This window comes from Acomys minous, assembly GCF_964271855.1.
Source record: "Acomys minous genome assembly, chromosome: 4".
Taxonomy (NCBI): domain Eukaryota; kingdom Metazoa; phylum Chordata; class Mammalia; order Rodentia; family Muridae; genus Acomys; species Acomys minous.
This window is the reverse complement of record NC_140486.1, coordinates 43,583,395-43,727,573: the sequence shown is the minus strand read 5'-3', so window position 1 is coordinate 43,727,573 and position 144,179 is coordinate 43,583,395. Positions and strand designations below refer to the sequence as shown.

Below are 144,179 nucleotides of genomic sequence, written 5' to 3'. Positions count from 1 at the left end.
GAATTTTCTGAGAGAGTTATAAAAAAAATAAGATGGACTAGAAAGGGAGGAGCAACAATGTTAACAGATTTAAAGGATTCTAAAAGGGTCTAGTGTTGTCACATAAAGTACTCTGAGATTAGAGAAATGTCCTATGGTTTCCCCAGAGAGGTCTCAGTGTGTAGCCCAGGCTGGCCCGGAATTTCAGTCATCCTGTCTCAGCATCCCGAGTGCTGGAATCACAGAAGAAATGTCCCTCATTGTCACTGCTCTAACATGATACTCACATCCACATGTGGCTTTTGAGTGCTTACAATATGGCCAGCACAGCCACGAAACTAATTTAAATTTAACAGCCACAATGGCAGGTAGCTACCACATTGGACAGTGTGTAGTGCGTCTCCTCCCCCCATCCTCTGGCAGGTGTGCGATAATGAAGTGAAGACATAGAAAAACCCATCTACTGTGTAGCTGGGTCCTGAAGGCTATACTCAAGACATGTGGACATGTTTTCTCTGATTTCCATGGTTTCTCTGAGGTTGTCTGCTTGAGAGTGAATGTATTTGTTTCTTTGTTCCTTTAGGGAAAGTCTGCTGTGCCCAGGCTGGCCTTGAACTCACTATGTGACCAAGACTGACCTTGAGAGTTTGGTCTTTCTGCCCGCACATCTCAAGAGCTGTAGCTGGCTGAGAACAAGTTTTCAAAGGGTGTGAGTTTAAAGAAACATGTTTGCCAAACACATTCAATAAACAATATGTGGATAGTATATGCATACAGCAAACAAAATGGTCACAAATGACTGTCATTTTGGGACAATCAGCTACTTTGGGACTATCAGCTATTATAGAGAGCTAACATATTACAGCCACCACACCACTGGCGGCTCGGCTATCAGTGTACAATGGGAGGATGAGATACAGTCAGGAAACTTTCAAGGCAGTTGCAATTTGTTTTGATCCCGAAACTTGGAACTTTATAGTCTTTTACAAATTAGAATGAGAAAAAAATAAAGTAACATGTAACCATCTTTAGACACATGTAACCAAAGCATGACACTTTCTCTTAGTGGCCACCATTGTTTTGAGGAATCTAGTGTTTCTCAGAGTCTAGTAGGGCATAGTTTAGTGCATAGCACTTACCTGTGATGAGACCTGTCCATAGCGGCTGCAGGCAGAACACAGACACTGGTATACAGTGTGCCTGTCATCCTCATCCTGTGAAAGTGGGCAGCTGGAGGTCTTGGGTCCACGGCCAGTTTGCTGACCCACGGTGTAGATATCTTTCCATGAGTCATCCACATCTTTTTGTGGCTCTTTTAGAATTCAGATCTCTCTGCCTTACGTGGTGGTTCGTGGCTCTTCTGAAGCTTCCCAGAGGGCTGTCTGCCTGCTGCTGTCAAAGCAGCGTTTGCACACGTGGGTGATTTGGGGCAGAACCTCAGCTCTGGTCAATGATGAGGTCAATTTTCTTTCTTATTTTTCTGTATCTTCATTTTAAAGAAGAACACTGGCAACATCCCTATCCCCTCACGTGGAACAAAGTAGAGGAGACCAAAAGAAGAACCTCCAAACAATAAAACCATGGCACAGAGCCTGCCTCTGGCAAGTCGCATGCTACTGACTATAGAGAGCACCCCTCCCCCACCCCCCAATGCACAGTATTTTCATTTTACACAGAAGACTGGGGCAGAATCTGGCAAAGTTCTCGGTGATGGAGAAATCAGTCAACCTGGCATGCGAAAAGCTGTAAAAACAGCCAGGCGTGGTAGTGAGCACTTTGGTTAGAAAGGCTCAGGTTGTCTGTGGAAGCAGCCCTTCAAGTGGACATTTGCGGGGTTAAAGGAACCAGCACACAGGAACCTGTACTGAGTCCTTATGAGCAAGCCATCCACCTTCCATTAATTGCAAGACCTCATTTGAGGCCAGCACTAATGTTATAGGGCTGTGCCAGAGAGGTTAAGTGTCTTACCCAAGGACACACAGGTTAGGAAGGGTCAAGTAGGCACCTTTGCCAGGAGAAGAAAAAAAAAAAAATATATATATATATACACACACACATATATACACACACATATATGTGTGTGTATGCTATTATTTCTGTTAGATTTTATTTATTTAATTTCTATTAGATTTTTTAAATGTATGAGTGCTCTATCTGCATGCACACCTACCTGCCATAAGAGGGCATGAGATCACATTATAGGATGGTTGAGAGCTGCCACGTGGTTTCTGGGAATTGAACTCAGAACCTCTGGAAGAGTAGCCAGTTCTCTTAACCACTGAGCCATCTCTCCAGCCCCTTCTGTTAGTTTTTATTGTTGCGTTATCTTTATCTTAGGTCTGTGTGCTGTTGGTGGGAGTCAGAGTCGTGGAGTCGGTGACTTCCTTCCACCTTTCTGTGTGTTTATGGCTCAAATCTGTACCAAGTGCTTTACTGATGCTGAGCCATCTCTGCAGCCCGCTCTGGCTTCTTCCTTATCGCCCAGCTTACTACCTCACAAGCTGCACAGAACCTTAGATAAGAATCCCTGAGCCCACACACAACAGGAACTTAGTAAGAACAAGCTTTGCTCCTCAGTCCTGCTCCCCAATACTTGGTTGGCTCTTCCCAAGTGACTTCCCTAAAGGCCCCGGAGTAAGACCCTAGAGAGCTCCCCCGGGATCCTGGATCCTCCAGGTCAGGCGCCACAAAATACGCGTTGAAAACGCTCCTCTGCGATGACCCCACCCCTTCCTCCACTACAGGCAGCAAGTGGGCGTGGAAATATGGGTCGGCTGTGGATTAGAGGACGTTAACCTCTGAATGGACTTCCAGGAGAGCTCAGCAAGGAGCAAAAGCCACCCTAGCAGAAACACCGACGTCTCCTTGGCAGGTGTTTGACCGGCGGGCCCCTTTACCACTCCTTCTCTTTTTGGCGTGCTCCCCAGGATCCTGCCCTGCTTCTCCCAAGAACCGGTTCCTTGGAGATGAAAGCCAAGAAAAACGCAACAAGCCATCGGCGGCGGCGGCGGCAGCGGCGCTCATTCGATTGATTTTTACACAAAATTTGCCTTCATGCACGAAGGATGGAAAAATGATCACATAAATAATGGATAACAAAAACAAATGCAGGGAAGAAATCAATAGTCACACACTTGATACTGCAGGGAGATGGGGGAGGAAAGTAAGGAGCGTGTTCCACCCAAACGGCACCTCAGGGAACCCCTTGTAGCACTTCCTTCTGGAGAGGGAGATGCCCGGGCTTGCCCAGGGGACCTCTGGAGCCAGAGTGGGAGGTCCTTGGGGGTGGCGAGGGTAGAGTGTGTGAGGGGAGACAGAGAGGTGAATTCCACAGAAATTTGACGTCCCAGGGTATTAGGGGAGCCTTTTTTTTTTTTTTTTTTTAATTCTTGGTCAGCTTTAGGCAAATGGAACCATCTGCCTCCTGGGGACGCCCTGATTCCAGTCCACGTTCCTTTTATGAGCTGTCTGTGCCTCACCAGCTCCGGCTTTCCAGAGCTTCCAAAATAACTTCCACACTTTTCTGCGGTTCTCTTTCCCCGGAAACTCAGCAGGCTGCCCCGCACTCACTCTGTGCAGCAGCCAGTGTGGCACCGAGACAGGAGCCTTAGTCCCGGTTCTCCATTACAGACAAAAGCTTAGCCTTCTCGGAAGAGTTAGATGACGTGGTGTGTATAAAACGCTGGGCGTATAATATGGCAAACAGTCCAAACAAAGTAGGTAAAATCACGCTCAAATGACGCCAGAATCCACACCTCCTGTGCCTGCCTTCACTTCCGGACTCAGGGTGACTCCACTTGGAGACAGGGCATATGCAGTTGCCTCCTTCTTGGTCTTCTTGTGACTCTTCTCTCATCATGCTTGTTGTTTACTGGAAAACATATCTAATTATGTCCCGCGCAACCAATGACACGCATCCAGAGGCCCTCCTGTTCCTCCACCAGCTCAAAGACCCTCCTGAAGACATTTTGTTAACAATAAGCATGTATGTGGTGCAGACATATATCTATGCATGTATGTCTTCATGTGCCCCTCTCTAGATGGTAGTGAACTGCACATTATTCTATACTTTTCTTATCATAATACGTCTTGATATTTATTTCCTGTCAGCATGTCAATTTTCTTTGTTGTTGTTGTTGTTGTTGCTTGTTTTGTTTTTTCTTTCCAGACTGGGTTTCCTTGAGTTGCCTTGGCTGTCTTGGGACTAGCTCTGTAGACCAGGCTGGACTTGAACTCACAGAGATCCATCTTCCTCTACCTCCCAAGAGCTGGAGTTAAAGACATGTGCCACACCACCAGGGAATATTTTTTGTTTTTTAAATAGCTTCCCATTTTGTTCCATTCTATGAAAGCACCAGAATTTATCTAGCCAATCCCCATTGATGATGTTGAAATTTTATTCTAGTCTTTTTTTCTCTTTGTGAAATTAATTAATCAATTAATTAATTCACTTCACATCCCAATTGTAGCCACCTCCCTTCTCTCCTCTTGGTCCTGCCCTCCCTCCCTCCCTCTTCCCCCATCCCCTCTTGCCTTTGAAGGTGATGTTGTGGTAAGGAGCCTAATTAATGCATTAGACTATTTTTCAGCACATCAACACAATAAGTTTGTACATGCCTAGTTGCCAGGATAGAGGGGACACACACTTTTCTTTTTGATAAATGTCACCAGTTGGTGCTTCATAAAGAGTGTCCCTACCCATGTGGGAGAATGTCTGCTTTCTTCCACTCTTGAAACACACTTAGGGCGTCTTCAGTTTGTCTTTCGCACCAGCCTCATTCCTCTCCTTGGCAGGAGCCCTCTGCTCCAAATACTGATGGATGTTATCATTTCTCTATTCTTCCATCTTGCCTGTTCTTCCTCTGCCTATAGGAATTATATCCTCCAGAAGGCCCTGGCTCAAATGCCACCATGTTTGTGTCACTTCCCAGTACATTCTAGGCAGACACTGGCTATAGGTTCCCCCCACCCCCAGTACTGTGTACCAAGTGTTGCTATAGTATTGCTTGCCACATTGTCACAGTGTTTACATGCTTACACTCTACTCAGTGTATCCTCAGAGAGAATTGTAAGCGGTGAGTTAATATCTATTCTACAGATGAGCAAGGTTCTATTATAAACACTGTTGGGAGAATGATACTGTAAAAGGCTGCCTTCCATGCCTCAAAGAACTTACAGAACCTTGTGGATCTCTGCCTCTTTACACCTGTAGCTGTCATCTGAGGCTGGATATACATGGTACACAGAAGTGGGAGAATGGTTTATTTATTAAGCTTCCCCCACCCCCGTGTGTGTGTGTGTGTGTGTGTGTGTGTGTGTGTGTGTGTGTGTGTGTGTGTGTGTAGCCAGGCTGGTATCCAGAAAGCCCCGTACACTCTGCAGACTCTCAACTTCTCAGTGCTGGGGTTATAGGTGTCTCTGTGTGCTGCTACATTTATTTTGTTGAAGTTTTGTTTTTGTTTTCTTTCTTTCTTTTTTGTTTGCTGTTTTTTTTTTTGAGACAGAGTTTGTGTGTGTGTGTATGTGTGTGTGTGTGTGTGTAGCACTGGCTGTCCCAGAAGTCACTCTGTAGACCAGGCTGGCCTCTAACTCACAGAGATCCACCTGCCTCTGCCTCCCCAGTGCTGGGATTAAAGTGTGCTCCACCACCTGGTTTTTTAAATGGAGCTGCTAGAATCTGAGTTTAGGTTCTCCTGCTTGCACACTGAGTACCATCTCTCCAGCTCCCACCTTACCCCATTCTCTTCTTAAGCACTGTTTTTTTCATGGTGCTGGGGGTTAAATCCATGGTCTTAGACACACTGAACAGTATTCTACCTTGTAAGCCAAACCTAGCCTCCCCTTCCTTCCTTCAGTCTCTCCTTTTTTCCCACTCTTCCTTCCTTCCTTTCTTCCTTCCTTCCTTCCTTCCTTCCTTCCTTCCTTTTTGGAACAGGTGTGGATAATTGACTTTGCTAGAGAAAGCAGGAAACACAACTATGCCGTGCATGACAAGAATGTGTGTAGCTCTGCTTCTCGGTGGACACAAAGTATCAGGAATCTGAATCAGACGGTCAGAGGCCACGAAAGAGTGGTGACAAATGCAGTTTACAGTTCAAGCTATCACAGCAGGTAAAGCTATAGGAAGCAGAAGAGGTTAACCGAAGAAGCAAATGCTTAAAAGTTAAGTGTGCTCAGCAGGACCAATCACTTAACTGAAGAAGGCGTCAGTTTCCCAGTCTCTCGACAACCTGATTTGAAACCCCAAACCTATCAGAAAGCTTGATCCTTAATGTGGATTATTGTTTTATAAATTATTAAGGAGCGCAATATCTCTCCATCTACTGAATGTCATAACAAAAGAGATAGGAGGGAAACCAAGACATTGTCTACCCAAAGAGCCCAACATTTGGACAGTGTAAAGTCACTAAATAATTCACCAGCTATTTGAAAGTATAGTGTTTTGTAATTTCGACAGAACCATCTTTGTCTGGCTCTCTGTAGTGCAGAATTTTAAAAAGATGCTCACCTCCATAAAGACCTGTTACTAGGAGAAATGGGAGTTGGTAGAAAAGCTGGTCAGGAGGAAGAGGCCTGTCTAATTAGAGAGCCTTGTGTTTACTCGGATTTTAAATTTGCATGAGACTGCGAGGCCTAACCATTTTCAAGTAATATCTTTGATTTCTTTCTCCGTGCCCACACGTCCATTATCTGAGAATATCTACCCACGCTTTCTTTCCTTATACCTCTGTCAGTGAACACCCATGGAAGGCGAGCCACACACATGAGATGATTCTGGCATACCAACCAGGAGAGGAGATGTTAAATGCAGCCACTGCAAACTGTTGTAAAATGATCATGCCCTGCCCTGGCTTACGCCACAAAGTCAGAAGCATCTGAGGCAGATGCATGAGGCAGAACAGAGGAGGGCTTGACCTGAAAGGAAGCCATAATTCATCGTTTTTGGTTTGCTTATTTCTAGCTGATCTTACTAGAGAGGATTTATGCAGCTGACCACAGTACATAAAACTAAAATAAAACACCCTGAGTATTACTGGAAACCAGCAGAGCAGTGGTTCTCAACCTTCCTAATGCTGCTACCCTTTAATACAGTTCCTCATGTTGTGGTGACCCCCAACCATAAAATTATTTTGTTGCTACTTAATAACGGTAAATTTGCTACTGTTATGAATCATAACAGAAATATCTGTGTTTTCTGACCCTGTGAAAGGGTCATTTGACCTCCAAAAGGGGCCCAACCCACAGGTTAAGAACTACAGCAGCAGGCTCTATAGGCAGGAGAACACGTTGAATTGTATCTATCTGGGCCTTACCAGGCACTGCTATGTGAATTGGGGCAGATAACTTAGTCTGTATGCTTCAGTGTCCTGATCTTCAAGGTGATAATTGCACTTACCTACAGAGTTGTCACAAGGATTACACCAGAAGACAATGTAAAATGACAGAACGCTGCCCGATACATTCTCGACACGTGTCAACTTCTTCTACGTTCCCCCCCACACACCCCCCTCCGCCCCAGATCCTTTGAGCTCAAGACTTAGGATAGGTAGGTAGCTAATTCCAGAGATCAGAGCTCTGTATTTAATGTGGCTATTGAGTGAGAGCCTTCTGCAAGCAGTTATTGGCAAGACCAACTCCTGTGGATGAGTTATGCTCGTGGCATCCCAGAGGTCCCGGCATGGATACAAACCAATTAAGTTAAGCACTTACCGCAATCACAAGTGCAACTCATGGGCTTAAAAGTGGGAAGAGAGTACTGTGAACTTGGCTTTGCTCTGTCAAATGTATTAAAAATGTAGTTCATTCATTCTTCCCTGTAGCTCTTCTAAGCCTTGGAGCACTTTTTGACTAACGAAGCACAGGATTCCAAGTGTACATCTTATTCGCTGTATAACTTTTATTTAGGCCCTTTACGACCCTCATTTATTCATTTGTAAAAAAGAAAATAGTTTGAGAGCTTGAGTAGAACTGAATTGCTTGCCTTAGCCCCGGTTTCATATCTATGCTGTCCCCGCCTGGCATGGGGGCTCTACACCGGAAGTGGAGGCTAAGATTCGTAGGGTAGGAACTCAGCAAGGGATCTATAAATAATTAGAAGCTGGAAGAAAGGACTGAGAATTAACAGCTCACATTAGTCAGAGGTGAGCACATAGAGAAAATGTACCACCTCCCCCTCTCCTCGGATGCTCTAAGGATGCTCCTTGCTATTTCCTACTTAGCTCTGCTGGTTGTTGTATTTGCTTGTTTATTTGAGACAGCATCTCATGCAGCCTCCTCTGGCATCAAACTTAAATGTCTGAGCGTGACCTTCAGTTTCTTCTCCTCCTGTGTCCTCTGCCTTGTGCTGGAGTGACAGGAGTTTGCCACCATGCCTAGTGACCCATTTATGTATTAAATTTCAGAATTGCCTTTTTATTCCAGAGCACAACAGACATTCATAGCTAAGTTTACTTATTCTCAAGGCTGCCTGCGCCTCAGCTCAGCTCAGCAAAATTGATCCAGCATTTTAAGATCACAGCTGAAGTCAAGGCAGCAGATTGTTGAAGACGATGTCCATAAATAATAGTAACAGCTGTTACTAGTACTGAGAAGGGTAGGGTGACCGAACCCGACCATGTGACAAGAGCCATCAAGTCAACAAGCAAATGCCTTAAGGAACTGCCCCGCTAGGATGGGTAGTTCCCTCTCCCCCCGCCCCCAGGGACTATGTGGACTTGATGCATAACTCAAAAAAATGAAGGCATGACGTCATCCTTCTCAAGGCCTAAAGGTAGGGAACAGCAATTGGTGAAGCCTTAACATCAGGATAATATGTTAATATCCCATGGGTTATGTCAAGCAAATGTCTTTCCTGCTTATTCAAGTCCTGGGTGTTAACATTTAATCTGTCCTTTCTTCCTCCCACCCTCCCTCCCTCCCTTCCATTTTTCTTTTTAAACAAACCAACCCTCAGGATCTCATGTAGCCCAGGCTAACTTTAAATTCAGTATGTAACTGAGGACAGCTTTTAACCTCTATTCCTCCTGTCTCTACTTTCTAAATGCTGGGATTATATTAGTGTGAATTATACCTGGTCCTGGGGAACCGCCCCAGGGCTTTGTGCATGCTAGGCAAGCACTCCAACCAAATGAGCTATCATTCCAACACCTTAATATTTAATTCCTAGTAAAAACAGTTTAATCTATTAAATGAGATTGTATTTTATTCTCTATTTTATGTAATTCTGGGCAAATTACTGAACTTCTCACAGTTCCCATTTCTTTATTTAATAAGAAAAATTATAAACAACATATTCTTATTTCTTATAAATAATAAGAAAACACATAATAAACAAACAAACAAATAAATGTGAATTTTTAAAAATGTATTAATAGTGTAGCTGGTCTCGATGATGCATGCCTATAAAACCAGCACTCGAGGAGAGGAGGCAGAGGAGGCAGAGGCAGGTGGATCTCTGTGAGTTCCAGGCCAGCCTGGTCCAAAAGCAAGTCCAGGACAGCCAAGGCTATACAGAGAAACCATGCCTTGAAAAACAAAAACAAAAAACTAACAAAAAAGAAAAATAATAGTAGTTATCTTAGAGAATTACACTATGAAAATTGCATGTATTTTTTTACATTCAAAACAAAAAATAACCTTGTTATCGTGAATTCATTGACATGAAATTTAGAAGCTGGTTGGAAATAAGGTGAATACGGTAAATAAATGAGATGTTCTGGAGTCTGTGATCAGAAGAAGGAATAAAAGTGTAGTCTTTAGCTGGGCATGGTGGTGCACACTTTTAATCCCAGATCTCGAGAGGCACACAGATCTCTGAATTTGAGGCCAGCCTGGTCTACAGACAGAGTTCCAGGACTACACAGAGAAACCTGTCTTGAAAAAAAAAAAAAAAAGGAGTAAACTTGAAGACAATATCTGACAAAGGCAGCAAGTTTAGGGTTCCATTTGTGGTTTGTGCAGCCCAGTTGAACTATGTTGTTTATAATTTTCCCAGTCAATGGAGCAAGTGACATGTCTGAATTTCTTTGCCCCCACCCTGTTTCACCTGAAACAGATGCCAAGGTTTATTACATCGCCGACAGCAATGGAGATGAAGGGGAACCTTAGATGTCTTAAACACTCAAGGTTCACCACAGTACAAATGACAATCTTAAGCTTCTGGAAACAGGTCACAAGTAACCATATGAAAATGCCACATAAACTATGGTGAGCTTGGTTACTGATGTAACCAGTCATGGTTAACATGAAATAGGCTTTACTGCTGCTAGGAGGACAAAGACATGGACTCTGGCCTCAAGCCAACAGGGACCCTAGGGAGACTGACAGATAAAGATAATTAATAAACAATACTGTTTTTAAAATGTGTTTATTTTTATTTTATGTACATTGGCATTTCTGCCTACATGGGTGAGAGAGTCAGATCCCCTGGAGCAGGAGTTAAAGACAGTTGTGAGCTGCCATGTGGGTGCTGGGAATTGATCACGGGGCCTTTGGAAGAGCAGCTAGTGTTCTTAACCACTGAGCCATCTCTCCAGCTCCAATAAACAATACTATTGAAAATACTGTTCATATAATTTTATAACATTGAAGGGATAAGGAGACACTGAGTGCTATACAGTATGCCTCTCTTAACATTAGGATACGGCCAAGAGAGGCTGGAGAGACTGCTCAACAGTTAAGAGCATATTGTGCTTGCAGACCTGGGTTTGATTCTCAGTACCACATGGCACCTCACAACCATCCATAATTTCAGTCTTAGGAGATCCAATGCCCACTTCTAACCTACTTGTGCACAAGACACACACATAGTTCACAGACATATATACAAGTAAAACACTCATATACATAAAATAAAATTTAAAAATCTATAAAAAAAGATGTTCAAGTAAAAAATTGATATATAGTATATAAAATGCTATCCAGTATCTTTATTAAAGTGGTAGGGTTATAATTACATGTCTCTCTTCAGCTATCTATATCCCAAGTTTTCTCTAATTATTTGTTTTTGTTTTTCCGAGATAGGGTTTCCCTGTGTAACCCTGGCTGCCCTGAAACTCACTCTGTAGACCAGACTGGTCTCAAACTCAGAGGTCCGCTTGGCTCTGCCTCCTGAATGCTGGGACTAAAGACGTGTGTCACCATTTCCTGGCTGCTTTCTCTATATTCTATATTTCATCTTCCAGCAAGAACTTAAGTGTGGTGTAGTTTTAAAAGCAACACTTACCTATAAAGATGCTGTGAAATCAAATCAGAAGTTATTTTCCTATCTCCTTGCTGTCTGCAGCTTGAGTGAGTGAGACATGGACTTGTGTGCAGGTATTTTCCTTGGGAACTAACACTACAGAGCCTACTTGAAAGAATGATCAAGGTGAGGAAGAGCCACTGGGGGTGCATGCGGAGCATCCTTGAGCAGTCATCACAGGTGTTGCTGATATTTAGTGACTCCCCGCCCCCCCCCCCCCCGGGGGAGGGGAACCTCTCTGGAGACTTCTCCTTGGGAAGTTGGATGTTTATCCATGGACGTCTGTGTCCATAGGCCAATGGTAGCTGTTGGAAGCTTTGGCTCTTACCTGGTTTTCAGGCTGTGGTGTGTTCATGAAAAAAAAAAAAAAAAAGGCAGAAGAGGTGAGCAGACATGGGGCTGAAAGCTCTAGAGTAGAGTGTTGACCTTGAGCACAGAGATGGCGACATGTTGCCATCAGGAGGAACAGAAGGTTTGGACAAGGCACTCAAAGTCCCAGCAGCAGGCAGCCAACATCCTGCTGGTTAGAGGCTCTGCCCCCATTTCTCCACTCAGTGTTTGTCAACAATTCAGAAAAATGAAAGGCAGGCTTCTCAAGTGTAGGAACAGGATAGAATTGGGAATGAAAATAAATTCAAAGGGTACCAACTTCTGAAAGGGGCTGGAATGATGGACCACATTCAAGGTGGGTTTAAATAAAAAGGAATGCAAATTAAGCATTTATACATAGTTCTTCGCAATTGCAACTGGTTTACAGAAAGAAAAAAATTATGCAGCAAAATATATATATGGAGATGAATTTCTATTTCCAACAGAAATTTTGGCCAGTCTTACATTGCAATTTCTGCATCAGATAAGAGGGCTAAAAGCACATCTAATAAGTGCAAAGAATGACAGCTAAGAACTTATAAAGAAGAGGGATTTTTCAGAAAAAGAAAAGAAATTCAAGTTGGTCTCTATGACCATAGTTTTAAAGCCAAGCCAAGCTTAATGATCTAAGTTTATTCTACAGAGTGTCTCTGGTACCCTCAAAGTGGTCCAGAATTGATATAGGCTGCCACTGGGAGAGCGACATCTGTGACACTGCCCACTGTCAGATGGCCTTTGGCTGAACCCTTGGAGGAGATGGCTCAAGAGTGCTCTCAGCATCCTACACTGGGGTATTCACTCTGCCTTTGCTCTGACCCCAGTGCTCATCCTAGAGTCATCAGTGGTGAGGTTTCCATGGGAACCATGAAGGGCTCAGAACTCTATGTCTAAACCCTGAATCCCAGAGGAAAGAGACGAGCACTGAGGCAGCCTCCCCTGTAATGGTACGCATTTTAAAATGTCTAATTAAATATTAACCCCGGAGACAGAGCATTAATGGGCCTCCTATGTAAACTTTGTCTCATAAACACCTAGACAGGGATGAGGTAGAACACACCAAGGATATTAAGTCTATATGTACATCTTTCTGCTCTGTGCTGTCACTGAGCACAGATAGCTGCTCAAAAATCACTGCCCTCATTGCATCTCCTTTGCTGTCCAGAACGGCTTTTCCCACTGGTGTCTGCGGTGCCAGTGGGCAGGATTGTTACAAAGGGGGACCCGAGACAAATGACATCTTCTGTCTTTTCATGTTCTTCTCAAGTCTTCCCCCCCAATCCTTGCCCCCCCCCCCCATTTCTGGAATCCCAAAGTACTGGCGCTTTGCAGGTGATGTCAGCAAAAGACAGAAGAAATAGTGAGGTGATTCAAAGATTGAGAATACACAGGGCACCTACTGGAAGAACTGGGAGTCAGGAAACGTGCTTTTGTGTTAGTTTTGTGATTTTGGATCTATGCATCGATGTCTGTGGGCCCAGCTTTATCTTCTGAAAGAAGAAAAGGAAAATGTTAACTACAGTTCTTTGATTTCTTAAAAAAGTTAAGGATCTCCTGCCCAGGGTGCAAGGGTGAATAAAGGCAGGTTCCTGCTCCCTGGAGACCTTGAGGATCTTTTTTTGTTTTTTGTTTTTGTTTGTTTGTTTTGTTTTGTTTTTTTCAAGACAAGGTTTCTCTGGGTAGTCTTGGCTGTCCTAGACTCACTTTGTAGACCAGGCTGACCTCGAACATACAGCAATCAGCCTGCCTCTGCCTCCCGAGTGTTGGGATTAAAGTCATGCGCCACCACACCTGGCTGACCCTGAGGATCTTAATCTAGGCTCCATATATCTCTCAGTAGCCAAGAAGTGTCCTTCCTAGAATGCATGAAGCCATTGTAACTTTGGAGGAGAAAAATTCTCTACTTTCTTTAAGATCTTAAACTTAAAGTCCCAAGACTCCAACAATAAAGGTCTGTTTCCCTTGTATTTCTTCCCAATCCCATGTCACTTGTGTCTCCCTTTATCTGTGTCACTGGTGCAGAAGTTAAGTATACTTTTCTCTTTAAAACAGAGTTTGATGCATGATCATAGCTACTTTCAACTTTTCTTATACATGAAATTATGGATTTGGTAATATATAATACAGATACATAATGTATGCTTTAAAGTAATTCAGGCCCTATTTAGTTTGTTTGTTTGTTTGTTTGTTTGTTTTTAAATAAGCAAGGGCTGGGGTGGGGATATAGCTCAGTTGATAGAGTGTTTCTCTAGCATGCATGATTCCCCAAGCTTGATCTCCAGCATGGCATAAACTGGTTGTGGATACATCTGTAATGCCCCCACTGGGGAGGTAGAAGCAGAAAGATGATAAGTTCAAGGTCATCCTCGGCTATATGACTAATTTGAGGGCAGCCTGAGATACATAATATCTTGTCTCAAAAAGATAAATAAACAAGCAAATGTTTTCTCATGAATATATAACAGCCAATATTCTTCATCCCTACCCAAACCACATACCTCACCAGTGCACAGTTTGGGAAACTTGTCTCATGGTTCTTAAAATTCATGCCAGTTACAGGGACATAGAGGAAATTTCTACCCACTATCCACCTACTCTGTCCTCCAGTTCTCTATCGCTAGTCTTAAGGGCAGGTATTACCGTGCGGCCTTTTTGCATCTTTTGACTTTGTGATCAAACATTGTGTAAGGCAGCTGTCATACCCTAGCACTGTCCCCCTACCTAGGCTGGCAGCAGAGGACCATTTCCAGTGTTTGCACCTTGAGCATCCCCTCCCTGCTGTTGGAAGCCTGCGCTGCTGGCCTTGCCTCCGCCTGGCAGACTTTCGCATGAATGACAGGGGCTGGCAGAAGGTTGGCAGTGAGTGGAAGCAGTCCTGACACTCGAGCTGTGTGCCGCGCGCTAATTACACTGATGTGGGGTCTGGGCCGCATGGTCCTTTGCTCAGAGGAAGGATGCGAGGCAGGCACGGGGAGCAAGCGGCACTACAGAGGAAACGCGGGAACAGCCGCACCTACGCGCATCCATAATTTATAAAATGCCAGCAGCAACAAAGGCAAACAGGGACCAGAAGCAGGAGAACAGAATGGCATAAAGCTTTTTAATGGTCGTTTTCTATTAATGTCAGATGGGCGACCGTTTTTTTTTTTTTTCCAAGTGGGTGGAAGGGTTCCAAGGCCCCTGTGGTTCAGTCACAAAAGCTAAATGCTGCCATTTACCCCTCCTCCCAGAGCTTTGGGGGAAGAGCTTAGCTGTCCTACAAGCCAAAAGTAATCTTTGAGGTACAAGTGGGCATTTGATCCTTCTAGCTGTTTGCTCTTTTAAAGGGGTTTCTAGTGGTGGAGCTGAAGCCACTCAGTTCTTTTGTGATGACAGTATCACAGCAGTTTACTATGTCGCGCACCGAGAAAGGGGATGTGGCGTAGATTTTAAGATTACTGGCTCTGAAGCCAGGGGGAGTGAGAACTTGGTCACAGACTAAACAGTACTGTTTCCTCTTGGAAATGGCAGTAACAGACGACCCACATTTTGATAGTATTTTGAACCTTTGGTGATAATGTCCACAGACTTTTCTAACAGTGTTCATTCCAACTAGGACATTAGACCACGCTTAGAAAATGTACGCCTTTACATACATCCATCTCAGAGCCCTTGGCACGCTCCGGGCTTCCTGAGTCACTCCTACATTTTCTGTTATTTGTCACCCCTAGAAGTTAACTATTCCTGCATATTTTATCCATGTACATTACTTTTTTCCCTCAATGTGAATATTGTCACATAAATTCATGCTTTTGCGATTTGTGATGAGCTTGGTTGTGCAGAGTCCCGTGCCTGACCTTTCTACTTTCCGATTGCTGTTCAAAGTGAGTGATGACGTGGCTTTCCTGAGCCAGTTCCTTTACTCGTGTTCCACTCTCTTGGTTTCCCCTCTACCCTTTCCCTGGTGGATTTTTCCACTTGGTTTTCAGGTATGGAGGTTACGTCATGGCCCAGAAGTATCTTCTCAGAGGATCTAGGTATTAGGTGTTTGAAGCAGGAAAAGGAGTCCTTGGCCACTGTTTTTTCCCATCATACTTTTCTGCTAGTGAGTTTTCTCCACTGGTGGCCGCTTGAATCCAGAGGCACCTCGGAATCAGAGATATCACTTAGGGAATAGTCACTCATACTTTCTCTCCACAAGCAAGCACTCTTAAGGGGAAAATCATCTCTCACATCAAGGTGTGGAGGGGACTGTTGTAAGTTATATCGAAGAATAGTGAGTCTCAAATGGACTTGAAGTGTTTTAAGATGAAAAAAAAAAGCGAGGGCTCCATACATAGAGTTAAGGAGAAAACAAGGAACCCAGAAATCAAATAAGCAGCAAATAGAAAGAAGTTATTCAATATGACAAGCATGGGCGAAATGGTGTCAAACATATTTGAGATGTGATAACCACTGACTTCCGTTCATTTGGATGCATGTTAACTAGTTTGCTGGGGCTGCTGTAGCAATGTGCTAGAGTGGGCAGCACTAACAACAGAGGCTGACTGTTTCATAGTCTGACATCATGGAGTCAGTAGCCTTGGTTACTTCTGAAGGAAAATCTGCCACAGATCTCTCTCTGGAGTCCCGATGGTCTCCTGCAAATGTGGCATTCCTCAGTTTGGAGCGCACCATGCCAGTTTGTGCTCTTAAGCTCTGCACGTTCCCGGTGTGGACAACTTTGTGTCCACCTTTCTCCTTTTAATAAGGACACAATTCTTTTAACCTGATCGTTTGCAACACTCTTATTTGCAACTAGGGTCAAGCACATACACAAGTGATAAAATTAGGGCCATCTTCTTCAGAGACATGACACAGTGTAAAGTATGGGCTTAGAAACTACTTTCCACAATGACCCATCCGAATTGTTCACCAGTCTCTGGTAGAGGCTAGATGGCCCTTCCAGTCAAGAGCTGGACCATGGGAGTGACATTGGTACACCTAGCTGTGCCTCAAGTAAGAAAGTCTGATTTCCAAATCATTGCCTATATCAACAAAACCCAAGAAGCAGCCTACAGTTCAGCAGAAGGGAAATGGATAAAATATGTTACATGATCTCTAAATGAGTAAGTGCATCCGAGCAAGGTACAACAAGCAAGTCTCTTAGCACACTAATTTAAAGTTGCTCATGTAAGAGAAATAACTTCTTAATTTGTGTTAAGTGGTTACTTTAGATGCTTGGAAGGAAATGGGATATAGACTATATGTCACTACAATATTTTGGTCTGGATAGGACAACTATCTTAAAATAGTGATTTTTAAATTTTGTTTGGTTTATTTTATTGATGTGCTTTTTACTTTACTTGAAATATGTTAATAAATTTACACTGTTTTATGGAAAACACATTTTAAAAAGTTTTTACCTTTTAAAAGGATTCAACACGACATGAAAGTAGACTCCGCCAAAACATACATCCAATAAGCCAGATGAATAAATACATTGTATTATACACACAAATCAGAATGTCATTCATCTATAAAGAAGAATGGAGCATAGAGTAGTCTATAAGGTAGATAAACATGAGAAACACCAACATGCTAAAGGCAATAAGACAGACACAAAAGACCCACATATCAAATGCTTTTGTTTATCTGGGCTGTGCATAATAGACGCGTTCACAAAGGCAGACAGTAGATTAGTGCTGCAGAGCTGTGGAGAGTAAGGAATGGGGAGTGGTCACTCGTGACTGTGGCGTTTGTTTTGGGGGTGATGAAACTGTTCTTGAAACAGATAGTGGTGATTTTTAAAAATTAACTAATTAGTCAACTTTATATCCCAACTGCAGCTTCCCCTCCCTCCTCTCCTTCTAGTCCCCCCTCCCCACCCATCCACTCTCTCTCTCTTTTTCTGCAGAAAAGGGGAGGCCTCCCATGGACACCAACCAGCCCTGGCATTTGAGAGTGGTGGATAACATTGTGACGTTGTCAGTCCTTTCTAGCCAAGGGTTATGAATCCATGTCTAACTAGCTGCAGAAGCAGTAGCTTTTAGAATTCAGCTATCCTATATGCATGTGGACATTTTGCTGATTATTTATTCTCTAAGCAAATTAGTATCAATGCTGTTAACATTGCATACCTATTGTAAGAGGCACTGGATTGTAAGATCAAACAAGACTGTGCCCTCGATTTGAAATGGCTTGACTCTAGATTTTTTTTTTCAGCTTTATGATAGTGTGATAAATTACATACATTCAGCAGAAACCACACATGGAATTTCATTCTTTCTCTAGGCTAGTCATACTTGATGTGATTTTCTCTTGTGGTAACAGCAGGGACTTGGACAGCAGTCAGCTACAGGACCAGGGGAATAGCAGTTTCTGCTGGGCTTGAAACCATTCATTCTAGAGGGAAACATCTTAAGACACAGGCTATAAGAAAGGAGGTGAAATAACAGGCTGTTCTTAGCGGAGGTGAAACGTTTTGTGTTCATGGAAGCTTGTTAAAGTCTGGAAGTAAACAACTCAAGGATTTCAGGAAGTCTCCCGAAATGGACTGGATTCACTAGGTCTCCCCCTTGCCAAAGCCTCATCGAAGGAAAATTGAGACGAGCTAGAACACCTGCGTAATGACTGCTGAAGACACTCGCAGACAAGCAGCATGTTCTAGAAGATTCTCAGACCAGAGAAGCAGTATGGAAGAAACAGAGGTTGGCCCAATACCTAGAAGAAACCAAGACTAACTAAGCTGCCTAGAAGAGGCTTGGACCAATGGAGCCACCTGCAAAGGACCTGTTTGAGCTGCCTTCAGCTGTACAGTGTATGCTCCAGGCTTCCAGCCTCTGTGAGCTGTCACTCATGCTGGGATGAGCTTTGGTGATGCAGCTTTCTGCGATTCATTTCTCCCCTTGCCCATATTCCTCTAAGTAGCTTCCACAGAAACTCACTGGTTCACCAAGTTGGACTTTAGTGGTATCTGCACCTTCATCTGCCTTCAGTTGCCTGCTGGGGGTAAATAGATGTCTGTTCATGTCCTTGCAGGAATATTGTCATAAGAGCCTCACAGTACGCTGGGATGCTAAGGCCTGGTGTTTAGCAGGTGAGGATAGAGAAGCATTTTAGGATTCTGATGTTTATGATATACCATGGATTTATTGATATGTTGCCTCACAAGAAATTCATATAATGGTTTGAATTGCAATGTCTGCAGTGGGCTCATGTTTTGAATGCCTGATCCTGAGCTTATGGCACAACATTGAAGGTCATGGAGCTTTTAGGCAGTAAGGCCTAGCTTGCAGAAGTAGATCACTACGGCTACCTCTATTTCTGGCCTGTTCTGTCCCATGTGAGGAGGGCTCATTACATATTCCTGCTGCCACTGATGAGGCTGTGCCACCATGCTTTCTTTACTATGAAGGACTGTGCCCCTCTGAAACTGTGAGTTCTTTTACTTTAGTTTCATGTGTGTGAGTGTTTTCTATGTAAGTATGTACATGTCCCATGGGTGTCCGATGCCCAAGGAGGGCAGAAAAGGGTGTCATATCCCCTGGAACTGGGTTTGTAGATGGTTGTGAGCCACCATGTGGGTTCTGGGGAACTGAAGCCAGGTCCTATGTAAGAGCATTAGGTGCTCTTAATCACTGAGCCCCCTCTCCAGTCTCCTATCATAATAATTTTTAAAGAATGGTTTTCAAGTTACTAATTCTCTAACATAGATGGAGGGTACAGAAATTTAAAGATTTAGGAGTAATAACAGCTACCAATGTTTATTGAGTGTTTCCCTTTTGCAATGCCTGCTGCTTGCTAAGACATAAACCACCTTTTACAAAGATGGAAAATGGGTTCCTGAAACACTAGGCAATGCGTGCAAGGGAATAAAGTTAATAAAACGTGGAGCTGGATGTGAATCAGGCTGGCTGCTTGAGAGGTCAGAGGACTTTACTGATGCACTATTATACTTGCAAGGACCAAAGCTTAGGCAGGAGGTATGGCATTCTTCACATATGAGCCCATGGGAAAGTGGCTACAACAACAAAAATATCTCTGAATCATTTGCCTGTGTCTTTCCATAAGCACACCTATTTTGCAAAGCAAGACATGCCTATTTAAAAAGACTCTCATTTACCTGTAAATTTTCCAAAGGCTTCTCCATAATTGAGTTAAAAAGAGAAGGGTCTTGATGGTTTTTGTTTGTTTGTTTGTTTGTTTGTTTAATACAATTTAATGTTGGCTGAGATGCAGAAGGGGCCAGCCTAGTCTGGGATAGCAGTGAAGTTTGTGAAGCTATTTAACTGTAAAGATCTTACTGCTCTCAGCTGCCTGCACATGCCCAATGCAAAGAAGAGTGGGTATTTGATGGCTGTCCAGTTCCTCTGTCTGGGGATCCGGCCAAATGGAACCGTTAGCTTCAGCACATCCTCAGGGGTCTGAGTTTTCCATTCCAGCTGTCTGTTGTAGTCAAACGAGGCAGGTAAGAGAGGTGCCCGCTGTAGATGCTTCATCCATCAACGTCCCAGGGTGAATTCTGGAGCTTGAGCTTTAATTCAGAGCGAGGAGAAAGATCAGCCAGAGAAATGACAACCGAGTGCTCATCCCTGATGTGAAGATCTACCTCGTGTTTAAGCCCAGGGAAGAGATGGAGAGTAAAGATGCATATTAAAATGAGCCACCAAAGGAAGGTCAGCAGCAGAGAAAGTACACAGGAGGAAAACTGAGTTTCCCCTGGCCAGGGCTCAGCATGAGGACTTGCAAATATTTAGCCCTCGAATTCTAGTTCTTAATCTTGAATCTCCTATAGGCTCTGGTGAATGTCCAGCTTCTGTTTCCCCATTAGGCTTCCAGTTTACGCCTTTGTGGAAATCCGCTCCAGGGGTCATGGTATTGCCAATTAAGGCACCCTGACTATTCCTGGCCAAAGGCTAGCTTGTGGCTACCAGCAGTCTGCCCTCCAGTAGCTATACCTTCAAGATATTGTTTTTACCATTTCTTGCCACGAATATGCCCAACCGGTGCTGGTTTCTGTCCTTTCTGCCCTCCTGTGTTTTTGTTTGTCAGTGCTCCCCTCCTCCACCCCACCCTCACTCCCCCCGCATAGCTTTTGGATGCGTTTTTTTTTGGGGGGGTGGGGTGGGGGGAAGAGTCATGTCTTTGTTTAGCAAGCCAGCTTCTGTCACTTAGTTAATGAATCCGTGCTGTATTTCGTGTTGCTGGGTTTCTGTTTCCTGATGCTTCAGTGGTTAAAGAGAAACTCAAAGAAATCGGGACCCATTCTAAGTCAGTCATAAAAATAACTAGAGGGTGATATATTCACAAAGCCTCATTGGAGAGAGATACGTTTGTTTCAGGAAAGGAGATTTGAGATAAGCTAGACAGAGCACTTGCCATTGGCTGAGTCCACGGTCTCATACAAGGCCGAGGTGAAATCATTGTCTTGAAACTGCATGTGAAAACAGACCAGTGAGCCACTTGGGATATTATTTTGTGGGAAGATTTACTGCCAGCTTCCCCTTTTCTCCACCTTCACATGTAAGCGCCACGAGCTTCCTAAAAGTGTTCACATTCATTTTCTAAAACTCTTCAGTCCCTGTTCACTCCTTAACTCACTGTGGTCTGGCCCTCAGCCTCACAGCTGCCGTGCTCAGATCTAGTGCATCCCCATTATTTGGCCTTTGGCAATACTGGACACTATTGACCACTCGCTTGTTCAACTTCAATCATTTTGAATTCTCCTGCCTTTCTCCTCCAGCCTCTCTGGTTGGTCTTAGTTACTGGAAGCCCCTCCCCCTGGCTTTCCTTTACATGCTGGTGTTCTTCAAAGCTCTGGCTTACCCCTTCCTTCCTTCACTCCACATAGCTGGTGTCTTGTTTACTCCATCCCATAACTTTCATTTATCATGTATATGTTTACAGATACTTATTAAATTTCCCCCCACCCTGTCTCTGAGTATCAGATTCTGTGTGTGGTTTGAATAGGTATGTCCCCCATAGACTCACGTGTTTGATTGCTTGGCCCACGAGGAAAGGCACTATTAGGAGGTGTGGCCTCGTTGGAGGAAGAGTGTCACTGTTGAGGAAGGCTTTGAGGTCTCCTATGTTCAAACTATGTCCAGTGTGACACACGGTCTCCTTCTGCTCCTGCCAATCAAGATATAGAACTCTACCTCTCCAGTACCATGTCTGCCTGTGTCCTGCCATGCTCCCTGCCATGACTCTAATGGACTAAACTTGTGATACTTAACCCAGCTCCAATTAAATGTTGTCCTCTGTAAGAGTTGCCATGGTCACGGTGTCTCTTCACAGCAATAAAACACTAAGACATCTGCCTTCTAGACTATTCTTCCTCATGTGTCCCAGCACTTCAGATCCAACAGCGCCCACCCCCAAAGATGCCTCTGATTACATCCATTTTGAGACCTGTCTTTCCTTGCCTCTCTCCAGCCCGTAAACCACAAAGACCTATCAATTCAACTGCCCCAACCATTTCTGAGATTACCCACTTATCGTGACTGCCCATGCTTAGCTCAGGACGCTATTGTCTCATTCCAGTAACTGCACCCACCTTTTAGCTCATTTTCAACCCCTCAGTGTGCCGCCTTCTTCCAATCTTTACCCACACCAGGCAGCCAGAGTAAGCAAACCGATGGTGTCAGAGCCCTTGGAGTGAAACCCTCTTTCTTAGACTGGCTGAGCCTTCCTAATGTGCCCTTCCTCACTGGCCTTTGGAGTCCCACATGTGTTCCAAACATTATGACCTTCTCACACCCTACTCTCTCTCTCCTACAGACTTTCACACATGTGCTCTCCAGCAGGCTTTCACACATGTCTTCATTGTCAGGGACATTTTTGCCACCGCCACTCCCCTTTGCCAAATGCCCCTCATCTCTCCTCTTTCTGACGTTCATGAACTTTCCTCATCCCGCAATTGCTAGTGCCCCCAAACTATGTCCACACAAGATTCAAGCAAGCCATTATTATAACACAATGAAAGCACACATATGTAGCTACATGCCTACAAAGTAGGGAGAAAAAAAAGAACATGCTTGCCCGCTGTTGTATATTTGTTATTGAGGTGTTTATATATTTATTGGATTCATATTAGTCAGTAACATAAAAGAACATTAAAAACTTGGCAAATTGCTCTTTATTCCTATCAAGAATTCAAAGAGGCAATACTTAAGTAGGAGCATGGGAAATTTGATTAAACTGTTTGTGAAGCACTTTTGTGTTTTGGTTGGTAAGTGTTAGGAAGCCTTTCTCTGGGGAGTCACAACTCTCTTGGGAGACATAAAATATGAGACCGTTACCTGCGAGGAAAGCAGCAGATGAGACAGGAAGTAGGCTTTAGACCTATGTTGGTCCCACGAATCCACGCGAACTTTGCCAAGTTTGCAATATGGCTGACTCACCAATATGCTGCTGATCCACTTATGCAAAAGTACATCTGGATGGTAAAAATGCACGTTATAGAAAAAAAATGAGTGATTTAAGTTTGGGCACTAGTTATAACCATCCCTATGCATATGTGTTCAAATACGTGGTTCTTCCTTCATCTTGTCACACTCCAGGAAGAAGAGGGCTGTGCCTTAGTCTAACCCCACCCACCCTGAGCACGATCCACGCAGATGAGAGTGCTGGAGGAACTCTCACACCCACACTACCATGTCTCAGTTTAAAAGGATAACAGAAACTCCAAAGGTCCTTTGTGCTTCTGGGCAATCATAGTATTTGTCTTTAATTTTTAAAATCAATTTATTTTACATGTATGAGTGCTTTGCCTGCGTATATGTATGTGTACCAAGTGTGTACGTGGTGCTCAAGGAGGTCAGAAGAAAGCATAAGAGCTCTTGGAACTGGAGTTGATTGTGAGCCACCAGGAGGGCTCTGAGCACTGAACCCTGGGCCTCTGCAAGAGCTGGGCTCTCTCTCTAGCCCCATGATTATCATTTTTCCTTTGAGACAAGGTCTCACTATTCAGTCCTAGATGGCGCATAACTCAGTACACAGAGCAAGCAGGCCTTGGACTCACAGAGATCTGTCCCCCTTCTCCCTCTCAAGTGCTGGGATTAAAGGTGTGGGCCACCTAGCCTGGCCCACGGTTCCCTTGTGAGGGCGCATTTTTCTTGTTTCTCTCTTGCATCACCGATTCCTCCTTTGCAGGCTCCTGCTGGTTCCTCCCTTTCTCCCCACGGTGTGTTGAGTGCTGCATCCCAGGCTTTCCCTTTGCTCTTCTCTCCTCCTTCTGTCTGCAAATGTTGGTAATGTTGGTCATCTGAGTGCTTCTCTCCTCGGCGCTGTTGGCTCACACATTTCCTCAGCAGCTTCTCTCTCCTGAACTTAGGAGGTGTATAATCTAACTGCTGGCACAGTAGTTCCATTCAGAGTTCTAACAGACACCACTTAGGCCAGAAGCTGAACTCCCGCCCTTTCTCCCTAAAGCCACTTTGGACCAGCCATCCTCCGCCATCTTGGTGTCTTCTAATATCTGTCATTATGGCTGCTTGGATCCAACCCTTTTTCTTTTTCTTTCTTTTTCTCCGAGACAGTGTTACTCTGTGTAGACTTGGCTGTTCAGGACTCACTTTGTACTTGACTTGAACTCACAGAGATCCACCTGTCTCTGCCTCCCAGAGCGCTGGGATTATAGGTATGTGCCACTAACCTTGTCTGGATCCGAAACTTTAACATCATACTTCAATCACCACAAATTCTTTTAGCCTTCCCTTTCAAATATGTCTACCTACTTCTCCCCATCCCTGGTAGGGTCTCTTCATTCTGCCTTGCCTCTCTTTGACCTGCTTTCATCAAAGCAGCTAAAACTGTAAGTCAGGTTGTCTCACATTTATGCTCAAAACTAGGTTTTTGTTTTGTTTTGTGTTTTGGTTTTTCTAGACAGTGTTTCTCGGTGTAGCCTTGGCTGTCCTGCATTCACTTTGTAGACCAGGCTGGCCTTGAACTTACAGCAATCTGCCTGCCTCTGTCTCCTTGAGTGCTAGGATTAAAGTCATGTGCCACGGTGCTGGGCTCAAAACCAGTTCTTTAAGGTAAATACTGAAGCTTTTTTTTCTTCAGGGATATGGTCTCTACCTATATGTGTCAGATTGTCCTGACACTTGGAGTCCTGCCTGCCAAGCGCTGAGATTACAGGCACATACCAGCATAGCTAGCTTTAAATACTGAACTCTTTTCCAGTAACCGGTTTGATCCTACATGGTCTAGATTGCTGCTTGCTCTCTAATGCCACCTTCCATGCCTCCGTCCTGGCTTATTTGCTGCATAATCTGGCCTCCCTTCTCTTATGTGATGTTTCCAGGCTGTCCTTTCTTGAGTCTTTGCTATAACTGTTCTCTCTGCTTGACCTGTTCCTCCCTCAGATTCTATTTGCCCGTTTTTCTCACTTACCTCAGATCTTTACTCAAATCTCTACCACTCATCTCCGGTCATCCTCTCTTAATACTTCTCATGACCCCACCTCCCTCTCGTCCTTTCCCCCCTCTTCTTCTTCCCCTTATTTCTCTTACATTACTCAACCTTTCCATCAAAAGTAAAAAGAGTACCCACTACCGTCTAACCCTACTCATTATTTTTCACGGTCTACCTTTGACCTCTTATAACATTCTTATTCTACAACAACTGGGATCCTTGTGTATTTGAAATGCAATTTCTCAAAGCATCTACTATAAACTGTGTCATCTTTGGCACAACTGACCTTTGGGCTGCATAAATTCTTTGTGGTGGGGCCTGATGTGTGTGTTGTGGGATGTTCGGTGTCATGCGTAACCTAACTGGTAGTTGTCAGGACATCCCTTAGTTATGACATTTTTAAAAAGATGCTTTTGAGCTGAGCATGGTGGGGAATGCCTTTAATCCCAGCATTCAGGGAGGCAGAGGCAGGTGGATTGCTGTGAGTTCAAGGCTAGCCTGATCTATAAAGCAAGTCCAGGACAGCCAAGGCTACACAGAGAAACCCCGTCTCAAAAAACCAAACCGAAACAGAAATGTTTTTGATCTGTGTTCAGTGTCCCCTGTGGATACAAGTAGTTCTCAGTTGAAAATAACTATTCTAAAAGAATGCTTGACACAAGTAGACATTCAAAAATTATTCCTTGGAAGAAAGAAAATAGAATGAGCAATTCATAGGTACATTTTATGCCTCCTGTATTCCCCCCGCCCCCAGCATTCATAATTTACCACAGTCACCACCACGAGCACCTTTCAACCTAGAAAAGAATGAAACCACAGGCGTTTCAGGGGATGCACAGGCTTTCTCTGTGGGTGACAGCACAGGGCAAGAAAGGCATGAAATTAAGAGCAGTAAAATAAAGCCAAGCAACGGGATAAAGCCACACCCAAAGGCTGCCCAGAAACCTCTCTTCTAAGAGTTATGTTCAATAATATTTTTAGGTACTGACAACAACTCCTTTGGGAGTGAGTGTACCCCTGTATAAATACGTTTTCATGGCATGAGCCATGTGTCAAGGACCCCAGTGACTCAGATTCATGGGACTGAGAATGCTTTCCTCAAATCAGGCTCAGGGGAAGCCAAGGTCTTCCCTGGTCCTAGTTTAGATACTGACAAGCAATGCCATTTAGCTAAAAAAACAAAAAACAAACAAAAAAAAAAAAAAAACAGTACTTGGGGAAAAGTACTACACAGCTTCCTTGTCAGGGACCGACTTCAAGATAACAGCACCCCGGACTGCTCTCCTACACAGACCCCCTACTAACATTAGCTAACCTGCCTCCTCCGCTCATGCTGTATGTAACAAACATGGCTGAACACCCCAGCTGCTGGTGTGTCCCCGCCCAAGTGCACAGCCCACCTGGCTCCATCTTTGTGTTACCTGTGTCTCTTTCTTTATCTTTCCTTGCTCTTACTCAGGTTTCCAGGACCGAGCTGCCCTGGCTGTGACACAGCTATTCTTCCAAAACACTTCCATTCATTCTTTGTCCTCTCAATGTACCTATGGATCAAGTTGAGATTTTGGAACTCAGTTCTTTGCAAGGACCGTAGTAATAAGAATATCATTTAAATAATGATAGTATTTCTTACAATTTCTTTTTTTTTAAATATTTATTTATTTATGTATATAAGCACTCTATTGAATGTATGCCTGCATGACAGAAGAGATCATCAGATAGAAGAGGGCATCAGATCACATTATAGATGGTTGTGAGCCACCATGTGGTTGCTGGGAATTGAACTCAGGACCTTTGGATTAGCAGTCACTGCTCTTAACCACTGAGCCATCTCTCCAGCCCTCTTACAATTTCTTACACTCTTGCAATTTGTCTTGAGTGGTAAAGCTGGTAAATGTGTAAGGCAGCGTAACTACATGGAAAGTGTGCTCAAATCATCAATAGGTATACTATGCCTAATATCACTTATACATAATGACTATCATGTACGCAATACTGTAGCAATCACAAGGTCTGTGCAAAAGCCAGTCTTGTTCATTGGAAGCAGTGTGTGCCATCTGAGGTGGTCAGACTTCTATTAGTACAATCAGAAAATACCTAACAAATCAAACCATATAGAATAATAGCTAAGATGAGGGTTGTAGTTTAGTGGTCTAGCACAGCCTTAGCACCCAAGGTCTTAGCTTCAATCGTCATCACTCTGCCCTGCTCCTCAACCCCCCCAACCCCCCCACTCAATAAAGAAACAATGTTCTGTAGAAAAGAACATGGCTGTCATTGCTGTTCAGTGTGGATTTTAGAGGCTTTCGTATGATTGGAGGATAAGGAAAGGCCATTCTCACCAAGGAGTCATTTTCCCAGGGAAGGTTCATCAGGGTCTGAGATGCCTTTGAGATAAAAGATAAAGTCACTGTTTGTCACTTATATCTGCATATTAGCCCAACGGGCATGTCCCACGAAAGCCTTCACTTACCAGGAAACTGAGACAGAGGGGAGGACATTCTATTGGGACTCTAGATGAGAGAATCATGGGAGAATGGCAAAGTAGAAATATCCAGAGGGTCCTAGAAACCTACAAGTAGAACATTATGGTAGGCAGATTTGGGCACAGGGGTTCCGCTCAAACTAAGGCACCAGCCAAGGACAATACAGGCGGTAAACCTTAAACCCCTACCCAGATCTAGCCAATGGACAGAACACTCTCCACAGTAGAGTGGAGAGTGGGATATGACTTTCTCACATACTCTGGTGCCTCACCTTTGACCATGTCCCCTGGATGGGGAGACCTGGTGGCACTCAGAGGAAGGACAGCAGGTTACCAAGAAGAGACTTGATACCCTATGAACATATACAGGGGGAGGAAATCCCCCTCAGGAACAGTCATAGGGGAGGGGAATAAGGGGAAAATGAGAGGGAGGGAAGAATGGGAGGATACAAGGGATGGGATAACCATTGAGATGTAACAAGAATAAATTAATAAAAAAAGGAGAAAAAAAAGGATAAGGCATCACATGGCACAAGACGCAGCAGAAGCTAACAGATCTAGAGTGAAGAGCAAGTAAACTCCACTTTCCCATGCACCAGCTGCCTGGGGCCTCTAGAGAAAGTTGCTGTCTCCAGTCCCATGAGTCTTTCCAGGCCTGTAGGGAAAGGAGAGGATAGTGAGGGGCTGGGGAGTAGCTCAGCTGGTTAAATGCTTGCCATGCGAGCCTGATAATTTGTGTTTGATCCCTACAGCCCGCATAAAGAAGCTGGACATAGTGGTTCTGGGCACATGTAGACAGTCAGATCTTTAGGGATTACTGAACACCTAGCCTGGTGAAATGGTCCCAGATCTCAGTGAGAAACCCTGTCTCAAAAAACAAGGTAGATGAGCTGGACAACGGTGGCACACACCTTTAATCCCAGCATTTGGGGGGAGCAGAGGCAGGTGGATCACTGTGAGTTCGAGGCCAGCCTGGTCTACAAAGTGAGTCCAGGACAGCCAAGGCTAAACAGAGAAACCCTGTCTTGAAAAACAAGGTAGATGGCACCTGAGGTGTGATGTTCAATAAGGTTGACCTCTGGTCTCCACATGCATGCATGCACACATGCACATGTACCCTCACACAAATGCTCTACACAAACACATAAATACACACACACATACCCTCACACATTTACATCCACACAGACACACACACACACACACAGGCACACACACACAGACACACACACACACGGACACATAATCCAAACACAAACACATAGTAAAATCAGGGCTTTGGCTGTTGAGGCCTGTTTCCAGAGCACAGCCACACGCCTCTCATCTCCTGCTCTCATTCTCAGGCTAAGCTCTAACTGCATGAGAGAAATTTGTTGATCAGCTCTACACTTGCCCACTTTCCATCACTCATCCTGAGTCCCTAGACATTAAATGAATTCTGGCATTTCGCCCACAAGTTGCTGCTCTCCCTCTACCCTCTCAGAAAAAAATCTGAACACAAAGTGTCCAGTGGGCATTTAGTAATAAAACACAAGTAAATTGGACAATACTTGCCGAGGGGGGCTTCTTCTTCTCCTCTTTTTAAAGTACTGGTCCTTGAATTTCCCTCATGTGCACACCTCTCCTCTCTTTCCTGGGCTGAGATGCCAGCTGTATGTTGCCATCGTCCGAAGAAGAACCTGTGGGTCTCCCCTGGCAGATGCTGCCACTGCTTTAGCCTGAGGGCCCTGCAGGCAGCCCCTGGCAACATTTTAAATTCAACATCAAACTTCAGCTTGAAATTTTAAAAAGAGGGGGGGGGGGGGAAATGACAAGATGTCAATGTCTCGGAACCCAGCAAGTGGGGTTTGTAAATGTGCAGTCTGGGTTTCTTTGAGCTGGGAAAGTTTCTTGTCCTTTGGTGGCCGCTGGGAATGACTGTGCCCCTATCAAAGAGACCCTAAAAAGGATGCTGAGAAAGCTAACAGGGGATGCTACATCTCAAAAGGAGACCGCAGGACCCAGCCAGAGAGTGTTATAACAAAAAAACAAGGGCAGATGGAAAGCCGGCCCATGGATAGTCTTAATTCTAAGAATAAGTCATAAAAGACTGTATTTAAAGATGATGCCGGGGGCAAGGAGTGTGTGTGTGTGAATCCACATCAAATAGTCTGGAGGACCCAAAATTAATCTTTCTTCATTGAATTATTTTTCAAGGATCATATGTATTACTTTTATAAATGAAAAAGAGTATGTATATAAAACCTGAAATTAAAAAAGGTAGCCAGGTGCTGGTGGTGCATGCCTTTAGTCCCAGCACTTGGGAGACAGAGGCAGGCAGATCTCTGAGTTTGAGGCCAGCCTGGTCTACATAGTGAGTTCCAGAATAGCCTTGGCTACGCAGAGAAACCCTGACTTGAAAAACATACTAATATTAATACTAATACTAATATTAATGAAATAAAAAAGGTAAGAAAGCTGGCCTTCTAGTCCTTCAATACCCACCAATCCTACAACAGAAATCAAGCCCTGAGCTGCTCAGGAAGGTCAGCTTAGGGATCAGACCTCGATCCAGCTGTGGTTCACCTAGCAACAAATTCAACCCCAAATGGACATCATCTCAACAGCTCACAACGTCCAGTTGAATAACCTCCCCGTTTACCACTGTGTTCATCATCTCTGACCTCCACAGCATCTCTGGAAAGCATCTCTGGAAACTGAAATAGCAGCCTTGGGAGGCAACCTTCTCTTTAGCCTTGAAGTCCACATGGAGGCACGTGTCTGTGTGTGTGTCTAATGAGGGGTAATCTCATGAATCCCTGGCAAACACTGCTTATGTATGGTATGGGGGAAAGTTTTCTCCAGAACCAGGAACTGCCCCTCACTCATAGTTGCACTGCTGAGTAAAGTGGTCCCTGCTCGCTGAGTTGTGCTGTGCCACTTGCCTTCCAACCAAGATTTTGTGGGATCTTAACAGGGCTGTCTGTTGTTTGCCCACTTATCTCTGGATCCTAGTGTGGGACCCAATGCAATGGGATTCCATTTTTATAGTAAGTGAATGAGAGCTCAGGTTGGAGTTGTCAGAGGAAGAAGGGTCTTCTTTCTCTTTGAGTGCCTAGTCTGAGTCTCCCTGTGGCTCACTCCCAAACCATCATCATCATCTTCTTCTTCTTTTTTCCAAGACAGGGTTTCTCTGTGTAACTTTAGATGTCCTGGAACTCTCTTTGTAGACCAGGCTGGCTTCGAATTCACAGAGATCAACCTGCTTCTGCACTGGGATTTAAGGCGTGCGCCACCACCGCCTGGCCAGCCCTCCCCTTCTTATCTCCCACCAGATTGACAACTTGTCTCATCTGCTGGTCAGAACTCTGACATGGAAATGAATGGGATGGAGAGTAGAGGAAGGGAGAGTAGGGAGAGCAGAAAAGAGACATGGTAAGAAGCCTGTGGCGGGTAGTAAAATCTGAGAGGTTAAAAGTACCCCTTCACTCCCCCATCCCCCAGAAAAGGAATATACTTTCCCCTCAATCCTAGCGGCTCTGAGAACTAGCTATAAAAATAAAAAATGAGAAACAGCGTCAGTTGCTGTCATTTCAAATACAAATGGGCAAGTACACCCAGCCTTTATGGCTAGGGAACTTCCCCTTACAGCGCTCACTATTTATTGGTCTTGACTTATTGATAGAACATTCTGGGGCCTGATGTCCTCCTTCCCACAGAGCTTAGACACCATCAGCAACTGCTCTCTCCTCTCAACCATGAGTAATAACGTGGATGATGATGACGGTGTTATTATTATCATTTGGTATTTAGCCAACGTCTTTCCCCGAAGTACTTAAAGCACTTTATAGGCATTGTCTTATTATCCCTCACAATACTTCCCCAGAGAGAGAGAGGGCCAGAACAGAGATCTGATTTTTTCAGTTCCCTGGGAGGAGATGCTGAGACCCAAAGCAATGAAAGGGCTATTTCAAGGTCACCTGGAGAAACTGGGCTGAGGTCAGGACAAGAACCAGGAGCTGCTAATGGCTGTTTAAGGGCGCCTTCCCACTGGCCGCAAGGGGGGATGAGTCATTAGCTCATTCATTGAGTTCTGAGTAGCACAGGACGTTAAAAGGGGAATTTTGGCAGACACATGCTCTAAAGGGAGGCACCAGAGTAAAATGCAAACACTCTTAGAGTAGACGGCTGAGAAAGCCCTCACTTACCTCTAGAGTGTTTTATAAGAGCCATGAGTTGGAAATCTGAGGATTTTTGAAGAGGGTTTCTTCACACCAAAGGGAAGTATGAGGGCCGCAGTTCATCTCAAGCCTGAGGAAAATGACTTCAAAGAGATCCCTCAAGCTTCAAAACGAGTGCGTTGGTGTAAGTGGCACACCAAGGACAGTGTGGGCTATTTCTGGACAGCTACGTAGTGAGAGCCTAGCAGGAGAGGCTGCTGGTGCCCTGGACAGGAGCTAGTATTCTAGCAGTGCCCGCCATCCTTGAGTTTAACACAACAAACATTATGGGAGAGTGTCTCATGGCTAAATGTGGTCCACGTGCAAGAGCAAGCCAATGTGCACTGTGGGATGTTGCCCTAGAGGACCATCCTAAAGCAAGAGGACCTAGCAGAAGGAAAGTGGAAGTGGAATCTAAGATGCTTGGGGAGCAGGAGGTTGTCGCTGTGGGCAGAGCCAAGAGCAGTGAGCTAGAATCAGAATTCGCCTACCTGTGACAGGGAAACTGAAGCCTGCATCCTATGCTATGAATATCCCCGAGGGACTCACGAGAGCCAAAGAAAAAGAACCACTGTTGTGTTTCTGCCTGGTTTAGAGTGCGGAGGGGAGTAAGAACATCGCTGCCGCCTCTGAGGCCTGCCTCGCCTCTAAAGAATTACAGATTTGGCTGAAGAATAAACAGTATTTAAGGTAGGGTAGACATCCCACTCTTCAATTTCAGGTTCAAAGGCAGAGAGGAGAAAAGATGAACTTTTTGTTACAAGGCCCCAGACCTCAATAGGACCCTAGACTTTAGCACAACTGACACCATGATAGAAGTACCACCCAGGCCTAGGAACCTAACACGTAGGTAGCAACACCTCCCAAAATGAGAACAAGGAGACCTCATCCATCAAAGTCCATAGTTCTGGGAAAGTCTCTATATGTACTAACTTTGCTTTTTTTTTTTTTTTTTTGCCTCAATAGTTCAGCTTCTGGCTAACTGTTCTTAGGTGTGTCAACCCAGGCTGTGGATTTTGTGCTTAAAGGCTTACCCCGAGAAAAGTTCAGGACGGCACAGGGATCCTGAACACCCAGGGTAGTCACCAGCATTCTAATACAGACTTTCTACTGGCTTGGACCCATGTCTGAGTATTCATCTCTGGTAGATAGTCCACAACATTTCAAGTAATAGCAGATACATTTCTTCTTATATGGTGATTGGGCATCTTCATTCCCAAACTGAAGTGATGCTGTATGAGTTAAAATGAATAAAAATGACATTAATCACAGAAATCATACAGCCTATATTCCTCCCGTATCAGGAGAATGCTTCCTACAGTAAAAGGGAGTGGAGATGTGGTGGGCTGGGAATGTAGCTCAGTCGGTAAAGCCTTACCCTGTGTTCTGTTTCCAGCACCATGTAAACCACAAGAGCTAGTTAGTGCCTGTCTGTGATTCTGAGGCAGTCTGAGCTACACGAGACCCTGTCTCCAAAACAACAGATAGAAGAAGTGGGAATTAAACTGTACATTTCCTAAGACAAGATGTACTTATTCAACAAAATGGTTGATAATTTTTTTCCAGGATTAAGAGTTATGCAAAACAGCATGGATGTACCTGTTGCACAGCATGTAGCCCCAACTCTAAGTGTATCATAACAGGAGCTATTGTTTGTCACTAAATTTATTTTATTTCTCTAATAGGGAAGTATTTTATTGACATAGTCATTCCTTGTTAAACTGACAGTGTAAAACATTGACTCTTTACAAAGAGGAAAAGCTAGACTCTTCCAAACTGGTTTTACTGTAGTGGTTGAGGTCAAGGCCAGCAAACAAGGGCTGCTTAGTTTGTTTTAAGTTGTACCATCAAGAGACAATCCATAAAACCAGTATAGCTCTTCCAACTAATTAGGCATGTTCTTTCACATCAGTTGAAATGCACAAAAAGTAAAACTCTGACTTAAAAAAAAAAAGCATTAGCCAAGGGCAAGGCAAAAGAAGGCTTTCAGCTTACCAGCAGTGATAGTCATAAGCCATCGGAGGGTGGTTTTCTCCAGAGGGCTGTACACAGCTATCAGAATCGGCCATAGACCCAGAGAGCTACTAGGAGGCTGGAGAGATGGCTTTGTGGTTAAAGGCACTTAATGCTCTTCCAGAGGACCCAAGTTTGGCTCCCAGCACTCCCATAGGGTGGCTCACAATTGCCTGTAACTTCAGCTCTGGGGGATCCACTGCCTCTGTCTTCTCTGGGCGCCTGTGCTCACGTGTACATACCACCCCCACATGCACATAATAAAAACAATAAAAAGTAAATTCTAAGAAAGCTTCTGGCTTTGAGGTACAGCCGAGAGGCTCAGCAGCTGCCCTTGTCAGGGACTTGATGTTCTATTTATGCACTCTTACAACCGAATCCTCTCTTTTCTCTTTACTGAAAGCAATGTCTTAAAAGTCATCTGTTCAGGGTAACTGTTCTTGAAGATCTATCCTGGAACAGGTGCCTCTTCCCTTGTCAGCCACCCTCCACTACAGCACTCGCCTTCCTTCAGAGCAGTGATCATGAGCTGGAATTATTTTATGGTCATTCATTTACATTCCTACCCCTGACTCTTCTCCTAGACTCTAAGCTCTATGATGACCCGTTGAATAATGAATGTCTATTAAAAGAATAGGAGAAGAAAGGAGGTGGAGAGGCTCATTATAGGATCTCTCTTGCCTGGGCAGAACTGCCTACCCACTCCCTCACAAAGCATGACTGCGGCTGCCGGTGTCAGGTGCTTAGTGGCTTTCACATATTGCTCCTTTCTTCTTCTACTTTTCTATGTTCTTCATTATTTTTCTTCATCTTTTTAAAAATATTATTTCTTTCTTTGAAGGGTTTTGTCTTTGGTTGCAGAAAGCTTCTTGGTAAATGATGCTTGGTAAATGATGCATCCCATGAACAATAAGTGACATCAGCTTGGTGCCAGAGCACATAACCTCAGCCCCAGTACCAGGCTGGACAACCCCAGAGGTGCAGAATGCCTGCAGATCTCCCAGTAGGTGACTAGGTGGCACTTGGCCCAAACCTCGCCTTTGCCCAGGTCCATCCCTTGCAGTATTCTATGTCTTTCTCTGCCTCCACCTCCAACCATCCATACAGGTCTCCTCAGAGGTCTTTCCCTCAGTCCCATGCCCAGGAATCCGTATCTCAGCCTCTGAGACTAGAGAACCAAGCCTTGTGGTGAAAACCCAAGGTGTTTGGAGTCAGAGGAGGATGGACAGAGAGGGAACATGGATTCAAGCTGATCGAGGACACAGCAGTGCCATTTCCTTTTGTGCCATTTTCCCCTTCCTGATTCCATGGTGCAGATGCCTGAACTGCAGCATGCAGAACTCATCAATGATTGGAGAGACTCCCCCAAAAGAAAGAAAGGAATGTGAATAAAGATGAAAGAACCCAATGGAAGACAGGCAGGTCCTACAGCTTGGGGATGACCTGAGTTCTCATGTCTGGGGAAAGCTTTTTTTTTTTTTTTTTTTTTTTTCTGGAGGCTTATGAAAGCTGCTCTGGCAAAGACAGAAAGTGGTGGGCTGGGCTAGTGCTCTGTCTCATAACCCTGCTTTTGTTGTCAGAGGCAGGTGCTAGGAGTCTGGCAGCATCAACAGAGATGATGACAGCCACTTACCCCTGGTGGTGATGGTGGTGTGTGTGTGTGTGTGTGTGTGTGTGTGTGTGTGTGTGTGTGTGTGTTGTGGTGTACACATGCGTTTCATGTTCCTAGGTATACATACATGTGCATGCTTGCATGTGAAGGGTCACACTGAATAGTCTCCTCAATTGCTCTCACTGTGGCGTTCGAGACAGTCCCTCCCTGAACCTGGAGCTCATCCGTTTGTCTAGGCTGGCTAGCCAGAAAGCTTCAGGAATTCACCTGTTTCTGCTTCTCCAGTGCTGGGATGATAGACGTGCTGCCTCTCCTGGCTTTCCACACGGGCGCTGGGGATCTGAACTCGGATCCTCACCCTTGTGGAGCAAGCACTCTACTAACTGAGCCATCTCCCTAGTGTCTCTGCCCAGCTTTTGCTTATTTATTTTCTGTAGCCCTGCCCAGGCTGGCCTAGGACCCACAGTCTTGCTGCTTCTTGAAGCTGAGATTACAGGAATACAGCTGTGTCTGGCTACTGAAACAGAAAAGACTCCATCTGGGCTGCCCCAGCCTGACTTCCTGACTGGCAACCTCTACGAAGTGCAGACAGGTGATGATAGGCCTCCATATAGCCCTTGGCCTAACGTTAGAAGGGTTGGGGGCAGAAATGCTGTGTGCAGTGTGAAATGGCAAGGCCTCCCGAACCATCTTCATAATCGTATCTGCCACTTGCATGAATAAAGAAGAGCAAATTCAAGTCATACCTGAAACTTTTTTGGGGGGGGGCCTGGTACTAGGAATCAAATTCAGGGCCTTGCACATGCTAAGCAAGCACTCTTCCACTGAACTAAATCCCCAGCCCACTTGTTCATATTTCATTTTGAGACAGGGTCACTAAGTCACAGAGGCTGGCCTTGATGTCAGAGCCAGGCTTTGAACTTTTGATTCTTCTACCTCAACCTCCCACATAACTGAAATTATGGTCAGCTGGACTAAGCCAGGTTCTACTAGAAAACTATTTTGTCTGTCTGTATGTTTTTATGAATATATGTATATAATGTGTAAGTACACATGTGCCACAGCACTCATGTGGAGGTCAGAGAAAAACTTCTGACTGTTCTTTCTATTGATTGTGAGTTCTAGAACTAAAATTTAGGATGGCAGGCTTATTTGGCAAGCTCTTGACACGCAGAGCCATCTCCTTGCCCCTGAGGTATTATCCATTTGAAGCAACTTCACCTTTTCCTTTTTGGGGGGGCACCTAAATGAAAAACAAAACACAAACAACGATAATTGACAAGTGTTCCTGCCTCACAAATATGTCTGTCAGATATATTGGGCCAGAAGGCTGAAGATGGTGCTCCCATGTTATAGAGAGATTTGGGTGACTATTCAGGTAGCAAACTGTCTCTGTCATCTTCTCATTTGTAAACCTGCTAAGCTGCACTCCCTGGATACTCAGGTAATCAAGTTTATTCCTTCTCAAGTCTCTGATGTGGTTGAAGACCATATAGTTAAGTTTAGTTGTTTAGGGGTTAAGATGTTTTTAGGTCTAGATAGATGTTTTAAGTTGAAAATGATGAGATATGATAGATATTGATTTACATTCAGAGTTTTAGATGCACCAAGATAGGAAAGATGTTTTCTTCAAGGCTACCAAAAACATATAGCCAAACACTAAGAATGTAATTTGTATATAATTCCTGATTGTGTCATGATTCTTCTTGCTATAGGTAGTTTATTGTATGTACGTGTAATAATATAAATGCATATGTAAAAATATGAAATGTTTAATAAAAATAACCAACAAGTATTTATTAAGAACTTAAAATGATCCAGTTACTGTTCTAGTCAATGAAATAAAGCCCATCCTGGAGCCAAGAACTGCTCAGCTGCCCAGCACTCAGGAAACAGAGGCAGGTGGATTTCTATGAGTTGGAGGCCAGCCTGGTCTATAGAGCGAGTTCCAGGACAGCCAGGGCTACAAAGAAAAACCCTGCCTTGAAAAACAACAACAAGAAGAACTGTGCACCAATAGTTTCAAACTAGCAGGGGGATCCAGGCACGCCCACACGCCCACACGCCCACAGCCTCCCATGTCAATCACTGAGAGGCCAAGTTTGTAACTTAAGGCTGGTGGGGAGGCTGAGAAGACTGCACGCTTCCCAGAAGCAGGGGCTTTGCCTGCCTGCTGCTCCCATCTCTCGAGCGCGTTTGGAGTGGTGTCTGTGCCCTAGAAGGGGCTTAGTGCGTATTTGCGGGTTGGAGGAAGGTTAAATGTGTTTAAGGCTAACCTGGCATTTTCCTAACAACGGAGCTTTTTTTCCTTTTTATCAAGGGCTCCTGGACTTTCTGAATTTGTTTCCTCTTCTGTGAACTGAGAGGACAATGACATTTGTCTTCTCTGTCAGGAGTCTGTACACCGGGCAGTACACACATGGCAAATGATGCCTGCTATCGGTAGTCCTTCTCAATTTCTTATGGCAAACAATAAATACAGAATTTTACCAGACTAAAAACTGAATTCCAAGATTGTTTAATAAATAAAATCAAACATAAATAAAATGAAACCCCAAATTTCCTGATAAAAGATCAAAGAACAACCAAGAAAGGAAAACAAAGCCACTTTTGGTTGTTAAGAAATCTAAGAGAGTCATTGTGAAATGGAGCAGGCAGTGATGTGCTGCGAAATCCAACATGTCTGTCCTTATATGTTTCAAAAGACTCAAAATTAAACGGTCATAAAAAGATCTGTGATAAATACCACTAAGGGGAGAAAGCAAGTTATCTAATTATGGATTTGTGAATTATATCTAATTGGAATACAAATTTATCATAAATATATTCATTTATAATAAAAACTGAATGATGATTTAAAAGCATCTCATTCAGCTTTGATTTGAGAGGGAACCGCTGAGGCGGGCACACAGATTGAATGTGATGTATCTAAGAGAGCCTATGAATATTCATAGCCGGCATACAAACCACACGTCCACATCTATATAATACACTTCTTATTCAAGCTGAAGGAGGTACCCTTTCCCCTCTGGAAAGGAAATCATTAGGGTGTGGTTGGAAAATGTAAAAATCAGAAACACTCCCTTAAATAAAAGTCACCGTGTCCAGAGGGGCTGGGAGTCTAACAGATTGTTTGTTGAACTTGCCTGCGTTGATGAGGCTGACAAGCCAACAGGAAGCTTAAAGGGAAACCTGCAGAGGTGGCCAGTGTGCCTGGGGCGTAGGCTGCCTCGGGTGACTCCATCAGCAATGATGAAAGTCTCAGAAGCCCCGTGAGCTCTGCTGGAAGCAAAGACAAAAATCCGCTGACCAATGTCAGTCAGAGATCTTGCCAGGCCTCTTTCAAGCACAGGCAGCCCTGATCTTGGGGCTCAGGAGAGTCTTCTAGACTTCATCCTACGTCTGCCTGTGCCATCTCTCAAAGAACTGCCCTGCGGAGATAACTCTGAGTAGAGTGTGGGTTTCCGAGCAAGTGTGTGTGCTCACAGGTACACTTTGGTGTAGTCTTTAGTCTGTGTCTGTGTCTGTGTCTGTGTCTCTGTCTGTCTCTGTCTCTCTCTCTCCCTCCCTCCCTCCCTTCCTTTATCCCTCCCTCCTTCCCCCACTCCCCCTCTATCTCATTGTATTTGTGTGTGTGTGTGTGTGTGTGTGTGTGTGTGTGTGTGTGTGTGTGTGTCTGCTGGTATTATGGAGGCTAGAGGTCAGTGTTGGTGTTGGTTGGGTGTCTTCTCAACTGTTCTCCATTTTATTTTTGAGACGGGGTCTCTTACTGAACTTGGAGTTGACTGATTCTACTCTGGTCAGCCAGCCTAAACAAGGGATTCCCCCGTCTCTGCCTTCTCATCCCTGAGATTGTAGGTGCCCAGATTTTTCTGTGGATTCTGGGATTTGAACTCAGGTCCTCAGGCTTGTCAGCAAACAGTTTACCAACTGATCCATCTCCCCAGGCCCAGCTGTGGTTTTCAAAATATTTTCCAAATTGACTACTATTTCTCAACCCAGGAGAATGTGAAAGGCGCTCAATAACAAATCCTTATAAAACAAGAAATGCTTGGGATGCTATTTTTTTTTTCTTCTACAACTATACAGTAGATCCCAGTATGGTGACAGCCAGCACTCAGCAATCACCAGAGAGTGGCTTAGCAATGAAGTGCATGCTCCTTACATTTGAGTTTGTATCCTACCACTAGTCGAACAGTCTTGCAGAGCCTCTTACTAGAAAAATCTTCCTCTCAACAATGGGAGGGTTAACATTTTCCCTAGCAAGGAGCTGAGGGCATGAAATAAGCCTGGCTTAATAATGCAAGAAGCGCTGGCACAGTGGCTCATGCCTTTAATCCCAGCACTCGGGAGGCAGAGGCAGGCGGATCTCTGTGAGTTCAAGGGCAGCCTGATCTACAAAGCGAGTCTAGGACAGTGAGGGCTACACAGTGAGACCCTGTCTCAAAAAACTGCCCCCACGCCCAAAAATAATGCAAGAAGCACTTCCTAGGTGCCACCACTCAGTGTGGCTGATGCTTCTGAATGCTTGAGACATTGAGACACTCCCCATGGAACCTGCTGAGTCAAGGTGACTAATACCAGACTGAAGAGTATGGAGACCCTCCAGCCTTGAGCGCTCTTCCCTGCTCCATCACCTCTGCTTGAACCTTCTCTCTCCCCTGCTTCTTTGTCTTCCCACACAAACGGAAGGGACTTATTGGATGTGGTATTGCTCAGGTCCAGCCAGGTGTCTGCTATACTCTGTGAAGCTGATAATAGTTCCAACTGTAGCTTCAGACATATCCAAGTGTGCCTTTAGACGTGCAGAGAAGGGAAGAGGAGGAAGACTCTGTATGTTAAAGTTCTTTACTTGAAAATACAGCAAGCCCAACTGCATGGGCTTGCACACAGTTTAGAGCCAGGAGCAGGGCTGGCTGAGCCGACTCTAGGACCCCGTTCTTCTCCTTGTGTCTATTAAAGTCCTCTCTGATTGCACTGTCCCAAACAAGCTCTTTGCCTTTAGTTAACAAAGTTAGCACATCGTTTCAGACCCAGTGCTTTCCCATTTCCATTTCAGAGATTTTTCTTAAAATGCCGGAAATGTACATGTTCTTACTTCCCAACTCCACATACAATGTCTCTGCTAAAGTTACTGCTATCTACTCTGCAGCTAGCATGGGAAATTGAGGTTTTGGTTTTTTCTTTCTTTTCTCTCTCTCTCTCTCTCTCTCTCTCTCTCTCTCTCTCTCTCTCTGTCTGTCTGTCTCCCTCCTCCACCTTCTCCTCTTCCTCCTCCTCTTCTTCTTCTAGTAAAATGATTTGTCTGAGGGCTTACCATCAGCAAGTGGGGGGGGGGGCAGAGATGAAACCAAGGTTGGTTGTTGTCCTCCTTGCTTGCTTCCAAACTGTGGGGACATCACCCCCTCCAGGCGAATGACACACAAACATCAAACATGTACTCTCTCATGTTAGAAATCCTGTGTTCTTTAAAGCTCCCCAAAACATTGGTTCTGTCAAGGGTAAAGATTCACTTATACTTAATCTTATATTTCTCAGCTCTGGGGATTAGACTCAGGACATTTCCCATACTAGGCTAGAGTGCCACCATTAACCTACACCCTCATCCACCAACACTAATCGTTAGTACTTTTTACTGCTAGTGTCTCTCTTTCTGTTTTTAAAAACCAACAAAGCAGAGGTCTCAGGCTCAGGACCCATGGCAGGCGTAAGTCAAGGGCTGGGATCCAATATAGTTGCTTTCATTCATTAAGACAAGCATATTGGTGGTCCATTTCTGTTCCAATATTGTTTCCTTTAAATTAGATTCGTTTGTTGAAGTTTAAAAAGTGTTGATTTCTGACAAATGTTAAGGTGAGGAATATAGTTGAAGGGTGGAACATTGCGTTCTGTGTGCAAGCTTGACCCCTAACCCTGCGACAGAACAAAACCAACAAACAGCACACCCCCCACACCTCCACATACACATTGATACTGTAGGTGACATGGGTATGCACAAACTGTGAAAATGTACCCATACCCACTGAAGCCTGGGAATAACCCATCAACCAAGTCAGCAGGATTGAAGCCTGGAATGGGACAGGTAGGGATGCTCTCGCTTCTTTTTTGTCTAGGGAAGAAGAAAATTGGCTCAGATCCTGTGTGACAATCCTCTAGGATGCTGGTCTTCAAAGCAAACAACAAATGTTTCCCAATCCTGTGCGAGGAGGAAGAATGCAGAGAGTATGCCGGCCTGCCAATCATTCTTCCTTAGGTAAGGCTGTGTCCTATTCCATAATCACATTCTCATCCCTTGGTATTTTGTGTGAGTTCATGTATGTGACAGTGCTCCCTCTTCAGCGGCTAGCGGATGGCAGTGGGTGACTATCATTTATTTGGCAAACCGAACAGCCAGCGACCTTGTCTTACCAATGCCCTCTTCTGTGCTTTATTCTATATATCATCGAACCTCTGTTTCAGGAGACTTCAATTGCAGGAAACAGCTCACATTCTATCGCCAGAGGAAAGAGATATTGATAGAGAGCCCACATTAGAACTGTGGTCACTAACGATGCAAAGCAGCAAGCCATAAATCCTCATGAGCTCAGGCGGTGCTGCTTACCATTAACAGGATCCTTCTTCCTCTCCAGTGTAACTAAATAGATGGGAGATTAGTGAAACCAGATAGCTGCTAAATTAAAGAGGGAAAACCGTTCAAGTTACAGAGAGGCGGTTACAAAAACAAGCACAGCAATCAGCAGTGTCAAACTCCTAAAGCAACGATGTGGGTCTCGGTGACCGTGCAGCCTGCTTTTCTGCAGATGAGGGGGCTGACAGGTCATCAAAATTACAGCTGCTCTGCCCCTCTCAGATTCTATCCACAGAAACGAACACTGGTCTAAGTGATAGTTATAAGGATGCCCATTAGAAATGCCACTTAGTGTGCAGGAAAGCTAGATATAGCTGAACTGTCCAACACCAAAAGATTGCCTGTGGGCATTGTATGTAGCCTTTTAAGAGAGCAAGTCTAACCTGGCAATGGTGGCACATGCCTTTAATATCAGTACTCGGGAGACAGAGGCAAGTGGATCTCTGTGAGTTCAAGGCAAGCTTTGCCTACAGAGTAAAAAATATATTTTTTTTAAATGGAGGGGGAAATTATGTAATTATAATCACAAAGTTTATATTAAAAAGAGTTGATGGGACGCACTTTGTTTATTGAGTTTTAGGTTACATGCCAAAATTATTATAAATATCCCATTAAGATGTTGCAAAAAGAGCCAAATAAAATATTCTGTATCAGGGCTGGAGAGACGGCTCAGTGGTTAAGAGCACTGGCTGCTTTTCCAGAGCATCTGGGTTCAATTCCCAGCACCCACATGGCAGCTCTCAATTGTGTGTAACTCCAGTTCCAGAGGATCTGTCACCCTCCTACCAATACACATGGAACAAAATTAAAATTAATTATTAGAAATATTCCTTATCTGGAGAAAATGTGTTGTTAGGATCAGCAGGTTGGCTCATTGAATACCCATTTATTTATTTAAGCCATTTATTAAAACCAGTAGGGATTTTTCCAGATGAACCTAAGCAAATTCCAGGCAATCCTTTTTTACATATGTAATGATTTTGTTTTATTTACATTGGTGTTGTGCCTCTGTATAAGTTGTGTGAAGGTGTCAGATCCCCTAGAACTAGAGTTACAAACAGCTGTGAGCTGCCATGTGGGTGCTGGGATTTGAACCTGGGTCCTCTAGAAGAACAGCCAGTGCCTTTAACCACCAAGCCATCTCTCCAGCCTCTCCCAGACAACCTTTAAGCCTCTATTTAGATGTCTCTTTGTCCTGGAAGTGCACCATGCCCCATCTCCATGTGACCCTGATGATCCCTGTCACTCACAGTAGTCCGAGAGAACTGACTTCTGACAGGTTGTGGGACACATATGCATGTGTGTGCAGGTGTACACACACACACACATACCATAAATACAAGATTTGAGAAAAGAATGTATTGCTAAATGAGAAAAAGCACAGAAAACCTAAAAAGAGAAACGAGTATAGATATTCAACAGAAAACGACTTGATGGTTATTTAAAAGATGATACGACCGGTGCTAAGAAGAGAGAGTTCTGTTTTCTTCTTTTATTGCAAGGGTGTTTTCTAAAATGTCTCTCCTGAAGCATACCCTTTTACCTTAAAGGAAAAGGCGATGTCTTTACGCTGGCCCCATTTAGCCTGTTTAAATGGGCCGGCAACCCTACTCATCACCTTAAAAGTGTGTGTTCGTGGCCTTGCATTTTGCAGCGCTGACGTGCTTCCCCTAGAACCAAAGGGAGACACGAAACCTCTCTGCAAACTCTTTGTAGATTCCCATCTGTGACTTGATAAATATTTGATGCCGTGGCCAGTCAACATCCCTGCATTAGTGAAACTTCTGCCCAGGAGCAAAAAAAACTGCACAGCTCTCAGCAATGAGACTGGAGTAAGTTAAAAAGAGTGGATTCATTAACTACTTCAAAGGCTTTGGTTTTTTTTTTTTTTTTTCCTGGCAATTTTTGTGGACAGGATGATTGGTCCTGCTGTCTGTACCGTGAGGACCACACCACTGCTGTAAGGAGGAGCTTGCTTTCCCCTGTAGCGGCACATTTCCTTCTTTGTGTTCACAGCCCGGGAGCAATTGCAGCGCGGCATCCTCCCCAACCCCACCGAGCCACATATTCCCCTTGGTTAATAAGCTGTGAATATTTATTATAGAGTGAGCCCGGGGTGTGCATGGTAAAATGAAGTCTGGTCCCGATAGCTGATACAGGTTTTAGACGACTGGCTGGACCGTTGTTTCCGCTCCGCCTCTGTGAAGATGATTGGTCCTGTAAAAACCAACACGCTTGGACAAGTAGAGTGGATGGGCTAAATACAGCTGAAGTTGGCTTTAATCCTAAATGCAGGGATTTTTTTCCCCAAGTGAGCCTGAGCAAACTCCCACACAATCTGTAAGCTTTTACCTAGATGTCAGTTCTTCCTGGAAGCCCACCACGATCCATTCCCACCATGCCAGGTTTAGGGCCCCCCCCCATGCATCCCCCGAAAGAGTCTTCCAACTGTAATAGACTCATCTGTCTGTTTCCATCCATTGAGACTGAGTCTTAAGAAGCATATCCTGTTGGTTACTGCATTATGTAATTTGACTTGTAGGATATTCCGAGAAAGTATTTATTGAACTGAGTACACTATTCTCAAAACCACTGCTACAGAAGACTTAGGAGGTTGTGGGACTATAACGCATTGGCTTTCGAGTGTCCTCGAACCTTAGCTCTCCAAGTAAGCAGTAGCCTGGCTTGGTCTACGGACCAAGTTTCTCATCCTTTAAAATAGTTCAAGACAGAGACCTTCAAGTAAGTGAGAAAGTTGAGGGAAATCTCATATGAACAAGGCAGATACTTGGTGAAGTGGGGAGGAAATGGGGCATCCTATCATCTTTGCTCCTTCCCTCCATTTTGTTCTGCTTCTTACCTCCCACCTCCCGCCTTCCCTGCTCTTAGCTGGGGGTCACTGGGCAGTGTAAGGCCCCGCCCTTCAAACAAGGAGTCCAGATGCTGGGGCAAGGATGTCGTGCTCCATGAGGAGGATCAAGACTCTGCTGGAGCATATTTTTTTTAATTATTATTTAAACCTAACATTTTCATATAAAGAATGTAGACCATGGAACAAATTTTTCATGCAATTTTTAGGAGGCACAAAACTTAAACTGATCAGTGTCTCTGGCGTTAGCCCTCTGACTCCTGGAGGTTGAGTTTACTCTTGGTCTGATGGGCTACTTTGGAGGTAGAAATGTTGAGGAAATATGCTGGCTTAATATTGCCATTTGCTTTTGGGTGTGTGTGTGTGTGTGTGTGTGTATGCACGCGTGCTGCAATGGTCTCTTGCTATATACAGCCTGGGTTGGTGTGGAACTTGCTCTACAGCCCTGGCCTGAGATTCGCCATCCTCCTGCCTCAGCCTCCTGAGTGTTGTGATTAGAGGTGTGAGCCGTCATATTATATACGCCTTTATGTATATTTCTATTTTAATGCTTTGTTTTTTAGAGGCTAAGAGGGCTCATGTGAAATCGTAGAACTTGGGAAGACTGGGTGTGACCAGAAGACACATCCTGCGTTTAGTCCTTCACACAGGGTCCCCATTCAGAATGAGTCACTGTTCATTTGATGCAACACAGACCATGTTTAGGCAAGTGCCTTAATCCTTCTAAGCCTCAGTTTCCCCAGGCACAAGAAAATATTGATCCCATGGCTGTGCTATGTGAGCTATTGCCAGACGTGTTATAAGCTACTGTCTAAAAACGGCCTGTCTCACAGCATGGCCTGCTATTGCCCCTCAAATATTACTCCTTGTTAACATCAGTTATAAAATGAGTACACCCAAGTCTGTCTGCCTAGCTCAAATATACAATGAACTTAATGTCAAAATAATTACGAGTTAGAAATGAGCTAGTAAACTATTAAATGTAAATACAGCCCTCTCTTTTACTTGTAAAACAAATGTAAGAGCAATTAACTGAGCTTGTTTTTCCTTCTGAAGGCAGGATTCACTAATTAGCCGAAGCTGGCCTTGAACTCTGGGTTCTCCTGTGCCAGCCTCCTGAGTGCTAGGATTTTCAGATGGGTGATACCACATGAGCAGAACAGATTTATTTTGATTTATTTATTTATTTATTTATTTTTGAGATGTAGTCTCAGTAGGTAGCCCTGTCTGCTCAGAAACTCACAGAGATCCACCTGTCTCTGCTTCCTAGAGACATGTACCCCTATGCATAAGCAATGCAAGCAGCTTTTTACATGACTTAACATTAGCATTTTTTTCCCCAGACAGGGTTTCTCTGTGGCTGTCCCGGACTCACTTTGTAGACCAGGCTGGCCTCAAACTCACAGAGATCCGCCTGCCTCCCTAGTGCTGGGATACAGGCATGTACCACCCAGCCTGGCTGCAGTCTTAGCAAATTTTTAAAAATTCACTTTTATTTATTTGTTTGGTATGTGTGGTGTGGTGTGAGAGCAATGCTTACCATGATCCTATGTGGAGCTCAGAGGACAACTTTCAGATATTGGTCTTTTTCTTCCACAATATGGGTCTTGGGGGTCAAAGTCAGAACACCATGGCTCGGAGGCAGCCACTGCCAACCCTGGAGGCCTCTCTCGGGCGCCCACTAGCAATTTTTAAAGCAGATTGATCTTCAGTGTTTTTCACTCTTACTAGAGTTTTGCAGTTTATTTAAGAAATGACACAGACATTTAGAATTCTATAAATTGGTATACTACTATACATTTATTTCATTAAAATTATATTTCTTGTCAGTGTTAACAAAACTACTATTTATGTTTTTAGAATTCTACACAAATAATGTCTCAAGGAAGGAATGCCAAATTAGACATTCTTTCTTGGTCAGTGAACCCTCTTTTCTGTTTTGCTTTGTTTGTTTGTTCTTAGTTTTATTTATTTATTTATTTATTTGTGGGGTTTTTTTTTTTTGTTTTTTTTTTTTTTTTTTTTGGTTTTTCGAGACAGGGTTTCTCTGTGTAGCCTTGACTGTCCTGGACTCACTTTGTAGTCCAGGCTGGCCTCGAACTCACAGTGATCCACCTGCCTCTGCCTCCCGAGTGCTGGGATTAAAGGCGTGCGCCACCACGCCCGGCTTGTGGGTTTTTTTGAGAGAGGATTTCTCTATGAGTCCTGGACTCATTTTGTAGACCAGGCTGGCCTCAAACTCACAGCGATTCACCTGCCTTTGCCTCCCTCAGTGCTGGGATTAAAGACGTGCACCACTACACCTGGCTCCTTATTTTAAAATTAAATTCATGGTGGAATAAAGCTGATTTCAAGTCAAAAACAATTGTAGCAGAGTTTACATTCAGAAACCAACCACAGGTATCACAAATTTCATTCAATAGTATGGTGTGGCTGGGCAGAATAGTATAAAATGCTATCATATAATTTTTATGATTACATCATACAATCCTTTCACATTGCAATTTTCATCTTCTGAAGGAGAATATATGTTTCTAATAAAAATTAAGTATTTTTAAAAAATAATCTTCTAGGTTGAATTTTTATAAAAACAAAAAACAGAAAGCTATAAATATGTTTCATATTGATTGAAATACCTCTTTAATGGAGCCTATTCTTTGATCTACAGCTGTTGGGTGGAAGAGCAAACTAATACAGCATGGAATTTCCCCCAGAAGATCAATATTAGAGCAATCATATGACTCTACCATCACACTGCTAGTTATGTGTCCAGAGGAAATGAAACCAGCACACCAGAGATGTCCAGGCTGTTGTAACACTATTCACAGTATCCAAGAAACGGAAATAACTGAAGCATCTACAATGAACAGACGGGTAAAGAAGATGTTTGTGTGTACCCACACATACACACACAAGATAGAGCACAATTCTGTCCTAAGAAGAATTAAATCCTTTCATTTGTAGCAACCTGGAATAAACTCAGAACATGAAAGGCCTCACAGTGGTATCCCACACTTTAAGCCCAGCACCCAGGAAGCAGAGACAGATGGATTTATATGAGTCTGAGGCCAGCCTGGTCTACAGTAATGAGTTCCAGGACAGCCAGAGCTACACAGAGAAACCCTATCTTTAAAAAAAAAAAAAAATCTAAAATTTGTCTCATAGAGACTGATAAAAATGTCAGTGTCTTAGTTAGGGCTTTATTGCCATGAAAAGTCAGCATGACCAAGGCAACTCTTTTTTTGTTGCTTTGTTTTGTTTCTTGAGACAGGATTTCTCTGTCTAGTCTTGGCTGTCCTGGGGTCACTTTGTAGACCAGGCTGGCCTGGAACTCACAGAGTTCTGCCTGCCTCAGCCTCCAGGGTGCTGGGATTAAAGGTGTACTCCACCACGCCTATCTCCCAAGGCAACTCTTATAATGGAAACCATGCAATTGGGGCTGGCTTACAGTTTCTGTGGTTTAGTCTACTATCATCATGGTGTGAAGCATGGCAGCCTGCAGGCAGACTAGGAGCTGGAAGAGGAGCTGAGAGTTCTACATCTTGATCTACGAGCAGCAGCAGGAGACTGTGTCCACACAGAGAGTTGCTTGAGCACATGAGAGACCTCAAAGCCCACCCCACAAGGCCACACCTCCTCCAACAAAGCCACACCTCCTCCAACAAGGCCACACCTCCTCATCATAGTACCACTCCCTATGGGCCAAGCATTCCAGCGCATGGGTCTATAGCCGTACCTATTCAAACCACCACCGTCGGTTACCAAAGGTGAAGGACAATAGGTGGAGCTGAGTGATAACTAAGATCCCATGAATACGATGTTGAAATTTCATATGAATAAGAAGCTGGGGGAGGGGCATGGAGAGATGGCTCAGTAATTAAGAGCGCTGGCTGCTCTTCTAGGGGCCCCCCCAAGTCCACTTTCCAGCCCCCATATGGCAACTCAGTCATATGCAACTCCAGTTCCAGGGCCAGTTCCAGGACCTTCTTCTGGTCTCTGCAGACCCCACGCATGCCTATGCCACACGCACATACATTTGTGGAAACACTCACACATAAGAATAAAAATAAAAATTCTTTTTACAAAGTAGCAGCTATGATATGGAGCAACGCAGGAGAGTGTGTGTCTAGGTAGTGACCGTGTGCTTGTCTTACTTAGGGTTTCCATTGCTGAAATGAAACACCATGACCAAAGAGCAAGTTGGGGAGCAGAGGGTTTATTCAGTTGACACTTCCATATTGCTGTTCATTACCAATGGAAGTCAGGACAGGAACCGGGCAGGATCCTAGAGCCAGGAACTGACGCAGAAGCCGTGGCGAGTGCTGCTTACTGGTTTGCTTCCCATGGCTTGCTCATCCTGCTTTCATACAGAATCTAAGCCTACCTTCCCAGAGATCGGACCACCCACAAGCGGCTTGGCCCTCCCCATCAATCACTAATTGAGAAAATGCCTTACAGCTGAATCCTATGGAGGCCTTTCCTCAACTGAGTCTCCCTTTTCTCTGATGGATGACTCTAGCTTGTGTTGAGTTGACACACAAAACCAGCCACTAGTGTGCTGTAACCTCAAAAAGCTAGAAGAATGGATTCTGAGTGTTTCCGCCATAAAGGAATGAAGAAGATGTGCGTGTTTAGTCTGTTGACACAAAGCATACACGTGTGAAATACTTCTTGGTACTTCGCTAATCTACAGTTAGTGTTTTATGTCTCCACTATGTAAATTTTAAAAGTGCTTCTTAAGTAACAAAGTTGTTATCTTTATCAGTAGGACCTGGGTTCAGTTCCTAGCACCCACACCCACATTGGCAGCTCAAAACCAGCTGTAATTCCTGCTGCAGGGCACCCTCATACATGTACACACACACACACACACACACACACACACACACACACACACACACACACCCATTCCTCAGTTTTTATGACTAGATAATTTTCATTGTCCTCTATGAATACTGTGTTGTTGGTCTCACACAAAGCCGAGCTAAATGCGGACAACCTAATGGTATTTTTATAAGGCTCTCATTGTGAGGCGGTGGTGCCCATGAGTGCATTTGTTTCCTTACTGAATGCCTCTCTGATTGTTTGCTATTATTTCAGACTTCTTTTGGGTCCTAGTATTTGTCCCTTACCCCCTTTTTAGTGCAACTAACATTTTCTGTTCTTTAATTAAGAACCCAAGTATTTCCAGCCATGACCCCATCAGTGGGGGGGAAGTGTTGGTGAAGTCAGACAGAGGATTGTGTGACAGCAGCAACAGCATGCTCTGTCTTTCTACTTTAGACTATAAGGAAGTTTCTATCATTTCTCCTTTTGAAATTGTTTTACCATGATATGAAATGGTAGCTTTTCTGCCAGGCTATACAGTGAAAAAATTCAATAGTCAATGATTCAAATCAGCTTGTTCTCCCAGAAACACGCTCCTGAGTTCAGAAAGCTTGAGCAACGTGTCTCCAGGCTCTCCTCAGAAGGCTTGAACACTGCTTTTCCAGGCTCTCCTTCTGATGAGAATTTATGAAGATTGAGAGTTTTCTCTTCCTCCCCCTATTTGCCAATTTTCCTGAGATTTATCTCCAGGTACTGGATCCATCTCGAACCTGCTCCTTCTGAAGTATGAATTAGATATGAAAAAATACCTTTGATTATCTTGTTTGGCTCAGGAAGGAAAGCAGTCATTAGTCAAGAACATAAGGTGAGAGGTGATTCATCTGTCCTGTGGGTCTGATATTATTTTAACTACTTTGCTCAGTGTCTAAATTTTCATTAAATGAAGTTTGTGAGGCTTCCTTATGAATTTTATGTAGGCTATGCTGGGTAGAAGGCTGCTTTCTGTCAAAGTCCACAACTTAAAAGTAGGAGAAGAGCTCACTTTCTAAATATGCTCTGTTTTCTTCTTTTCTGCCTTTATTTTTCTGAGCTCCACCTTCTGGCCTTGTTTATTCTGTTCCAGTCTCTCTTCGTTTCCATCCTCAATGATGCAAAGCAAGGGAAGAGGGGCTGGGGAGGGAGCCGAGTGGGTGACTCGCTGAGAAAGCAGGAGGTCTTGAGGTCAAATCCCAGCACACGCATGAGCAGGTGGCTGTCGCTGTGCACAGGACCATATAACCCAGAACTGAGGGGAGGGACGGAAAAATCCTGGGGCTTGCTGCCAAGCTGCAGACCAAGTGAGAGGCCTTGTCTCAAGGAAATAAGGAGAGTGACAGAGCTGGGTACCCATTGTCCTCCTCCTCTGACTTCTGAGCATGCATGGTGTATGCAACCACACACACACACACACACACACACACACACACACACACTTAAAATATCACACTTAAAGGGATTCAAATCTGAGTATATACCACCAAAATGCATTTGCAGTAAATATTGAGATATCAGAAGTAAGAGTATTTTCAGTCATTAGAACTTCAAGGTTGGTTTTCTTCTAAATCATCTAAAAATATCAATTAGCAATTATACAAGTAACCATTAATGGAAAATGAACACAAACTAAAATTTTAAATAAAAGTAATTGTTTAGTTCTAAATATACTTTTATTAAATATTTTTATAAATATAGATTATTTGCAATTGTTATGCTCAAAACATATCAGTTCCTAATTAAAATAAAATGTAATGTCATTGTGATTGGGTAGGGTTTTTTGTTGTTGTTGTTGTTGTTTTTGTCAACTTGACACAAGCTAGGGTCATTTGGAAAGAGGGAACCTCAGCAGAGAAAATGCCCACTTCTCATTTTTATACCAGGCACTTTTTTTTTTATTGTTGTGCTAAGATACCATGACCAACAAAACTTATAGAAGCGTTTATTGGAGGCTCTCGTATCTGGGGGTGAGTCCATGAGCATCGTGGTGGGGAGAATGGCAGCAGCTAGCGAGCATGGCACTGGAGAAGTAGCTGAGCGCTTAATTCTTGAGACACTTCCATGAGGGAGAGAGAATGAGACAGAGAGAGAAAACACCAACTGGAAATGGTGTGGGCTTTTGAAACCTCATTGCTCATGCCCAAGAGTAACTCACTTCCTCCAAGGCTGTACCTCATAATTTTCCCCAAAAAGTTCTACCAACTTTAGAGCAAACAGTCAAATCTATGAGTGTATGGGAGCCATTCCCACTCAAATCACCATGTGCTCCTACTAGACTGGCCAGCCAGCAGGCAAGCCTGTAAGGCATTTTCTTGATTAATGATTTACATGGAAGAACTCAGCCCAGTGCTGCCCCTGGGCTGATGGTCTTGGATGCTTAAGAAAGCAGGCTAAGCAAGCCATAAAGAGCAATCCAGTAAGCAGCATTTCTCCATGTCCTCTGCTTCCGTTTCTGCTTTCCGTTTCCTGCCTTGACTTCCCTTCTTGATGAGTTATAAGTTGTGAGCGGAAATGAACTCTGCCCTCCCCAAGTTGCTTTGGTCATGGTGTTTCTCACAGCAACAGAATGCAGACTCTGATAGTTATGGTTTATGCTTCCAGCATGCTGTCTATACTGTCTATCAAAACTAAGAGAGGATGCTTAATACTGCAAAATGTTCTTGGGCCACCATGTGCAGCTGACACAGACACTGCATTAATCCGTGAGTGCTTATGGGTCCCCAAATTGGAACGTGAAGAAGCAGGAAAGTGGATGGTCATCACCCCTGGGAAACAATACTTTGTTCTGCAGGAATCTGTAGCATTCATGTCATCTGAGAGGAAGGAGTTGACAGGTTAATTAATTTGTCTTTTCTCCTGCCGAAATGCTGCCACAGCTCAAATTCTCCTACTTAGGACTGTCCTTCTGTGGTGTTGGCAGCAGCCCAAGCCACAGCCATCATGACGTTTGTAGAAAGTCACCTCTTGCTTCCGGGACAGAAAGCCAGAAAGAAAAAGGAAGAAGGCAAGAGCAGCATTTGAGGTGGCCTGAATGGTGTGTGCAGAGAGCCGTGGCTGTACCATGCAATGGGCACCACACACTCTTTACCGAGGCTGTACCATGCAGTGGGCACCACACACTCTTTACCGAGGCTGTACCATGCAGTGGGCACCACACACTCTTTACCGAGGCTGTACCATGCAGTGGGCACCACACACTCTTTACCGAGGCTGTACCATGCAGTGGGCACCACACACTCTTTACCGAGGCTGTACCATGCAGTGGGCACCACACACTCTTTACCGAGGTTGTACCATGCAGTGGGTACCACACACTCTTTATTGAGGCTGTACCATGCAGTGGGCACCACACACTCTTTACTGAGGCTGTACCATGCAGTGGGCACCACACACTCTTTACTATGCTTGCCTTTCCTTGTGAGTTTGTGATGTTGGTGTCTACGCAGACTTCAGGAGGGAGCCTCTTTTCCAGGTCTAAAGGCTGTCCCCAGCTCAGTATAAAGCCCAATGCCACTGACAGGGTAACCCCCATGTCGAGAGTAGGAAGAGGCCCAACCCACAAGTATCCAAATGAACTATGATATAAACATTTTGGTGTTCGTTTTTTTTTAGAAAAATTATATACTCAGCTTTATGTGTGTTTTTTTCTTAATAGATTAGGAAGACTACAATATAAAATCTTTGATGAGCTTCACTTTCACTTATAACATTTTATAACACTTTCCATATTGCTACTAAAATTTGTTGACTTCATCTTATATTATTAAGATCACAACCATTTCATCTTGATTGGCAATTTTTTTCAAGTTTGTCACTATAAAAGTAATATGACAAAAATCCTGTTCAGGTGACTTGATTTCCTCTGTGTGCAAGCTCATGGCTGCTTTTGATCAACTTTAAATAATGTATAAATGTTAGGGCATATGTGTTGATTCATTCTGACTCATACTTTTCATCTTCTGAAGAATTTTCTGAACAATTAAGTTATAGATGATAACTCTACATTAGGGCAGTCTGTCTGGTACCCAAAGCAGGTGAGTATATGAAGGTGTGAGTGCTAACTACCACAGTATTTATAAATTCAGATTGATAAGAAATGTCACATGGAAATATACATTGACATACAGAAATATTTCAAGTATGTTGTACATTATGAGACACAGATAAATACCTCATTATGATACTGTGTGTATGTACTCACATATACAATCCGTGTGGACATTGTTGAGATTCCAGGCATGCACATATATGTGCAACATGTACATGTTGCTGCTCTCGGCCCTGGGAAACAGAAGCCAATCCAGGATGAAGGCATATACCCAATGCCGTATATACCCAATGCCCCTATACCACACAGTCTAGTTGAGACTAGAACTCAGTGAAGCCTCACAGGGCCTTTGACTATAGGAACAACCCTGCAAAAACACCAAAAACCAGAGTGGCCCCAGCTAATGGAGGGGGGGGGCGCTAAAGAAAAGAGTAACAGGAGTCTTTAACATTTCTGTATGTCTTAACTTATTTAAATACTAAAAACAGACTTATGCTATACTTGTCAAAACTTAAAAATTAATAAGAAGTAATCATTCACATAATTAGTTGGAATATGAAATGCCAAAGCCTCTTGGAAACAGCTTGGTCCTTGCTTATGGTGTTAAGTAAACACTTGACACATGACCCAACAAATTATCCTTGTATTTTTATGTAAGAAGAATGAAAACTCCTATCTTCAGAAAATCTGTACATATATAGAGGTGTCATTACAAATATAGTCACAATCTCTAAAATCTGGACGCAATCCATGTTCACTTACAGGTGACCACATATGTAAGTTGTGGTACAATCATGCAGTGAAACCAATACAGTGGTTTACAAAAAAAAAAAAGTAATCATTGCTGATATCGTTACAACATGGCTGAGTGGCTTATGCTGGCTGAAAGATATCTGACACAAAAGATTACTGTGTTAAATAATTCTGTTTTCAGTGGTTCTCAACTTGTGCGTCCAGACCCCCTGGGTTGCATTATAATTCAAACACTAGCAAAATTACAGTTATGATGTAGCAATAAAAATAAATTTATAGTCAGGGGTCACCACAACCTAAGGGTGGTCAAAGGGTCACAGCATTAGGATGGATGAGAACCATCGGTTTATAAGATACTAAGTAAAAGAGAAATGACAAGGTTAAAAAACAGATTAATGCTTATTGGAGGTTGGGAGGGACATTGAATAGAAAAATGCCACAGTTCCCTTTTTGATGCAAATTTTCTACATATTGGTTATGTTGGTGATTATACAGCGGCATATATTTACTCAAACTATTTAATGTTATATATAACAAGACTAACTATAAGCAAAGTCATAAATTGTAGCTTGATCATGGTTATATATAGTCTTTCCCATCTAACAGAATTGATTATACAATGTTGCAGGTTATCATACTGTGTGATAGCGTGTGAAACACAGGCTCTCTCTAGTAGGGCACACAAAGGCAGTTGGAAGGAGGGTCCTGGGAATGAGTGATCAGTGCAAACAGCACTATCCTATGAGCCTAAAAGACTTAATTACTGAGGCAGCTGGGGCTGAACAATCATCTGGACTCTGAAAGTGAATGGCACCAGAATAATCCAAGGAAGCATAAATGCTCCAGTTCAGGGATCTAAATTAGTGTTAAACAATGAATTAACAAATAAGCCAACTTGAAAACTATAGGATATGGTAACAGTAGCAGCAAGGCTTGTAAATCCTTCCAAATCCCCTTTTCCCATAAAAACAAACAAACAAACAAAGAAATGGACAGATTAGGGGATTGGGAGATGGCTCAGTGGGTAAGAGCACTTGTTGTTCCTTGGAGGACCCAGGTTCCATTCCCAACACCCATATGGTTGGTGGCTCACAACCATCTATAACGCCAGTTCCAGGGATTCTAACGTACTCCTCTGACTTCTGAGGACACCAGGCATGCATGCAGTGCTCATCCATGCATGCACACATACATACATACATATATACATACATACATACTCACAGCCACTTACACACACCCTTGGTTTTTTTGAGACAGGGTTTCTCTACATATCCTTGGCTACCTTGGAACTTATTCTGTAGATCAAGCTGGCCTCAAACTCACAGAGGTCTGCCTGCCTCTGCCTCCCAAGTGCTGGGACTAAAGGCGTGTGCCACTATCATTTGGCAAAATATAAGGACAGATTAAACAGCAACATGTATGGCCCAGTGTCAACAATTTAAGGTTAACTCAATGAATAAGGCAGCCCAGGAACCCCCAAATCTGAACACACATATGAAAGCCAACAAAGATAACTGATGATGCACACTGTGTCAGAGTACACAGAAGACAGGAACGTGGTGGAGCTGAGACAGAACAGTGATGGGGCTGGGTCGTCACTGAAAAGCAGTGGAGGGCCGTTAGGGAGCATGACTGAACACTGCAGTGGATACGTGGGTGTGCCGAAGGGAAGGTCTGAAGAAGAGGCAGTCTTGGCTCTGTGGCCCTTCAAAACCAAAAGGCTCCTTTATCTTAAAAAGGCCTCACACTAATGGTAGACAGTGTGTAGAGAGCCAGTTGTAAGACAGGGACCACCTGGGAGAGTAGGAAAGGAAATAGAAGACCCAGGTTAAAGGAGGCGGAGTCTCACACCATACAGTTCTTGTAAGGACCCCAAAAGAGGAAGTGATAGAGTTGTGATGCAGGAAACATTGAAGTTTGCATAAAATTTACAAAAAAAAAAGCCCTCAAATAAGTTGATATAAGAAGAAAAGGAAGCACTAGGCAGAACAGCATTCCAATAAACCAGAAGGAAATGTTTACAAAGATGGGGGGGGGGGCGATATAACTTACTGTTTTAAAATGATCAAGGAAAATGACATTAGAAAAGAAAGGACTCCCTGAGTCAGAATTAGAAACCTCTGAAGGTAAGAAGAACTCACACGTAAAGTTGATGTTAATCATTTTAGAAGTGAAGACTCAAAGAGAAGGAACACAAAAGGGAACAGACGCAGCAGAGAAAGGCTGAACATAAGTGAAAGCTAAGATAAACAGAAGGTAAAGGAAGGCATCGCAACCATCAGAAGCTGAAAAGGATTCCGGCAGCTTCCCACCGAGCTGCACTGCCAAGCCCGAGGGCTCTTCTGGGTTCTAACACAAACCATCCTCCCCTTCCTATCTCTTCTTTGGATAGCCACCCAGATGACCACTGAGTGTGCTTGCCTTAACACTCTGGGCTTTCCCTACTCTTTTCCCTGAAGACTCTCCCTCCCTCCTTCTCTCCACAGCAGCTTGTAGACCTCCATTGCTGCCCCTCGCTCAAAAGGCATGACGGCTTGCTTCATTGTCTCCTGCCTCCTGGAAGCTGCTAAGATTTGTATGATGCCCGTCAAGTTGTTTTCCTACCGAGCTCTGGTAAGTCACCTCTATAGGCTCCTCTGTATACGAACACATGTACTCACACATGTGTAAGTGCATTTGTCAGGGTATAGAAGCCAAAGAACAACTTCAGGTTTTATTCTTCAAGAGACTTGCTTTTGAGACGGTGTCTTTCATTGACCTTGAGCTTCCCCGTTAAGTTAGCCTGGCTGGGCACTGAATCCCAGGGATCCATCTCCTCCTCCCCTGGCCTGAGATTACAAGACAGTGTCACCATGCCTGACTCTCATGGGTTCTGTGGATCAAACTTAGGTCCTTGTACTTTGCAAGACAGCACAGTACTGTCTGAGTTATCTCCCCAGCTAGAAAATTGGAGTTTAAGGTTTTTGTGTTAGATGATAGCATAATTAGTGTTAGGTCTATAATAGTGATGATGATGATGATGATGATGATGATGATGATGATGATGATTCAGTTCTATAAAAGAATGCCCTTGTTTCTTAGGAGATAAGTATAGAAGGACCTCGGACTAACGCTTCAGTGAGTCTCTAATTTCCTCTATTTACAGACTCGCCGGCTAGAGTCTATCCTAGGACCTAAGCGACCTGACCTGAAAAGATGAGGTGACCTGCGTTGGTCAGGATCGTTTGTGCTTCAAGTAACAAGACACCCGCCAGAGTGAAGGCAGCTTAAACTGTAAGGCCACATCATGTAATAGGAAGTCCAAAGGTAAATGGCACCAGGGGTCACCAGCTCCAGGATACAAAACCCTCATCTCCCACATTTTCTGTATCTCCCAGCATCGCCTGTGTTGCAAGTTGCCTACACAACCTTATGTACCAAGTCCTCACATGACATACCCAAAGCAGACGGGAAGGGCATGGGTTAGAAGCCTCTTAGTTTGTCCTCTTGTATCAAGGATGACATCACCCCTCACAAACTCCACCCTCTTAAGAGTTTCCCCATACCTCATGGTCCATACAGCTTAATTATTACTCACCACTTGGGACTATTCACCAGAGCAAAACCAATGAGGGGTGGTTACTGGGAGAGCAGCCAGCCATGTTTTGTATACGAGCTGATCAGGCTCACCTGCTCAGGAATCTACATGGAGAGCCCTAAGTGGCTGTTGCTGTCAGTGGGTAAGCTGCCTCTGCGTGGATGAAAGAGGCTATGACAAGGTCAGGCCAGGTAAACGCCAAGTCTGGGCTCTATCAGCTACCTGTACCCTGATGTTTTCTGCTTACAGTCTTAGTTCCAAGCCACATAGAATGTTTCAAGTAGGACCCCACATTGGCTAGGAACAGAAAATAGTTTTAAAAACCACCACCCTCTCACAGAAGAGGCAGGAGGAGTTATAAATGCACAGGGATGCCTTAAACCACTATCAGCTGAAATGTGGTTGTGCTTTAGAAGGAGTCAAGGGTAGATGGAACTCACACCAAGTGCCTACTTTGTGCCTCTTGCCTGGTTTTTTTATTCTTATAACTGCATGAAGGCAACTCAGTTTACACACACACACACACACACACACACACACACACACACACACACACATATGATTTTTACATTAAAGTTTTGACCTCCACTAGGAACTCATACGGGTAGTTTGTTCCTTGGCCTGAGTTTCAGATTCCCAGGGGAGAGAAACTGAGAGGTGAGGTGAGGTCAGGTGTCCAGTCCAGCAAGTCCACAGGCTTCAAGTGACAAGAGATACAAATGGAGCAAGGAGAGCAAAACTAGATACAAAAAGGTCCCTGATGCCAGGCTGCAACAGTATCCTTAAATGCTCTACAACAGTCTCCTTAAAGTTGCAGTTCAGAGGGTTGGAGAAAAAATTTCTGCCAGGAGATAGTTGCCAATATCTAGAGACATTGTGGCTATTACAGCCTGTCTGTGCTGGCCAGTTTTCTGTCAACTTGACACAAGCTAGAGTCATAGAGGGAAGCCTCAGTTGAGAAAATGCCTCCATATGATTCTTCTATGGGGCATTTTTCTTAATTAGTGGTTGATGAGAGAGGGCCCAGCCCATTGTGGCCGGTGCCATCCCTGTGCTGGTGGTCCTGGTGTCGCATGCCCGCCTTTAATACCACCACTTGGGAAGCAGAGGCAGCCAGATCACTGTAAGTTCCAGGCCAGCATGGTCTACAAAGTGACTATAGGACAGGCAAGGCTACACAGAGAAACCTTGTCTCGAAAAACCAAATCAACCAACCAAAACAAACAAACAATAAAAAAGGCAGACTGAACAAGCCATGGGGAGCAAGCAAGCAAGCCAATAAGCAGCATCCCTCTGTGGCCTCTGCATCAGCTCCTGCTTCCAGGATCCTGCCCTGTTTGAGTTCCTGTTCTGACTGCCTTCAATGATGAACTGTGTGATGTTGAAGCCAAATAAACCCTTTCCTCTCCAACTTGCTTTTGGTCATGGTGCTTCATCAGAATGATAGTAACCCTAAGACACTTGGTAGAGACCAGAGATGTCATGAGCAATTTATAACTCTCCCATATTGTTATGCCTAGCTCAAAATGTCGGCAGAGCTAAGGTCGACAATCCCCACAGCCCACTCTTTATCTGTAGTACTGAGGATTGAACTTGGTGCCTTGTGCTCTTTCAGTCAAATGTAGCACCTCTACTCACAGAACACTGGCCTGTGTCCAACACACATAGGAGTCGAAGGATGTGCTAGCAGGGGGTATATGAAGGCACCACTGTAGGTAGTGCAGACATCCTCTGTCTGCGGATCCACGTGCAGTGTGAACTCAGTGAAAGTTCCCAGACAGCCCATAAAGGCAAGAGACTTAGAGCCGGGAGTGGTGGCGCAGGCCTGAAATCCCAGCACTCAGGAGGCAGAGGCAGGAGGATCTCTGTGAGTTCCAGGCCAGCCTGATCTACAAAGTGAGTCCTGGACAGCCAAGGCTACACAGAGAAACTGTCTCGAAATCCCCGCCCCCAGAAAGCAAGCAAGCAAGCCAGACAGACAGACAGACAGACAGGGGACTTAGACTTTGAAGTCCTCGACCTGAGGGAGCAGGAATTCAAGATGTTGAGAGAGAGAGAGAGAGAGAGAGAGAGAGAGAGAGAGAGAGAGAGAGAGAGAGAGAGAGAGAGAAATAAGCAGAGCCAGATGCTGAGAGGGCACCAAAGCAGACACACAGCTTGTTCTTACTGGTACTGAAACACAGCCAGCCAGCAGCATAACTGGTACCAGCTCCTCCCACAAGCCATAAGGGAGAGCTGTAAATCCCTAAGTCTTAACAGCTGTGGACTATGGAATACGCCTCTCCTCCCCCTCCTGGCTTGCTAGGCAGGCAGGTACAGGCTTCAGGCCTTTGGGCTGCTTTTTTTTTTTTTTTTGCTTTTTTTTTTTTTTGGCTTAAGCTATATAACATCTGCCTTTGTTTCTTTTTTCTTTTCTTTTTTCTCACATAAGAATACACTCTTTTATTATTTTTTTTCTTCCAACTACTTCTAGTTTTGAAACTGGAAGTTTCAAAAAAATCCCTGAACAAGAGTTTATTAGAAACTAGATCCAGACTTTTTCCCTTGAATTATAACACAAAGACTCATTGAGGAAAGAGGAGATAAAAGCTGCCTTTGTTTCTTAAGGGTACATTTGCAGCTTGAACTCAAAACAAACAAACAAACAAACAACAAACACCCAGAAATGCCTTGTGTAAGCTTTTAAGTAGTTCATAATGACGACTGCTCCGTGAGTAAGGGAGAGGGAAGAATCTGCATGAGTGAATATGTTCCTTAAATTTCTGATGAACTCAAGCTTGCTCTTTGACAAAGAGTAAGATTTAAGAATTAAATTTTGAGAGTAATGCCGGACGTTAGATAATTCAGGGTCTCTGCTGCCCTCTACTGATTATAATGAGAACTGCAGGTGGTTTTCTAGACTTTTCTCCAGAGCCTTGTGCTGTTGTGAGGCAGACATGGTAATTGTGCATGAGTTCTCTCTTTCAGTGGTACTTGCATTCTAGCTCACGATGCAGGCAGGAAAATTTTAATGGTGTCTAGAGTGCCCTCGAGTGGAAAGAAGGCTACTCAAGGTGAATCTGCAGACTGAGATGGAAGGATCGCTGAAAGCCCTGTGCTCTGAGCCTGGGCCAAGAGCCTTCCAGGAGTTAGAGAAATGCACGGAGACTCCAGAGACAGAAGAGAACAGAGTGATCCCAGAAGTCACAACCGGAGCCAAAGGAAATGAGAAAGAAAGACTATGGAGAGGTGGGCAGGATGCCAGCCACCACAGAAGACCCACCACACATGGGAGCATGGGTTTTATTCTAGATAAATCTCTTTTATTCAGAAGCAGCTTTCAAACAGTTGCTATATTTTCATTTGGGGGTGGCGTTCAAGAAAGAGTTTTTCTGTGTATCTTGAGTGTCCCAACTCACTCTATGGTAGAGGCTGGCCTGGAACTCACAAAGATCCTCCTGCCTCTGCCTCCCAAGTGCTGGTATTAAAGGCATGTGCCAACACCATTGCCTGACTATTTTCAATTTTGTTGTTGCTGCTTTTTGAGACAGGGTTTCTCTGTGTAGCCTTGCCTGTCCTAGACCCGCTTTGTAGACCAGTCTGGCCTTGAATTCACAGAGATCTGCCTACCTCTGCCTCCCAAGTGCTAAGATTAAAGGTGTGTAGCACCATGCCAGTTTCAATTTTTTAAAAACTTGTGTGTGCTGTGTGTGTATGTATGTGTGCATACAGATACAGGTATTCATGTGGAGACCAGAGGCTGACATTGGATGATTGGACGTCCTCCTCAATGGTTCTCCACTGTACGTTTTGAGACAGGGTCTCTCACTGAGCCTGGAGAACTCACAGACTGGCTAGGCTGGTTGGCCAGCAAACCCTGGGAGTCAGCCTATCTGCCCAGCACTGGGATCTCCCTGCCCACTCATTGCTTTATATGCAAGCCAGAGATCTAAGTTCAGATCCTTGCACTTGTACAATAAGCGCTTTGCCAACTGAGCCATCTCCACAGCCTGATTTTGCTTCTAAAAGAATACTACGCATTATCTAGGGAGACAGCTGGGTCAGTAATGTGCTTGCCTTATAAGCAGGGGGCTGGGTTGGATCTCCTGAACCCATCTTAAAAAGCACAGTGTTAGCCACCTGTGCTCCCAGTGCTGGGAGCATGGAGACAGGTGGGTCTCTGGGGCTTGCTGACCAGCCAGTCCAGTCTACTTAGCAAACTATTGGCCAAGGAGAGATCCTATCTCAAAAACAAGGCAGATGGTGCCTGAAGGGTGACAACTGAGGTTGTCCCCTGGAGTGAACACATGTGTGGGAGCACACACACACACACACACACACACACATACACACACACACACACACACACACACACACACACGAACACACACACACACACACACACACACACACACACGAACACACACACACACGAACACACACACACAACACACACAGAGACATACACAACACACAAACACAAACATACAAATACATACACCCACTCACACACTCTATGTTTCCTATAGGATACCCATGACAATTTTTCTCAACATGTCAGAAAGTTTAAAAGCTGCATACAACCCCCAGGCATGGTGGCCTATGCCTGTAATCCCAGCACTCAGGAAGCAGAGGCAGGCAGATCTCTGAGTTTGAGGCCAGCCTGGTCTACAGAGAAAGAGTTCCAGGACAGCCAGGGCTACACAGAGAAACCATGTCTCAAAAAAACAAAACACACACACGCATGCACGCATGCACACTCACTCACACACACAAACGTTGAGGTGACATCTGTCCCCTTGGTGGAGGATTGGCAGTGGCAGGAGATGAGTCAGCTGGTGTTGGGAGTGAAACACGGTAGTCTACAGGGTTACAGAAAATGGAGGGCTTAGGAGTGCCTTTGGGGTCTTGGCATCAGGACCCGCCAGTGGCTTGAATATAGAAGACAGAGCTAGACACAGTTACTTAGGTACAGAGGGCAATGAGTCACTTCTGAGATGTTTGAGGAGTTCCTGTCCTTTGGGACCAGTGGGCCACGAGCACCAGTGTGAGTACTTTGCTCTATCCTCCTGATCAGCCTGGAGGATTAACCCTGGCAGGGCTCAGCAAGGCAGGTCTCAGACAAATTGGCCACGAAGCCTCTCGCTAACATGAAGGTGCCATTAACGTCAAGCAAGGAGAATTACAGCCCCACAGCCTCATAAAAGAGAAAGCGTGTCATGGCTTGAGGAAGCCACAGCGACGGCGAGGGCACCGAGCTGTCTTTCCAAGCTGTATTTTAGTTGCACGGAGATGTGACTGGAGGAAGCAGAGAGCTAGCTGAGGTCAAAGTGGCTTGGAGCCTTTTGAGAGAGGCCCAGTTATCAAACCCGTCAGTAACGCTTCCCTTCTGTTCAGGGCTGCTTCAAGGTGAAGGGGGACATATTTTGAACTTGTACTAACTCAGAGAAACCGTAGAAACAAACCCTGCCTCAGGCAGCGTCAGATTCTGGGGAATACGCAACAGCCAGTGTCCTACCTTTTCCAATCCTTGACCCACCTGTCAGCTAATTAGTGAGGCGCCCAGGTGCTCTCCCCGCCTCCCTCCGATCCCCGCTCACCATCTGCCCAGTTGGCTTTTGATGCATCCCACATGTCTAACGGCCCTGGCCTCCAGCCCTTTTCTCCTTCCCCTTTTATTTGGCTTTCTCTTTTGCATGCAACCGCCAGCTAAAAATCTGTACCATCCAATGTGAAGCAGGACACTGTGCTGAGGCCCCGGAACTAGTGCAGTGGAAAAGAAATGCGATCTGACGATCCTATTCCAAAGGAACTATGTAACTTCTGGAAGTGTGTGTGCAAACACAGTCACACACTCACAGGGAAAGTAGAACAATTTCATAGGATAGTAGCCATTTTTAAAATAAATTTTATTATTTGAAAAAAGAAAAAAAAAACTGGGCTGGAGAGATGGCTCAGAGGTTAAGAGCACTGGCTGTTGTACCAAAGGTCTGAGTTCAATTCCCAACAACCACATGGTGGCTCACAATCATCTGTACTGAGATCCAGTGCCCTCTTCTGAATATAATAAATAAAAATTTTAAAAAGCTGTATACGCTTTAAAAAAGCAAAACAAAACGAAACTTGCAAATAAATAAAAGCATCACACATCAAAATTAACCAGACACAAAGTCAATGCAATTTAATGAACTTGCACACAGAGTTGCTGTAGCTCTTATCTGCGCTGAGGCTGACCACAGAGGTGTTGGCTCTATGGTCTTTACTGTAACCTTGGGAGGTGAGCACCCCTGCAATTCCCGTGTTCAGAAGAGGAGGCTGAAGCTTGGAGAAACGGTGACTTCTTCAGGGTAACATTACTACAGCTAGTAAGTGCTGAAACTCTTTCTTAAGGGCCCAATGCTGAAGTTTGTACACTGTTCTGTTTGATGTATCAGCCATGAGATATAATACAGGATTCCAGCTAGCACAGGGTGGGGGTGGGGTGAGGATGGGGGTGCAGGGTGCTCATTCTGAGAACACTCTGCCCTCTGTTTCCCCCTAACATCTCTTCTAGGCACATGCACCCCCCAATCCTGAGCCCAATCCTTTGCACCCTAGTAATAGTTTGGTAATGAATCAAAATTGTCTTAACATTGCTACATATTCATAGACCATCTTAGCTGTAAACACCAATAGCCCTAGTAAATATTAAGAAACTCAACAAATAATAAGCCTTAATATACACAAATGCATTTATTGATCAATTTTTGTACCCTGTATTTTGAAATTTTGCCATTAAAAATAATGGATTGAATTTGTTTCTTTTTGTTTGTTTTGCTTTGTTGTGGTTGGGCCTTTTGTCTAATTTCATTCTGCGATAGGGTCTTGCTACATGACTTAGGCTGCTCTCTGACTCAGGAGCCTCCTGCGTCAGCCTTCCAAGTACTAGAGGCTGCACACAGTGTGCTAGTGTAAAAGTTAGCACTGATTGTCAACGTAAAAGGGGCTAGAATTGCTGGGTGGTGGTAGCACATGCCTTTGGTCCCAGCACTGGGGAGGCAGAGACAGGCAGATCTACAGAGCAAGTTCCAGGACAGCCAGGCTCGTTACACAGAGAAATGCTGTTTTGAAAACCATTTAAAGAATAAATAAATACATTAATAAAAAAGAAAGAAAGAAAGAAAGAAAGAAAGAAAGAAAGAAAGAAAACCATTTAAAGTGACTAATATGGCTATCTTTCCCCCTTGGTTACCGAAGTTTTTTTTCTGACAGAAGAAGGTCTTCATTTAATTCTATTCAACTCAGGGTCTTGCCCACACTAAGAGGCGCTTTGTCATTGAGCCCCATTCCCAAATCCTCTCCTGCAAAATTTAGAGAGTAAATTTATGCACCCACGAGTCCTGTCTAGTTCAGCAGTGACCAATTTGAGTTGCCTCTGACATGAAGTCCCTTTGAGAACTGTTATCAACATCAGATACAATTTTCCAGGGTAAATTTATTTGATCTGAAGCCAGCCCCTCCCCCCCCTTTAGTCAATACTCGGTTTTGCTGCATGAAGTCATAGTCATTTTAAGTTTTAATTTGTGTTTGTTAGCATTGCCAGCAATATCCATTATGAATCTGTGACTCGGGCCGCAGACTAAGAGTTCATATCTATTTCTTAGCTAAAGCATTGAGAAAATTGAGGGCATTCTGCGCCACAGAAAGAGCTAGGAAAACAGAGAGCCAGACTCAGGCGTGGAGAGATAAAGACGAGGACGTCCCACGAGATGGCTTGTGTTAATGGCCCGTGTGACCGAATCGAGATCCACCTGGAAGATGGTCCTTTGGGCATGCCTGTGGAGGATTATCTTACTTATAGTAACTGATGTGAGTGGAGCCATCTTGACTGTGGAGGGTAATGTATCCTGAGCGGTGGATCGTGGATAACGGATGATGCAGAAAGCCAGCCGAGCACTAGTATACCTGATCACTCGCTGCTTCTTTTTCCTATTCTGAAACTTTATTTATTCCGTTTATGGGCGCTAACGTGCCATGGTGTATACATGTGGAGGTCAGAGGAAAGCTTTTAGGAGTCAGTTCTCCCCACCTACTCTGTTGAGGCGAGGCCTCTCTCCTTCGGATGCTCCACTGCATACACTCTAGCTGGCCTAGCGAACTTCCAGGCCATTCTACCTCTACTTCAGCTCTCACCGTAGGAGTGTGGGGATTACAGACACTACCACATCCAGGTTCTTATGTGGGTTCCAGGCGCCGAGCTCAGCTCAGCAAATGTGCTCGCCTGCCTAGCCATCTCTCCAGCCCGTCCTCTGTTGCTTGATTGCAGATGCAGTGCGGCCAAGTTCCGGCTGCCTCTCCTGTCATGATGGACCGTGTGTGGACCGTGTGTATGTGTGATGCCAGCTTTCAGGGGGTTGAGGCAAGAAGGATCACCAATTTGAGGACAGCTTCAGCCACATAGTCAGCTCCTGTCTAAAAAACAACAGAAAAACAAAGACATCAGAAGAGAGAAAAAAAAGAATAAAAATGGCATTTATAGTAATATCAACTGTTGATGATTATTAGGACTCACTATGAGCATGCTCTAAACGCCCTATGGTGATGTGAATAGGAGTGATCCCCATAGACTCGGGTGTTGAAAGCTTGACCTATAAGGCGTGGCACTAGTACGAGGTGTGGCCTTATTGGAGCAGGTGTCGCCTTGTTGGAAGTGTGTCAGTGAGGAGGTTGGCTTTGAGGTCTTGTATGCTCTACCTAGTGTGATACACATTCTATTTCTGTGCCTGGGAGTCAAGATGTAGAACTCTCAGCTTCATCTCCAGCACCTTGTCTGCCTGTGTGCTGTCATGTTTCCCACCATGAGGGCAGTGGACTAAACCTCTGAAACTGTAAGCCAACCCCAATGAAATGTTTTCCTTTATAGGAGTTGCCATGGTCATGGTGTCTCTCCACGGTCATAAAACCCTAAGACACACCCCAAACGGGTTTACATTCACTTAACCTGCATAGCAACTCTTTGTGGAGATATAGTTATTTCCATTTTTAGATGCGTTTACACTAGGAATAAACTGCCCCCAATCACATAATAAGAGGCAGATCCAGGATTCAAACTTAGGTAAGCTGGGACCAAGGGGCTGTAGCTGTTTGTGCACATTTCTTGTTTAGTTCTTGATCCTGAAAGAAGGACAGAGAAGGCTTCTGTGACAACCCCTACCTCCCAGTCCCCCAAAAGTAACAGCATGGGCAGAACACCATCGAAGAACACTCTGAAAAATTGCAATATGGATGCTGAAGTGTACTCTCCACTGCTGAGAGCTTCCGGCAGGGGTGGGTGAGGAAGGACTCTGTTTTATTTAAGGGTCTAGGCACTGGGAGTTTGACCAGGCTCCAGTGAGTATATGAGCAGTAGGAATTGGACTTGTGGTTTTGTTTTGACTTTAATCATCATCATCATCATCATCATCATCATCATCATCTTCTTCTTCTTCTTCTCCTCCTCCTCCTCTTCCTCTTCCTCCTTTTCCTCCTTTTCCTCCTCCTCCTCCTCCTCCTTCAGGTAGTGGTAGGTCACAAGAGTGGGATGGCTGACCTGGGAGGACTGAGAGGTGAGTGTGATCAGGGTGCATGATGGGAAATTCCCAAATAATTCCCAACATAATAATATTATGTTGAAAATTTTTTTTTTAAATAAAGAACACCCTTGGGACCCAAACACCTCCTTACCATGCCTCTCTGCTTCCTGATTTGCTTTCTCACACCATCTATGACATAGTCACAGGCCTCTTCTTGGAGACTTAGCTGGTGCCAGTGAAGCTAAGTCCTGCCCCTCGGTTGGCTCCCAGTACTCAAGTTCGTCCCTCCTAGGACTATCATCCCCATCCCCAGTTTCTTTATTTCTTGGTATTCCTCACTAAACTCCTGGCTCTTTGCCAGGACTGGGTCTAAGCACCACTGCTCTCATTTCTTACTGTAAGACTGATACAACTCAGAGAAGTAATGAAAAAATATTGAATAAATAATAATCCCACTTTCCTTGGAGAATTTCAACAATACTTTCTTGCTTTCATGTGTGTGTGTGTGTGTGTGTGTGTGTGTGTGTGTGTGTGTGTGTGTGTGTGTGTTTGAGACAGGGTCTCATGTTGCCCAGGCTGGCCTCAAAATCACCGTACAGCTAAAGCTGATCTTGAGCTTTGGATTCTCCGGCCTCCGCCACCTGAGGTCTTGATTATAGGTACACGCCACCACACTGGATTTGTATGATGCTGTGGATCAAACCCAGAGCCTCACACATGCTAGGGAAGTATCTGTCAACTGTGCCACGCCCCCAGGCCTTGTGTTTCTGTTTTGTTTTGTAGGCAGTACTGGGGATTGAACCTATGGTCTCCAACATGGCAGGTAAGCCCTTGTTATTTATTTGTTATTTACTTGTTATTGATAGTTTACTGTGATGGTTTTACTTGACAAGTTCTTCTATACAAAATGACTTGTGCTCTTTCATGGCAGGTCTGGAAACTTCATCTTTTTTATCTATCTATCTATCTATCTACCTATCTGTCTGTCTATCTATGTATTATGTATAAAGTGTGCTGCCTGCATGTACACCTGTAGGTGAGAAGAGGGCATCATATATTACAGATGGTTGTGAACCACCATGTGGTTGCTGGGAATTGAACTCAGGACCTTTGGAAGAGAATGTGGTGCTCTTCACCACTGAGCCATCTCTCCAGTCCCTGGAAACTTCATTTTCAAAGGTCACGGCGTTTTCATATGCTAATAACACTGGGCTGTGGGTAAATAATTTTATTTCCACATCCTTTATTTCCTGTTATGTTCTTAAAAGGAAGCTAGGCCCTGGGGAAAGGAGGGTTTGTTAGCAGGAATTGGATTATGACTCAGTGTAACACAGGCTAAAGCAGAATTCCACATGGAACTCAGCGGTGCTTGGCCTGTATAGTGAAAAAGTTAGATTTACCTATTGAAACCTTCTGTTTTTAAATTCCCTTCATTTTTGTTATATTTTATGCATATGAGTGTTTTGCCTGTATGTATGTCTGTGTACCACTTGTCTGTGGTGCCAGAGGCAGCTGGAAAAGGGTGTTGAATTCCCTGGGAGTGGAGTTACAGGTGGTTGCAGACTGTTGTGTGGGTGCTGGGAATCAGATCCAGGTGCTCTTGGGGCACAGCCAGTGCTTTTAACTCCTGACCCACCCGACCAATCACCTTGTTTTAGTCAATCTAACTTTGAAATAACTCTAAATCTTTCCCCTCCTTACTATCAGTGGGGGGTCTCATCAAGGTCAAGATCAAGAGCCTTGTACCAGCTCTCTAAGTGTAAGCTTGCTGGTTTCTAAATCTCCAGTCTCACTGTGCTTACGCTGGCCTGATGCCACCTCATCCTGAAACCCTTAAATGCTAATGTTCTACCTCTCAGAATAAAGACAGCTCTGTCCACCTCTCTAGGCCTGTGTCCTACTGTTGCCCTATAATTCTGTGCTCAGTCCTAGTGACATCATTATCTGAAATGCTGTCTCTCACGTATCTTTTAGTTATCCTTGTTTGTCTCCTAGTTTTCCATAACAAGAATTCTTTCCAAACAGTCCCTGTGCCTTCATTTCTGCCTAAACTCTGAGCAGTATCACATTGGGATGCAGAGAAAAACATGGTAATCCGGAATTGCCTGACTGTAGTCACCTGAATTATGCTTAAACTTCCCAAGCCTCGTTTTCCTCATCTGCAAAAAGGTTACAAAGAGTTATCATGCATTGCTGTCAGGTAAGATGCTTGCCTATGCTAACCATGCAGTGAATGCTAGACTTAAGTCTTGGCCAACATTTGGTTTATTTGTCTTCTTCTGCTAGACGGTGCTTCATGGGCTCAGTGTCCTTAGCAAGCATGATATTTACTGACACATAATCAGCAGTACATTAAGTATTTGACAAACTGACAAATGAAAGGGTGGAGGATGATCTTCTGACTACAGATTTGGAGCGTCTGATAACACATTGGATTTATAAAGGAGAGTTTCAGAAAACTTGTCACATGGTGAATTGATACTATGGCAATAAACAGTTCTCATTTTACCCCATGTCCTGAGCCTGGGGTGGCTCCTGAATATACAGTACATGCACTGAACTTGGCAAACTGTAAGAAATAATTGTAACAGACCTTGCAGTCCAATTCAGTTGAGGAACATGATGTTGTAAAGGCCTGGGTTCTCGTCCGTTCCCTGCCACTAGTTGAGTATGGGATCGTTAGGACGTTAAATTCATTCTTTAGGAAAACACTAAGTGGTAGAATGGTAGACAACACCAGCTTCTGTGGATGAATGCACAGCAGTCAGAGGCTGAGGTCAGTTGTGGCCGTGGCCGTGGCCGTGGTTGGGGCCACAGGACTTGTGGAGGTAAAGCTGAAGACGAACAGTGGATCTCTGTCACCAAGCTGGGCCACCTGGTCAAGGACATGAAGATCAAGTCCCGGGAGGAGGTCTAGAGATAAATCCGCAATAGTTAATTTTTTTCTTGGGAGCATCCCTAAAGGATGAGACTCTGAAGACCATGCCAGTGCAGAAGCAGACTTGGCTGGCCAGCAGACTAGGTTCCAGGCTTTTGTCATTATTGGGGACCATTGGGTCATGTTGATCTTAATGTTAAATGCTCCAAGGAGGTAGCCACTGCTATAGTCCCTGTGCGCAGAGGCTACCGGAGGAACAAGAATGGCCAGCCCCACACTCTTCCATGGAAGGCGACAGGCCACTGTGGGTCTGTTTTGGTGTGTCTCATTTCTCCCTCCAGAGACACTGGCCTCTGCTCCTGTGCCCAAGAAGCTGCTGCCGATGTCCAGTATTGATGACTGTTACACATCAGCCAGGGGCCGCACTGCCACCTTGGGCAACTTTGACAAGACCACCTTTGATACCATCTCCAAAACCTGCAGTTACTTGACCCCTTGTTGACTTTTGCCAGCCTCTGCAGATCTGTTTCTGTGAGACCGGGGATCTGAGGACCCGCTTTACTTCGGTTTCAGTGGACTTTTATACATGAGGGTAACAAAAAAAAGCAATGACCCAAGGAAGGTTGGTTGAGTTCAGAGAAAGATGATAAAAACAAAAACAAAAACAAAAAACAAACCATGTAAATAAACTCAACAGAGCAGCACTTTCCCAGAACTTCTCTTGACCATGTTCTGGTACCTTCCAACCTCTGGAAAGAGTCACTGTTTATCAAGTCTACCTATGGGGAGTTCACTGACCGTCTTGTGAAAACACACACTAGAATCCCAGGTCAGAGGAAGCAGGACTCACAGCCGCCACATAGGATAGGGTTTTTAATGCCAGAAAAATAAAGTGGCTGTCTGGGAAAAGAAAAAAAAAAAAAGAAAGAAAGTTAAACTCGTGGCTCTGGGAGACAGCTCCACTGGCAAAGCACTTCCTTGCCTTTCAAGCATGAGGTTGCATATTGAGTTCTTCAGAGCTCACACAACGAAAACTGGGCGTGGGGACCTGTGCTTGTAATGCCAGCACTGGGGAGGTGGAGACAGGCACATCCCCCACCCCACCCACCCCAGGCTTGGTGGCAATGTGCCTTACTTTCTTGGCAAGTTCCAAGCCAGGGGGAGAGCCTGACCTAAAAATGAGGTGGACAATTCTTAAAGGAGGAGTCCTGGGGCTGCCCTATGGCTCCCCCATCCCGGTTACTTCTCCTAGTCTATTTCCTTATCTGTTGAGCTATGGTGGGCAAGGTGGTCCCTGTTAGCTCTTCAACCAAGGGTTTGTCTTTGTTTTTTTGTTTTTAGTTTTGTTTGGTTTTGTTTTTTTGTTTTTTTGTTTTTGTTTTTTGTAACTTTTCAAGGTGATACTTTGGGGAAATTACAGAGGAAAAGTAGTAAGTGAAGTAATTGTATTATAGTACGGTTTTAAATATTATCTTTATGTGACGTTTACAAGACTTTGTTGTTCTTAATTTTGGAAAACAAGAACAAACTTTAACAGTGTCATTTTAGAACCAGAATAAAGGATGAAAGAGGCTGCTGTTGGTTACAGGAGAAAGAGAGAGGCCCAGGGCCAGCTCTCTTTCCTCACAACATTCAGTAGAAGAAATAGTACTGACCTTACATGGCAGATTTGATAAACAGTTTATGTTAATAAACTACCAGGCTACAAATATCTTATTCATCAGTCTGGACAAGTTTAAAGTTTCTGAGAGCAAGCTAGCAAAGTGCATGCACAACGGACTTGAGTGTAGCCATCTATTGTTAATAAGCCAAGAGGTTGTAAATGTGTGGTTAATTATCCCAGGAAAACCACAAACTCTGTTTACAGAACGTGCTGGCCGTTTGATTTAGTAAAGTGGAAACCTAAACAATGATATGGCAGCTGACTAAGAAAAACAATTACGGAAACAAGCAGAGAGTCATTCTCCAGCGACACAACCTGTGGCTCACAGACCTCAGGTGACCTACGGATCATACTGAGGGCCCTGACAACTTCATGGATTCACCAGTCTGTTGGCTGTTTGCTTGAGCCAGCCCACTGTGTCCCGGTCAGCACCAACTTGATTTCTCCGTGTCCTGTGACCAATATGTATGGTTTCCTTAGCAATAATGTTTTACCATAAAGTTTTGGTCGGCACCCCTTAGCAACAGCAGTGGCCTGTATTGCTTTGCGGGGGGTGGGGGGGTGGGGGGAAGGGTCTCTGGGATACCTCTGGCAACACACCGGTTCTAGGAAGAGCCTGATTCCCTGTGTGTGGTAGCTCTAGCTTAAAAATAAATTTGTATATGTTTCTACATGCTTGGTCTTTCATTCTCTCATCCCGCCCATCCTTCGCCCCACTTAATGCCTCTCCTTATTGCTCCCTTCCCTCCTTCACATCACCTGTGCTCTTTACCCAGTCCTGTAAGACCTGCCTTCCTCTTCCCAAGATCCAGGATTCTACAGGTACTCCAAGGTCAACACACAGGTTTAAATATTCTAAATGTTCATCTTTTTTGGGGGTCAGGGTTACCTCACTCAGTATAATGTTTTTCTGGCTCCCTCCATTTACCTGTAGAGTTAATTTATTTATTTATTTTTTTTACAGCTGAATAAAATTCCAATATATATTGGTATCCCATTTTCTCTAGCCAGGCTCCAGTCAATGGACATATAGGCCATTTCCATGTTCTAGTGTCTTAGTGTGTGTTTGATTGATGTGAAGAAACACTATGACCATGGTAACTCTTATAAAGGAAAGCGTTTAGTTGGGGCTGGCTTACTGTTCCAGAGGTTTAGGTCATTATCCTCATGGCAGGTCGTGTGGCAGCACAAAAGCAGACATGGTACCTAAGACTTCTACATTCGGATCCTCAGGAACCAGAATGAGAGAGTCGTTGGGCTTTTGAAGCCCCAAAGCCCACCTTCAGTGACACGTTTCCTCAAACAAAGACTACACCTCATCACCCCTTTAAATAGTGCCAGTCCTTAAGCATTTAAATAGCTAAATCCATGGATCTTTTTTTTTTTTTTAAGATTTTATTTATTATGTATACAGTGCTCTGCTTGCATGTACACCTGCAGGCCAGAAGAGGGCATCAGATCACATCATAGATGGTTGTGAGCCACCATGTGGTTGCTGGGAATCGAACTCAGGACCTCTGGAAGAGCAGTCAGTGCTCTTAACCCCTGAGCCATCTCTCCACCCCCTTCCCCATGGGTCTTTTTTATTCAGACCACCACACTCAACTACAGTAAGTAGAGCAGCTATGAACATGGATGCACATGTGTCTCTGTAGTAGGAAGTAGAAGCTTCGGGTATATAGTTGGGTCACGTGGTAGATACATTTCTAGCTTTCTGAGGAACCCCCACACTGATTTCCATAGTGACTGGAACATTTTTTATTCCCACCTGTAGTGCATGAGGGTTTCTGGTTTCCCACATCCCACCAGCTCTTGTTGTCTTTTGCTTTCTTAGTCTTAGATAGTCTGGCTGCGTAAAATGAAATCTCAGAGTAGTTTTAATTTGCAATTCCCTTATGGATGAGCCATGTTGAACAAGCCAGCAAACAGCAGCACCTCTCCATGGACTCTGCATCAGTTCCTGCCTCCAAGTTCCTGCCTGTTTAAGTTCCTGTCCTGATTTCCTTTGGTAATGAACAGAGATAAAGAAGTGTAAGCCAAATAAACCCTTTCTTCCCCAGGTGGTTTTGGTCATAGTGTTTCATCACATCAATAGTAACCCTAATTAAGAATACTTTAGATGCTGTCTTTTCTTTGAAGTATTTTTAAATTTTTTTATTTATTGTAATTTATTCACATTGCATCCTGATTTTAATTCCCTTATTCTTATCTTCCCATTCCCAACCTCCCTCCCTATTCTCCTGTCCTAGACCTCCGACAAAGGGGGTCCTCTTCCCCTACCATCTTACCACCATCTGTCAGTTCTCATCAGGATAACCTGCATCCCCCTGCCTTCAAGGGCAGCCCTGCCAAGGGGAAGTGATCAAATCGCAGGCACCAGACTTGTCAGAGGCAGTCCCTGCTCTTCCCCCCACCCCACCCCCATCACCCCTGATATATGTGTTTTGTCATCTCAAGGACACATCTATTCCTTCTCTAATTCAGCTTGTGTTGGGTTAATTTGTACGGTGATTTATCTTTCCTGTATCCGTAGACTAACAATGTTAGCAGATAGACATTGTGCTGTGTATCAGTTTAGATACTTTTATCCATCTCCTTGTGCTTTAATGGCCCCAGAACATTTTATTTATTGATAGAAAACTTCAAGTACCAAATGGTAGAAAGTATAGTACCACGAACTCTCATGTCCTGGCTTTAGGAATCATCCATTATGGGCTGGTGAAGTGGCTCAGCAGGTAAGGAGGCTGTCTTCTGCTTTCCATACATGGGCCATGGCATGCCCCTTACCTCAGCTAAAGAAATGTAAAAGAATGATCACTCACCACAGGCAGCTCTGCCTTTTGCCGTCTATGTCTCCCTCCTCGCATCTTCCCTCCCCCATCCGTTCTGCTCCCTCCTTGAGCATTTTGAATTTAATCCACATGTTAGCATGATATTTCATCTATGTGATTTTTGTGTCAACCGGAAACTATGATTGACTTGCTTGTCGAACTGTTTGTTGCCTTGCATTGAGCTACACGGCGGGGTGGGGGTGGGGATTTACAAACCATGAAAGTATTCCCCATTCTCTGACTGTGTCCAGCTGGTGGTTGGAGTTATTACCTGAGTGACCTATGTTACTGACCTTCTCAGGCACTTAGTTCTCAGTTGCTTAATTTGTCTCTGTCTTTGTTTCATCATGGATAAGTAAAGTAGCATGATGCAATATTGCATATGATTATTATAAAGAGTAATTGGATAATGTGCAGAGATTTGAGCGTCGAAATGATTGATTATGGTTGGATAAAACCCATTAATTACTGGAAAACAACTCTGTGTTTGTACTACTGTGTAAAGGAAAAGGAAATTACAAAACTAATTTGAGTACAGTTGACATGGTTGTCAAAACATTGTTTCATTTTGAAAATTGACAAAGGGGAAGAATTAGATTTTCATTTCCTTTTTAAATAGAAACTGTTTTAGGGCTACTAAGCAGCTCCTGTACTTGAAAGAAACTTTAACTTACAGAAGGCTGCCTGCTAAATACATGTAGGTTATGTAAAAGTGGAAAATCCCTAGGACAGTATTGATTTGCTAAAGTGTGAGATGATGGAGTCATTAGCTCACTGGCTGACAGACAGGCAGGCGGTTCCTCTCACTGGCTGAGATGGTCGCAGTGACCGGCTGCTGTCCAAATGTGATTATTGATGCCCATTTCCATCCCAAGGTCAAGTATGAGTAGCAAGCTATAGGACCATTCTACTGAAGGGTGGTTTAGATACTTCCCTTTTCAGTGACAGAGCACCTGACAGAAGCAACAGGATTTATTCTGGTTCACACTTTCAGGGGCTATTGTACTGTTTTTGTTTTTTTAAAGATTTATTTATTTATTTATTACATATACCCGCCAGAAGAGGGCACCAGATCTCATTTTATAGATAGGACCTCTGGAAGAACAGACAGCGTTCTTAACCATCTCTCCAGCCCCCTAGAGGCTATTGTTTATCATGGCCTAGAAGGCATAGAGGCCTTAGCTCTGTAGAGGCAGCAGTGTGGGGTGATTTATTCACATCTCAGTGGACCAGAAAGCCGAAAGCCGTCTAGACTCTAAGCCTCAGAGCCCACTGCCGTGAGAGCAACTTCCTCTGATGACAGCCCCTCCTCTCAGAGGTTCCCACAGCCGCCTAAGCTTCCAACAGCTGGGCGCAAGGGTTCCAACACACGAGCACATGGGAACTATTCATATTCAAAAACAAAAAAATATTTGAATGAAGCCAAGGTAATATTATGTGGGAAGCACATACAAATATTTTTTTTTTACTACGTAGAAAACTATGATTTAAAAAAAAAAAAAAAAGATTCTTTTCTCATAGGATACATTCTGAGCAGTTTCCATCCCTCCCTCCTGGCTCCTCCTCCCCTCCCCTCTCCCCCAGATCCACGCCCCCTCGGCTTCAGAGCGAAGCAGGTCTCCAAGAGACAACAACCAAATACAACAAAACAAGAAACACTGAGACACTAAACAACTTGGGGAGGAAAGGGCTTTATACTTCCACAGGTTTTGAACAATTTTATTCATTTCCTTCAACTCTCGTTTGTGCTTTGTTTGTTTTCTTTAAGGGGTTTTTCCATTTCCTCTAATTTTTTTTTTTTTTTTTGGTTTGTGTTTTCCTGGCTTTCTCAGAGGGAGTTATTAATTTCCTCTTTAACAATCTCTACCATTTTCATATAGTTGGTTTTAAGGTCTTTTTTCTTGTGCTTTAGTTGTGTGGGAATATTTAGGGCCTGCCTCAGCAGGATATCCGGGTTCTGGTGGAAGGCATATCACCCTGGCAGGTCCTGTCTTCTTACCCCGGCAGCTAGGCATCTGGATTTGGGGTGATTATAGGGCTAGGTGCTGATTTCTGCTTTGCCTTTGCTGGGTTTGTGTTTTGTTCCTTGGTTTCTGTAATGGCTATTCTTGGTTGTCAAACTGACTAAATCTGGAATGGACCACAATCCGGAAATTGAGGGCACATCTGTGAGAGATTTTTCTGCTTGGTTTGAAGTGGGTGAATCCGCTTCTAGTCCGGACCTTTGGGTAGGAAGACACACCTTCGTCCAGATCTTGAAGCAGGAAGAGACACTTGCCTTTCATCCAGACCTTGAGCTGGGAAGACACGCCTTTAATCTGGGCCACGCCGTCTGCTGGAAGCTTATATAGGGACATGGAAAAAGGAGGGTTTTGCTCTTTGCCTTCTTGCCCTAGCCTTGCTAACACATCCATCCCATCACCGCCGCTGGAGACTACTTCTTTGGGATTTCAGCATCCACAGAAGACCAGTTGAGACACCCAGCCTTACGGGACTGAAAGACTACTAGATTCTCGGACTTTGCGGACTCAGCTCATTATTGTTGGATTATCTGGACTGCAGCTGGTAAGTCATACAATAAATTCCCCAGAGGGGCGGGGACGGGAGGGAGAGAGTGATTTATTCCATGAGTTCTGTGACTCTAGAGAACACTGACTAGTACAGTTTTGCTTTCTTCTCTGGATTTTCAGAGAGTTTGGCTTTGTGTTGCCTGTTTTATCGGGCTGCTTGGTTGGTGCGTTCCTGAGGAGGACTTGCTGGCGTTGGAGGCTGGGGTGGGGACGGGGCGGGACGGGGCGGGGTGGGGTGGGGTGGGGTGGTGGTCTGTGGGATCCAGGGAGGCATGGGAGGGGGATGTGGGGGTGGGAGAAGGTGCTTTGCAGCTAGTGTTCTGTTAAGCACTAGGGAAGACCCTGTGGATTGGGTCTGGAGGAACCAAGAGAGTGGAGAAGGTCTGCAGGCAGCCTACCTGGTCCTTTGGTGTTTTTGAGACAGGGTTTCTGTGGGTAGCCCTGGCTGTCCTGGAACTCACTCTAGAGACATGGCTGGTCTCAAACTCAAAGATCTGCCTACCACCAAAAACAAACAAACAAACAAACAAACAAACAAACCCTATCTCAAAAAACTAAAACCAAAACCAAAGATCTGCCTACCTCTGGAGTGTTGAGGTTAAAGGTAGGTACTACCACTGCCCAGTGAAAACTATGAGAGGTTTTACAGATTCATATTGAAATATGTAGGAGTTTTCTTACTGAGGCTGTGATGAAAAACCATGACTAAAAACAACTTGGGGAGGAAAGGGTTTTATACTTCCACCTCCACATCACTGTTCATCACCAACGGAAGTCAAGTCAGGAACTCAAACAGCATATTAAGAATTTACACTCTCAGCAGGGTGTGGTGGTGCACACCTTTAATTCCAGCATTCGGAAGGCAGCCGCAGGCGGATCACTGAGTTCAAGGCCAGCCTGGTCTACAAAGCAAGTCCAGGGCAGCCAAGGCTACACAGAGAAACTGTCTCGGGGACAGGGGTTGGGGGTGGGTGAGTGGGGGAGAATTTACACTCTCATCAGGGTGTAGTGGCACACACCTGTAATCCCAGCATTTGGGGAGGCAGAGGCAGGAGGATCTCTGTGAATTGGAGGCCAGCTTGGTTTACAAAGTGACTCCAGGATAGCCAAGGCTACACAGAAAAATCCTGTTTTGAAAAACAAACAATAAGACAAACAAACAAGCTTGCAGAGGACCTGAATTCAGTTCCCAGTACCCATGTGGGATGGCTTACTAATGTCTGCAACTACAACTCTGTGGGATTTGACATCTCTGGCCTCCAGGGGCACGCATGTCCATGCGGACATAGTCACATACATATACAAGTTTTTACAAATACACTTAATTAGAACCAAATAAGTATTTTAAAAAAGATAATATTATCTCTAATTCTTTTTTTTAGGGCATTTGATCTATAACTTTATTTTGTTTTTTTTTATTTTTTAATATTTTATTAATTTATTCATATTACATCTCAATTGTTATCCCATCCCTTGTCTCCTCCCATTCCTCCCTCCCTCCCATTTTCCCCTTACTCCCCTCCCCTATGACTGTGACTGAGGGGGACCTCCTCCCCCTGTATATGCTCACAGGGTATCAAGTCTCTTCTTGGTAACCTGCTGTCCTTCCTCTGAGTGCCACCAGGTCTCCCCCTCCAGGGGACGTGGTCAAATATGAGGCACCAGAGTTCGTGGGAAAGTCAGACCCCACTCTCCACTCAACTGTGGAGAATGTCCTGTCCATTGGTCTGGGTAGGGGTTCGAAGTTTACTGCACGAATTGTCCTTGGCTAGTGCCATAGTTTGAACAGGACTTTAAAAGTCTAGGGACAAATAGTAAAAACATTAAATATTAAATGGGCACAAGCTTTTTTAAAGAACAGTTTATCTTTTATATATTTTAATGGTCTCCATTTGGAGTTGTTTTCAGAACAGGCGACCAGGATTTGAGTTATATGGTGATACTGAACAGAAGATTCAAGCCGGGCGTGGTGGCGCATGCCTTTAGCCCAGCACTCGGGAGGCAGAGGCTCAACAGTCTGTGAGTTCGAGGCCAGCCTGGTGTACAGATTGAGTCCAGGACAGCCAAGGCTACACAGAGAAACCCTGTCCCGAAAACCAAACCAAACCAAACCCAAACAAACAAACAAACAAACAAACAAACAAACGGGTGGTGGTGGATTAAACCTACCTTCCTGCTTATTTAGACTATAGTTTGTTCAGTGTCACTAACCTTTAGTGACGTTTTCATCACCCTTGCCTTCTCTATTTATTTTTTTATGTCCCAACAGAGCTTGAATCAGAGTCATGAAAATTTGAATTTTATATACCTTTCACATATCACAGTATTTTACTCTTCTTCCAATTTTATTTCATTTTAGAAACAAGCATAGTGTTTTGTTTTGTTTTTTGGTTTTTCGAGACAGAGTTTCTCTGTGTAGCCTTGGCTGTCCTGGACTTGCTTTGTAGACCAGGTTGGCCTCGAACTCACAGTGATCCACCTACCTGCCTCTGCCTCCCGAGTGCTGGGATTAAAGGCGTGCACCACCACGCCCGGCTAAGCATAGTGTTTTTAATTGAACAATAATGCATACATAATAAAATCTACTATTTAAAGTGTAAAATTTAACAAAATTGTAATATATTTATAAAACTGTACAACCATACTCATGATTTAATACTACAGTATTTTCAGCATCCAAAAAAAAAAAAAAATTCAGTTCCTCAAATTCACCTCCTCATGACAACTATGATTCTTTTCTCTCTTTTTTTTCCAGACTTGTCTATTCTGGACATTTCATATAAATAGAGCAATATAGCAGTGGCCTTTTGTGTCTGGTTTCTTTTGCTTAGTATTACAGCTTTCAAGGTCCATGCACTTTTGTAGCTGTTTCCAGGCTACTGGAAAATACTCCATCGTTATGCCTACACACCATTTTAAAGCCATTTACCAGACGAGGGATGCTATCTTTTTCTAGCATTATGAATAATGGGACTATAGCTTTTAGAGCACAAGTTTTTTAGGTGGTAGAATTACTTTGGACCACAGAGGGTCTTTGATGTCACACTGCTTTGAATTTAAGGCCAAGGGCTACCACTTACTAGCTACATATAGAGAACAAATGATTTAACATCTATCTCAGTCTCACTTACAAAATGTGGCTATTAGTACTACTTGCCAACTAGTGAGTTTCAAAGCAACAATACATGGCCATGTTTAGAATGGTGCATAGCATATATAATACATATGAGTACAATTTATTGAGTTTAGTAATGACAGTGGTCATTTTCACTACGTCACTGAAATCCCTGGGCCTGATTTTTTTTTTTTTAAGTTAAAAATATAGTATACTTATACTTGCTTCTGGTATCCGGGTGTGCTAATTTAGATAGCTCTATTTTGAGATTGAAGGAGAAATGCTAAAGCTGTAAACTGCAGAGGCTTCCCTTCACCAACTTTCTTAATTTTAACGTAGTAAGTTATATAACACTCCGCCTGCAGTTGATTAGGCGAACTGCAAGGTACGCTTGTAATTATTTAGGGACAAGCATATACAGCATAGTGACTTAAGCCTCTTGTTAATTGCAAGGATAAGAAATACCGCTTTCCCTAGCTATCCTGTAATTGGTTTAGGCGCGACCCAGGTCGATTTCCATTGGTTCATAAAACTCAAAGGGTCTGGGCCTGAGCTATTAGTGGCCAATATGGCTCCACAGCTGGCTCCTGGCGGCAGCGCGGACACGTGGCTAACACAGGCAGGGCGGAACTTGGGAGGACTTAGTTTTTCTTTCCGCCAGAGGGCGCCACTTGTTCCTCCTTGCCAGAGTCTCATTTCCCATAAAGCCTCCGAGCGGCCAATCAACTGACAGTCTCGATGCCGCGTTCAAAGTCGGCGGGCCCTTTGCCCTATAGGAAAGCAGATAACGCCCCTAACGTCAAGATCGATGGCTAGATTCACCAATCATCTCACGGATCTCAGCTGGTTCCACCTTCCGCGTGTGGGATTGACGATCGTTGCGACCAATTGGAAGCATCGGGTCGGCGGGTGGATGAACGCGGCAGTCTGTAATGGCGGAGCGTGGCGGGGACGGAGGGGAAGGCGAGCGGTTCAACCCGGGGGAGCTGAGGTAAAGGGTGCCGCCTTGCCTCGCCTCTCGGCGTCCTGGCGCCCCAGGGGCTGGGGCTGGCTTCGGAAACCCGAGGTGGGGGGCACGGGGGTGGGGCGGCAGGAGTCGGCGGCGGCCGCCAGGGGCCGGACCGCGTGGGGCTGGCGAGAAAGGGGGGGAAGGGAAGGCGGCTTGAATGAGAAGAGCCGGGGGCCGGGAGCCGGGGCTGCGGCCTCCTGCGCGCGGTGGGGAGCATCCGCGGCCTTCGCGGGGCCCCGCAGTCCCGGTCTGTGCGCCTGAGCCTCAGGCCGCCGCCGCTCGGCCGCTCCGGGCCTGCCATGGCGGAGCCCCGGGCGGCTTGGCCGGGCCGCTCCCCCTCCGCCGCCGCCCGCCGCGCCGCGGCCTCCCGCCGCTCCGCCTTCCCCAGCCTGTCTGCACCCTTCGGGGCCCCCTCGTTCCCGGTTCTTTTTCTTTTGTGAAGATTCGCAGCCCTGACCGTTTATTTTTTATTTTTTTTTTCCGGGTCGCCCAGACGCCTTCTCTGAAGGCTCGCTTCCCCGGATCCTTCCGACCCGAGGCCAGAGGCGGTGCCGGGCCGGTCACTCGTCCAGCCCTGCCACGGTGGTGGCGACTTCTCAGAGGGGCTGAGACCGTAGAAGGAGCAAAGGTTGGGATTGAGAGCCTAGGAAGTGGCTGGGTGTTATAGCCGGGTCACCCCAGCCTGCGCCTTGGCTCTGTCCTACCCACGCCTCAGTCCCCTACCCAGGCAGTGTGACCTTTCTGCCTCTGGAACCTCCCCCGTTCGCAGTTTGTGATTACAGTTTGATCTCAGTGACCGGGAATTAGCCTCTCTTTGGAGATGATTTCTGAGGAGAAAAAGAGGCCACTTAATGCTTTATGTATGTACAAATTGGGTTGTTGTTGTTGTTGTTTTTTCCCCTGTAAGGGAAAATGCCGTTTCAGATATTCAGTTCCTATTCTGATTTGTGCCATTTTCAGCGTTATTAAAAAGGAAGCAGCAGTGTTGATTTTTGAGGACTCCGGGGTTTTCTAGAGTTCGGGATGAAATTTTCTTAAGGAAATGGAGATCAGTCTTGCTTAGGCAGTAATGGCTTTCAGGTTCAAAATGTCACACACAGAAATTCCCCCTTTGGCAGGAACACATTTTTGTCTTATTTCTGAGATGAGTCCTGAACCTTTTCACCCCCCGCCCCCCATGCCTGTAATGAATGCATTTTCAGGGCCTTCCAGTATTAGCGATAAAGTTTGTGTTTGGTTCTGCTCTCAAGAGGTTATTTTAGCTAGTCTCAGGGTCTTAGGGAGTATTTTTGGAGTGTGTCTTCAGCTTTACAGTAAGGAGCCTTGTAGACTTACTACTGAGAGTCTATATTCTAGACATTATTGCAAAAACTGATTCAAAAAAGGCCTCAGTTGGGTGGCCTGCTGCAAGCACTTTGTACCTTTGCTTTGGCTTAGAAGTTGCTTGTGGAGCTGTGTGTAGTGGCACACCCTTTTTTTTTTTTTTTTTTAAATTGAGACAGGGTTTCTCTGTGTAGCCTTGGCTGTCCTGGACTCCCTTTGTAGACCAGGCTGGCCTTGAACTCACCACGCCCGGTGGCACACACTTTTAATCCCAGCACTCAGGAAGCTGAGGCAGGCCAGCCTCTATTACATGTGACTCTGATGCTGTCTTAATGCTCCGGGGAGCACGTTGTAAGGGGGTTTAGCTTTGCTCATGACTTACGATAAACTGGCTATTTATGAGGCTGCTTTGAGGGCAGAAACTGGGCTTTGTTTTGTGTTTATGTCCCACATATGTTTCATAATAGTGTCTATAGTAGAGTCTGAGAAATAAGGTGATTAGCAGATATGTGGTCAACAAGCCAATAGTGAGAGACAGTCACTGTATTCATGCATCTGTGACTATTAACTGGCCTTGGTCCTAGTTATAAAGGAAAAAGTCCTTTGTTCCCAAAGACCTTCCATTTTAATTGAGGTTGGTCCAAATTTGAAACTAACCAACACCATCAAATGAGGAAGTCTGCCTGCAGGTGTGCAGCGCGGTGTAGATTGTTGGCTGGTGGGCTTGGAGAACACCTAGGCCTAGCTGACTCAGGTAAGTAGGTAGGAGCTTTAGTTTCTTGCCCATTCAACTTAAGGATTTTCTCTGAGGAGTTTGCTTATCTGGATAGATAACTCATAGAACAATATATTTGTATTTCCAGGATGTTCTTTTGGGGGGAAAAAGACAATTTCTCTTTGTATAAGTAGACTGCTTTTTCTCCAAATTGTTGTAAGTGGTAGGATCTCAAGTTGCTTGCCTTCTGTGAAATTCGGAGATCCAGTGTCACTCATCCCCTCTGGTTGAGGCCATGAAAGTAACTTTCAGAGTGATTTTGTATAGGTCTCTTACTCTAGGACCTTTGTTTACTACTAATACATGACAAGGTACTTCAAACCTGGATCTCTTTGCTGGTGAAAACAGGAATGAGAATACACTGGCATTATTATAGAGTAACTACCTTAACAAGCTATTTTTCCTTTGTAAAAGTAGCATTAGATTCATATTGAACCCAATATGCTGTAAGAATTCAGAGAGTACAGAAAATGCCCGTGGAACTGCCCTGGTAAATAGAAAGTGTCCGGGGTCCGTGGTCATTATCAAACGATATTGCACAGTATCGGTGTACTAAAAGGATCTGTGCACTGATGGGCAAGGATATGTGGTAAAGTGCGTCCTAACATTTGTTGTACTTGAAAACTCAGATTGGGTAATGGCACAGACTGGCCTCTGAGACCCTAGAGGTGGGGCGCAGGTTGAAGTGACATTTGAACTGAGTGTGAGTAGTTAACAGTAGACAGGTGTGGGAAGAGCATGCCCAACAGAGGGGACTGTGAGCACAGGCTTCAGGGTAATGAAGTTGATGTATGTGACGATCTAATACACTCCTGGAAATGCCCACAACGCCCAGGTAAAACGAGTCCTGATAATAGTTGGACAGTAACAGCTGGCATTAATATTAATAACAGTGATTTTAATGCCATGGAACATTAATGTTAATATAAAAACAGTACTTAGAAGCTAAGGCTTCACAAAGCATTTCTGTTGCTGTTCCAGGTACCTCCTTATCTGTTTATTTTGTCCTTACTGCAGATTTTGGTGAAGATCTCAGGACATGTTTTACATATAACTAACATCATAAAATAGTAACTTTCGGCTATGGCAGCAGGAAGTTAATGGCAGACTTTAAAAAGAAATCTGGAAAATTAACTAAGTGTCTTTTATAGGTAAAGCATTAGGAAGCATTGGAAGTAATTGAGGATGCTAACATGATTTACTGTGTATTGCCTATTATCTTAAATTATTAGTAGGGATTATCTCATTGAACAGTACTGTGAGATAGCTTTTATTTGACGTTTACATTCATTTACATATAGGAAACTCAAACTTGGAAATTATGTAACTAGCCCAATGAAGAACAGAACTGCTATGGCTTGTGGTTCTACAGGCTAAATGTTTAACCTTAAGTTGGAGCAGGAAGTATGAAATTCTAAAGAGTACAGATTTTTTTAAAAAAGGAAAGACTGACCACAAGGATATTTAAGATGAAGGTACATTATTTTCTCTTTTTTCCTTGTCAAGACAGGGCTTCCCAAAGCCAGGTGTAGTGATGCACGCCTTTAGTCCCAGCACTCGGGAAGGCAGAGGCAGGTGGATCGCTGTGAGTTCAAGGCCAGCCTGGTCTACAAAGCAAGTCCAGGACAGCCAAGGCTACACAGAGAAACCCTGTCTCAAAGAACCAAAAGAAAAGAAAAGAAAAGAAAGAAAGAAAGAAAGAAAGAAAAAGGGCCTCAGAAAGAGACCTACCTGCCTCTGTCTCCAGCATGCTGTCACCTTTAATCTTTTAAAGCCACCACTGCTGGGCTAACATCACTCTTAATTCAGGGTGAAACAGTTTGTTTGTTTGTTTGTTTGTTTCTGGTTAACTTTACCTCAGGGGTATTCCAGGATGACACTTGTGACTTACACCTCCCTTATAGACCCACCCCCAGAAGACACTCTGTAAGTAATCCTGGCTGGCATACAATTTGCAAACGACTCATTCTCCCACTTGCAGTTGCTGCTTTTGACTCATATTCTGACCTTTGGAGCATAGGCTCATTGGTTAAATATTCTTAGTATAGTAGTTTTAAACTTGTTTTTAGCCTCTTATTCTTCTGACAGGCCCTTTAATTAGTTAATTTGGGATTCTTTTGATGTGGCAGGATTGAACTGTGATGTGAAAACTTTCAAAGCACAAAGGGTAGTTCTAAGAACAGTTGAAAATGTAGGAAAAGTATACAAAATTCTGTGATGAGGAGAGAGTGCAATAGTTATTTTGTGTATGCGCGAAAGTGCATCTGTGTGTCTGTGTCTGCTTGTTGTCATAATGTGGAGGCAGAAGACAACCTTAGATGCCATCTGCAGGAAGACAGTATACCTCTTTTCAGATAGGGTCTCACACTGGCCTTGAGCTCACTGGTTAGACTAGACAGGTAAGCCAGCAAGTGCTAGGAATCCTGTCTCTGCTTTCAAAGCTGGGGATTACAGCTGTACTGCCATGCACCTGTAAGGGTTCTGGGGACCACACTCAGGTGTAAGTAATTTAATAACTGAGCCAGCCCCTGATTATTTTCAGATATACACAAGAATCTAGTTTTTTGAGAATGGAAATGTTGGAGAAGATCTGGGTAGATACTCTAATTGTCTTTGGCAAGCTGAAGTTTCATAATAGTTTTTTTTTTTAAAGAGATAAGGATCTTGGGTTGCCTAGATTGCCTAGTTAGGATCCTCCCCCCCCCCCACACCCCCCAAGGGTCTCACTATAGAGCTCTTCTTTTTGGTTTTTCAAGACAAGGCTTCTCTTTGTAGCCCTAGCTGTCTTGGAACTCACTCTGTAGGTCAGGCTGACCTTAAACTCAGAGATCCACCTCCCTCTGCCTCCCAAATGCAGGAATTAAAGTGTACACCACTGTGCCCAGCCTGCCTCTATCTTTGAATAGCTAGGATTGCAGCCATTAACCACCATGCCTGACTATAATAATAATTATTGTGCGTCTGTGTCTTGTCCTTGTGTGGTAGCTTTGGTACAGCATCACCAAAGTATGCATTGGTTCATATGAGTTTTTTATTTTGTTTTTCAAGAAAGCATCTCACTATGTAGTCCAGGCTGTCCTAGCACTTACTATGTAGGCTAGGCTAGCCTTAAACTCAAAGAGAACTGCCTGCCTCTGCCTCCTGAGTGTACCACTATACCTGGCCATGAGTAATATTTTTAAATTTTTATTTGATGTGCGTTGTTTTGTCTGCATATGTGTTGGAGGGTGTGAGATCCTCTAGAAATGGAGTTACAGACAGTGGTGAGCTATCATGTAGTATGGGAATTGAACCCTGGTTAAGAGCAGCCAGTGCCCTTAACCACTGAGCCATGAGAGCACTAATGACTGGGCCATAGAGCTGACAATGTTGTGGAGAAATCAGTGAACAAAATTCCTCTCTGAAGGGGCTTACAAAACACTATGGCGTTTTAATTCTTCCTTTACTCCTGAACAAGCTTTGAGTCTTTGGACCCGGTATTTCCTTCAGTATACCCTAGTTCCTTACCAGTAAAATGGGATTAAACCTGAGTTTACCTCATAGCCTCATAGAACTGTTAAGGGACAGCAGTGTTTGACAAGAGGATAGTATTCTCCCAGGCACATATTCGCACTTAAAAAAGATTACTTGGGGCAAAGGTAAATATTACTATTATTTATGATAGTTGTTTGCTCAAATGCCATGGAGAGAATACACTTAGATGTTTGGCCAAAGCTTGTGAGGGAGGGTGCATTGAAGGAAAGGCTTTTCTTTCAGACGCATGATACACTAAGTTCCTTAGGCTACATCTTCTACTCTCTTCTTTGTTTTATTTTATTTTATTTTATTTTATTTTTTATTTTTTGGTTTTTCGAGACAGGGTTTCTCTGTGTAGTCTTGGCTGTCCTGGACTCACTTTGTAGACCAGGCTGGCCTTGAACTCACAGCAATCCACCTGCCTCTGCCTCCCAAGTGCTGGGATTAAAGGTGTGTGCCACTATGTCTGGCTCTCTACTCTCTTCTAATAAGATACTTTTACATAATATTTGTGTGTGTGTGTGTGTCACGGTGTATATGTGAAAGTCAGAACAACTTGGAGGAGTTCTACTATTGTGTGGATCCCAGGGATCAAACTCTAGTCATCAGGCTTTTCAGCAAGCCCCTTTACCTACCTGCTGAGCAATTTCACCAGCCCTCTATCCTCTTAAAAAATTTGGCAGTGTATGCCTTTAATCCCAGCCCTCAGGAGATGCAGTTAGCTGTGGGTTTTAGGTCATTCTAGTCTACATGGTGAGTTCTAGGACAGCCAGGGCTATGTAGAGACCTCCTGTTTCAAACTACAAAAACAAAAGATATTTCAGACATTAAAAATTATAGAAAGTGGGACACTTAAGAGTTCATTGTTTATTTTATTTGCGTGCTCCTTTTAACTCTGAACTGTTTATGCTTAAGCTACTTGGAGAGGGCTTGGTGGTGGTGCATCCCTTTAATTCCAGCATGGGAGGCTGAGGCAAGTGGATCTCTGAGTTTGAGGCCAGCCTGTTGTATAGAGCTAGTTGTAGGATAGCCAAGGCTAAACAGAGAAACCCTGACTGGGAAAAAAAGAGAGAGAGAAAGGTAGTTTTAGTATTTCCCCCCAAATACATTATGTCTGTTTTCTGTGACTCTACAAATAACCTAAGTATCAACTTATGAAGGTGGTCCTTCACTGACAGTGGATCCTGCTGCCTTTTACATAGGGCTGCATCTGTTTGTGTATGAAACCCAGTCCAGAGATGGTACTGGGTCGTCTTTTTTCAACCTTCTTTAACCTTTTCTAAGTAACACTCAGATTTCTGAGCAGCACCCCTCCAGAACACTCTTTTGTTAAAGTGCGTGCATGTGTGTATGTATACACACGTACATGTGTATATAATACAATCATACCATTACACAGATAGGAAGGTCAGAGGGTAACTTGGGCAACTTGGTATTCATTCTCCTTTTACCTTGTGGATCTAGGGAATCAAAACTTAGATCACTAGGCTTGCAGTAAGAGCCTTTACATGTTGAGTTTTCTCACTGACCCAGGAACATTCTATATTTATTATTAGATTGAGGTTTTATAATCTTGGTTGGACTGTGTAGGGTATCTTTCTCAGTTATATTTTATCCATCTAGCCTTAAATAGATAACATTAGTTGTGATAATTTGGTATTGCCAAATTTTCTGATTTGTGTGTGTATGTTTTTCATTCTACCTTGTGACTGTAGGTACTATTGTGGGAAGATATTTTAAAATCATCTAAATATTCTTCCTTATCTTCTTTATCATCTTATTTTTACCAGCTGGTTGCAGTGGCTTTCTAACTCTTGTTTGCATTTGAGCCCCATGAAAATTGGTATATTTCAGTAACTACTTTTGTAATTTTGAGACTTTAATCACTGTTCTTCCCCGGGCAGTGGTGGCGCATACCTTTAATCCCAGCACTCGGGAGGCAGAGGCAGGTGGATTGCTCCGAGTTCTAGGCCAGCCTGGTCTACAAAGCAAGTTCAGGACAGCCAAGGCTACACAGAGAAACTCTGTTTCGAAAAACCAAAAAGAAAAAAATAATAATAATAATCACTGTTCTTTTACACAGGATGGCTCAACAGCAGGCCTTGAGGTTCCGAGGCCCAGCTCCCCCACCAAATGCAGTGATGCGAGGCCCGCCACCTCTCATGAGACCACCTCCTCCTTTCGGCATGATGAGAGGCCCTCCGCCACCACCCAGGCCACCCTTTGGACGGCCTCCTTTTGATCCTAACATGCCACCAATGCCTCCTCCAGGAGGAATACCTCCACCCATGGGCCCACCACATCTCCAGGTAAAGAATATAGAGGTTGCCATTTTGGGGTTGGTATCGGTATTAATTTTATATGCAGGTTTTGCCTTAAATATCTTGATTCTACTTCTTTGTGTTTAAAGATTTTTCTTTCTTTCTTTTTTTTTTTTTTATTTTATGTGTTTGAGTTTTGCCTCCATGCATGTTATTTGTACTGCATATATGCCAGATACTCACTGAGGCTAGAACAGAGCACCCAGTACCTTGGATCTGGAGTTAAAGATGGTTGTAAACCACCATGTGGGTACTGGAAACCCAGCCATCTCTCCAGCCCGTACAGATTTTATTTCATGTTTTAAATACTTCATGATTTAAAGTGTGTATATGTGTACACATATGTACATATATGTGTAAGTGTGCATAGAGGCTGGAAGAGGACATTAGATCCCTTCTGATGCTGGAGTTAACACGCAGTTGTGAATCACTGGACATGGATACCGTAACCACACTTGGGTTCCCTGGGAGAAGATCAAACATTCTTAACCACTGACTCAGTTCCTGGTTTTTTATTTCTTTTTTGAGACAAGTTCTTGGTCTGTAGCTCTGGCAGGCCTTGAATTTGCTGTGATCCTCCTGCCTTAGCTCTTAAATGCTGAGATTCAAATTTCAAATGCTCTGACTTTACTAAGGAGATGTCTACATATATTGCTATTACTCCTTAAGTTAGCAGTAAGGGGATCAGACAAGGAACTTAATCTACTTACAAAACTCTGCTCTAATAAACCAGTTTGTATTTGCCATTGATAACTGAATTATCTTATGCAACCTGCCTTAATGTACTGAGTGGAGAATATTTGTTGTTCATGGTTTATATTGCTAGTAAGTATCTAATAGATGTAGATGAATAATATATATTCTTTAGTAATTATCCTCTCTAGTAATGATGTCTAAGGTATAATTTGGAGAATGATAATAAATTTGGATTTGAGTTTCTTTCTTCCCTCCAAATCTTTTGCTATTAGAAAAAGATTTATTGTGGTATTTTCTAAGTAAAAACTTCTGTTTCTCTTTCTTTTCTCTTTCTTTCCTTCCTTCTTTCTTTTCTTTTCTTTTCTTTCTTTCTTTCTTTCTTTCTTTCTTTCTTTCTTTCTAATTTGATGGGGACTTGCTGTTTAGCACAGGCTGGACTTGAACTCACCATGTATTGCAGAGTGGCCTTGAACGTGCAGTAGTTGGACTGCTTCAGCCTCTGGGTGCTAGCATTGTTGCTGCCATACACCACTATACTTCCCTAAACTTATATTTTAACTGCTTATCCGTAAATGATATGGCATTGTATTTACTTGAAGACTAGAAAGATCCAGTTTTTTAGCTAGTGACTGGAAATTTACTACATATATATTTAGAGTACATCTTTTATAAATGGAGTTTGTATTGGTGCCAGAACGACAAGAGCTTACGTAAGGAACAGAAACAAGTTCAACAGAGCAGGTGTGGGATAGGGAGTACTTTTAGGAAAGTGGGACTCAGTTCCTCTGTCCAACTTAAGGTGCTTTTGATAATTCAATTTTTATATTACATATAAATTATGGAAAACATCTTTTTAACCCTTGTTCAAAATGACAGTACCAATAGTTATTATATTTTTATTTCTGAAATTCTTTTTTCTTTGCCCACTTGAGATATTGTTTCTCTGACTGTCCTGGAACTCATTCTGTAGACCAGGCTGGCCTCAAACTCACAGAGATCTGCTGACGTCTGCTTGTTGAGTGCTGGGCCTAAAGACATGCTCCACCTTGCCCAGCTCTGAAACTCAATTCTTGAAGAATCCCTCTGTATGCTAACGTTAGTAAGCATAGATATGGGAAGCAGCAGCAGCAGCAGCTTTCCTGCCTTGAGATACATCTTATTAGTAGTCACTGAAGAATGACCTTGCAGGGATTCTCAGGGTCAAGAGTGATGTCTTGTATGTTTGGTTGATTTCTAAGCTTTCCACTAAAGGCAGGATGAGAGGCTCATGCAAGGGCTGAGATCAGTCCCCAGCACCAAGACCAGAGCAGAACAGATGAAGCCTGAACATAGGGTGGATAGTTGTTTTCTGTGAAACACATTTAAAATGATGAGCTTTATTACTACTGCATAAAGATTAGGATAGGAAAATACCTTTTTAGTTATATTTTTGCTTGAAGTAAAAGTAATGAAGGGTTATTGCTTTGTGGTTTTGTAAAATAGTGTTTACTATTAATACCTACTGTAGTTGAGTTGTAAGTCATTGATAGCTGAATGTGAAAACATAGGAGCTCAGAAATAGAATACATGCCTAGGATGCACAAGGCCCTGGGTTTGATCCCTACCACCATAAAAACAAAGATATAAAAAAATCCTCATAATATTTTTTCTTTTAAAGTAATCCAGCATATTATTGTAGACTAGTCATTTTGCTCATGCAATAGCCAAGTGTATTTGAACAAACAACTGTTTGCTTTTATAGTTCTTTGCTTGTGTATAAAGGTATAATTTAATATAACTCGAAGGAAATAAGTTAATAATAGACCATAACTGTTCTTGTGCATTCACAGAGACCACCTTTCATGCCTCCACCCATGGGAGCTATGCCGCCTCCTCCGGGTATGATGTTCCCACCAGGAATGCCTCCTGGGAGTGCACCTGGTGCTCCGGCACTGCCTCCTACTGAGGAGATATGGGTAGAAAATAAAACTCCAGATGGGAAGGTAAATTTCAAAACATTTTCAACTTGTTATTTTCATGGTGGCAAAGTAGTGAAACTTGGTAGCTTGAGATTATATATTAAGACTATATTGAGAATTCTGTGTATTAAGAATGAGCCTCAAGGAGCCGGGCATGGTGGTGTAGGCCTTTAATCCCAGCACTTGGGATGCAGAGGCAGGCAGATTGCTGTGAGTTCGAGGCCAGCCTGGTCTACAAAGTGAGTGTAGGACAGCCAAGGCTACACAGAGAAACCCTGTCTTGAAAAAAAAAATGGGAAAAAAGAAAAAATGAACCTCAAGCAGCAGCTAGGCTATGACTCCAGGAAGAGCTTGCTGCAGTTCAAAGGTCACATCAAGGCCTGTATTTTAATTGATGTGTCACAAATTCTCAAGACCATCTCAGGGTTGAGAAGGATTATCAGGGATGAGCGTATTGTTGGCGTCGTCCTGGCTGGAACTACAGTGAAGGGGTACAAAACTAAAAGAGAAGCATATGACATAAAACATGAAGGAAAATAGAGTAAGTTCCCACAGTCCTATCACGGAATAAGATGACATGTGCAATTCTTCAGAGTGGAATGGTGGCCATACATGTTTTTTCTACCAGTAAGCTCACATGAGCCTAGCGGTTTTCATTGGAGCTTGGTCATGAAGTGCTGTCTGTCTTCTATACTATGAAATTCCATATTCCCAGAGCAAAAACAGACTTTGCTCATGAGGGGCACCGTTTGCATACATGTTTAGGCACCGTGTGCCATTCTTACTAGGAAGAGAGCGGTGGTAATCTTCTCAAGTCCAGTTCTTACGTGCTAGCCAAAGGCCAGTTATGCCAGCAAGGCTTTCTCATAAAGGTAGTCTCAGGCATTCTTTGTTAACTACATTGGTTTTTCTTTCTTTTTTCTTTCAGTTTTAATAAATTTTTTTTGCATACACATTTATATTATTACTCATATATTCAATAAACTACCTACAGCAAGAAGAACCAAGACACAATCAGGAATTATATAAATGTTACACTCTTAGTGTTTTGGCTATTTGTATTTGGCAGCCTTAAAGGAAACATCTTTCCTATCTTAGTGTGTCTAAGCTTCTGAATGTAAATCAATATCTATCATATCTCATCATTATCAACTTAAAACATCTGTCTAGACCTAAAAACATCTTAACTCCTAAACAACTGAGCTTAATGTAAAACTAAACTCTCTGGTCTTCGACCTCATCAGAGACTTGAGAAGGAGTAAACTTGATTACCTGAGTGTACCGGGTTAGCAACTTTCCAAATGAGAAGATGACAGAGGCAGTTTGCTACCTGAACAGTCACCCATAACTCTCTATTGTGTTGGAGCATCATCTTCAGCTTTCTGGCCCAATATATCTGAGACGTATTTATGAGGCAGGGACTATTGAGGACTTGTTTACCCTGTCTTGGCAGAGTTTGGCCGCCGACTCTGCCTGCATCCAAGCTTGCCCTTTTTAGGCAGAATTCTGTCTGTGGTAGAAACAAGGACATTTTGCCCAGTGGCTACATTGGTTTTTCTTTTTTTTCTGTTTTATAGAAACAGACTCATAATATATGGATATATTTTTAGCCTTTTCTACAGCTACTTTCTTGAGACAAAATATAGTAACATTTTTAATAGCAGATTTTGTGATTATCACTTTTTCTTTCTCTGCAGGTTTATTATTATAATGCTCGGACACGTGAATCTGCATGGACCAAGCCAGATGGAGTTAAGGTTATTCAGCAATCAGAACTGACGCCTATGCTTGCAGCCCAAGCACAGGTTCAGGCCCAGGCTCAGGCACAGGCCCAGGCACAAGCTCAGGCCCAGGCTCAGGCCCAGGCTCAGGCACAAGCCCAGGCTCAGGCTCAGGCACAAGCCCAAGCCCAAGCCCAGGCTCAAGCGCAGGCGCAAGCGCAGGCTCAGGCCCAAGCACAGGCCCAGGCTCAGGCCCAGGCCCAAGTGCAAGCACAAGCAGTAGGCGCTCCCACCCCTACCACCAGTAGCCCAGCACCTGCAGTGTCTACGTCAACACCATCATCTACCCCATCCTCCACCACAGCCACCACGACAACTGCTACTTCAGTTGCACAGACAGTATCAAGTAAGTACCTGCCTAGTGTGTGTTTTTATTTAAGGGTGTGAAAAATAAATAAATACAGTATTCTAAAGTGGCCCTTACATTTATGGCATTACCCTGATGCTACTTAAAATATATTTTGACATTAAAATTTCTGAGTTAGAAAAAAAACTAGACACCTGTATAAGTAAAAGGAATTATTTGCCCAAGTGTAGTTTATGAAGTTAAGCTGTAGAAGTGCAGTTGTTTTAATTGACCAACACTAGTGACAAATGCTGTGGGAATTAAAAAATTGTGTGAGACCCTGTTTTGCAGAGTTTTCTAACTGAGGCTTGAACAAAGGTCAACAAATGAGGACTGATGTCATTTATGGGATTGTTAGGGGAGGTCTGAGGTAGGACGTTTTATACTCCTCAGTAAACTGAGTAAGAACAAGTCCAGGGCATGGAAAGTTTTAAAAATCAAGACAGGCCTGGCACGGGGGCAGGCACCTTTAATTCCAGGGGCAGTTCAAGGCCAGCCTGGTCTACCAAGTGAGTCCAGGACAGACAGGGCTATACATGCTGTGGGTGTAAACAAACATCAGGCAGATGTTCTGGATTGTTCAGGTGCTGCCTCTGGGTCGTATTGAAGTTGGAAGACCTAGAAGTTTTTCTCTAACTTCTTTTAGAGACAGCATGCCCTGGAGCAAGTTATACATAAACGCAGTAGGGATTGGCTTAAAAACAGTAAGAAAGGAAAGAATTTTCAAGTATATAATCATAGTCCCAAGACTTAGAACTTCAAAAAAATAAATAAAAATGAGAATGTAAGTATCAGACGTAAGAGTTGAAGAGAGATTTGTTTTAGACAGCTACTCTGTGTGTTGGTGGTATTACTCTGCAAACTGAGACTGAGCCCAGAATTATTGAATGATCTTGATGTGATCATTGCTAATGCATTGTGCGGACTGGGTTTCTTTATGGGACGGTCGTTGTTTCTATTGCTTTATTTTCTGGGCTATGGATCAGAAAAACAAACCACACTTTATGCTCAGGAGCTTCTTGGGAATCAGTGGTGTAAGAAATACATACTGAAGAGATGTAATCATCGTGCGTTCAACTTTGAGTTTACCCTCTTGATGAAGGAAGCAGCTGAAGGAGTCAGGTGTATGTAGTGTGTGTAGAGATAGGTGTGTGTGGTGCTCTTCCCCAGGACTGGCAAGTGAGCCAGGGCCTTATAGATTCCAGGCAAGCACTCTGTGTGGCGATGAGTCAGGACACACAGTACTTAGTACTTTTTAGACAACCTGAGGGAAGTATATGAAATAAGAAAACGTACATGTTTTGCAAGTGTAAGATGTAAATGGAAGGAAGATTGTGCTAACTGGATTGTGATCCTTAGCTTATGGTTTTTATTATACTTAACATGAGTGTCAGGGCTGAAGCCTGCCAGTGATTGATGGAGTACACGGTGGTGGGAGTGGGAGCAGGGTATTAAAGGCAGGGTAACACTGTGTGGAGTGCTACATTGACGTCTGGGAAGGGTAGTACTTCGTGTTTTAAGGGCCAGGGTTATGTAGCTATTCCATTTGCCCTGTGTGTGCTCCATTCTCTATTTAACCTCATTAGTGAGTGCTCCTCCCCTTCCTGCTATAATCGTCCTGAAAGGACTTTTAGCCCCAAGCATCCAATAGCAAGGTCATGCTCTCTTGAGTACCAGTTTTTATGTTGTGTGTCTGAATATTTTGGTACTATGGTTCTAGTCTATTTCTCTGCCTGTTGTACATAGTTACTGGTCATTGTTAGAATCCCACACTGGATTAAATAGTGTGAATTGAGGTAGCGCCTTAGCAGTTATATGAGCACACACATCCCATAGGAGAACTTAATCATTGTCTTGGTATCAATCTCTCAGGTTCCCCCTTGACTCTTTCATTGCCTTTATCCTTTTCCTCAGTCATTATTACCTGTAAGCAAGTTCAGAATACCCTGTTGTGGAAAGTACGAGTGAGTGAATATTTTCTGCCACTTCCTTGGTTGTGGTCTTTTTTACTTGAAGTTTTATGTCTCTATAAACTCATTTTCCTGGCATTGGTGCTTTGGACCATAATCTTAGTACCGAATACAATTAATATTTTAAAATTTAGTTTTATGAACCACAATATAGATATGTAGGTATGTGGGACTAAACATTCAGGCCATTTATTTTACTTGAAGCTTTTTTTCTTTCCTTTCCTTTTTTTTTTTTTTTTTTTTTTTTTGGGTAAGTTTATGGAAACTGATCATGAGGTCAACCTCTCAGGGAAATCGGAAAGAATAAATATATTTTCAGCCAGTATAGTGGTCTACAGTTGCCAACTGGTATATGTATATGGGACTGGGCAAATGTTGCATGTACTTTGTATTTTTCACATTGTTATAAATTATTAATATGATACTGTACCCTAAGGCTAGGTCTATGCTAGACCAACAATTCATTCCTGGGCCCCTGAAGATACTTGTTTGGCCCTGCTGTCTATTTAGCCAAGGTGAGTTCCTCATTAACAAGTATGAAATTGCTCACATCCTCCCAGCCTAAGTGAGTTATTTATTTTAGAAGCTAGAAAGTGGTAATGAACAGATTTTTGTTGTCAGCTGGACAATACAAGTGGGTGGTTTGTATTCAACTCTATGCTTTTATTAAGAATTGAAGTTGTTTAAAGATCGGGAAAGCACTGTTAGTAATTTGGCAACTGAATTTTTAGTCTAATACAGGTAGAGTTTGGTACTTTCCCTTTCTTTAAAAAAAAAATCACTAAAAATCTAGTGAATTATCCCAGTGGATTTTATTTGGAACAGGCTGAGTTATAAATAACATGTTTTATTGATGAAAACTAAAACCTTAAGTGAAGTATAGATTTTATTTATTTGTGATCATTTCTATTTTGAATGTGACTTCTAGAGATGAAGTGTTTTATTTTTGATAATTAAATGTATATTAGCACAACCCAAATTACTCTAAAATTTACATTTACCTGTTCACACTATAGTGAGCTCTCAAAATGTTTTCTTAAATTTTGAAATGATTGAAGAAAGCCCCGAGATGTTTTCTGTTCCATTCGTTTATATCCAGATTTTAGTTGTTTGCATATTCTTTTCCTCTTTGTTCTTCTTGGGTTAGACAGTTCCATTAATGGAACTTATCTGTCTTCCTCTCTTCTTCCCATTTAATTCATTACGTGATCCCTTTGTTTACATTTATGAAATGCCAATAATGTGAGAATGCACTGTTATTTGCAGTAGCATCTATTTTCCCACTCCGTTTTCTCTGCAGAAGTGCTGCTCTTTTTCTGCCCAGCAAAGAAGTATAGACTTCCTGGCCGGTCCTTGAGGCGTTGTTGATGTCTGCCTCATGTCTTAGGAGTTGAGAGCTAGCTCCCTCACTTTCTGAATACTTGCTCTCTGTCCTTTGCCCTTGCTCATACTTCTTTCACCATTGGCTTATTTTCTCTTTGGGCTTCTCTTTCTTTGATAAATCTTGACTCTTTGAGGTAAAAATTTTTGTGCCCTCCTCATATGTATGAATGGACTGGGCCTTGATTACACTCCTATACATTTATCCCACTTTGATTTTTTTGTTTTTGTTAAATTCATTTAGCTGACTTTTCAGGCTTCTTGAAGATAGTTTTGTGGCACCTTTCTTGCAGTGCATGAGATGATAGGCCTTTCAATACTGAATGACTGAGTGGTGGATGAAAACAGTAAAAAGGTTCATGAAAGAGTGACACATGTTGTTTTCTTTCTTATCAGCACCCACAACACAAGACCAGACCCCAAGTTCCGCTGTTTCAGTTGCCACGCCTACAGTTAGTGTGTCAGCTCCTGCTCCTACAGCCACACCTGTGCAAACTGTACCCCAGCCGCACCCACAGACGTTACCTCCTGCTGTTCCTCACTCAGTACCTCAGCCAGCAGCAGCAATACCTGCTTTCCCACCAGTAATGGTGCCTCCATTTCGTGTTCCCCTTCCTGGCATGCCAATCCCACTTCCAGGTAAACAACAGATGACACTTGTTTCTCTAGCTGTTTTCACATTGTCAGTTTGTTCTCATATGTCTGTTGCATTGGAAATTTGCCTTGAATCTCATCTGCTTGAATTGTTTTTGAAAGATTCATGGCTAACTGCGATATTTTTTTCTTAAGTTTTGGTAAATGTCCTTTTTTGTTGCTGTTTACATGTCTTAAAATTAGAGTCACATTTAAAAGTATACTTATTTTGGATAATAGCCTCAGTGAATAAAATGATTTTATTTGTATATATGTTCTAAATGTAGTTTTTAAAGGGATTGGATGTATGAAGTCGATAAATTATAAGCTTTAACAGCTAGCACAGGTTAGCTAATAATGTACATAGTATATTGTTCTAACACATGGTATGCAGTCAGTCTTTAGTTTTTGCAGCTATCTTAGGTAGGTATGCAGACAGTTTAAATTAGTTATCTAGTGTCACCTAGCTAAGTGATAGTGTTAGATTTGATCTGGTACCCTCCAGATCTAGGAACCAAGCTTTTAATAATTATGTTGTACTGGCAAGAAAAATGTGAGTCACTTAATTGTGAACAGATTGATGTAAGACAGAAATCAGGTTTCTTTGCAACATTTGTGAAGTAGAGTATAATGTACATTATTTAAAAGTTTGTTGTAGCAAATTTGTGTCATTATATAGGAAATTATGAAGACTAGAGAAGGAGCTAAAAGATTTGTGGGAAAGTCTACCATTAGGTATTACATAATAGTAGCATTGGGCATTCTAATTTGAGTGCATTTGCTATTGTCAAGTGCATTGTTTAATCCTTGATCCATGATTCATTCTTTATGGATTGTAGTTGAAAATATTGCTACCACAGACAAATTTTACAAGACTAGTTTGTAATAAGGCTTCTGTTTCCAATTTATACACTTTTCCAAAGGTTACTGCCATTTATTGTACAGGGTTCTGTGTAAATGTAGAGGTGTGATATGAGACATTTAAATATTAAACATTTGCAGGTACCAAAAATTCAGGAACTGGTATTTTATTTGATTAAAAAAAATCTTGTATTCATTACTGATTTAAGTGCTCTATATGTGAAGGTTATATTTCCTAGTCATTTAAAAATAAGAAAAACAAGTTGTGCAGTATTAAGGATTGGAAATTTTTTTTTCTTTAGTTATATTTAAGACAAGCTGAGTACTTTCCTCTGCGTCTTATTTTTGTAGGAAGATAAGTGGGAATAGAAAACAAGTGGGGAATAGTTTGACACTTATCAAAACCTTTTTTTCTTAGAAATAATAATTATTATTTTAATAATAATAATGATAATAGCATAGTGTCTTGCTGTGTAGCCCAGTCCATACTAAAATTCATTTGTCTAGTCTTCAAACCTTGAAATGATGGTCAGCTTTATGGTTAAGGACAGTGTCAGGGCTGCACATAGATTTGAGTGTGAAGGTGCTGAGCTGTTTTGTTTTTGGGTTTTTTTGTAGAGGACAGACTGAGAGGTAGCATGATGATGCTATAAAGATATTTTGAAAGACCAGTGTCTTCTGAAAAGATGTTCACATGGTCCTATGTGATTTTACTAGGAGCAGAGAAAAAAGGCAGATGGTACATATTAGCAAAATTTTGTGGAAAGGGGAAGTTTGTCAAATTCTTCATTTTTTTTCGTTTTTTAACGATTTATTTATCTATTATGTATATAGTGTTCTGGCCTGCACGCCAGAAGAGGGCATCAGATCACCATGTGATGTGAGCCACCATGTGGTTGCTGGGAATTGAACTCGGGACCTTTGGAAGAATAATCGGAGCCCTTAACCTCTGAGCCATCTCTCCAGCCCCAAATTCTTCATTTTCATACTTCACTTTCTAAAGCTTTAGAATAGGTGATGGTGACCACAAATATGAAATTTGGCAGTAAAAAGACAGGTAATAAATGGTAGCCACTAATGACATCTTGTAGGTTAACCGGGAGAAAGCTTGACACCTTTCTTTTCTCTGCCTGTCTCTGTTTCTGTCTCACTCTGGGGGTAGGGGGTTGTTTCTGGGGATTGAAGTCAGGGATTTGTTCAGGCTAGGCAAGTATTGTACTCTCAAGCTGTACTCCAGCTGGGTAGCGGTTGGGTTGTCCTAGCTACCAAGATTCTTTGTAGGGTGTCTTACAGAAAGTAATGGTGACATTTGTTGGAACTAAGGCATTTCGTATTCGATGTTCATTTATTTTTCTCATTACCTTTTTCATTAAGTTCTTATAAGGTGTTTAGCGAAGAGACAAAACCACTTAATTTCTCCTTCTCGGATTTTTGTCTGTTGTTATGGTTATGTACAATTAGATCCCACCTCTTCTCTTCTTATGTCAACTCTGCTTTACTTATTTTGCAGCTTGAAATCTTATTTGCAATAGCATTGTGTGGCTGTAATAAGGATGACTGAGAGATAAATAAGATGGAGGGAACTAGGGAAAGAATTAGATGAAATAAGAGAATAAGGTAGAATTTGAGAGTGGTACCAGATTAGGATGAGAGGTATCTGTTTCTAAAACTGAAATCTTGCAACTTTAAGAAACTTACTGTCATTGACATCAGAATTACCCAAAATGCTAAGTGGGATTTTCTAATTTTCTAATAGAGCATATTTTGAGAACAGCATAATTTGTAGGAAAATTGGACAAAAGCTGCTCCTTTTTAAAAAGGTTAGGATTTTAGAGAGAGAGAGTGTGTGTGTGTGTGTGTGTGTGTGTGTGTGTGTGTGTGTGTAAGTATTCCTAATATGCTTGCAGTATCATCAAGGAAAGCCTTAGATTTATCTGTTTTACGTGAGGGCAAGCATATGCTGATCTTCAGGTAGAGAGAAGCAGGTTGCCCAATTGATTTTTATCGTTGGCAGTTAGGTTTGAATATGAAGATGTTTGATTCATTTTAAGTTACACAGTGAAACACTTTTTTGGAGGCTTGTTTAAGAGAACAGATTTTGGAATAAAGTTTTATTCTAAGAGAAGTGGTGGTCCTGTAGATGGCAGTGTTTATTAACTTAAATTTACAGCCTGGAACTTCTTTAGTGAAGTGAATTCCCCTTCATTTTGTTTCAACATTAGGGAAACAACGCTGTGCATACAGCTTTCTTCACTCAGCATGCTCTTATAATTCAGGGATTTTACTTGGGTTAAAGTTAGTAGAAAGCTTAGCGTTAATATTCTTTATGTACAATGGTAAAGAAATGAAAGACACTTCAAAATTTGGTGCTTTTGTGTGTGTGCGTGAATGTCATTTAAATTGTTTGAAAGTTTTTAATTTCACTTTGTGAATCTGGAGAGACTTCTTTTCCCATCTTTCAGTGGGAAAGGTTTTTTGTTTTTGTTTTGGGGTTTTTTTTTTTTGTTGTTGTTGTTTTTTAAATCACAGTATTTTACATTTTTAAAAATGTGCAGTACCAAACTAAGTTGAGTTTTTTCCAGTTACAAAAAAAGTAAAAATTATTGTCCCTATATTCTTCAGACTTTTACTTTTAAAACATTTTAATATTCACATTCAATTTTGAATTTCTTCAGTTTCCCAACTTTTCTTTTCATTCTTTTGCCATCATTCTAATGCTCATGAGTCTTCATCCTTCTCAAAACTGTATGTAATATCTGTTCCTTAATACAAGTGCTACTTTATCCAACCTAAGTGATAGAGGTTTCTACAGCTATCAGCAGACAGTGACTAAGAACATCAAAGGGACAAGGTGTAGTTTCAGCCTGCCATCCCTTGTAGAGGGCACTAAATGAATATTTTGACACTAGTTGCATGGTACGCTCCATCTGTGCTTTTGTATTAACTGTTAATTGCAGTTGAATATCTGAATCCATTTTATGCCTTAATTTCTTAATCTTCCTACCCCTCTGCCCTTCCTTTTTCTTTCTATTTTTTGCATAGTTGTGCCCTGTTCTTCAGTGCCCCGACCCCTATCCCCCCGCGTCAGCATAGCAAAAGTATCTTGTCCGACAGTGCTGCGTGCACTCACTGCCTTTTACTGGCATATAAGCATTCCCTGGGTTTGATGTCTGGTGGGAAAAGGTCCCACAGGAGAAGTTTTTAATGTTTAACAAAGGGGTTTTCTTTTGTTGAATTTAAACTTTGAGGCTCCTTCGAACATGAGAGCTGGTAGGTAACTGGTGTTACAGCTTAGAAATAGCATCACTGGATTTGGCACTACTTCCCACAAAATGTCAAACGACTATTCCATTCTTGGTCTTTCTCATTGGAAATAGGTTCTAAATTGTAGTGGTAAATTATTTCCCTGAATCCCAGTGGTAGCCGACATACAATGGCAGCTTTCCAACCAATGCTTGCTTATCCATTTTACAGGTGTAGCAATGATGCAAATAGTCAGCTGCCCGTATGTAAAGACAGTCGCTACCACCAAGACCGGTAATTTTAAAACCATCTTAGTTTGTTTTGTCTGTAAGTTGGCATGGTAGTGAATGTTGTTGTTTATCCTTTTATTTATTTATTTATTTTTTGCCCTAGTGAGTGGAGCTTAAATTTTTTTTTTCTTTTTAATGAGCAGTTGAAATGCAGTTATCATATTTGGCCAACACTTAATTTCCCAATTGCCTATAGTGTTAGCTTCTTTGGTTCACAAAAGCAAATTAGGTCAGATCACTTTATATATCTTAATTTATGTAATAAGTGTAAACAACTTCATTCTCATATTCATAACATTTAATTTTATTTTTGATGTATGTTTTTAAGTTAAATATAAACTGTCATTTCCATGTGTAAAATGATGTGATTACACTTGCATGCAAGTGACTGTGCGTGTGATATTTGTATATAGCATATATTTGCATCTTAAAGTTACCAAAGTAAGACTACTTGGAACCCAGATTCTAGGATTTTTTATTCTTGTATCATTTTAACAGTATTTTATTTTAAATAATATCAGATTATTTAGCATTACAGAAAACAGAAATGTGGCTTGTCTTAAAAATAGATGTCTCTGCCTTTTTAAGGAAAAGAGTAATCTGATAGTCGACATGATTTATCCTTTGGAGTTGGTAACAGTTGTTTTGATTTAAGACTAAGAACTTTTGTTCTGACTCTTTAAAGTATTTTAGAAGTAGGAAATAATTTTGTGTTAGAAATTACACTCAGTGAGTGTTATGTTTCTTTATAATTTGAGAAGTTAAAAAAGTGTACTTCTGTTCTTAGTAGTTCTTAGTATATCATAGTGTTTAGACATTGTTATAGAGGACACCTGAACTTTTGACTGTTCTTGAGGTATTTTTGGATCCAATTTCCACATTCAATTGAATTTAGCCATTAGAGTCAAAAGACCAAGGAAATAGAATCAGTAATACTTAAACCATTTTTATATACTGTTCTTGTTCTGAGTATTTATTAATATTTACTAGGATTATTTAACTTGTGGTTTTATTTTATGTTATAATTTAATACTAGGATCTAACTTTTTATTATTCTTTTTTTAGGTGTATTACCAGGAATGGCCCCTCCTATAGTACCCATGATACATCCCCAGGTTGCTATTGCAGCTTCGCCTGCTACCTTAGCTGGAGCAACAGCAGTTTCTGAGTGGACTGAGTATAAGACGGCAGATGGGAAGACCTACTATTATAATAATAGGACGCTAGAATCAACATGGGAAAAGCCCCAAGAGCTGAAGGAAAAAGGTATAGTTGTTTTGTGACTCAGGACATAGTATGAACTGTAAGTAGAGTGCTATTTGAAATTCTTACTTTCTAAGCTGAAACACAATTTTAAAATATTTGTGTATATTATGCAGTTTACGGTTATTAGCCACTGCATAATTACATTGTGTTTATGGAAATTGATAATACCGATCAACAAAATATAGGTCTCTGAGGTGTTGTGTGAGGCCGACTCAATGCTCTGAGCTGTGAGTCCCTGCTTCTCAACATAATTCAGTGTTATGGATGCCTGCTGTAGATGGTACCCGTGACCTGAGAATATGGTCTCTCTCCACACATTAAAGAGTTTTCTAGTTGCATTAGGGACAGTACCAAGAAGGACATTTTATATTAGGGTTAACATTTAGAAATAGAACATCTCAACTTTTTCATGCACGTTCTTTAAAAAAATGACAGTAAAACTGTTGAATGACATCATCTTAGTTTTTTAACAGAAAAACTAGACGAGAAGATTAAAGAGCCAATTAAGGAGGCATCTGAGGAACCATTGCCAATGGAGACAGAGGAGGAAGATCCTAAGGAGGAGCCAATAAAGGAGATAAAGGAGGTAAAAGGCCAAGGCATGCTGTCCCGGGGCCAGCCTGAGTTGCCTGGTAGTGTGTACACAGAACTGAACATGTATTTGCCATGTGTTAAATAGTTGTAAATTTGACCTCTGAAAAATTGAAGTTCTTTAAAGTTCCTAATACTTTTTCCTTTGAAAGTTTATTAATTTTTGTTTTAAGACTTTATTTTTTATTTTTAAGTGGGTGTGTGTTTATTGTATGTATTTGTGGGTACCCCTGGAGGCCAGAAGTGATTATCAGATCTCATGGAGCTATAGTTATAGGCAGTTATGAATTGCTCCTTGTGGAAACTGGGAACCAAATTTGGGTCTTCAGGAAGAACAGTACACACCTCTAACAGCTGAGCTGTTTCTCCAGCCCCTTCCTTTTTATACTTAACTCTCCCTCAGAGAGAGAGAGAGAGAGAGAGAGAGAGAGAGAGAGAGAGAGAGAGAGAGAGAGAGAAGAAAGGAAGGAAGGAAGGAAGAAAGGAAGGGTCTTGATTGGACCTAATCTCCAAACTCTTGAATTGCAGACTGGTTCATGTTAATGTTAGAACTACAACATATATTTGGGGATGTTGAGTGTATTTCATCTGGTCTTCCAGTTGTATGTCAGCGTGAAATGTTCCCTTTGTAATACTGAGTTCTGAGTTTTGGGAGCTGCTTTTATTCTCTAAGATAACAATATTAGCCATGTTTTAGTACTACAAAAGTTAGTAGAAGTAAGAAACCAGTTACTTAAAGGAAGAGATCTCCTAATTTTCTCTAATTATTTCTGTTTTAACATGGCTAGCATGTCTGAAATGGGGCCAGTTGCTGCTGCTTGTTTCTGGTGGTGTGTGATTCAGCTCTTAATATAGGGCAAGGATTTTTTAAACATTCCTTTTCAGAATCTCCCTTTGCAGTTCTTACAAGAGATCTTGGGTCGTTTTTCATTTGAGATGTTTGTTTGTCTTTTGGTTTTTCAAGGCAACATTTCTCTGTGTAGCCTTGGCTGTCCTGGACTTACATTGTAGACCAGGTTGGCCTCAAACTCAAAGAGATCCATCTGCCTCTGCCTTCTTGAGTGTTGAGATTACAGGTATGCGCCACTGTGCTAGCCACTTGAGGTGTTTGTAATGATAGCACAAGCTATTAAATACAATATTGTTTTCCTTAGGAGCCCAAAGAAGAAGAGATGACTGAAGAAGAAAAGGCTGCCCAGAAGGCAAAGCCCGTAGCGACTACTCCTATTCCTGGTACTCCGTGGTATGTACTTAACTGATTAATTTTATTTTTTTATAAATGACTTTTCTGCAGGAAGAAAAATACTTGTAAAAGTATATGTCAGATGTTTTTTAACTATTTAATATTTTGATTCTTGTTTGTTAAAGTTGGGTTGTTCAGACTTAAAATTCAATTGCCACAAGTGTTTTACATAATTATCACCCACGTATCTACTTCCCTTCATGGTCCTGTACTGATATTAATTGTTCCTGCTTATGTATTTGAACCACTGTGAGATCTTGAACCCACCTTTTATTAGTATTTTAAATGTATTTATATGTACATATAAGCATGCATATGTAGGCTCTTATGTGAATAGTACAGAACTCTGTAAAATTACAATTTTTATCCAGTTATGGTGTAATCTACTTACTCTCTTCTTCTTGGGCATGTTTTTACCTTTCTTCCTCTGCCCCATTAATCTCCTTTGTTTCTTCTATCGTTTATTTAACCCTTAACCATGGCACATACTATAACGACTAGTTTGTTCTTGGAGCTTTGTACTGTTATATAGAGTCCTTCCCAACTTGTTTTTGTTACTGATGTCCCTGTTCCTCTTCACGTACCCCTGCCTCCTGTTGTTTGTCCCTTTTTTTCCCCCTGTAGTGCTCAGCATTTGTGTTTAAAATAAAGAAAATCCCAATCATTCGATTTTTACCAATGAAGATTCAGGAGCCAGGTGCAGGGGTGAAAACTTGCTAGCTCTTAGAGGCAGAGAAAGCACCCAGCTGACCTTCCTACTCATCTGACAATATCCCAGAAGGAAAAAAGCCCTTCCTACTCCACTCACATCCCAGAAGGTCTCCACACTGTCTTAAATGCCCTTCAACTTAGTGTCTCTCTTTGTTACTTCCTGTCTCGTACTTCCTCTCTATGGTTTTTCCTTTTCCCATATTCACTTCCTGTCATTCTTGTTGCTTGCTCCACCTCTTGACCTAGGGTTAATTTTATTTAATCCTGTTTATGGAAAGCTCTTGGATTAAAGGTGTGTGCTAGGGCTGAGTCACACCACAAGTACTTGTTTACAATAAATAAAGTTCTTGGATTAAAGGTGTGTGCTTACAGTCTTGGGGTTCACAATGGGGTCAGATATTCTGCAACAGCCATGTCTGTGAGGTAATGTTGAATAGGATCTTTGTTTCTGGAATTCCCACAAAATAGTAAGGAGATCTTGAGTGTGATCGGATATAATTTCTAAGTTTCATCTTTCGAGTAAAGATAGTTTACTCAAGGCTTCGAGTTGTGTGTAGATGTAACAATAGTAGCTGTTACTGATGATCAGATCAGTTATTGACATCTTGAACAGTGGTTTTTAATAAGCAGTAATTTTACTCCATCACTGCAGTGTTGGAGACATCTTTTGGTTATTATAATTTGGAGATTGTATTGTGGTCGATAAATGGCAGGTGTGTTCCTCAACACCCTACCATGCACATCCCCCTACAGAAGTTATGTACCCAGCAGGTGTTGAGTGCACAGCGGCAAATCCCTAGACTAGATCCTATAAATTTTTAAGAGTTAACAGTGGTATGTTCTTGTATTAACTCTACTTTATTAACTGAAGTATCTGTGGAGAGATACCCTCCTCAGCAGTGGTGTTGTAAAGGGACATTGTATTAGGAAGGATGTACCAGTTACAGAATAGTTGATTTAAATGTCTTTGTTTCTGTTTGGTGAAGGTACTATCGTGTGTTGATGTTCTGTTGTCTCATCTCCAGCTCTTTTAAGAGTCACTCCTGATCTTGTTATGATTGTAGACCTTCTACTCTGCTGTGTTTGGTATATTTTGTGGTGTGTGAAGGACATTATAAAACATATTTAAAAATTTTTTCCACTAAATATGTCTCAGAAATAATCAGTTTAAGAATATGTAAGTCATTTGTGATAGGAAGAGTTATTGTATTAAAATGCATAATTTTCCTGCAGGTGGATTGTTAAGGTTGCTTTTTTTGTTTTCCTTTTTTTTTGTTCTTCTGGTTTGTTTGCCCCTGGCATGACAAAAGTTACTATTTGACTCTGTTTCTGTTGTGTTGATTCTTAGATGTGAAATAGCTGAGTCAAGTGGTAATAGCTATGTAAAATGTTGGTAGATATTGCTAAGTAGAGTTTAGAGGACTTTAAGAGGATCCTGCTAGTTGGCAGCTATGAGCTCACCAGCTGTTTATACCAGCATAGTGAAATTATGCTTCTTTTAACTCCCTGCTAATTTGACAAAGGAATGTTTATTTACTTACTTTCCTTTGTTTGTCTTGTTTTTGAGATAGGGCATCCTCCTCTGTAGCTCAGGTTGGCCTTAAACTCAAGATCTTTCTGTCTTAGTGTCTGGAGTGCTAGGATTGCTGTCATTGTCACTATGGCCAGCTAGGGTATTGTACTCTTAGAATGCTGATGAAGTTGAAATGGTTTCATATTTACTATCTGTATTCCTCTGTGCAATATTTGCTAATTTGGGAGTGTTTTGCCTGGCTTTAAAATTAATGTCTTTTCTTCAATGTATATTGCTATTTAACCCTTTAACATGTATACAGTTTCTCTAAGTCTGCATTTTGTTTTGGTAACTTGTATAAATTTATTCTTTAGGGTTAGTGGAGTATCAAGTTGTAGAATACCCACTAGGCAGTGTGTGAGGATCTGGGTTATATCCCTAGCACCATAGAAATCATTAATATTTTATTTTATTTTAAAATGGGTGTTTTGCCTACATGTGTGACTATACCATGTGTCTGCCTGGTATCCACAGAGGCCAGAATAGGGCATCCTGATCTCTTGGAGCTAGAGTTACAGACAATTGTGAATCCTGTGTGGCCGCTGGAAAGAGAGCTCAGGTTATCTGGAAGAGCAGTTCAGTGCTCTTAACTGCTGACCAGCCCCAGAAGTAATATTTGGATGAAGTCAAGTTAGTTGATCTTTTTTATTTGTAGAAAGATCAAATTAGAAGCATTGTATTCTCTAGAATCAGTAAACTAGTTTCTGGTTCTAAGAGTTTTAAAAGTTTTCATACACATTTTAAAAAAGATTTATTTAAAAATTTTTTGTTTATTATATTATATTATAATTTATTTGTTTATTGGCCAGAAGAGGGCACCAGATTTCATTGTAGATGATTATGAGCCATCTTGTGGTTGCTGGGAATTATACAGAGTTTTAGCTTATAGTTATTTTAGTAGTCCTGTACTATTGTGGACAGTGATAGCTACCTTTCATTTCCATGCATTATTATTAGTCCATGGCTTTTTTAATTTTTTTAAATTTTTTTTGTCTTACCTAGGTAAGTCAGGGTCTTACTAGCTCCGGCTGACCTTGAAATTTTTATTTATATAGCAGAGCCACACCCTGAGCCTCCTTCCTGATCTTGTCTTCACTTCTCAGGTATTGCACCACCACTCCTGGTCCTATGTTGGGTTTAACTTAGCAAACACCTTAGTAGATAAAGGCATCTGCCACCAGACTTGATCACCTAGGTTTGATCCCTGGAATTCACATGGTCAAAGGAGAGAACTGACTCCCAGACAGTGTTCTTTGACTTTACAAACATAAATAAAACGTAAATTTAAAAGCTTCTAAGTTTATCTTGATTTTTAAAATTTATTTATCCATTATGTATACAGTACTCTGCCTGCATGTACACCTGCATGACATAAGAGGCCATTAGATCACATTACAGATGTGGTTGCTGGAATTAAATTCAGGACCTCTGGAGGAGTAAGCAGCCAGTTAGTTCTCTTACCCTCTGAGCCATCTCTCCAGCCCCTGATTTATTTTTATTTTTTAATTTACTGAAAATTGCATAGAACTTGTCTGTTTTCTTTTTGTTTCTGTGGTGCTTCCCCCCCCCCCCCTACTCCCCAGCATTTTGATATGGTGAATTTTAAATTTGTAGATATCAAGACTTCTTCAACATTGACTATATACAGTATATGTGACCATTGAAGATTCTGTAGTTCTACCTTGAGTATATATAGTGACGTAGTGACCGCTGAGGTAGTTCTATATTGACTATATCCAGTATATGCACAGTGACCACTTAGATGCTGTAGTTCTCACTTTGCAGTATTTGCTGTTCATGATTGCCCTTCAACCTACTGATTTTTTTTAACACATTGAAAGTTAACAGATGCCAGTACACCTTGTGCATAGACTTATCAAGTCTTAGTAGTATGGAATAATTTTTTGTGATAGAAGAAATCTTTGTGTTTCTTGGTTAATTCTAAAGCTCCCTGACAGCTTTTCTGTGTTATACATGCATCTCTGTGGTCCCTGCCTTGACTGTAAAAGGGTTGGAGAGAGAAGCTTGGTTAATTGCATATAACAGCACACTGGAGGCTAAGGCAAGAGGATCATGAGGCCAGCCTGAGCTACATAGAAGGAAAGTTGGAGAGAATTGATTTTTAGTTTTTCAAGACAGGGTTTCGGTGTGTAGTCTTGGCTGTCCTAGACTCGCTGGCCTTGAACTCACAGTGATCTGCCTGCCTCTGCCCACCTCCCCCACCCCACCTCCCGAGTGCTGGGATTAAAGGGGAGCGAGAATTGACTTCTTAACAATGCCATCTTTTCTGATTCATAAGCATAATTTATGAAAAAGATTGCTGATTTAGGCCTTTAATATCAAAACAGTGTTCATTGTAGAGTTGGACATGATTTGCTAAATATAGTCCTAGATATTATATTGTTTCCTACTGCACATGTGTCATAGTGTTTGGGGGTCAGAGGACAACTTTGCAGAGTCCTTGTTCTTTCCTCCTTGTCTAGACAAGGCCCCTGTCTTGTTGCTTGCTGTTGACTTGTTAGCTTTTGGCCAGTTCTCTAGTCTCAGCCGCTCATCTCTGGGTGGGAGTGCTGGGATTACAGAAGGTCACTGCATCTGGCTCTGTATGTGGGATCTGGTAATATGCTACTCAGGTCACCAGGCCTGCACAGCTAGCATTGTTTTCCCCTCTGAGCCAAGTCCCTATCTACAAATTTGGCTTTTTAGGGGGGAAGATAATTTCCCATTTGGCTGCTTTCCATTAGTATATAAGAATAGAAATAATATCTCACAACTTTGTAAATTTGATAATTAGAAAAATTTCTAAAATTATTTGATCCTATCATTTGCATCTAAAAATGCTTTTTGTTCTACTCTTTTATGTCTTCATTAATTTCTCTTTTTATTGGCCCTCTTATAGAAGTAATAGTGGGCTACCTTGTCTTACTCCCTGTACCAGTAGCATACAATTCCCTCTTTTCCCCCCTTTTTGAGATAGGCTTGCATTTTGTAGCTCTGGCTAGGAAACTCCTTATTGTAGACCAACCCAGATGATACTGCTGCCCAACTCCCTAGTGCTGGGGTTAAAGGCATGCACCACCAGTTCATCCTTCCCTTCCTGCCCTTTTCCCCTGTTTTTCTTCTTTCTTTTAATGCTAACAGGGATATAACTCAGGGCCTTATGCATTGTAGCCAAGTTCTCAACTACTGAGCCACATCTTCAATGACCAGTTCAGTTTTTTTATTGTAAGATATAATGCTAGCTGTAGGTTTCTCATAGACTCCTTTATCAGCTTTAAAAGGTTCCTTTGCTTTTAGTAATTAAAAAAAAACAAAACAAAACTGACCCTCCTTCCCTCACCTGCAGTTCTTCAAGAGAGGGTTTTTCTGTTTTCTTCGGTTATCCTGGAACTCATCTGTAGACCAAACTGGCCTTGAACTCAGAAATCTGCCTGCTTCTGGCTCCTGAATGCTGGGATTTAGGGCAAGAGCCATCCACACCCAGTTACTCTTTTAAGTTTGTGGGTCATTAATAAAATTCTTCTCTGATGTAAAGTTTTGAAACCACATGATTCCTTTACAATGTTTGTCCACCATGCCAGCTTTTAATGAGGTTTATTTTTACTTGACTGTCTTTGAGGCCCTGTTGGTTAGCTTATACACATTTTATAATTGTTGCATCTTGTCTTTATTTTTATGAACTGGATTCTTCTCCTTATTCTTCATATTTCTTGTCTCAAAACTTGATTTATTTATAATTAAAACCAGCCATTCTTTTATTTATACTTTGATAGCATATATTTTTCTGTTTGTTTTTATTTTATTTTCAGGTAGGATCTTTCTACATAGCTCTGGCTGTCCTAGAACTGAGTATGTAGTTCAGGCTGGCCTTGAACTCACAGGAATCCACCTGTCTCTACCTCCTGTGAATGAAAAAGAAAGGAAGGAAGGAAAAAAACAGAGTAAGGAAAGGACATGACTGCTTCTGGGTCTGGTAGGGGAGAAAGTTTATTATAGATAAAAGGGCGAGCATCATAGCCAGACACAGAGACATCTGGGAAAGTCGAAGGTGGGTATAACCCTGAGCCACAGGAGGAAAAGGGAGAGTAAGGGGAGAGCCAGACCAAGAGGACAGGAGGGTTAAGGGTAGATGAAAAGGCCAGGTGTCCAAAATGGTTGGATTATATAGTGAGGGTCAGCCCAGCCTCTGGGCCAGAGAAGCATACTGAGCATTCAGGGAGAGAACCTTTGTGCCCAGACTCACTTTGATGTGGTAACAGTTAATGTACGTTTGTCTTTTCTAACCCTTTCCTCTCTTCTCTCTTAATATCAGTTTATTTAATTTCTTTAACATTCTGCTTAATTTATTGGCTTTTTGAGGACATCGCTGTCATCAGTTGTTACTTCAGCAATTATAATATATCTAATTCTGTTTCAAATGAATGTATTATTTGTGTGTATAACTTGCTGCTGAGTAGGCCCCTTTAAACCTGTACTGTACACACTGACTTATGTCTTATTTTATGTAGCAATGCTGCGTGCACTAAAATTCCAGTAGAACTTAAGAAAAGAAAGTCTTTTATATTTACCATTTGTCATGTTTTCTTCGTTGTTAAAGATGGTGAGTTTTGTTGAGTCATTTCAGCATGGAGAACATTCTTGTCAGCCTGGTCTTCTGAATTGAAACCTCTTAGCTTCTCTTCATCCGAAAATACTTTCCCCCTTTTTGGTTCTCCAGGATGTTAATTAAGTTATGGTTGTTTTTTTGTCACCCCCCACCCCCCCCAAAGCATTAAAGATGTTCCTCTGTATTTTGTCTGTGGGGCTCTTGCTAAGAATAAAGTTGCCTCATATAAATTTTGTCATTCTTTCCCTCACCCATAGTTGCTGTCATGATATTTGTCCTCTATTTTTTATTTATGGCTGCTCCTTTTGTGTCTAGGCCAGATTGTCTTAAAGTTATTTTGTATGAGGTTTACTGAGCTGTACCTCATACGGCAGTCTGAGAAGTCTCTGTCCATTATCTTGCTTTGGAAGTATTTCTTTTGTGTGTGCAGGTCTTTAGCCTTCGGGTATGCTTATGCACCATGTGTGTGCAGTGCCCAGGGAGTCCGGAAGAAAGCATTGAACCCATTGGAAATGGATTCACAGTGTGAGCTGTTGTGTGGGTGCTGACATTGAACCACGTGCCTCTGGAAGAGCACCCAGTACTCTTAATTGCTGAGCCATCTCTTCAATGCCAATATTTTAAGTTTCTATATTTCCTGTTTGTCTTTTAAATTGTTTCTATTTCTATTCTGAAAACTTGCATCTTTTCATTATTTCAGATGTGTTTTTCTTTATCTCATAAAGCTTAGTTGTTATTTTGGAATCTTGGATTATTTCAACATGTATCCTTTGCTCATTTCAGTATCTAGGTAACTTTGAGCTTTACTGTGTTGATTAAAGTTTGATTGTCTGAGCATAGAAATCTGGTTTCATTTGGACTCTGCACTGTCAGCTGCAGTAGGACCTGCTGTCAGACTAGAACTTGTGAAGGGGCAGAAATGACCATTTACTTCCTTATGATTGCCTCTGTAATTTTGGCTCACTGTACTTTAATATATTTAATGTTAAACTTACAAATCCTTTTCATACATTTGTTTTTTCTTATGGCTTGAGTTTTCTAGTTGTAAAAGTGAGACCAGTGGACTACAGTGGTTTACAGGGTTCTGGTGTAGTCCTTACTTTGTTTATATTTTATATCTCCTATACTTAGATCATATTTATTTGATAGGTAGTGTTGGCTTATTAAATAATACTAAGAACTTATTGGGTACTATGGCTCACTTTTTAAGCTATAGAATTTTTAATAGGCAGGGCGTGGTAGTGCAAGCCTGTAATCTCAGCACTCTGGGAGGCAGAGGCAGGCAGATCTCAGAGTTCAAGGCCAGCCTGGTCTACAAAGTGATTCCAAGACAGCCAAGGCTACATAAAGAAACCCTGTGGGGGTGGGGGAGTGGTAGAGTTTTTGTTTTTGTTTTGTTTTTGTTTCTCTGTGTAGCCTTGGCTGTCCTGGACTCACTTTGTAGACTAGGCTGGCCTCGAACTCACAGCGATCTGCCTACCTCTGCCTCCCAAGTGCTGGGATTAAAGGCATGTGCCACCACTCGGCCAAGTTTTTAATAGTGGGTTTGTTGCCTTTGAATTTACACTTTTTTTTTAACTTTTTATTTTACATTTTAGTGCTGTCAGATTGAGTGTACTGAACTCAGTTCCTAAGCATTTTAAACTCTTGACTACAAATTGATTTGCATCTCTGTAGCCAATATGAGAACGATTATTAATTAGAACGTTTGCTTTTCTTACTACTTGCCTGACCTTTTTCCCTTTTAGAGTTAATATTAAAAGACTTAGCTACCAAGATAATGATATTTTATATTATTTTAGGTGTGTTGTTTGGACTGGTGATGAGCGAGTCTTCTTTTACAATCCCACTACTCGTCTTTCTATGTGGGACCGGCCTGATGATTTGATTGGGAGGGCAGATGTTGACAAAATTATTCAAGAGCCTCCTCATAAAAAAGGACTGGAAGACATGAAGAAACTAAGTAAGTTTTAAATTAGGAATCCATCCTCTGAATTTAACACCTTTTCACTATTTGCAATACTATAAAGGCCATTTAGATTAAGTTTTGAAAAACAGACTGCTATTCTGGTTTGAATACAGTAAGAAATGTGAAAAATGTATAGGATTTGGGTATTGTTTTATTTTGTAAAACATTTTTAACTTTGTTGCTAAGATTTTTCAGTTAGTCTGACATGTTGGCTTAATGCTTATTAATGCTTCTGAAACACTCCTTAGTTACAGCATTTCATCTCCCTTTGTGATGTACTTTGCAATAATCAAATTGCACAGAATATTTTTGTATTTTATTTACTAAAATTTTATAGTCTACAAAGTGCAGACTTCTATAAAACTAATTAATCCTGTGGAGTGTGGTGGCATACACTTTTAACTCCAGCACTTGGGAGGCAGAAACAGGTAGATCTCTGAGATCCAGGCCAATCTGGTCTACATTGTGAGTTCCAGACCAGCCAGAGTAAGACATAGTAAGACCTATCAACCAAAAACAAAACAAAACAAAACTCTAGATGATAGCTTTCTTCTTGAGTATAGAAATCCTTAATTTGTGAGAAAGTTTTAAATCTGCCTCTTCTGATAGTATTTCATAATACTGAATATAAACATTTGTGTATAACTTTGTTAAATGTTTCTTTTTTTTTTAAAGATCTGTTTATTTACTATTATGTATACAGTGCTCTGCCTGCATGTACACCTGCAGGCCAGAAGAGGGCATATAGATGGTTGTGAGCCACCATGTAGTTCTGGGAATTGAACTCAGGACCTTTGGAAGAGCAGTCAGTGCTCTTAACCTTTAAGCCATCTCTCCAGCCCCCTGTTATATATTTCTTAAAGGTCAATTTTTATTCAGAGTTTTAAAAATTATGTCTATTCAGTTTGTTTTTATGGAACTTGTATTTATTTATAATGTAGAAACATGGTAAATAAATCATTTAATACACTAATGTAACAAGTACTGATACGGTCTTTAAAGTGGCCAATAACTTTATATGGAGCATATAGATGTGTTTCTGGCATTTTGTGCTTTTAGTACTTTGCAGATCAGTATAACTGCCTTTATGGTGCTGGTACCATTTCTTTCACTGCAGCAATATTTATTTTATAGGTAAGGTGAAGATGCTTTGTAATCAGTGAGTGGTGCCAAGAAAGTATGAGATTTGCCTTTGGGATTTTTTGAAACATTTTCTCTATATTTTAGTCAGATTTGTTACATAAGCATGCATCTGAAAAAGGTTCTATGAATTGGGAGTTTTAATTATTTGTAAAGTTAAAACTGGGAGATTTTACTTGCATATATTTAAGTTAAGGGCCAGGCAGGAAACAAAGTAAATTGGTACTTCATTTTGAATGGAAGATAAATATAGAATTGTCATACTTAGCTTAGTGTTTGATAAAAGAGTGGCTATTAGGTAGATATTTTTATTCAAATTAATTTTTTAAAAGGCTTGTGAATATGTTAATGTAACTGTTGATAACAGTGTTTGAAATGTTTTTGCTAGGACACCCGGCTCCGACAATGCTGTCCATCCAAAAGTGGCAGTTCTCGATGAGTGCAAGTGAGTGAAATGACTGCCAATGGAGAATCAATGGCTGAAAATTCAGTAGTTACCTGCTTATGTTTATTCAGTGTTTTAATTAATTTTTTTCTTACAGTTAAAGAAGAACAAGAATTAATGGAAGAAATGAATGAAGATGAGCCTATTAAAGCAAAAAAGCGGAAGTAAGTAATACCTAGTTTATGCATTTCCAAGGTAGCTGTACAGAATAGAGTTGATGAGGTTATCAGTTTCTTGTTCGAAGGTAATGTGTATATAGTTTTATGTGATTAGGAAACAGTAGTCATAATTTTTTTCTTGGATGTAATATTAATTAGCTTTGTTTTGTAATATAGAGATGATATCCTTTCAGTTATAGTTTTGAATACTTGGTTATGCAAATATATATTATGAAACTAGTTGACATTTAGGAATTCATTAATTTTCTACAGACTTTAGTATGTCTAGATATTATTAAATAAAATTACTCTCTTGTATCAACCTTCACAAACACCATTTGAAGCATGTCATAAAAATGAACATCCTCTCCTTATATGTGCTTAGCTTGTGACATGTTTGTTCTTAGAGACTGGCCGTTACTCCTTGGTTAGGAGTGGACTTAGTTAGAAAGTACTGAGAGACACTGGAAGAGGTTAGAGGGATTGGTGTGGGGAGTCCTCTGCAGCCGGGCAAGGTGTGATGTTGGTTTTATTGGGGAATGAAGTTGGAGGAAAGGGGGCTTGTGAGTGAGATTTTGTAGCAAATAAGAAAGTATTATTAGCGACCGGTTGATAATATAGTTAGCCCCATTGAGAAGGGACAGCTTGACTGCAGCTGATTGTGGTGAGAGGAGTAGAACAACTGTTGTAAAGAATGGTTTTTTACATACGTGTTTGTTTATTGGCAACACTATTCAATTAGGATCTTATTAAAGAAAAAGTACCATTATCTGCAGCTGAGGCAGCTATTGTGATTTTCACAATTGGCCTTTTTATTCCATAATCAATTGTATGCTTACTAGTTGTGGTTATCTAATTTTAAGTTCTTTGTAAAAATTGTAGATTTAGACTTTTTAAAAAAATTATTCTAAGTGATTATATTCATTCTGTTTATGTACCATGATTTGAGATATTTCTGTGATGTTAAACTTTTAGGTTGTTTTTAATTGTTTGTTCTTATAGACATCTCTGTAAGGTTTTTAACTGCTTTTATCAGGAGAATGTCAAAGAAGTCCTTTATGTGGATTGCCCGAGCTTCTCTATTTAGGTACAAAGCTAAAAGCCTATTTTTCCTGGCTTAAGTTTTCCTTTTATTTATTTTATTGAGATAGATAGTGATCGTTTATATTGTGACATTTAGTATAATTCTATAAAGGTTGTTTTTAATTATATTTCTTACCTGTCTTTGAACTCCTGTAACTACTTAAGTGGCTCTTCAGTAAAGTAAGAGGTATCTTGCTTGGCAAATTGCTTTACTTGTTTATCTTGTGCATGCCTAGGCCACAGACTATCTCATTAAGTTCCTGCAGGTCACAGGTTGTGTTTTCTATTTCTTTGGAGGTGAGGCATTCCTTAATCCCCAGTTGCTAATTTCCTCTCATATTACTAGTTAGTCTTGGTTCCATTTGTAGCTCATAGGCTACCTATAGCATGCTTTTAAATTTCCAATAACTTGTGTAGGGAGTATAAATCTATTTTATAAGCTTATTATATACTGAGTGGGTCATATTTTAGAAGGAAGAGCTGTTCAGACACACTTTTTTTTATCAGTTATACAAAATAGGCCTTTTTCATAGTGCATATGTTTTGAGAAGTGACCTGATTTCGTGTTTACAGTCTTCTTGCATACACACAAGTACTAGGCCTGTCCTTAGCTCCAACGTGCATTTTTTGGATAAACAAGAAGTTAAGTCATTGGTGAACCATTCTAATTCTTGTGCCTATGGTACACTCTTGAGACCTGCCCTTCAACTTAAATTTCAGCTATTCACCCAGAAAGTGAGTAATAAAAATATCGGGTAGGTAAAGTGTTTATCTCACATACTATATACTTGGCCAAGTTAGAAGATACTTTTTAATTTTTAAAATTCATTTAATTAGCCAGGCGGTGGTGGCACAGGCCTTTAATCCCAGCACTCGGGAGGCAGAGGCAGGTAGATCTCTGTAAGTTTGAGGCCAGCCTGGTCTACAAAGTGAGTCCAGGACAGCCAAGGATACACAGAGAAACACTGTCTCGAAAAACCAAAACTAAACAAACCAAAAAATTATTTAATTGTATTCTTCAAACAAATAATTGAAATTACTAGGACCATTTTATAATTTTTAATAGATTTTAAAATACTTTATAAATTTATAATAGATATTTTGGGAGATGCTATTTCTATATCATTTTAAGAACTAAAAATATATTCGGTTCTATTTGATTCTAGCGAAGTTTTGTAATGCCAGGAAAGCATGGAGTAAGAGACAGCACATTAAAGTACATCTATATGTCTATGTATCTATCTATATCTATCTAGTTATCTATGTATCTATGTGTCTGTCTGTCTGTCTGTCTATCTATCTATCTATCTATCTATCTATCTATCTATCTATCTGTTTTTAAACCAGTATAGCCATTGTGGCATTAGAAATGCACTGTAATTATTATTATTATTATTATTATTATTATTATTATTATTATTATTATTATTATTAAGAAAGTTATGCTGTGTAATTTGAGATCCTTAAGGATGATTTATGTTGTCAAGAATATGCTACTTAGTACTGCCTTGAAAATGCCACTGATTTAAGAACTTGGTAAGATTTGTATTAGTTGTATTAATATCACCTTATGATTTATTTTTCATAGGCGAGATGATAATAAAGACATTGACTCAGAGAAAGAAGCTGCCATGGAAGCTGAAATTAAAGCTGCCCGAGAAAGGGCCATTGTCCCTCTGGAGGCTCGAATGAAGCAGTTCAAGGACATGCTGCTAGAGAGAGGGGTCAGAAAACAATCTTTGGGGGAGATATTTCTGTTTTATATAAGTAATATAAATATGTCTTGCTAAAAGGTCAAATCTAAGGTTAGTGCTCATTAAATGGGGGTGGGAGGATAAGGGGACCTGTTAACTTACTGTACACTTTTTGAAGTAGCCTTTTCATTGGCTTATCTTATCATGTTTGACTAAGTGGCATTTTACTGTCCTTTTAAGTACAAATAGCATTTACCATTATTTGGGTTCTATGATTTTGGTAACATGTATGAGCATTAACATTACAGAATTGCGGACTACTTCGGATGGGTAAGGTGTATATGATACTTTATGATATTAAAAGCTTAACTGAGAAAGGAAACCTTTTCGTTGTATTCACAAATGTGTTTGAATAAGTAAACTGTTCTATTTTAAATCACAATATTTCAGTTAGTATGTGAAATCAAAATGCAAATCTTCAAGGCCTTTTCTGATGTACTAAGTTTAAAATGTCACACAGTAGTAGTTATTTTTAATGAGCAAAGGAGTGTGTTATTTCTTTATAACAAAGAAGTGGTCAGAGCCAATTTATGTGGAAATTTGCTGTTGTTAGCCTCCCACTGCTTATCATTTATTAGTGATGGAAACTTCACTATGGTTTTAATGTTTCCTTTATAAACAGATGCCCTGTAGATTTCAAGCAAAATTATGACCTTTCTGGTGTAGAGTATCTTAATTATGAGGCAATGCTTTCTTTTTTATTTTAAAGGTGTCTGCTTTTTCAACATGGGAGAAGGAGTTGCACAAGATAGTATTTGACCCTCGGTACTTACTTCTCAATCCTAAAGAAAGAAAACAGGTAAAAGGAACTATCACAATGAAAACTTACCATTTAAATGAAGTTTAATGTTTAAGTTTTGAGACAGAAGGTTCCCAGGCTCGCTAGCCTTGCAGTCCTTCTGCCACTGCTCTTTTGCTGGAGTTGCAGCGCATCCCAGCACACCTGGCAGTAGCAAACATTCATGCTAGGCCGCCGCCTTTTTTCTTTAACAGTACATCATCACAGCATACTTTAGTGCTTATTATGGGTCATTGTGGAGGCTTTTCCTCTTCAAAAACAAGATTATTTTTGCTTCTTTCATATGAACATGTCCTTGTGCTTCATAGTTAGTAGTTATGTCTGCCGTGGTTTTAAAAGCTTTTTCTAATGCATTTATCAATTTGTACAAATGGTACAAATTTGGAGCAGAAAATAGTGAAATGTTTTTTTTAAAATTAGAAAAACACTGACATGACTACTATTTTTTGCTTTTCTAACCAGCATATCAGCTTCTCTATGTATGTAAGTGTACAAATACTGTGGACATGTAGTACTTGGAATGTTTGTATTTTATGCCTGCCACATGTCAAGCATGTGTTAAAGTGCCTACCGCATAACTGTAGATTTGGGCTGACAAGGTGGTTCAGCATGTAACAGAAGCTTCGTCATGCCTGACTTGAGTTTGGTTCTCAAGATGAAGATGGTAGAAGAAGAAAACCAGTCACTGCAGGTTCTTCTCTGACCTCCATTCATTTCTGTGAGATACATGCCCATATACATCCTTATAGATAGATAGACCGACAGACATACACTCAGATAAATGTAAATAAAAATACAGTGTTTATCATGGCACTTCCCTCTCCTGTAGGATGTAAACTCTGTAAGGACAACAGTTTTGTTACTTGCTCTGTGCGGTATCTGGCTCAATGCCTGATATAAACACCTAGAAGACTTAATTTTAAGACACTTTTTTTTCTTTTTGTTGTTGTTTTCGAGGCATGGTTTCTCTGTGTAGCCTTGGCTGTCTTGGACTTACTTTGTAGACCAGGTTGGCCTTGAACTCACAGTAATCTTCCAGCCTCTGCCTCCCAAGTGCTGGGATTAAAGGCCACCACATCTGGCTTTTATGACACATTCTTATGTTACTAAGTGTTACATTTTCTGAGTGAAACCTAAGAACTGTACTTAGAACTCAGGCACTTCGACCTACAGCATTGCATGTTCCAATTTTTTACATAGTACCTTGAAAGAAAAACATAAAGCCAACAGAGGCTGGTGTGAGGGTGTGTGTATTACCCTGACACTCAGGAGGCAGAGAGACTTGAGTTTATGTTCCTGCTTCAAGGAAACAGTAGAGAAGGGAGATAGCAGGAGAAAGGCTTTCCTGTGACTTAAGGGGTGTTGTCTGTCTCTGGCAGAGTAAGCTAACCCACAAGTTTCAGTATAGTTTTGATGATTTTTCTGGGTGCAGACTGGCCTGGGGAGACATTTTAAGGAAGCATCTTCTGTTTATGTCACGCAGACATGCTGGTGTACATTTATTTATTCTGAAGCTGGAGTATATAGCCTTACTGTCTTCATTGACTCAGACATTTACCCCAGGGCTTTCTGAATTCAACAGCGGTCATCTTAAGTGATGACAACTCTCACTGTCATCTGGAAAGCCGCCTCCATCTGTTTATAGGGTTGGGAGGTCAACTCTTCACCTCAGTGAGGCTTTTGTTTGGTTTTGACTTGGGTAGTACCACAGATGAAGCCCAGGGTTTTATATGTGCTGAGCTCTGCCCCAAGCTCATCCGTGGTGCTTACGTTTTGAGATAGGATCTTCCCATGTAGTCTGGGCTGCTTTAGAGTTGTGGTTCTTCCACTTGGATTGTGCCTACCCAGAGGTTGGTTTTTTTGCTTTTGTTTGGTTTTTCTCCTGCTTCATCTCTCTTTTAGTTTACAAGTTAGTACAAGTGTGTATGTGGTGGGGGTGTGGTGGTTGTTGTTGATAATAGTTATACGTATTTGAGGAAGCTTTGTTTGTGCCTTTCTTTGGCATTTTGTGGTTGGTTGTTTCTTAAGGATTTTGAAGGTGTTGCTTTGCTTCCAACATTCAGAGATGTTTTTGAAGCTGTAATGTTACTTGTTGTTTTGTTGATTTTTTTCCCCCTAGACTCTGCGACTATGTTGATTGTCTTTTAATCCTTTGTGATCTGATGTTCCAGTGAGATACATTCCAGTAGAAGATTGCATTGTGAAATAATGGAAACTTCTATCTTTCAGTTCAGGGAAATTCTCTTTCATTACGTTTTTGTAGTTGCTATTGTTATTCTTTGAGAATTTCATACTTAATGACCCTGCCCTGCCTTGTTTCCCTTGTTAGCTCATGTTCTCTTTTCATAGCCCACTAAGACCATGCTTTCTACTTAGCAGTCTTCAGTTGCTAAAAATCTCCATCTTAATGGAGCTAATGTAGTCCTTCCTCATCTGTGCTGGACTTTGCACTGGGTTGATTTTTTTTTTTAATTTTATATAATTTTAATTTATGTCCGTTTGTGTGGGAGTGTCAGATCTTGGAGTTACAGACAGTTGTGAGCTGCCATGTGGGTGCTGGGAATTGAACCCGGGTCCTTTTGGAAGAGCAGGCAGTGCTCTTAACTACTGAGCCATTTCTCCAGCCCCACTGGTTGATCTTATACGGGTCTTTTCAGGCCATCCCAGCTGCTATGGGCCCTGCCCAGCCTCTGCTTTTACGGTAGTTCCACTTCCTCTTCCTTAGTGTTCCCTGTGCCATGTTGGGAGGAGTGTGATATCAGTGTCTTGTTTAGGATTGAGCACTCTAGACCTACTCCTTCTCTGCACTTGCCCAGCTCGAATCTGTTACTGGCCGTCTGCTGCAAAAAGGAGGTTCTGTGCTGAGGGCTGACAGCATGAGGAGATTGTAGGTATGCAGATGAGTGTTGACACTATACTTGTGTAGCAAAATAATAGTACGGGGTTCCCATGTGGTGTAGGAGCTTTCCAGCAACAGGTTCTCCAAATACATTCTGTTCTGTTTTGGAGCAGAGAATTTACTTTTTGGAGTTCTGGGTTCATTCTGTCTTTTCCTTGCACCTTCTCCCCTTTTCTTGCCTTTTGTGGTAGTAGATATTGAACCCCTGGCCTTTTGTGTGTCATGCAGGCCCTCTACCATTGAATTAAATCCCCAGCCCTCATCCTTAAATTTCTGGTTTTTTTTTTCTCTTGATTTAAAAAAATTTTTTAAATCCATTTTTCCTTAACATTGTCAGCTTGTTCAACTCAGCTTTTACTTCTCCCTTTGTCAATTTCTAAGATTTTTTTTCAGGTTTTCTTTTATAGTTATAGTTTCATAAGTTGCTTAAGATTATTATTTTTTTTTCTTTTTGAAGTTTGTTTTCTGGTATAGACTCTTGATTTTGCAGTGTAGAATTCTCAGGTGCCCTATAACTCTTGCTGAAGCATCAAAGCAGCTTGATCTCTGCCTGGTAGGGCCCTTGTGATTTGAGACTTGTATGCAGATGCACAGGTCTGGGTTCATACTGATTGTCAGTGTGACAGAGTCACCCAGGAAGACAAGCCTTTGTGAATGCCTGTGAGGGGTTACTTAGATTAGGCTAGTTGCAGTTGAAATAACCCTGTGCCCCGTAGATAGAACTGTGCCTTAGTCCTGAGGTTCTTAGTCTGGCATGCTGCATTCAGAGGCATGTTGCCTCAAGGTAGACTTGTTTTACCCTTGAGAACAGGGATCAGCAAAAAGGGTGGGATAATAAGTATGTGGAGTCTGGGGGTCTGTATGCTGTGTTGCAACTCTGAATCTGCTATTTTAGGGTAGCTCCATAGACAACATGTAAAGCAGTGAGTTCAACTATTCAAATAAAGTGCTATAGAGCCAGATTTTAAATTTCAGTTAACTTACCGTCTTATCTGTACAATACTAAGTAAGTGAAAACAGTGTAGAAAGAAAGATTTAAGTATTGAAGGAGAACTAAATTGTGGGTTCCATGTTGCTGACTTTTCTAGAATGAGTTTGAGAGGACTTGAAATATGTGTTAAATCATTGTGAGAAAATTATAGAATACAGAGTTTTTATTTGTTTCTTTTTTTCTGTTTTGTTTTGGAAGGGTAAGTGGAAAGCTGTAGAACTTGTGTATTATTTTGGTGAACCTTTAAAATGAGGCTTGCTGGAGTTAATCTACTGTTAGTTATTTATACTGTTATTTTGTATAGTTTGAATGGAGACTTTGTTTTGTAATTTTGTACTAGACTCAGTTGTCAAATTATTTTTTTGTGTGTATGTGTGATAGGTGTTTGATCAGTATGTCAAGACCAGAGCAGAGGAAGAACGCAGGGAAAAGAAAAACAAAATAATGCAAGCCAAGGAAGATTTCAAAAAAATGATGGAAGAAGCAAAGTTTAATCCAAGGTATGTGCTTAACTACAGTCAGCTCTGAGTGTGCATTTCTCTCTCAAAATCAAGAGTGTGTGCACAAAGGAGTGACTTAGGTAATCAAATTATACCTATTTTACAGGTAAGGAAAGGAACACAAGCAAATTAGGTGATGGCAACAGGCTTTTTATTCAGTCTACTATTGCTCAGACTAGTACAAACAGGAGGAATTGCTCATTGTTATAATTTTTTTCATACAAGATATTCTGATGATGGTTTCCACTATCTGGAAGAGCAGTCAGTGCGCTTAACCTCTGAGCCATATCTCCAGCCCTAGTTTTTATTTTTAACTATGTGTCTATGTGTGGGTTTGAGTGTAGAGCAGAAAGGGTGCTGGCTCCCCTGGAAGCAGGTGTGAGCTATCTGAGGTAGGTGCTGCCAGAGCAGTAAGTTTGTGCTCTTGACTGCTCAGCCATCTCTCCAGCCCTCCTTCTTTACTCTAACCCTGATGACACAGAACATGGTCTTGCCATGCGTTTCAACATTTAGGTTGCATGTGAGGCCCCGGGCTTCTGGGGGATCTTTTCTCTGGGACTTCTTCCTCTGCTCTTTTAGCCACTGTGTTGTACGTGAATTTGAGCTCTACACCTTGGGAGGCTGTGTGAAAATGGATAACAGTAGGGCGTACCTCATGAATTCTCTCCTTTCAGGGACCTCACTGTCATTGCACGTGTAATCAGTCTGCTTTACATCAGTTGCCCAGTCCTTTGTCCAGTTGTGAAGGGTTAGTCAGATAAGCTATCCTACTGTGTTTGAAGCAAGCCTTGGGTAATAGATGAGTTATTAAGCCTGGATGCACACATTCCTTGTTCCTGGTGTGTCTTTATTAAAAAGTAATTTATTATATTCCCCTAGTCTGGGCTGATGACATATAACCACTAACCACATTTTCAGTCATTAGCTCTTTCTGTTCCTTCCTGTGGGCTACTTTCCAGATTTGGGGCCTACGTGTCTGGCATATTTTCTTGCTAGGAAAGTGGTGTATTCCTTTTATTCTTGTTTTAGAAACAGAAATAGTCAACTAAACTTGGCATGGTGACCATTGTTTTTACAGAGCCACTTTTAGTGAATTTGCTGCCAAGCATGCTAAAGATTCAAGATTCAAAGCAATTGAAAAGATGAAAGATAGAGAAGCATTGTTTAATGAGTTTGTGGCAGCTGCAAGGAAGAAAGAAAAAGAAGATTCGAAGACCAGAGGTGAGAAGGTAAGATGCCTTGGTTCTAGTGGTCTGGTCAATGAGGTGAGGACCTAATGAGTGCACTGTTTCCTAACCTTGCTTGCAGCCATAAGCAATTGGATGCTTGTTTTCTTTTAATTTGCACAATTGTTGATATACATATATGATCACTTTGTTTTCATAATGCTTATTTTAGGAACTTCAGTAAACTATTTAGAATTGCTTTTAATTCTGTTAAATATGGTGTCTGGTAAACCTGGAGCTGGGTGTTAGAACTGCAAGCTTTGTGGTAACTAAAGTGTGTTAAGATTTCAGAAGTCCTTATAAATACTGACATTTGAATTTCAAAGAACTAATTAATCTTTGTATTCTATAAAATATTATTTTAGTAAGTTTCTAATCTTTCAGTAAACGTATCTTACATATAAATTATTGCTTATCAGAATTAAAGGTCAGCTATTAAAGATTAATGCATCTGAAATGTCATTTGATAGCAATGTCAGGAACAGAGAGCTCACCACTGTGGAGGCAGAACAGTGGGGAGATGGCACCAGTGGTGTGTGAGCCATCAAAACAGTCATTCTCCTGAGTGTTCCAGTGTGCTTTGTAATGGGGAAATAGCCTCTGGAGCCTAATCATTCCTGACATTCAGAATTGCTGCTTACTGTGGGAAGCTAAAATGTTAGAAATTCTATTAAGAAGACTGGTTAGAGAAGTAATCCTAAGTCTCATTGTTAAGAAGACTCTTTCTAGAGGGGAAGGAGGTCCCCTCAGTCATAGGGGAGGGGAATAGGGTGAAAGCAGGAGGGAGGGACGGACGGAGGGACAGACAGATGGACGGGAGCATACAAGGGATGGGATAACAATTGAAATGTAATATGAATAAATTAATAAACTAAAAAAAAGAAAACTTTCAATTAGCATAGTAAGAGTATTAGATGAAACAGCTTTCAACAGAAATAGCTGAACTTTGGTCATCTGATATATTGGGCTACAGAATAAAATTTTATAGAATTATTTTACAGGTGACTTACTCATTATGCTTCTTAAACATTCAGAAAATCATGTAAACAAAAAGTTGCATAAATATTTTATATATTCATTTAGAATCATATAAGTAAATTACTGCTTTTGACTTTAAATTTTTTAAAGTATATATTTTTAACTTTTATTTTATGTGCCTTGGCATTTTGCCTGCATGTATGCCTCTTTGAGGGTGTCAGAAGCCATGGAACTAAGCGGAACTGTCATATGAAATGCTGAGAATTGAACCCTGGTCCTCTGGAAGAGAAGCTAGTGTTCTTAACTGCCGGACCATCTCTCCAGCCCCTACTTTTGACCTTTAGAATAATGTATTTGATTAGAGAAAACCAAGTAAATTATTATTTGATAGTGTATGGTTGTACTTACACAAATTGGATTTTTTATGAATTGTCTAAACATGTTTGGGATAATTAGAATTTTATGTTGCTCGTACTGGTGCACATGGTGTTGGAGGGTTCCCTGCTGTGGATCCTGCAATCCTGGTACTTAAACATACTGGTTTTACTTTTTACCCTGATGTGCCAGAATGTGGTATAGTAAGAGGAACATTGAAGGGACAGGATAACAAATAGACTTTTCAAGTCTTTATCTTCTGGGTTATAAAGATGGGAGGCTGAGCTAATTTAAAGAATAAAGAATGACTTTGTAAGGGTTAAATATAATAGATTTTTATGTTCACATTTTGCGAAGTATTTGGTTAATGAAAATGTTATCACTTTCTCTGTATTGTTACTGTTAATCTTACAATTTAAAAAACTAACTGGTTATTGATTAGGTAAGGCTGGCAGCAGTAGCAGGAGGTGTGACTAGTAAGTGTTCACTTCAGTGTAGCTTTCATTTTGTAAAAATATGTCTTTAGAGTTGGTTGTACTTGTTTGTGTTTTGTTTGCAGAAGCCAGCACTCAAGTTTTTGTTTATTGCTGCTTACTCACTATAAAGACTTCATTCTTTATAAACACACATTTGAAGTTGCAGGCAATGGAGTTAGTTAACCCTATTAGAAAATTGTTGTTTTTTAAGCTGGACAGTGGTGGCGCACACTTTTAATCCCAGCACTCGGGAGGCAGAGGCAGGTGGATTGCTGTGAGTTCGAGGACAGCCTGGTCTACAAAGTTAGTCCAGGACTGCCAAGGCTACATGGAGAAACCCTGTCTCAAAAAAAAAAAAAAAAAAAAGAAAAGAAAAGAAAACCCAACCAAACAAAACAAAAAACAACAACAATGAAAAATAAAATTGTTGCTTTTAATTTCGTGGTGAACAGTGTAACTATTTTTGCTGTGGCGAGGATAGAAAACAGGAAAAAGATTATGAATTAATAAGCTGGTGGTAAATTTTCAGCTTTTGCCATTTATTCAGGTATTGACTACTTTCATGCCTATCAGTTTTAGCACATCATGGTAATGCCCACAATAAAAGGACTTTAAGAGTTTATAGTACTTATGTATCTATCATACATGTTAAAAACTATACAGTTCTCATCTCATGTTTAGTCCCCGTGGCCTAGAACAAGTCTCTGTGGCACAGTACATGTGTTATTTAGTCCCCATGGCCTAGAAGAAGTCTCTGTGGCACATGTGTTATGTAGTGTACGTCTTGCCTTCTAGTTACCAAACACAGCCAGGAATTGTTATTTATTAGATACAACGTTGGCAAGGTGAATAGTAAAATCATATTATTCATCAAATACTTTAATACTTGAAAAACTGGGTTTATGAGCACTTCTTATTACTCCAACTAAGTAAAGGTTCAAGTTTAATAACAATCCATAGCTGATTGGCTCCTCCGGTTTTTAAAAAGGTTTCTAATGCAGAAATTCTTTGTCTTAGAACTTGACAAATGGTTTTCAAGAACATAACCTCTCAAAAGTCTCTGTTAGGAGAAAGTGCAGTTCTGAGAGGAATTAATAATGGGAAAAGACAGAAAGCATGATTCTTGTGCCACACATCTAAAGGTTCTTGGTCATTTCTTAATTTCTCATTCCATGGTCAGGCAGGAAGGGAGAGTTTTAATCTCTGTGGTAAAAGATTGGCCAGAATCTTGTTGAGCTGACGTAGGGTGTCTATGTTGCAGCAGTACGTAGTAATTCAAATGATGAACATTTAAGCAAGTTCCTCCCACATTTCCTCCCTATTAAACAGACTGTTCTTGGAGTAGAGGTCTAGGTTTAGTATTCCTCAGGGACTTTGACACTTAGTTTAGTACTTGACAAACGTGTCTACTCTGCCTTGATAGCAGAATGAATAGTACTTACTAGTTAAAAGTGCAGACTCTAGCTGCTGTTGTACCCTAATGGCTATAGTTAGAGAATTCATTTTCTTATGAAGGTAGGCGTAGAGATTGTGGTTCTAAAAGCAAATAGAAGGAGTGCTGGTGGTTTGGTTTTTGAGATAAGGGTTTCTTTGTAGCTTTAACTGCCCTGGAACTTGTTCTGTAGATCAAACTGCCCACGAACTCACAGAGATCGTCCTGCCTCTGCCTCCCCAGTGCTGGGATTAAAGGTGTGCACCACCATTGCCCTGCAAAAGTATAAATTTTTTATCCCTTTATATTAGACATTTGACAGCAGGTCATAAATACTTTCTATTTGTGTTGAGTGACTTCTAAATGTTTCTTTTAATAACAAAAATTATTCATCTAGTTTTAAAAACTAGTCATTTTTACTGTGTTCATGTTTAAATAGTTTACTGGCACTGACTCTTGTTAAGACGCTGCAGGTCAGTTCATGTTCCATATGAAAACATGGCAGCCCTGCGCTCTGAGGTTACGCATCCTAAGTGCTGTGGGTGGCTTGTTAGTTGCTTAGACATGGAGAAGTTCTCATAGTGCATTATCCTGCTCTTGTTTTACAATGTAGATTAAGTCGGATTTCTTTGAACTGTTATCTAATCATCACTTGGACAGTCAGTCTCGATGGAGCAAAGTAAAAGACAAAGTGGAGAGTGACCCACGATACAAAGCGGTGGATAGCTCGTCAATGAGAGAAGACCTTTTCAAACAGTACATAGAGAAAATAGCTAAGGTAACCAGAATGCTTACCAATGTTAGACCTTGAGTATTACGTTGCTTATGTTGTTTTGATGTTGGGGGTGGAATTTTTATCATAGTTGAATAAGAAGATGAAATTATGAATGTCATAGTTGACTGGGAAGACATATTTAGAAATATTTTGGGGAAATATTATATTTGAATAGTGTCGGCAAGTTGGGTGTTTTGGTTTGTTTGTTTCTTTTTGTTTTTCAAACCAGGGTTTCTGTGTGTATTCTCTGTAGCCCTGGCTGTTGTGGAACTCATTCTGTAGACCAGGCTCCCCGTAGGCAGAGATTTATCTGCCTCCAAGTGCTGGGATTAAAGATGCTGCCACCACCACCTGATTATGAAGAAATCTTAAATGAAGCAAGAATGATAATGTAATTTTATTTTTTACAGAATTTAGACTCAGAAAAGGAAAAAGAGCTGGAAAGGCAAGCCAGAATTGAGGCAAGCCTTCGAGAACGAGAAAGAGAAGTTCAAAAAGCACGTTCTGAGCAAACTAAAGAAATTGACCGAGAGAGAGAACAGCACAAGCGGGAAGAAGCCATCCAGAACTTCAAGGCTCTTCTGTCTGACATGGTACTTTTTTCCTTCTGAATACTAGACTTTGGAAGTCCATTTTATTACCTATGTTCTGTAAATTGATTATGAAATAATTTATTACTTCCGGAGCATTTAAAAATTGGGTTCTTGAGCTAGGTGCAATGGCACACTCCTGTAATCCTAGCACTCAAGGAGGCAGAGGCAGGCTTATGACATGATCTTACATATAGAAAAACCCTAAGACTCCACCAAAACACTATTAGAATTAATAACTTTAGTAAAGTTAAAGGAATACAAAAATCGGTAGAGGCAAGTGAATCGTTATGAGTTCGAGGCCAGCCTGGTCTACAAATTGAGTATAAGACAGCCAAGGTTATACACAGAGAAACCATGTCTCTTAAAAAATCAAGTTCTTGGTATTAGTGGTTATTGGCATTTATAGAATTTCAAATTTAGATATTTTAAAGAATGAAAATTCATAACTTCAAAACTTTTAAAAATTGCCTTTGTTGAAAGCCATCTTAAGCTGTTAGACACCTGCTGTTGTAATAGTATGCTGAGCATAATTGGACTACTTTTCCTTGATAGTTTAGGGCAGTGGTTCTCAACTTTCCTAATGCTACAACTTTGAACCATACATTTATTTTGTTGCTACTTCATAACTGTAGTTTTGCTACTGTTATGACACCTAGTGTAGATATGCGATGTGTGACCCACAGGGTGAGAACTGCTGGTTGAGGGTCCTCATCATGATGATCAGTTCTTATACTGCAGACAGTGTGAGATACAGGACTGACTGGTACTGGCCCATGAGAGGACTCAGGATTGTGTTGAACGTTTTCTGCCTCAGCCCTGCAGTTGCTGAGGTATCTGCTGTGCTGCCCCTGCCCTTGTCCTTTGTACACCACCTCCTGTGGTTAGCCGGGCTCTTCCTGCTACTGCTGTCACTTCACTTTTCTTCTTTCTGCTTATTTTGTGTGTGTGTGTGTTCTTCATACTGGATAGTTTCAGTAATTTGAAATCTCCTTCCTGACATTCCCCTAAGTCACTTGTTTTCATTGCAGTTCCGAGCAAACCTCATTTTGTCTCCTGATTGCTTAAAGGAGGTGAAGGTTGGCAGTTGCTTGCCAGTCAAATTCAGCTCTTTTGTGGGTTTTGTTTTACAATTCAATTTCTTTGTTTATTTACTCTGAGATTTATTTTCCTTTGTTGGCCAGGCTGGCCTTAGGTACTGATTCTCTTGCCTTGACAGGAGTTCACCACCATAGCTCCTTGGAGATAGTAAAAAACCGTTCCTTGTCTGCACTTTCTCTCTTCATCCTTGTCAGTTCTTGGTTTGTAGCTTTGTTGGACATAAGGAATCACCCTTCTGTCTGTGGCAGCTGTTCACCTTCTTACTGTAGTCAATACCTTCGACTCTTGAAGAGTGCACCGAACCACTCCTGAGGCTGCTCACCACCCACTGTCTCCTTGTGTTTAGCATGCACCGCTATAGCACTTACTGCATTTGCTCTACAGAGAATACAAGTGTGCTCTTTGAAGGAAATGACAGTATCTTACTTAGTTGTATAGTTCCAATGGCAAGCATATATTTAGATGTTTGATAAATGTTAAAGAAATTCTATATTTATATACTTTTCTTCTTTCCTGTCTTTTCTTTCTCCCCTATTTCCTGTCATTACAGTATGACTTAACTTTTATTTGCCGTTGATGGTATTGATGAGCAAGCTGGATCTTTGATGTCTTCTCTTACCTTGTCTTTTTTTCAATGTTAATATTATTATAATTATATTTTGAAATCAGAAAGTGTGATGCTTCTGGTTTTTTGTTCATTGTGCTCAAGATTGTCTTTGGCTCTTAGGCTCATGTAACTCCATAGGAACTTAAGAACTGTTTCTCTATAATCAGTGGGCACAAAATAACATTCAAATTGTTTGTACTTCATTCAATTTTTAAAAATCAATGTTGAGTAATTTTTAGGATACAAGTAATTTACTCCTTACTTAAATTTATACTTACTATTTTTGGGAGGAGGGTGTTGATGTACTTTACATTTTGATTGTGAAATCTTACTAACATTTGTATCGTGATTTTTGTATTCTGTTTTGTTGTGGTGGTGGTTATTGTTGTTTTGGTTTTTCTTGACAGGGTTTCTCTGTGTCCTGGACTTGTTTTGTAGACCAGGCTGGCCTCAAACTCACAGTGATCCACCTGCCTCTGCTAATTTTTAGAATCTTTTAACTTTACTAAAGTTATTAAGTCTCATCATGTTTTGGTGGAGTCTTGGGGTTTTTTCTATATGTAAGATCATGTCATGAGCAACGAGAGATGTTTCAGACCCTACCCTCTTGTTTAGATGTCGTTTTCCTCTTGCTTTGTTTTGAGAAAGAGGGCTGAGAGTGGATATCCTAATACCTCATATCCTAGAAGAAAATGTTTTCCCTTTTCACTTTTGAAGCTATCTATCATAGGTGGTCTACATTGCATTGAATTACATTCCTCCGAATCTAGTCTATTGAGTTTATACAAATTATATCCATCCATCCATCCATCTTTCTGAGGGTGTGTGTACCCTTGGGTCATGCAGTATGTATGGGCCTCAGAGAACAACTTTCAGGAGTTCTCTGCTTCTACCGTGTGGTTTCCTGAAATTAGACTTGGGTCATTGAGCTGGCAGCAAGTGCTTTTACCTCCTGAACCACCTTTCTGGCTCCTAGTTTGAGTTATTATTATGAAAGGGTGCTGAATTTTATTGATGGTGGTTTTTCTTTTTTCCTATACGTATTAAGATAATCATACAATTTTTACCCTTAATTTTTGTGAATGTGCTTTGTCATGCTCACTGATTTCTGTATATTACTTTGATCTTTTGCTTTTGGGTTAGAAGTGTCACTTTTAGTAGGTTGGTTAGTAAGTCCAGATTTGAGCTCAAGGTTTGTTGTACTGCTTTTTGGGGAAGAGATATTTAGTGCTAGAAGAAGACAAAAAGTAACATTACTTTTAGTTGAAATAGCATTTAGAGACGTAAAATATTTTTTAAGCCATAAGTACTGATGGAAGATAATTGGCTCCTCATCTTCTCCTCCTACATCCAGCCTGAGAATTTATTTCGTCATACAGCTCATCACTGGGAGTTACAATTTCTGTTGTAGAGTTTGTGGTAGACTTCTTAGCTAAAATGTTACCGCAAGCTTCTTGCTTAAGCCATTAGAAATGTGCATTGCTTAGTTGTTTGTTCACTTGATACTAAGCTAGTGTCCTGAACAAATTTATTTACTGAAAGTTGTGCTTAAAGTGGTCTTTTAACACAGATTTATTTATGAAGTACTCTAGTCGAAGGGATCTACATATTTTTCAGAAATTTTTTAAGCTTCTGAATGTGACATTCTTTGTAAAACTCAAATGAAGTTAAGCGTTCTTTTTTGCGGGAGGAGGGCTTCGAGACTGGGCTTTCTCTGTGTAGCTCTGGCTGTCCTGGACTCCCTTTGTAGACCAGGCTGGCCTTGAACTCAGACATCCGCCTGTCTGCTTCCCGAGTGCTGGGATTAAAGGCGTGCACCACCACTCCCGGCTGAAGTTGAGCATTCTTGACTACAGTGTTGAGCTGCTTATTGTGTGAATATGCAAAATCTACTTGGTGGGGTGTGTGCCACACATACATGCTGTTCTTCTTTTTAGGTGCGCTCTTCTGATGTGTCGTGGTCTGATACCAGAAGGACCCTCCGGAAAGACCACCGCTGGGAATCTGGGTCCTTACTGGAGAGAGAGGAGAAAGAGAAGCTTTTTAACGAACACATTGAAGCGCTTACCAAAAAGAAAAGGGAACACTTTAGGCAGCTTCTGGATGAGACTTCTGCGGTGAGAGTCCCTTACTGTCCTTGTTTTTCATCCCCTGCAATCTTCATTTATAGTTTGATGACACAGAATACTGACATGATGTTTAGTGTTCTGTTCAGATCCATCGTTTGAGTTCTTAGGCTTTATGGCATTTTCTTCTCATTTGTTTTTTTCTCTTTAAACATGTCACAACGTTCTCACTAGTCAGGAGTTAGTTCTTTTTGCAGCTTCCACATGTATAGCTGCTTCCTTACATGTGCGTTATCAGTGGGCTCTCCTTCTTTTTCCTCCGTTTGCAGTGTGGTGCCCCTTATTTGGCAGTTTGTACGCTTTGTCATCCAGGTTTTGTTCCTGTTTATCTCCTCTTTATGGTGATGGTTTCTTCAGAAGTTATGATGTTTGCCCATGTAAATACAGGGTTTGCAGGTCTTAGGCCACCTTGAAAGTGTGGCCATGAAAATAACTTGTGGCAAGCCAGCAAAAAGAAATTGCATTAAAGCTGCTCCCTGTCCCTAACTAGTCCAGTTACGCTTGGGCAGTACAAGAGACTGCAGGTCAGTGTGTAATATTATGTACCATATGTGCTGTAGTTTGACTCCCTGAGTAAAAGGGAAATGTATTTATGTTTTCATTTTTTTTTTCCCCCAAAGATTACCTTAACATCCACATGGAAAGAAGTAAAAAAAATAATTAAGGAAGATCCTCGGTGCATTAAGTTCTCATCCAGTGACAGGGTAAGAGGATTCATCTATCTCCTGTGGCACTTAGGTGGACATGAAACTCACTATGTAGTTCACGTTGGCCTCTTAATAAACCTCCTGCCTTAGCTGAGCACATATGTGCACTACTATACCTTGACGTTTATGAACATTGATAGGTACATAATTATATCACTGGTGGCTTACCAAACATGAAAGTGGTCATTTTAAATAGATTAAATTAAAGTGTATGAAATATAAACCAGGATTTTAAGTTACTTTGTTTTTGTTTTAAAAAATATATATATTTATTATTTGTACAGTATTCTGCTCACATGTGTGTTTGCACACTAGAAGAGGGCACCAGATCTCATCATAGATGGATTGTGAGCCACTGTGTGGTTGCTGGGAATTGAACTCAAGACTTTTGGAAGAACAGATAGTGCTCTTAATTTCTGAGCCATCTCTCCAGCCCCATTTGTTTTGTTTTCCAAGACAAGGTTTTTCTGTGTAGCCCTAGTTGTTCTGAAACTTGCTTTGTAGTCCAGAGTAGCCTTGAACTCACACAGATCCACCTGCCTCTGCTTTCTAGTGCTGGGATTAAAGGCGTGCACCACAATGCCTGGCTTTTAAGTACATATATTAAAAATTGTACACCATACAGTAATAAGAAAGCAGTAATATAAAAGCTTATATTTTTTTATTATGAGGGTTGAGTTTGTATTTAAGGATCTTACCAATTGAATGGAACTATAGTCAGTTTCTGCTAGGTTGATGTTCAGGCTAGGACTGAGTTCAGCCTGGTACTAAGCTATCAACGCACTTTCCTATTAAGCCACACTGGCAAGCGGTGTGAGTTCCTAAGTTCTTGGAAAGGAGACTTTACAGAAGCAGAGTGTGTAACGCATGAAATATTAAAAGCAAAGCCCGTCCGTGCCCTCTGCCTTCTGTGTAGGAAACAAATTCACTTAATACAGAAAAACAGCTTACTATAATACATTCTGCCCCTTTGCCTTTTACTTGTTATTTTGTTACTGTTTGGCATCTCTAGACTACATTTCTCAAACCTTGCTCAACTGTAGTGAGTGGAATTTTTGATGTGTGGATCACAAAATATGTATGACCGGGAAAGAGTGATAGGCTCACCAGCAGACCCACTGTCAGTTTCTAGTTTACCTGGCTATTTCTAAGGAGTAGATAATAGATAACTTTCATTACAATTTTCTCACCAAAAGGCTAAGTACTCAGTATGTACTTATGCTCCCAGTGTTCTCTTGCTTTGTGAATCCATACATTATATTTCGTTGTGTCATTGTGTTTGAAGATATGCACTCTATAGGAAGAGAATGCTTGATCCTTAGTTTTTTGCTTATGTTGGGCTTATTTCCTGACAACTTAGGAGACATCCCTGTAGAACACTACAGAATGAGCTGAGTTTCATTTTAGTTGAATTCCACATTTTTGTGGCTTTCCTTTTTTTTTTTTTTCTTCCTTAAAAATGTACTTTGCAATATACTACAGTAAGTTTTATAGAAAGAAAAATATATCCTTGCCTTGTCTTTTTCTTTTTTGAATTTTATTACAGGATTCACAGATTGCCGCTTTAATTAAGAAGTTTTTTTCTCCTTTAATCTTACTTTTCCCCTTCCCTGCAGAAAAAACAAAGGGAGTTTGAAGAGTACATCAGAGACAAATACATCACTGCCAAAGCTGACTTCAGGACCCTTTTGAAGGAGACCAAATTCATAACGTATAGGTACGTGTGGTGTGGTGTTCCCACTGGCAGCCATTGTCCACTAGCCTGTACTCTAACGGCCAGGGCTTACTGTCACTCACACACATGCTGACATTGTTAATTGTAGGAGTCGGAAGACGCCAGCTTTCCTCAAGGGCAGGTGCAGGCTGCTCCACAGCACTCTTTTTTTTTTTTTTTTTTTAAAGAAAGGGCCCAGATGTCAATTCTTATTTTGTATTATGTACATCCAGTTTTAAAGTACACTTTTATTTTTACTTCACTGCTTTTTTGTTGTTGTTGCTGTTTTTGTTTTTTGAGCACCCTCAACTCTTTAAGAAGTGTCATTCAGAAAGAGACTTTAATCCTGCACTATGACTCATCTTTGCCTCCTCTGAAGACTTTTGAGTGGGGTTAGACCATGAGTGCCTGATGTATCTTCTCAAGGCAGAAAAATAATTTTTCCCTCCTCGAGAAGACAGTTTCTGGTTATACTTATTTTTACAAAACAAAAAACCAAAAACCCCTGAAAATCAGAGCCCTTACAATAGAAGGTTTTTGTGTAGTGCACCTAGTAGTCCGCCACTACTAGTAACCTTTCATCAGGGAACAGTTCGGCATGCCCTACGGTCCTCATGCAGGAAACCAGCTAGGCTTCACGCTCCAGCATTTCTTCCTTTAAAAGACAATGTTGAGGAAGGAAGGGTGTGCACGGGAGGACAGATAGTGCTGAGGGCGTGCTTCTTAGGAGTTTTGTCATTTGGATTTTTTGGTCAGGATCCTTAATGTTTTGCATCAGCTTGGGCTTTTAAATTAGATGTGAAGTAAGACTTCTTTCTACATTTTTATAGTTAATTTAGTGAAAGATGTGAAAGTGAAAGCTTGTGAAAGATGCTGGGATTGGCAGCCCCGCAGACTGAAGTCCTCTGTTCATCCACAGAACAGGTACAGCACGGGCAAGATTTACCTACCCACCCTCAGCCCTGATCTGGAGGGACCACCAGTAGGGGTGGGAGGGTAATTCAGCTTCTGAGGCCCTTTCACTCCCTGGAGTCTTTGCTGAGGCGATTTACAAAGGTGACTGCTGCAGTGAAATTTTTCTTTAAAAAAGTGGAAACACAATTAGGAACTAGATGGACATTTCCAGCTCATTTCTGAAAGACCAGCGAACAGCAGTCAGTAATTCTTGTGCTTTTTTTTTATTTATTTATTTCAGATCCAAAAAGCTAATCCAAGAATCTGACCAGCACCTGAAAGATGTAGAAAAAATTTTGCAGAATGACAAACGGTATCTAGTACTGGACTGTGTCCCAGAGGAGAGGAGGAAATTAATCGTGGCATACGTTGATGACCTGGATCGTCGGGGTCCGCCCCCACCTCCCACAGCATCAGAGCCCACTAGACGATCAACAAAATAATTCTAAATACCCTTCCATGGGCTCTCTGCTAATTGAAAACACTTGCATGAGCCAAATTTTCAGGTTTTTACATATATGTGCATTAGTCAACCTATTGGATAACCACCTGACGAACAGAAGGAGCAGCAGTGTGGGCAGTCTCTGAACAGAACACTTTGAAATATTTAATGCTTTTCTTTGTGTGGCATGACTGACATACATACTCAAATATAGGCTGTCTCTAGTAAATTTAAAATCTTAAAACTAAAAATCATCCTTTAAATGAGGCGTGGAAGTCAGTGATGGGTGGTGTTCTTCCTAGCAGTGTTACTTGGCAAGACAGGAGCATTTGTGGTTGGAGCTTGCAAATACCACAGACTCCAGAAACTGAAGTGGGGATTTGTTTTTATTTTGTTTTTTAAGCGGGTAAAAGAGAAAACACTGAATTGAATTCTTCCAGAGACTATGAATATTATAATGGACATGCTTTTACCCTTTTCTCTAAAGAACAGTTAGTTGCATTTGTTCACACACGTGCTTTGGTTCTCCCCCTCTGAGTTATAGGCCAAGTCTTGTTTAGCCCAGGAGAAGATTTAGTAATTTCTTCTCAAGTATGAACCACATTCATAGCTAACATGTTGGCCAGAATAGAATCCTGGTTAAACATACTTTATTCTCCACTGGATGAATGATCTCTACCAATATTCTCAATTAGACAATAAAATTACCTTTCTGGGTGTTCCCTTTGTAAACTACCCCTGTTTGAATGTTGAACTTTTGTTTCTAAAGTTTAATGTTAAGATGTTTGAATGTTCAGTTTATGTATTTGAACTACAATAAACCAACCTTTTTATATATGTGGATTGTAAATGATTATTGTTACACAATATATTTTTTAAAAACTCTTAGGCCTGTTTTGTTTTTGTTTTTTGTTTTTAAAGAAAGCAGCATGTGAGATTTGAGACAACTAAATCTTGGATAGTGTTTGTGTTTAAAGGCTTGACTCTAATACTGTGTTTCCAATATAAAGGACAAGACATTTTTGTAGAAAGCCTTTTCTCCCTTTCTTTTTACTTGGCGTGCATGCGTGTATGTGTGTTCAGAGTCTTTTAATGCTACCTGTTGCTTAATAGCAAGGATATTGTAATTCTTATGTCTTCTGTGTCTGTCTTACTAACATATCAAAAGTTTGTGCCTTCTGAGCATCCTTTCAACTGGTCATGTGTCATACCATGAGCTTACTTTTGATGCTCAGTTACGTTTTTCTGGCTTAACACCTCCCTACCCAGCCCCCACCACCCACCCCCTTGTAAGTTCTGTATTGTTCTTATGGCTGCTAGTTCCAGAGTGTCACATAAATAAGACATATGAGAAGACATAAATGTTATCTTCCCTGTTTTCTCCCATCTGTCATGATGGTAACAAGGCCTAGAAAGAAGAATACTAGCTGACCTGTATTTTTGTGTTATGTATAACCTTCCTATCCATACTCTTTAGTACCTGGCATAAATCTCTTAAGTGTCGTAGAAATCATGTGACCAGCTGAAGACTGGTATTAATGGAGCATACCAGGATTGAAAGCTGTAAAAGTGATAAACAGGATTTATATCCTCTCCCCACGTTTGAAATTTATCAAGTGACTTTTAAGTTTTGTAAGGAGTCAAATTGAAATGCTTTCCAAACGGAATATAACTGTTACAGGAGTCTGACTTTCCTAAAACCTTTTATTCTGAGTCCCACATGGTAGTTTCTGCACACTTGCTGTATCCTGTCATGGTAGAAAAGTGAAAAGAAATGGCTTGCGATCTTGACTGTGTGGGATTGTTTGTAGGTGTGAGTTGATTTTTCCCCTTAGTTGAGGGCTCTCAAGTTCTTAACAAATGGTTCATTATAATTATCTGTTGTTCCAGTATCTGCAGCTAACCCAGAAACCTGGGACATTGTCTTGTCAGGCTACCCCATAAAACCCTCTTGTTCTGAGTGATGGTTTAAAATCATAATTCAAGGCACAGGTAGTAAAGCATCACTTTTATTTCTTTACAAGATGTTACATACTTGAAGCTCACTGTATATACTCTACATATCCCCTCGTGTAACTGGAGTCATCAAAGCAGTTATTTTGTATTCTTGGGCTAAACTATTTATTTAAATGTGAGAGCTTCAAATACAATTTGTAGTGAAACAAGTGAAAAAGGAGGCAGCTTTGTCTTGTGTTAAAAAGAAAACCACAACCTTTTATGTAAAGTAGCCAAGACTGAACATTGTGAGTGGCAGCTCGCTCTTTGTAGGTACAGAATGTTCTCCAAACTCCTCCTTTACTTTTTTAGAGGCATTTTTCCTACTCTGAGGTACCCAACAGTGGAAAGTCCCAGATTTCCATTAAGGAAGCAATTAAGAGTGTATAATGCTTTTTATATTTAAAGGGGAGAGAAATGTATGCTCATACATTTCTGCATTCTGCTCTCCTAAAAATTTCCACATTTAGGAACTCAGGAATGCCTTTTTATTGTCTTTTACCCTGCATTGTCCTTGCAATTACTCTGTTCTTATCTAAATTCTTTGTCAACAGTCTGCTGGGTTTTCTCTCTGTGTGTGCTTTTCCATACTTCGTTACACTTGACCATTCATACCTTAGAACCCCGGTAATATTTTAAAAGTTGAGGGTGTTCAAATTCAATGATAGAAGAAAAGCCACCGCCATTCTCGTTTATGCTTGCCTTTAATCAGTAGTTAATACCTATGTCATTAGTGTCAGCTTACCGTCTGCCTTCAGAGGACAGAGATCAAGAAGACGACATTTTCACTTGTGGAAAAATACTCTTAGTTTGGAAGCGAAGGGGCATTTGAAAATTTTCTGCATTATGATCTAGAATGTCATGTTAGGCTACTAATATTCTCAGACTTTGAATAAAAAACTCACTCGTAGGTTTTTAAAGGTTGAAATAGCTTTTGTGCTGTATGGCAAGACTTGAATTTACTTGGGCCCCAAATAGCTATGGTTTGAGATTAGCCCAGAACAGAAGGAACTATTCTTTGTTTTGTAAGTGTCACTCAGGAAAACTATGGATTTTTCATCAAGTAAATGAGCATTTATTAAGCAAGTGATGGGAAATTATAAGTAGAATTTACACTTTAAAAAAGCAAGGGAGATACAGATTTTGAGCTATGCTAAAGTGAACTATAACTTGTTGATAGATTGTGGACAGCAATTCCAGGAAGAGACAGAGAACATGGGCTCAGTCTGGTAAACTACTCCATCCGGTGCATGCAGGGCTGCGGCTAAGGAGGATACTGGGGAAAGTCCATGCATAACACTTTGAGTTCTTTAGGCAGAGAATTCTTAAGCAAAACTATGTGCCATTCTACTTACCAGATTATATAGTTTGAAAATGCAGAAAGAAGTATTTCTAATGGCAGTTTATAAGTCAGCAATATTGCTAAGCTGCAGTACAAGTAAGCATGATTTTGTTTTTCTTTGAAACTTAAGTCTGTTAATTGCAGCCCTCTGTCTCCCGGCCTTCATGTTCCCAGGGTATGGGATCATTGTCCTCTGCCAGAGGGGCAGCATCCCTCTCATGCCAGAACTGCTCAACATCAGGGAGAATAGGAACTCCTGCCTTGTCTGTTTCCTCTCTGTTGGAGTTGGGAGAGCCATGTCTGTCTGTCTCTGCAATGGATGTCTGGGGCTCTGGAGATGGAGCCTTGTCCTGAAGTGCCTCTGTGTTTCTAGCTGGTGCCCCCTGAGCCTCTGAGGCCACTGTAGACTTTCTGGTTATCATCCATTTCCGAATGCCTTTCAAACCTGCCTTGAACTCTTCAGACATCACTAGGAAAATGAGAGGGTTTGCTGTTGAGATGGAAAACATGAGGACTTGAGACAGGGCTATAAAACCCTGTGGTGGCAGTGGACCTCCGGCCTTCAGGTGCCATACCCACAGCCAGGCGACCCATTCGGGGAGCCACAGAAGAGCAGAGGTGATTGCAGTGCTTAGCAGCATCACTGTGAGTTGCTTTGAACGCATCTGGTTTCTAAGGTTTTGAGGCTTTGTACCTTGTTTTTTACATTGGCCATAAGCTCGCCAGAAATAAAAGCTGGCCAGAAGTAAAGGAAGGCAAAACACCAAGAGAGGATAAAGCTTACCGAACATTGACATGAATTCTTTGGCCACAGCTGGCACATCCATGAGGCACATTTCCACACCTGCATGATGTCTGGTGGTACTAAAGAACCATTCTGGCAGGGGAAGTAGACTGGCTACAACCCAGATGGCCAGCAGCAATGACCAAATGGTGCAGTTGTGAACACTCAATTGCTTGGCTGGGTCACTTGCGTACATGAAGCACACTTTGGCGACTACAACAATTGTCAAGCTCTTCGCTGCCATGCACGTGTGGGTGAACCAGTCAGAGAACTTGCAGACAAACCAGCCTAGATCCCAGACACTTTTGGAGTATGCTGTGGCTCGGACAGGTGCAGAAAAGAGCAGGAGAGAGATGTCTGCCAGGCTGAGATTCAGAATCAGGGAGTGGATCACGGATGGCTTTCTCTTCCAAACACCATGAAGGAGAATGCCAATGACACACAAGTTCCCCACAAATCCTACCAGGCACACAGCCACCAAGAGAGCCGGAATAACGGTCCTCCAGTCCTCGGAGTCAGACGGCAGGTACCCTCCTGCAAAGTGGAGGTGAGCAAATGACTCGTTCATGATGCTGGAATTGGAGTCTGCAAAGACAGCTGCCGGCATCACCTTTCCCATCCAGCTGCTCCCTGCAGATGTTAGCTTCTTGTTAAGGTGGTCTTTCTCAGCTCTTTTGCAGAGGGGGGAAAATGCCCTCTGTTGTCCACACTGATGACACCTCTGGACCCTCTTGCTTGTTTGCCGACAATGGAAGGTCGGCGGCTGAGCTTTCGTGCTGCACACAGTCTACCTGTAACTGCATGGAATGACAGGCAGCAGGAGTGTGTCCACAGGCTCATTAGCAAGTCTAATACTAAGTACCAGCCCCATAAAGTGATAGCATCCCCATAAATGATGAATGAGGAGAAAGTAAGTAGGGATGTTCCCCTGGGGTGGAGGTAGGCAGGAGAGGGGAGGAGCACTATCAGTTATTTCTAAAATCTTGACTGGATTTCTAAGTACAGAGTGATCTGTAATTCAGTAGGCTACAGTTAATCCAAGTCCTTTGAATTTTCACGTGCATGAGGACCTGTTGATAGCTTAGTAGAGTCGGCCTAGACAGGGCCCAGGAATCTGCTCTCCCACCACGTTCTCACAGGGTGTTGCTGCTTTTGCTGGGAGTCCGCACTTGAGGAACCAGTGTTCTCCTCCTGGTCCCTCCCGTTTCCAGGCAGGAGCATTCCTCTCTTCAGCCCTCAGTACCACGTCAGTTCCACGAATGAACAATTGACGGCGAAGCAGGCACAGCCAGGTAGTTAAAAAAAAAAAAAAAAAAAAAAGGAAACACATGTTAAAACCCAAATGTGGATGACCTAAAATTCCCTATGAATTTTCTGGAGGCACTTTTGGAACTCTGAACTGGTTTACCTACTGATAAGACTTCAGAGAGCGATGATGGTGATGAAGGCAAATGATTAAGTTAAGCTTTTCAGAATGTTTATGTTGAAGACATGTAAGAGACTTGAAAGAAAGTACCGATTTAAAGTTGAAAAGCCAGCAAGGTGCCACAGCTGATAAAAAGTAGTTGCTATGCAAGCCCTAGGGATTTGAGCTAGACTCCCCAGAGCTGTCTTCTGTCCTCCCCAAGTACTGTGACACACGTGCCTGTGCATACATACCATGCACAAATACACAATAACGGAAAGGTTAGGAGGAGGACAACTCAGATGACACGGACTTGGCCAGGCAGTGGACAACTGGAGGGAACCAGTAGTGCTCAGCCTGGAGTCACAGCAGAGGGTACAAATTACCCGAAGACGGATTTACCTAAAAGTCCTATGGAGAAAGTGTGGCCTAGAATGCCCAAGGCCTAAAGGGCAGTGCCAGGTGGGATCAGGCAGAACTGTCCCACTTGAGTGTGAATGATGATATTCTTCCAGTGTGGCAGTCAGAATGCCAGGCAGTGAGTCACACCTCTAGGTCCTGGTACTAATGCTGCAGTTTTATCCAGAGAAGGAAAAGGGGGGGGGGGGGCGGCACATGAAGAACGCTGGAAGGTACAGACATACATGCAGGCAAACACACACATAAAATAAAATCGACAAATCTCAAACAAGCCACCCAGCAACAAGAACAAAGCAAACACAACC

The 144,179-nt window shown here is 41.9% G+C and overlaps 2 protein-coding genes across 7 annotated transcripts; one reads left to right on the top strand and one right to left on the bottom strand.

Moving 5' to 3' along the window:
* The first annotated feature begins 77,269 nt into the window (after positions 1-77,269).
* On the top strand, positions 77,270-138,765 carry TCERG1 (transcription elongation regulator 1). Of its 6 annotated transcripts, none has more exons than XM_084779619.1 (23): positions 77,270-77,475; positions 89,302-89,527; positions 92,065-92,217; positions 93,891-94,320; positions 98,067-98,309; positions 102,639-102,701; positions 103,763-103,963; positions 104,437-104,549; positions 105,709-105,797; positions 114,490-114,650; positions 116,185-116,241; positions 116,339-116,405; positions 117,436-117,486; positions 119,071-119,206; positions 119,946-120,035; positions 124,307-124,425; positions 125,504-125,654; positions 129,526-129,690; positions 130,098-130,280; positions 133,923-134,102; positions 134,732-134,815; positions 136,435-136,535; positions 137,728-138,765. In XM_084779619.1, exons 2-23 carry the CDS (start codon positions 89,303-89,305, stop codon positions 137,927-137,929), a joined length of 3,264 nt encoding a protein of 1,087 aa, XP_084635745.1. In that variant the 5' UTR covers positions 77,270-77,475; position 89,302; the 3' UTR covers positions 137,930-138,765. The 6 variants fall into 6 exon arrangements, with proteins under 6 accessions (XP_084635745.1, XP_084635743.1, XP_084635748.1 ...); XM_084779617.1 differs by lacking the exon at positions 77,270-77,475 and adding an exon at positions 81,473-81,586; XM_084779622.1 differs by lacking the exons at positions 77,270-77,475; positions 137,728-138,765 and adding exons at positions 81,473-81,586; positions 137,363-137,456.
* Positions 138,195-143,574, bottom strand: GPR151 (G protein-coupled receptor 151). Its single transcript, XM_084779623.1, has one exon. It carries the CDS (start codon positions 142,666-142,668, stop codon positions 141,400-141,402), a length of 1,269 nt encoding a protein of 422 aa, XP_084635749.1. The 5' UTR covers positions 142,669-143,574; the 3' UTR covers positions 138,195-141,399.
* Positions 143,575-144,179: the final 605 nt, after the last annotated feature.

Bases quoted from the DNA above. Each gene is read 5' to 3' on its own strand.
- TCERG1 (XM_084779617.1), top strand. From the start codon at position 81,528: ATGGCGGAGCGTGGCGGGGACGGAGGGGAAGGCGAGCGGTTCAACCCG. The intron at 116,406-117,435 runs GTAAGTAATACC...TGCTTTTATCAG, and splicing joins ATTAAAGCAAAAAAGCGGAA to GAGAATGTCAAAGAAGTCCT. The intron at 130,281-133,922 runs GTACTTTTTTCC...TCTTCTTTTTAG, and splicing joins AGGCTCTTCTGTCTGACATG to GTGCGCTCTTCTGATGTGTC.
- GPR151 (XM_084779623.1), bottom strand. From the start codon at position 142,668: ATGGGAAAGGTGATGCCGGCAGCTGTCTTTGCAGACTCCAATTCCAGC.